The 144,179-nt window shown below is 46.3% G+C and overlaps 2 protein-coding genes and 2 long non-coding RNA genes across 5 annotated transcripts; 3 read left to right on the top strand and 1 right to left on the bottom strand.

The window, feature by feature from the left end:
- Positions 1 to 8,354: 8,354 nt before the first annotated feature.
- LOC142784996 (uncharacterized) lies at positions 8,355 to 8,792 on the top strand. Its single transcript, XM_075883417.1, has one exon. It carries the CDS (start codon positions 8,355 to 8,357, stop codon positions 8,790 to 8,792), a length of 438 nt encoding a protein of 145 aa, XP_075739532.1.
- Positions 8,793 to 19,060: 10,268 nt separating this feature from the next.
- Positions 19,061 to 21,408, top strand: LOC142784966 (uncharacterized). The gene is made up of 2 exons (XR_012888791.1): positions 19,061 to 19,515; positions 21,153 to 21,408. It is a non-coding gene; the product is annotated as an uncharacterized LOC142784966 (long non-coding RNA).
- A 565-nt stretch (positions 21,409 to 21,973) lies between these two features.
- Positions 21,974 to 25,826, top strand: LOC119166673 (uncharacterized). 2 transcript variants are annotated; one of them, XR_012888789.1, is made up of 3 exons: positions 21,974 to 22,050; positions 22,643 to 22,729; positions 22,862 to 25,826. It is a non-coding gene; the product is annotated as an uncharacterized LOC119166673 (long non-coding RNA). The 2 variants fall into 2 exon arrangements; XR_012888790.1 differs by lacking the exon at positions 21,974 to 22,050 and having other exon boundaries at positions 22,862 to 24,079; positions 24,670 to 25,826.
- A 14,896-nt stretch (positions 25,827 to 40,722) lies between these two features.
- On the bottom strand, positions 40,723 to 118,444 carry LOC119166672 (calumenin-A). Its single transcript, XM_075883379.1, has 5 exons — positions 118,426 to 118,444; positions 79,527 to 79,666; positions 54,280 to 54,513; positions 41,771 to 42,057; positions 40,723 to 41,519 (listed from the first exon to the last, which is right to left on the bottom strand). Coding segments are annotated over exons 1-5 (933 nt in total). The 5' UTR covers positions 118,428 to 118,444; the 3' UTR covers positions 40,723 to 41,249.
- Between the last annotated feature and the right edge of the window lie 25,735 nt (positions 118,445 to 144,179).

Below are 144,179 nucleotides of genomic sequence, written 5' to 3'. Positions count from 1 at the left end.
GTTCCTAGTACCGATGCCATAGTCTCCTACGGCCTCGTCTCCAGCTTGCTTCTTCCCTACTTTTGCATTAAAGTCGCCCATCACTATAGTATACTGTGTTTTTACCTTACTCATTGCCGATTCCACGTCTTCATAGAAGCTTTCAACTGAAGCGTCATCATGGCTGGATGTAGGCGCGTAAGCCTGTACCACCTTCATCTTGTATCTCTTATTCAGTTTAATTACAATACCTACCAGCCTTTCATTAATGCTATAGTATTCCTCTATGTTGCCAGCTATGTTTTGTGAATTAGGAACCCCGCTCCCAGATTTCTTCTGGCAGCCAAGCCCCGATAGCAAAGAACGTGCCCATTCTGTAGCACCGTATAGGCCTCATCTGTCCTCCTAACCTCACTGAGCCCTATTATATCCCATTTAACACCCTCTAGCTTCTCGAATAGTACAGCTAGACTTCCCTCACTTGATAAGGTTCTAGCATTAAACGTTGCCAAGTTCAGGTTCCAATGGCGGCCTGTCCGGATCCAGAGATTCTTAGCACCCTCTGCTGCGTTGCCGATCTGGCCGCCGCCGTGGTCAGTTGCTTCGCAGCTGCTGGGGACTGAGGGCCGTGAGGTATTTGACGTATGCATGTGGGAGGTAGTGGCCGGATACTGCACCAGGGTGGCCAATTCTTCTCTGGTGAGGGAGTGCGTTCCTGGCGGTGGTAACCGGTGAGGCCGCACCCCAGGCCTCGTAATGCCGTTTCATCACCACGCGCATTTTTTTATCCGGTTGGGAACTGCGCGGCACCGGGATTTGAACCACAGACCTTTTGCATGCGAGGCGGATGCTCTAACTTCTAAGCCATCACCGCTCGCCTCGGTGGTTCTGTGTGGGGCAAAAAAGAGCTTTTTAAGAAGTTCTAAGCCTTTAACTGCTCGGAGCGCCGTCAACATTTCGTCGTAGAAAAAGCGTTGCCGCGTATTGCGGCAGAGGCTGGTAAGCGGGCATTTTAGGAAGTTTTAAGCCTTTAACTACTCGGTGCCCCGTCAACATTTCGTCGTAAAAAGAGGGGGGCCGCGTATTGCGGCAGAGGCTGGTAAGCGGGCGCAATGCGAATTCCTTGCCCGCTTCTGGATTAAGCGTGCATTAGGGGCCTCCCGGCTGTGCTCAGGGTTGCTGTTGGGCATGTCATGCATGGCACAATTGATTGGGTAGTAAAATAAAACAGAAAACAGACAGCTGCACTTAGGAAGAGTAGGTACACTTGGAATCGTTTTGAGTTGTCCAGTACCATTCGCAGCTGCAGTGCCATGAACTCCGTTACTATTTTGATTATTGCCGTTAATGTTTTCTAATGCTTTCATTGCTGCAAGTGTAGCAGGATTCTGATTTATTCCTCTACCGAGGGTGTTAAAACGGTGGTTAAGGTATTACTCTCGTTGTTCACGTCCTGGATTTGATTTAAATCCCATCTCTAAGAGCGTTACTGATAGTTTGTCGAATGCATGGTTAGGAAGGCTGAGATGTTTTGATAGAGGTAGACTTGGGGCTGATTTCGCATGGGCTCTGTGATTATTGAAGCGAATCCTAAATAGTGTTTCTGTTTGTCCGATGTACTGCATACTACAGACGTTGTATTCGAGTAGGTATACCACATTAGAGGAATCGCATGATAGGTTTCCTCATATGTTAATCGAAAACTTGGATTGTGTGCTGTTGCATTGTGTGTTTCTCGCATCGCCTTACATACAAGTCATCGTGACTTTAAACAAGGTCGGCATGAATTATTGTGGGGTGATGTGTTAATTTGAGAGTGGACAAGTGTGTCTTTGAGGTTACGTGGTCGTCGGTAAACGACGCCTGGAGCGGATGGAAATGCGCGTTTCAGATGTTCACTTTGTTCCAGAATGTTGTAATGTCGTTTAAGAATTTTGTTTACATTGGGGAAGTTTGTGCTCTAAGTCAAGCAGAGGTTTGTTCGTTGTGGGTCTTCTTGTGGTGGTCGCTTCATAAGTAAGTCTTCACGCTTTAGTTTTCTCGCTTTTTGAACAGCGTCATTAATTACATGTGGGGGGTATTTTTATTTCTCGGGCATAAGTTTTAGCCTCAGTGAGCTCGTGTCAAAATCAGCGTGTCTTGAACAGATTTGCTTAAATTGGTGAGGCTGGCTGTATGGAATACTGTTTTTACAGTGGCGCGGGTGATCGCTTCGGTAATGGAGGTATTGTTGTCGATCCTTCGGTTTGCGATATATGGTTGTAGGGAGCTTGTCTTCTTCTATCATTATGGTAACATCAAGAAAATTTACGGTTACTTGCGAGTATGTGTGTGTGAAGTGTATGTTCGGATGTACAGCATTGTAAGTGTCGATAAAGCTGAGAAGTTCGTCCTCGCTGTAGGTCCAAATAAGAAAGATGTCGTCTATGTATCTTCTGTATAATAGTGGTTTCAAGGAACTTTGTGCAATAAATTCCGATTCTAGCTTTCCCATAAATATGTTGGCATAATTGGGTGCCATTTTGGTGCCCATATCGGTCCCGCTGATTTGTCGAAAATACTCTTGGTTAAACTCGAATGATTTTAATTCAAGGACCATCCTCGTCAAAGTTGCGATGGCAGAGAAATCTGGGGTGTTAGATTGTCTATGGTTTGTGTACATGTTTTTTTAATGCAGCTATGCCGTCATAGTGAGGAATATTTGTATACAATGAAGAGACATCAAGAGTAACCAAGTACGAGATTTTTGGCACAGACAGACCTCCAATTTCTCGAAGAAAACGTGTGGTGTTTTATGTACAACGCGAGGGTGCATGGAATGTGGCTTATTAGTTTGTCCACGTACCCTGATATGGGTTCAGTTATTGTAACGATGCCTGATATGATTGGTCGACCTGGGTTACCGGGTTTATGAATTTTTCAGAGGATGTAGAAGCGATCTGGACGAGGGTATGCTGCTCGCATCAGTTTGTGGTCAGTGCTGGTTATCTTGTTTTCTGCATCCAACAGTTTCTTCAGTTCTGTTGATACAATACGTTTGTTTTCGTCTGTCGGATCACCTGGGAGGCGTTCGTAAAATCTTGAGTCGTCTAGTTGGCGGTATGCTTCTTGTAAGTAGTTGGTTGTATTAAGGACTGCCATTGCTCCTCCTTTGTCAGCGGCTTTATTGTTATGCCTGTCCTAGATGCCAGATTTCTAATACTTATTTTTTTTCAGATTTTGCCAAGTTTTCTCGGTTTTCTTTCTGCCTGTGGTATTCGTGTACTATATCTTTCTTTACTGCGGTGATATAAAGGTCCAGGCACTTGTCTCGATTACTTTTCGGTGTCCAATCATGTTTTACGACGGTGAATTGTGTCGTGGTTAGAAGGCCTGTCCAAGAAATATTCGCGCAACCTTAAGCTTCTAGCGAAGTAGTTGAGGTCTCGGAGCTAGTGGAATTCATCGAAAAATTTTGTGGTCGGGCAGAAGCTTAGTCCTCTAGATAGCAGTTTTTTTGTCAGGTGACAAGCTCGTGTCCGACAGGTTTACAACCACAGTGTCACAGGGTGTGTTCATAGATGGGTGCTCGTTTGTACTGTTAGTGGTTTCCTGGGTGGTGGTGTTGTAGTGGTAAGGAACTATATCAGGGAACGCGGGGTTGGGCACACGGTCTCGAGTTTATGAATTTTTGTGGTCATGATGGCTTGGTATTTATTCTGTTCAAATTCTGTTAATCGGGTGATTTCTTCGTTCGATAAAGTGTTGTGGCGGAGAATGGTGTTGGTCGTAGCGACCAGTTTCTTTACCTTCTTATCGCTGTGATTAACAGCGATTTCTGTTAATTTAAAAGATGCCTCAAGGAGGACATTTTTCCATGTTATTTAGTCGTGTTCATCTAGGTTTGTAGCGGCTGGTGTGAGGGACAGTGTCATACCCTTGGGGGCTATTCTAGCACGAAGGTACACTTGGAATGTTAATTTATGCATTTCATGTCTAATTCGCTTTTCAGCAAGTTTTCTTACTTTAAGGAAGGTGGCACTGCAACTGGGAAGCGATGAGCTGGACTTACATTTGAGAAGTCAGTCTTCTTTTGGTTGCGGGGATGGCACTGATGAAGTGCGTAGATTGCAGTTATGTCCGGCAGGCCTTCGTCGTTGTAGGGAGGATTTCGGCGTTGGGCTCCCGGCAAACGGGTTTGTAGGCAGTTCTGGGGTCCGCGATAGAGGGATGCGGTTTCGTAGTTTGGCAGGCTTCCCTTTGAGGAGTGGTGTAGTGGAGTTGTCGTGTAGTGCATTTGGTCTCGACATCCGCAATGGAGGGACGCGTGTTTGCTGTTCAGCAGACTTCCCCCCTAGTAGTGGTGCGCTATATATATATATATATATATATATATATATATATATAGGGAAGGCACAACAGGTCCGGGTATTTTCTATATTGAATGAACTTGCAGATAGCACATTTGAAAAGGAAACTGTATTTACTAACGTTTCGGCCGAAGGCCGTGCCACGGCCGAAATTTTCCTAATATATATTAACGACTTTCCAAAATATCTTATAATAAATAAATTATTTTATATATATATATATATATATATATATATATATATATATATATATATATATATATTGATGCTCACATGTTGGCCACATATCCAAGTTTTCTACTGACAAGTTTGTAGAAAATTGAACTTTAGAGAGGAAAAGGCAGAAGAGATGTTATGATGATGATCAGCAAGCGTGTGATGACCATTGCTATAAATATTAGTTAGTGTGATTGCCAAGATAGCGAAATAAAAATACAGGTGCAAATCCCTTACAATTGAAAAGATCCCAAGTAGGTGTAGTGGTACCTTGAATTTAGTGTAGTGCTTTGAATATTACAAGATTTAGCTCTATGAGTCACAAGTTACAACAGTTAAAGAATCTAGATATTTAAAATGTTGTATTGTCCTTGTGGCGGGTTATTTCACAAAATGCCAATAACCAGATATGACTTGAATATTATAAGATATTTTGGAAAGTCGGTATTATATATTAAGAATATTTATTGTCTTAGAGCATATCTTTTTGGCACAGCAGAATAAACAAGCTTGCTAGATGTCATGCCATTGCGTGCAACAGACTGTGTAAGCCAGGTGAACAGACGAGGGTCTCCCTTTAAATTGCTTAGTTTAAAGAGAAGTTTGTGACATACTTTATCAAACTCTTTTTGCTAATCAAGAAAAATAGTCAGTCATTAAAAAGTTCATTCATAAATAATGAACTTTCTGAGTGAAGGAATGCAGTTGAGTTTCAAAGGAAAGTGAATCACAAAAATTGAACTTTGCACGGAGCCTTGAATAAATAATACACTGAGAAACTTTTCTATGTGATGTTTATTTATTGCGGTATTTATAGGCGTGAGCATGGGGGAGTGGGCAGGGGGAGTGCAACCGCTAGTCACCTAAAAGAGGGGGGGTTAAAGTCTGCCTCGTACATTGACTTAATAAAGAGGGGCAACACTGCGATATATTTTTGCCTCCCTTCTTTGAGGAACTTTACTCACACTTATGGCTGTATCTAGACCGACCTAATGCTTGGCTTAGTTTGAAATTAGCTCTAGCAGTATCTTGCCGCCGTAGTAGCATGTTGAGTTCAAGCTTGAACTTTTCTTGAGTTGGCTAGCTGTAACGGTGATGATATGTTGCTTGAACTTGGCTGTGGCAAAAGTGAACTTTTGTTTGAACTTCGCTTGATCTTGACTGCAGCATTGTTGAGCTTTTGCTGGAACTCGGTTAAAACTTGGTCTATATACAATCGATGCTGTAAATACCAATCTCATGCAGCAGCAAGCAATGTTTTGTCACATTGCGGCTTCTTCATCGAGAGTGTGATTTTTCCTGGGGTGCCCAAAAGCTGCCGATGGTCACGTGCGAGCTGTACACTAGCTTTTACAACCGCTAAGTATCACGTTACGGTAGTGCGACAATGCATAACCTACATATGCCATTGGTTCACAATTCCATGCAGGTGGCGCGATGCTCTGAGACATCCCTGCCATGAATACACATACCTGTTTATGACGTTGTTTTTTGAAGGCTGCACAAATTCTTGTGGCACGTGCCCGTTTGTTGAGCTAACTTCATTTTTTAATAGACAAGTGGTCAGTCGTAGGATTTACACAATTTTTGTGGTGCATACTCATTCATGATGACGATGTGGTGAACAGGGAATGATTTAATAAGAATTAAGGGATGCGCAGGGATTTGTTACTTATGATATACAAACTTTACGTATGCCCGATTCTGGGGTTTGGTTGCGTTCTCTTTTCCGGAAGTGCTGAGTACAAATTAAGACCTCTTATATTGCTAGAAAAGCAAGCTCTGTGTCTGTGTCTTGGGCTACCTGGGTGTGTTGCGAATAGCGTGCTTTATTTTGAAACTCGAATCATGCCACTTGGTGCAAGATTTCGACAACTTACGTGAAAACATTTTCTAGACTCTTCAATGCGCCCCTCTCCTGTTCACAAAAATTTTTAAAATTTTTCACCAAATATTCAGTTTCTTTCCTTAGGCGCCCGTGGGGTCGTTATCGAAGACACCAAGTCATTTTCGTCGAGTCTCTGCTATGAAATCTTCACATTGCCTTCCAAATTTTAACTCTCCAAACCCTATACGCGATGCTAGTTGAACTTTGCGATGCCATTTTTTTTTCAAAAAAAACGCCAAATTACTTCCAAAGCATGTTCTGTGGGGCCTCTTTGAATACCATATGAGTCATTTTCCTAATTACGTAGTAATTTCGGTGGATGCAACGCGACATCTTCAGAAGGCTGGAGAAGGTATTTTTGTTATCAGCCTAATTGGTCTTTTGCACTCCGATCGCCTGCCTTTACGCCACTTTATCTCGCAGAATTCCTGGCTATTACATGAAATACTCAAGAACTAAGTTATCAGCAATAAAAACGTAATATTTATTCGGATGATTTGTATGTTTGCATACATTTAACAACCGCAAAGCAGTCTCCTCTTCTAAGGATATTTTGGTCACGCGTACCGCGTTGCCTATCAGAAGTTTGGTTTCTTTGGGTCCCCGGGCATGCTGGAATTGCACTAAATGAAACTGCTGACTCGCTCGCTTCCGCATCTTTATATTTCGCTGTGGTACTAGTAGCTCATCAGTTTTGTTTTATAACTGCCGAACGATGCAGACGCCTGTTAATCTTAAAAATCAACGAAACATTGCTCCTTTGATCTAAAAAATTTCGGCACTTGCAATTCACATGGAACACCGCAAAATGCCTTTCTCGTCAACGTGAGGTGACCCTAACAAGCTTTCGCTCTAGAGTTCCTCGGTTAAATTTTTTTCTCAACAAATCAGGATTTTCATTAACTAACCTATGTGCAGTTTGCAACGAACCCTAAACAATAGATCACTTTTTTCTCACACGCCGCCGATTCGCCTCACTGCGCCGAATAATTCATTAGAGACCTATTGGTATGCTCAGATTGGCAGTTAATACATCCACCCTTTTATTGTTCAGAGCCAGTCACTTGGGTGCGGGCCGCAGTGCTATTCTGTCAGCGCTACACAAATTCATTCAGGCAACCAGAAGGATACGCTGCTTCTGGTACTGCCAGATATATCCAATTCTTTGTTCCCCTTCTTTATTTTAAATGCGAAGCATTTCTTGGCGAACTTCAGCGACTTTAAGCATATCTATCTATCTATTTATCTATCTATCTATCTATCTATCTGTCTGTCTATCTATCTATCTATCTATCTATCTATCTATCTATCTATCTATCTATCTATCTGTCAATCTATCTATCTATCTATTTATCTATCTATCTATTTATCTATCTATCTATCTATCTATCTATCTATCTTCAGAGGCAACGATGGCGTAGTGGTTAGAGCATCAGCCTCGCATGTAAGAGGTCCGTAGTTTGAATCCTGGAGCCGCGTAGTTCCCTACCAGAATTAAAAAGTCCACGTGGTTATGGAACCGCATTAGAAGGCCTGGTGTGCGGCCTCACCAGTGACCACCGCCTGTAACGCACTCCCTCACCAGAGAAAGATTGGCCACCTTGGTGCAGTATGTGGCCACCACCTCTAACATGTATATGTCTTATGGCAAGCGGTCAGCGCCTCGAGGAAGACGAAGAAGTTGTGCCGCAGCTGCTCCACGTGTTCGAGCCAGCACGAGAAGAAGAAGACGCCAGCAATAACGACAGCGTCTGTGGAATACAGCAGGGATAAATAAAATATGTAAGAAACCAAACGCCATACGTCTTCCTACAAGTGGTGACGCGGACTTCGAGCGGCAACGTGCACGTACTCGTCCTTTCGTCAATGCACCGAGCGTCACGGCCAAATCTGCTTCTTGAGCCCCATCATTTCGGCTGACCATGGACACCACACCGAACAGCGAAGCCACGTTCAATCCCACGCTACCCGACCCGGTCGTCGCTGATCTCCGGCTCCCGGAGTTTTGGCAGGTGGACTCTGAACTCTGGTTTCTGAGCGTCAAGCCACTCTTCCGACGACACCAGGTAACGTCGCAAACAGTGAGGTACGACTATGTCATTAGCGCTTTACCACCTGCTGTCATCGCCATCGTAAGAGACATTCTGTGTTCTTCCCCTCCTGACAATCCGTACGACACCCTTAAAGAGGAGCTCGTACGCCAGACAACTGAGTCAGAACAGCGTAGGCTGCAGCAGCTACTCACCTCGGAAGAACTCGGTGACCGAACGCGTACGGTTCTTCTGCGTCGCATGCGACACCTGATCGGGGACCACTCTGCTGAATCGAACGCATCCATCCTACGTGAACTCTTCTTATAGCGACTGTCACAGCAGGTGCCGATGATTTTGAGCACATTGTCTACAGAAACCCTCGACTCACTTGCGCGGATGGCCGTCAAAATTGTGGATACCGGTGCGCCGTGCATATCTGCGATCGAGAGACCACGTAAATCTACCCTCTCTGCACTGGTCCGCGACAAGCGCTTGGACCGCATTCTTCAAGCTAACGAGGAGCTCGACCACAAGGTGGATGAGTTGGCCACTGAACTGAGTGCGCTCAAGGTAGACCACCACCGCAAATTGTCACGACAATGGCGCCAAAGCCGCGAAAGATTGCCAAGTTTTCCTCTCGGCGTCGGCTGGTACCACCACCAATACGGAGCCTGAGTTCGTCAGCACAAACAGCCATGCCAGTTTATGGATAACGCACGGGCCACGCACTGACGGCGGCCAGTGTTTCAGACCCGACATAGAGCCGCCTATTCCACGTCACGAACCGCGTCACCAAAGTCCGCTACCTCATCGACCCAGGTGCCGAAGTGTGTGTTGTTCCTCCTACGTTGTAGGACCGCCGACGACGCCAGACCTTGCCGCCTGTCACCGCAGTCATTGGTTTCACCATACTGACCTACGGACAGAGGTCTGTCACTCTTGGCATCGGCCTGAGACGCACGTTCCGGTGGATCTTCTTAATCGCCGACGTGCATGTAGCCATCATCGGCATGGATTTTTTTTTTGTATTTTAAGCTTGTGATAGACCTATGACATAGCCGTCTCGTGGATTCTGAGACCCTCCTCACAGTTCAGGGCGTGACACCTGATTCGCCACCCTTGCGTCTCGTGCACGCTCATGCCAAAGTCTCCCCGCCGTGGTCTACCCTTCTGCAAGAACTTTCCGACCTCTTTCGTGCTCCATCTCTTGAACACCCAATACACCACAATGTCACTCATCACATAGTAACAGTAGGAGCTCTGGTGTTTGCACGTGCTTGTCGTCTCGCTGCTGACCGCTACAAGATTGCACGTCAAGAATTCGAGCACATGCTTGAACTCGGATACGTCAGTCCCTCTTCCGGTGCCTGTTCGTCACCGCTACCCATGATTCCGAAGGTACCACGTACTTCGTGATTTGACCTTCTGGTCAAATCACGAAATACCTGGTACATTGAATCACATCGACGACATCCTTGTCTTCAGCACCACTGTAGCATATCATGAACTTCACCTGCGTAAGGCTTTCACACGATTTTGCAAATATGGACTAGTCGTCAACGGACCAAAGATCGGGTTCGGCGTTTCCTCACTGAACTTTTTTGGCCATCATGTAGATTCGCGTGGGATATCTCCACCGGCCGCGCGTGTTGAATCTATATTGCAGTTTCCACGACCAACAACTAAGAAGAAACTACGTGAATTTCTTAGGCTTGCCAACTATAACGGCGGTTTATTCCTCTTTGCGCTGGCATGTTGCAACCACTCCATGCACTTCTATCTCGTCAAACGAAGCCCAACGCTTCCATCCTCTGAACGGGCGATGTAGAGACAGCTTTCAGTTCCATCAAGGAAGCTCAGGATAACGCAACGCTCCTCGAGCATCTAAAGAGTGGCGCCTTCACGTCCCTCACAGTGGACGCCTTGGACGTCATGATAGGAGCAGTCTTGCAGCAGTTGGTCGACATAGTTTGGCAGCCGGTCGCTTTCTTCGCACAGAAGCTCTCACAGACCGAGCGTCGTAATAACACATTCGGTCGCGAACTGCTCGCGGCCTATTTGGCTGTCAAGCACTTTCGACACTTTCTAAAAGGTCGGCAGTTCCATATCCTCACCAACCACAAGCCGCTTACGTGTGAATCGACTACTACCAACTCTGCCCACACACCGCATGAGATCCGCCAGCTTGCTTTCATATCGGAGTTCACGAGTGATATCCGGCACATTAGTGGCAAACACAACCCCGTTGCTGACGCGCTTTCTCGAATAGAAATCAACGCATTTATGAATGAGCACCCACCAGTCGATTTTGCAGCCATGGCTACTGCACAACAGGATGACAGCGAGCTTCAGGTGTTGCGACTCCAAGAGAACTTCCTCAAGCTCGACGATCTCCAACTTTCAGGCTGCGCGATTCTGCTCGTTTGCGACACCTCTACCGGTTGTCCTTGCCCTTTCGTTCCAGCACGATTTCGCCGCAGAGTCTTCAACGCCTTGAATTTCTTGTCGCACCCCGGCACACGTGCGACTCAGCGCCTCATCACAGGGCGATGTCTAAGGCCTCGAATGAACATCAACGTCCGCCGCTGGTTACGTGCTTGCCTCAAGCGCCAGTTAACTACAGTCCAGTGCAACACGGTCTGCCTACTGGGTACCGTCACGCCTCCTGACTCACGGTTCAGTCACGTGCACCTGCACATCGTAGGCCATTTGCTCCCATCGCAAAACAGCCGGTATATGCTAACTTGCGCAGACTGGTTCACGCGGTGGCCTGAGGCACTACCCCTCACCGAAATCACGGCAGGTTCAGTCGCCCACGGACTCATCACCGCGTGGATAAGCCGCTACGGAGTTCCTAAGACCATCTGAACGGTGGTCGTCAATTTGACTCCGCGCTCTTCTGCACCTTGTCCCGAATGTTTGATGTCAACTACATCAAAACGACGGCCTACCACCCGATGTCGAATGGCATGGTTGAGCAATTTCACCGCCAACTCAAAGCTTCACTCATGGCCTCGCGTTCGTTGATATCCTGGATGGAGCAATTATCACTTGTCCTCCCCGCCCTGCGCAGCACAATACGTATGAACGCGTCCTGCTCCTCAGCTGGGCTCGTATTTGGCACTACCCTAAGGCTTCCTGGACAGTTTTTCGACACGTCACCGGTATCACCATTGGATGCAGCTGATTATGCCAGTCGCTACAAGAATGGCATGAGAGATGTGTCCCCTATTCTTGCACGTCAAAACTCACGCCTAAGCTTCGTCAGTCGTGCGCTCCGCGACTGCACCCACGTCTTCGTACGACATGACGCAAGCAGACTACCGCTGCAACCTTCTCACGACGGACCCTTTAGGGTCGTCAAGCGTTGACCCAAGCATTATGTTCTGTTGCTTAATTGACGCGAAGAGAGTGTCTCCATTGACCACATAGAGCTAGCTTTCCTCGACACTGACGCCGTCCTCGAAGACTACAAGCTATCCGCGAAAACCTGACGAACGTGCTTTGAAATAGCAGAACCTACAACCTGCCCTTAGGGTTCGCTCCTTCGCGCACGGGCTGCCTCGCTAGAGGGGGAGGGGGGCTATGGAAAGCCGTCAGCGTCTCGAGGAAGACGAAGTTGCGCCGCAACTGCTCCACGTGTTCGAGCCAGCACGAGAAGAAGAAAACGCCAGCAAGAACGACAGCGTCTGTGGACGTCCATGCCAGAACAGGGATAAATAAATATTGAAGGAAACAAAACGTCGCACGTTTTCCTACAGTCTAATAACTCACGACCTTCAGTCCCCAGCGGCGGCGAAGCAACTGGCCATGGCGGTGGTCAGATATGCAACGCAGCATAGGGTGCTAAGAATCTCTGGGTAAGATTAGGCCACCAATGAAACCTGAACTTGGCAACGTTTATTACTGTATTCCTATCTAGTGAGGCAAGTCTAGGTGTAGTAATCGAGGAGCTACATGGTGGTAAATAGTATGCGATAAGGCTCAATGAGGTTAGGAGGACAGTTGAGGCCTATATAGTGCCACAGAATGGGCACGTCCTGTGCTATTGTAGCATGGCTGACAGAAGACAACTAGGAGTGTGATTCCTTATCCACAGAAATATAGCTGGTGTAGAGAGGAAGAATATTACGCGCCGCAGTGTGTCACGCCTTTAGTGAGAGGAGCCGACCGCGAGCTATCCCCCCGAGCGTTGTGTTTTCCTGCGTCGGTTGCTGCCACTCACTTTCCGCGTCAATAGGCCTGCTGTGCAAGTACTACTTACGCCAATAAACCTCGTTTCAGAGTGGTGAAGGTGCGGGGAAACTCAACCTGGAATTCCGCAACAGGAAACCACCTGCCATCCCAGACATCGCTGAAGAAAACACCCAGCAAGGTAGGACCCAGCCTTCGATGGTCATCCTGGCCACTGCGCTACACGTGCGCTATCCACCTTTTTCGATGGTACTGATGAGCAAGACGTAGAAGATTGGCTGTCGACATTTGAAAAGGTAGGCGCAAGCAACAAGTGGGACGACCCTTCGAAGCTGCAATATGTACCTTTCTACCTAAAAGAGGTAGCGAGTCTTTGGTTTAACAACCACTACTCGGAATTCGCCACTTGGGGTGCCTTTAAGCTACGCATTACCGATGTGTTTGGTCACCCTGAGGTACGCAAGCTTCGTGCCGAACAGCGCTTACGGGGACGCGCACAGCTTCAGGGGGAAGGCTTCACAAGCTACATCGAGGATGTGCTCGACTTGAGCAAGCGCCTTGACCCTTCAATGATCGAGGCAGACAAGATCAAACACATTTTGAAGGGGATAGACGATTGATTGATTTGTGGGGTTAACGTCCCAAAACCACTAAAGGGGATAGACGACGCCGCCTTCCAGATGCTGCTGGCCAAGGGCCCACGTACCGTGTCCGAACTGGCCCCCATTGCCAGAGCATCAAGGAGTTGTGCAAACAAGGGGTCATGACACGGCAGCCAGTGGCTACGGACGAAACTCTCGCGGCATTGAGCCTGTGGGAGACCACAGCCCAATCATGTCGGAAATCAAACAATATGTGTGCGAAGAGGTGGCCCAACAACTTTCGTGTCTGTCGTATCTACCGGCGACAAAACCCTCTTCTGAGTGTCTCGAGCCCGCCATCAGGCACGTAATACAGGCGCAGGTCTCTGTGGCACTGCCGTCCGTCTCTCAGACAGCAACCGTCACCGCGCCATTGACTTACGCTGCTGTTGCTGCTGATCCGCCACGACCTCCGCTTGGGCCGACTCCCCAACCTGTAGGAGTATCAACGACGCCATTTCAAGCAACACAACAGCGCTATAACGGAAACCCTTGGCGCACAGTTGACAATCGTCCGATCTGTTTCGCATGTGGATATTCAGGTCACGTGGCGCGCTTCTGTCGCCGACGCTCCGCAACGGGCTCGGCTGCAGCTCCGAGGTACCCTGACTACTCTTTACCGGCCCTGTACAACGCATAACGAGAACTGCCATGTCAATGCGATCGACAATCAGTGGAACGGGACTCGTCACCAACTGAACTAGACCACCGCCTTGCTGCCGACTACCGATCATTCGGTGTCCGTCGCTCATCCTCAACACGCCGCTATCGTTATCCGTTCCCTCTGCGTTGCCGACCACATTTCATAGAGACGGAAAACTGACGGCCGCAGCTCCGGAGGCATGAGCTGCGAAATCGTCGCATTGTACATGTCCTTGCCCGTCCACCACAAACGTTCTGGAAGTGTTTGTTGAAGGTCTATGAACTCTTTCGCTTGTTGATACGGGGGCCGTCGTATCTGTGATGAGTCAGAAACTCTGCCGTTCGATACGAAAATTAACGACGCCCCCTATTGACGTTTTGCTGAATACCCCGAGTGCGCAACCAATTCGACCAGTTGGAGCATGCATGGCGAGAGTAAACATTCAGGACGTCCTGTACTACCTCGAGTTTCTCGTATTGACTACTTGTCTGCATGACGTGATACTTGGACGGAATTTTTTGTCGCGCCACCATGCCCCAATTGACTGCGCTTGCGCACAGGTGGAATTTTTTGTGTTTTCAGATGCGCCATCTCCCGACAATGAGCGCACTCACCTTGGCAAGCTTCTTGTTGCTTCCGGCGTTTGATTAGAAAAAACACGCGCCATTTTGTGGGAAAAAAATGGCACGTGTTTTGCGGGAGGCTGGCTTTCAATCCAATGTCCTATTTTTTGCGGCTCAGAAGGTACTGCGTATGAAGAAAGGGAAGGGATGCCCTGAAAGGAGGCAGATAAACGACGTAAGTTTGCGGTAGTCCCAAATGTGCACGAATTTTCGCATAAGATAAAAAAGTGTGCAAAATATTCAACCTCGACGTTGTGCTTTCCACACGTGGAAAACTGCAGCAAATGTGTTCTAGAATTGATTTACAAAGCAGAATGAAAGCAGGTCTTGTGAAGAAAGGTTGTGGTGTCAAGCATGTCAATTCCTTCACCAAATGTCGATCTAATGTTGTTTATGGTATCCCACTGTCTTGCGGCAGGTTATACATTGGGCAGACTGGGCGCTGCTTGAATATTTGCCTGCGAGAACACTACAACGCGCTGAAATCAGCCCCGGGGATACGACGATAGTTATAGCGCGAGAACAAAACGACGACACAGAGACAAGAAGGACACGAAAGACACGAACGCTAACTTCCAACTGATTTTCTTGCGCAGAGCACGAAAATATATAGAGGAGACAGAAACCATGTGATAAAAACCATATGGCACAAAGAGCAGAACATGAGTAAGAAAAAAAAAACAAAAACAAACGACACAAAAACAAAAGCACTGGAAAACAGCAAAGAAAAAAATCTAGAAGAAAACAAAACAGAAAAGTAAAGATAGTATAACTACCTGCCCGCACCGAAACCTTCGAGGAACCTGCGTTCCTTCTCGGACAAAGCCACGGAGCGCTTACTAATACAAGGCACCTGTTCGCGTGCCATCTGCGTGGCCTCTTTCGTGTCCTTCTTGTCTCTGTGTCGTCGTTTTGTTCTCGCGCTATAACTATCGTCATGTCATACCAACTAGCCCAAGCTGCCACACCCGGGTTTACATTTGTCCACCCACTGCAAAAAGTGTGGCTGCGTACCTGATTTTTCCAGCACATCTATCTTAACAGCCATCGTGACACGAAAACTAGAGAGCTTGCGGAAGCCTTTTTTATTAAAAAGAATATTGATAGTTGCGTTAGCTCACCATCTATATCACTGTTAGATTGTGAAATATTGTTTCTGGACGACACCTGATCAAGGTGGAAACTTCTCTCCAGTTGTTTCCCTTTCCCATCTTTCTGGTATATAACTTCTCTGAATAAACTGAGTTTCAGTCTGCGCTTGTTTGTCTCTCCTCTTGTGTCCCATTGGTTTGTGCTTCCAATTATTCCATCACGAATTTGTACCAACTAGCCCGCCTGTCAACCCTACTGCAGCTTTCACCTTTGCATAGTTGGCTGCAATGGTCGGTGTCAGCCTACCATACACACTGAGCGCTTCACCACTCAAGCAGGTACTCAAAGCAGTTGCTTATTGGTGTTCCCGCCGATTCTGGCTCCTCGCAATCGTCTCAAATCTGTGAAGGTACGCGTCAAGGTCGTCCTTCCTTTCATCAAACGCTACGAGCAGCTTGCTTGGGTTCAAGCTGAAGCCATGTTCCCCTCATTCACTGCTTTAAACTCTAGCTTGAACCGGTGTTTCACTTCGCTGTTGCGAACGGAGCTGCTCAAATTCCATCTCGTGCTGCCGCTGCCATTCCCTTTCAGCCATCTCCGCTTCTCTTTCTTCCCTCGCCCTTTCAGCTGCAAACTTTTCTCTCTTCAGCTCCAACTTCAATTGCTGCTCTCTTTCTTCCTTCCCCTTTCAGCAGCCAGCCTTTCTCTCTCCAACTCAGCTGCTTTTTCTTCCTTGGCCCTCTCAGCTGCCAACCTCTCTCGTTCCAACTCAGCTGCCTTTTCTTCCTTGGCCCTCTCAGCTACCAATCTCTCTCTCTCCACCACCTCTTTCTCCTTCTGGCTTACCCACTGCCGTTGTTCGGCGCCAGAAAGACCCATCTTTTTACCAAGAGCTACTAACTTTTCGAGATTCATTCTGTCTCGCAAGTGAAGTCTTGCCGCCTGTAAAAAGTATCTGCCAAAATCAGTCTATCGGAGTACTGCACTCCTTAACGAGAACACTGAGCAACACACAAAATCGTTCCGATAGCACTATCAACAACTCGAGGCTCTTTCTCACTACTTTGGACACACTGTGCACCAAAAGATCCTGTCGCGGACGCCAGATTAATTGTCACAGCTCCCGTTAATCAGGAATGCGATTGCCGGGCTAATTCCAAGGGCCGAAGTATCGGCCCCCCGAACCGCACCACGAAAGCGTGGACAATTTAGAAGTGGTCCTATTTGGCGCGCCAGCGAACGCCAGCTGTGGCCCAAAGAACAAGTCAGAGCCGAGAGTTGATAAACAAAACAAAATTATATTCTCAATAATGGCAGATCAAAACGATACACAAATATGCACACTCGACAATAGTTGAATACGATATGTCACCAATCAAACAACGTACTACACAGTACAATCAGCCACACTCGAAACAACGTACACAAACAACAATACGCTCTAAAATGCAGTCGCATGCATCGAACAACCAAGGCACTTAAAGGCTAAAGATTTCGAAAACTTATTGAGTCGAAAGTCCTTGGAACAAAAGACTGAATGATACTTTCGAGAATCACTCACGCAACGTCCAGCGCTGTTGTCGTTCCGCTGCCGCCGAAGTTTCTCTTCCAGGAAACCTCGCGTCTTCAATGGGCCGCTCTCCAAGCACAAATCTTTTTCGCCGGTAACACGTCGGCTTCCCACGCGCAGCTGTTGCCACGCGTCTTCGCTCGCTGGCGGTAGACACACATTTTTGCCCGTAGCACGAGTCTTCACCCCTCACATGGAAATCCTCTTCTTCTCCTCCTTTGTCACTGAGTGCAAAAGGCTTCGCCGACAAGGCGCAACACCCTGCGCACTCCGGCGCGAATTACCTTCTTCTCCTGCTTTGTCACTGAGGACAAAACCTTCGCCGACGACACGGCGGAACACCCTACGCACTCAGGCGCACCCTACTGAAACGTTCCGTATGCGATGTCCAATAATTCCGTATGTTTCCGTAAGAATGTTACGGAAATATATGGAAAATATATAGGAAACATATGTATTTTTTACGGAAACATATGGAATTATTGGACTCGCATACGGAACGTTTCAGTAGGGCATACTTTCTTCTTCTCCTGCTTTGTCACTGAGGACGAAACCTTCGCCGACGACACGGCAAAACACCCTACGCACTCTGGCGCATACTTTTTTCTTCTCCTGCTTTCCCATTTCTGCTGCTCGGTTCAATACCTTCCGCGCGAGATTCCAGAAAATCCTCATAATTTCGTCGGCGCGATACGCAGCGAAGGCTGGGGAAAGCGCGAGACGGTTCGAGGGCCATCCGCAACAGATGACGCAACCCTGCATCACCACACCCCTTTCCATCGAGAACTTTCCAGGGTTTGCTCGGCCGCCGATGTGAGGAGGTTCGTCGGTGAACCTACGCTTCCGAGGAAAGAGAGACGCGCGCCCGGGAAGTCTTTGGATGCTTGTTTTCTTTTTTTATCTTTGATCTCGAGGCGTCACTACAGCGCTTCGTCGCGAGATTTTCATGGCGCGCCCTTTTTGAGCGCTTGTTTTTTGACACTGCACACCATTCTTCAGTGTCGTACTAAGGTAAACCTCCAGCTTAACCTAAAGAAGTGCGGCTTTGGGGCTCGCCAACTTACTGTACTCGGTCACGTTGTGTCAAAGGATGGAATTTGCTCCGACCCAGACAAACTTCGAGCCGTAGCCGACTTTCCGAAGCCGACTTCACTCAAAGAACTTAGGAGCTTCATCGGCTTGTGCTCGTATTTTTGTAGTTTCATCCACAACTTTGCATCAATAATAGCCCCATTTACACTACTACTGAACGGTCCAGCTAATCTTTCTAACTGAACCCCGGCATGTGACGAAGCTTTCATTACACTGCACCGCCTGCTTACGTCCCCACTTATTCTACACCATTACGACCTAAGTGCCCCCACGGAAGTGCACACAGATGCCAGTGGCGTGGGTCTGGGAGCAGTACTCGCGCATCGAAAGCCCGGTATTCTAGAGTACGTCGTCGCATACGCAAGCCACGCACTCACGAAAGTGGCGATGAACCACTCAGTAACTAAAAAAGAATGCCTCAAAATCACTTGGGCGTTAAGCAAGTTTCATCCTTACTTGTATGGACAGAGTTTCTACGTTGTGACCTATAACCACGCACTTTGTTGGTGGGCGTCTTCAGGTCACCTTGGACGTTGGGCTCTTCGCCTACAAGAATTCGACATTCGTGTCGTCTACCACTCAGGACGAAAACACTCTGATACGGACACCCTCTCACGATCACCAGTGAGATCCAGTGCAGACCAGCATTCGGACGCCAACTTCTCCATCGCTCCCAGCTCCGTCTCAAGTATGTCGTCTGAACAGGGGAAAGACCCATGGATAACATTCCTCCTTAAAGGCTGGTGCACACCGGCGACTAGTCGCGGTCGCGCGACCATTTGCGACTGGTCGCAAGCAGTCGCGAACGGTCGCAAGCGGTCGCAAAGCGACTGTTTGGGCCAGTCGCTTCCTGACCGATTTTTTGGTCGCGCGACTGCAGTCGCAAAACAGTTTAACCAATCAGCGAAGACCAGAAGTGACGTCAGTCTTTGTTTACATCCGGTCTCCTCGTATGTTTTTTTTTCCTCGTTGCGCTTGCCTACTGCCGTGAGGTACGAACGACACGTACGTTCCTCCATGGATTCTTCCTCGCATCAGGCGAATGCCACCACGGCCAGCTTTGGGTAGTCGGCCGAGCTCCTCATCGACGCGACTAAAATGTACCCATATCTGTATGACAAGCGGCACCCTTCTTTTAAAGATCGGACAAAGAAGGACCGGGCTTGGGCAGATCGAAGCATGTTCGGCATGTCGAGTAAGTACCGAGATTTTTTGTTTGAGTAGCTATATAAGCAAAAACAGGTGTGTACTGCATGGCTGGCGTTGCCAATGAATGAACAATGAAAATATTGGTATTTGTACTGCAAGGTTACATGGTTAGTTTGCATGAGATGTATTGACTGTGATGTATGCGAGCGCAGTTGTGTGCATGTTTGTTCTCGCGACTTCCCGAGTTTAACATCGAAATCGACGTGACAGAACATTGTATAGCTGATCATAAAGCTCAGACGTTCGAAATACTGCTCGCAGTTGCCAACTCACATGCGCATGCTCCTTGCTGTGTTTGTACGTCATCGTCTGGCGAACGGAATGTGTGCTTTTGTGAACGTGCGGCATTTGCAATGCATAATATCTAGTGCGCGGTGAGGGAGGGGGGGGGGGAGTTACGCTTTAATTTTGCCTATGCATTGCAGTTGTGCTGCTTTAAAAAAGAATGCAAAGTAGCTTCTGCTTTGAGCGCATTTTGTGCACTCCACAGAGGAGCGTGTAATTAAAACATGAAAAACATGTTTAGCAGCACTCTCAAATGTCCGGATTTGGGAGTCAGACATGCTGTTGATGCCAAATGACATGCAATCGTAAAAAAAAAAAGATATGGTAGTGTTCTAGTGGCTGGGCGAACACTGAAGGAAAGCACAGATGGGGGAATTTATTCCTCTGTAATGTGGCCCAAATCTAATCCTCATTTCTTCACAACTGCTCCTTTCCTCTCCTGTGTTTTTGTCTATTGGTGCCTTTATATTTTATTCCCCGAGGTTATATCTCTCCGCTTTCAACTGTGCCTCGTTTTTGTTTGTTTTCTTTGTTCCTATATTTTAAAGTCAATTTTTCATGTCTGCTTCTATGTGTTGGTATGTTTTCATGTTTTGGTCCCTTTATTTTCTTATATTTTCCTTCCTCTCGCTCTCTCTATGTTACACTTTGAGTCATATACTATGTTTGTTGCATTTCTTTCTCTCGAAAATTGTCATCTTGCTCTAGTTAGTTTCATTCTTCTTTTCAAGTTATTTAACATGTTTGCTTTTGTTTGACAACAATCGCTCCCGCTGTACACGACAGTTGCGCTTGGCCGATACCAATGGTATATACTCACCTGTGGAGTTTTGCGCAATGCAGTAATGCTTAGAAAGCTTCACTGTGAAGGTGATAAAGACATCATGTGCTGGTTCATGAAATAGACTTTTTGCAAGTGAACTTCAATTTCCGACAGTATAAACAGCCTCTTTGTTACAATAGCTTGGCAGACATGCTTACCTTCAAGAAACAGTGTACATAACTCTTTGCGCAACTAATCATTGCGTCAGCTGTGATGTCGTGCACATGTAGGTGGACGGTCTAAAACACTAGGTGGGTAGCATTTCTGGAACCCTCGGCTGCAGGTTCCCTCAATCATGTCGTGGTTTTGCAATGTTTAAGCCCCTACCAATAGTTAAGTTTAGATGGCATGCGATTCATTTTGTTGCCCAATATTCAGATTTCTAGGGTGCTGCAGCCAAAATGATCTGGGCAAAGAAAATAAAGACCGCTCACAATTGTGCTGAAATAAAGTAGAAAATTTATCAGCGATACAGTATGCACAATACATTCTTACAGCAAGGGTTTTGTTTTCAGGTGTCCTTGTTGAGAAACGATTTAAGAACCTGCGTGATATCTTCAAAAAGAAACAACACGACATACGTGAAAAAACAAAGAAGTGGAGCCGGAGCAGCCGACATTCCAACAATAAAATGGCCCCATTTTGAGGCCATGCTTGAATTAATGGAAGGAGAGTCTGAGCCTGTGGCGTAAGTTCAATATTAGCTGACTATTGAGTACTAAACAAAAAAAAAGTTGATTTAATTCACATGACTGTTATACATACACATAAATACTCACATATCAATACACATAAGTACACTGCACATAAACATAGAAGTCCCAAGAGGTAATTCACAGTGGGCATGCATGTGATCATGAACATGATGGCAATGGGCTGTTTTGATGTCGAATAACTGTGGCTACAGCTACGAAGAATAACTCAGTGCATCATTCTTTCTGGATACTGTGCAACATGAGTGCCATTGACCAAAGGTAATGAATAATGCTTACCGTCCATTGAACAGAAAATGAAATGTTTTGGTTAGCATAGCACAATGCATCAGCACAACGCAAAAAATATAGCATACCGTACAAGTGGCACGTGGACAGCTTCACAAAACAGAATATTGAAGACAGAACAATAAGAATGAAAGAATTGAGTGTACTTCTGTGTCATTCTCGGCTCTCATTTACCAAAAAAAGAAAGGCTTAATACAAAATATAAAAATCTAAAGAGATCGCTTATTGCATGTGTCATGAGGCTGTTCATAGACAAGCATTGCACATATTCATTACAAGAATGCAGCATAAGTACTTATATTGTAGCAAAACAGTGAAAATGCTCTAAAGATGCACACAATAGCACTGACAGAATCACATATTGCATGTTCTCTTGCAGCAGCCACATCATAGCAGAAGAGGCTAACGAGAGGTGAGCATGCACAAAAATTTTCGGTACCATGTGCATGCACTTGAAGCTGTACATGCATGGACTTGAACCTAGAAACATTATTTTTTATTACTAGGTGATTGTACTTTGCAAAATTATCAAAAATACAAGCGTGCTTGAAAGGTGGTGTTCAGGTCGTTAGCTTGCCCAAACCACTGCATTTTTTTCAATACATTCAGCACTCAACACTGAACAGAAGCACACCGAAATACATGAGGGCACAGGCATTGTTTCTGTGTGAATGTGGTTATTTTACAACGTCAAATATTTCTGAAAAAGCAAAGTATTCATCAGCAACAGGCTGCAATTACTTTTACTTCATCTCCGTGACAATATCTCTTGTTCTCATTTAGATGTGCAGCCTACATAGCATTTTATTAACATAATAGGCACAATAAACTTCTGTATGCACACCTTCCATACAGCAGTGCTCAATCAAGAGGTAACGCAAGTGTAAAATAAACTTCGTGTTGAGCGAAATCATAATGGCATTTTAACTCCCAAAGAATGCCTAAAACTTTTCATGTACTAGCGGCATCATCAAATACATAGAAAGAAATTTTAATCACTGCAGATCACCGCCTCGGCCAAGACATGCAGCGGAACCGGAACGTACCCCTGATACGGCTGAGGAGACTCGTGTCGACACCTGCAGCAATGAGTAAAACCTTTATGAATCCACCTAAGTAATGACAAATGAAGGGCATGCATAGATAGCCAATCTATTAAATCTTAAAAACATGCATGTTCTAGCACATTTGAAGAATGTGCCTAATGTTTTTTTTTTTTACAGGTATCTTACAGGCCCTTGGTTAGGGCATTGAGTAAGGGGGGCTAACAAAGACATGTACAACAAGTAAAAGGGCGAAAGGTGCCAAAACGTAAGCTCGAGACATGAGTAACAAATAAACAAGAAATAAGTAAGTATAAATTGACATCATACATCGTTACCAAAAAACAAGAAAGATGCAGTTCATGGCACGCAGCAGTTAGGAAGTGTACAATACGTGTAAGTTAAATTGGCACAGATTGTGGTATAATACACTGGGAAAATCATGAAAGCGCTTACAGGAAGTGTGAACAGTTCGTCCTAAGCAAACAAAAATAAAGCACAAAAAATAAGGGGGCAATAAGCGCATTAGAAAAAAAACTTTTTGCACAGCATTATGAATGTCATATACATACAAGAACGAAGCTGTGAACATAAAATTATCAACCAAAATGTAAGACCAATTTGTTGCGGAAGGAAACAGGGTTAGTGTCAGATACCAAGTTATCGGGAAGATCATTCCACAACGTGATGGCACGAGGCAAAGCGGATGCGTTAAAAGAGTTCGTTTTGCCGTACATGCGCGAGAAACTAAGCCGGTTGTGTAGTCTAGTTGATAAATAGGAGGGTCGTTCAATTGGAAGTCTGGTCATTTTAGTGCTATTGACGTATTTATGAAAGAGGCATAAAAGAGAAATGTTGCGGCGAGTGGATAATAATTGAAATGAATAATCCATTTTAAGTTGTGTTACGCTGCAGGAGAAATTATAATTACGAGAAATGAATCGGACTGCCCTATTTTGAACTGCTACATGCACCAGATTTTGCTACATGCAATTTTTCACACCAGATTCTGCTACATGCAATTGCAACACTTTATAAGTTGTATAATAATACTGCCTCCTCCTGCGGTGATGCTTCAGCAACCACCTCAAGAGAGCAGCCACCATCAAAACGGTGTGTAAACAAAAAAAATTATTTTAGGTACTCCTGGCAAGAGATCACAACCACAACTTTTCGAAAAGGATCACTTTCTGTACATTTAAGTAATATGTATAATTCACTGCAGGTCACGCTCGTCATGCAGACTGTATCAGGAGGTCAAGACCTCGTCAGGCTATTTAGCCTTTAGTCTTTGCCTCCCGCAGGGAAGTTTTTGTATTTTTTTTTATTCTTTCCTGCAAAAATAAACTTTGAAACTTTGAAACTTTGAAGACGACAACGGACCTGCGAGGGCGCTAGGTGAGATATACCCCTAACTCTTAGAGGATAAACTTGCAGATTTTTTTCTAACAATCCTGCGCATGCTACAAAACACAAAACTTTATAAGGTTCACGCTCGGTCAAGTTGGTACACAGACAGAGTAACAAAAAAGAGTGTGAGAACGACAAGGTAGAAACAGAAGAAACAGGACAGAGCACAGACTTTAAACTGATGTTTTTATTGTGGACACATTTATACTAAGGTAGACAGAACCCATGTAACTACCGTAATATTTAGACGTTAATATCAGAACATCAGCACCCTGTCCCAAAACACAAGTGTCCGTTTCAAAGATCAAAAGCCCATTTATTTCTCACAGAGAAGTAGACGCCCTATTGACACATTTATCTTTTAAGTGTGCTATTTAATTTGCTTCAGTTGCTCTATATTTTTTTCTTTCTTAGTGCCGAAAATCACAAACATTAGCTGAAAGTCAGTGCTCTGTATTGTTTCTTCTGTTTCTACTTTGTCGTTCTCACACTGTTTTTTTTTGCTAAATGGTGCTTTATGAAGTAACAATGCAACCTTAAAGCATTTGCATGAATCGCAATTCACACTTGCTTTGCAGCAATGCAGGAGAGGGCACAAGCCATGAAGCTGTGGCGCAAGCGTGCATGGAGCACCTTGAACACATCAGAGCGAACAAGGGGGTCATCAAAAAAGATAACATTGGTTTCTTCGCTCTACGTACCGATGCACCCCTCAGAGAGCTACCAGTGCACATTGCACAAGATATAATGCATGCAGTAGAACTTATGCTGTATGAAGCAGAGGCAAAATTGCATCAGAGCAGTGAAGCAAATTGAAGTGTTTATATATATAAAGTCAATGACACCCACCTTTTTTTATCTTGTGTTCACTTTTCTAGTCCTAACTTAAAGGGGTCATGACTGGTCACTCAACAATTGACGGTTGTCAGCAAAAAACAAAACTACAGAGTAAAATGTGCTAGTACACGTGTGAAAAGGGGCCTTAAGAGATTATTTTAGTCAAAAATATGCCGTAGAAGTGCTCGGCTCCTAAAACTCAACCTACCACAAGTGACCGCCATTTTGTCATGGCGTGCGCGACGTCACAAGCCGAAGGAGCAGTGGCAAATGGTATACGCATTGCACATTCACGAAATTATTTGCTGCAAGTACCAACGCTACATTGCTGACACAGTAGCCATGTTTCGACCCCTGGAAGTCATTTAGCTTTAGTGGAGAGTTCAACAATGCAAAAAAATTTGATTGCAAACGCAGCTGATGACAAAACACGACCGTCTGCCAGAATGCACACTGTGCAGCAGCTTGTCGAGCAAGCGGTTCGTGATGTCATGGATAGTGAGTGCATCAGTATTGCCCAACTGTCAGGCGACTAGCTCGTTTATAAAAATATGCGATTAAAAATTAGCAGCTTGACCAAATCGCTCGAATTTCACCAGCTTGTATGTGAACATACAAGAATCAGCTCATGCAACACACATTATGGTTGAAAATTGGGTGTCATGACCCCTTTAAGGCCACTTATTTCTGTGATAATTATAGCGATAACCGTGCAATAACTCAAATATTTTAACACGAATTATTTATTTTTGTGTTTTCATGGTTATATTTGGACATGACAGTTTTCCCTGTAATGTATCTGTTGTGTCACGGGTGATTTTTTTCTTCTTTGTTTAGCTTAAGAAGATGCTATGTACATAAGTTCTGTAAGCAATAAAATGCATTTACAACCCACCTTCACCTTGTACGCCTCAAGTGCTGTTCACCACTTTGTCCTGCCAAGGCACCTGACCGTCTGTGACGAAGTAGTGCGCCAATTTATCTCGCACTTCCTTGGCATACCTACAACGCATAAGTGCCATGTGAAATTTCTGTCGGCACAGCCATGATGGAAGACACACACTGTAAAAGGAACATGCTGAGCTTGAAAATCTCACACATAGTTGCATTTCAGTGTCGTAGTCATGACGCTACATTGCCAAAGTGTTCCTCATTTTTATGTATTAATGAGTGCTACCTCTGCTGTCTATTTTCTACGACATCATCACAGCTTCTGATAGAATGCATATTTGCTGACTGACTTTAGAAATTTCGATATGTCAAGTTTCATGGCAGCCAAGGTCAGTAACTGCTCGCATTTGGACAAAACAATTGTACACTTTTGAGAGAACGATTGCCCTGTACAGTTAAACCAAATTAAGGCTGGTGCACACCGGCGACTAGGAGCGGTCGCGCGACCATTTGCAACTGGTCGCGAACGGTCGCACTGCTTGTGCACTCTGCAAGCTGTCGTATATGCAGTGAATATTTCTGTGCCTACACATTTTAGCGAATCATAAGCATGCATCAACCTTTTCATGGAAGAGCGTACGTGCTCATATCACTCAGGTTGAAGAAGGGCAACCTAAATGTACCTGTAGCAATTTCCTTAGCATGGATTTCTGAAAAGCTGTAAATTCAAGGAGAACCTATTTCGCAAAACGTACATCACTCAAGTCAATTGTTCAAATTGCTTTCACACAATGTGCTACCGTCCACAATACGTTTTGCCACTGCACTACTGTCCACAGTGTATTGAGTCACTGTCATTTTAACAGAACATACGTATAATTGTAGCAAGGTGCAGGGGTTAAACACTGCCTATGTTTGTGAGAAATTTCGCATGTGTACTTGTGCAAACACACACCGTCGTGCATGCAGATACATAAAGGGTGGTTGGTTGAACCTCCTCCCTCCCCGATGCTGAAAAATATTTTTGGCATGAATACTCTTTGAGTGCCTCGAACAGCACATCAATTTGTCCTAACAATTTGTGCATAATTGTACTCGCAAAGCTTAGGATTGTGTTTCACTTATTTTATAACATCATTAATAATTGCGTTCTATATAGTACCTGTGCATCAGGATAACAGAAAACGGGAACTGACCGGTCCACAATGTAATGTCATTGTGTAGCGCAGAATCCCATTTTCTGGGATTTTACAAGCGGAAACCACGTACTGATTACGCAATAAGCAACAACAGATGGTTTTGAAATATTCACCACCTGAGATTCTTAACGTACGTGCGCAACAAACGCGCCAACTTAAGTGCATTTCGCCTCCACCTAAAGGCGATCGATGCGGCCGTAATCAAACCCGTCACCTACGCGTAAACTGCCGGCCGCCGTAACGACTGCATCATCGAGCCCGCATACGTCATAAATGCAATTCGTTCTATCCGCCCAAGCAAAACTTCCTTACGAGCGAAGCGCAGCCGCAAGCCACAGCATATTAATCTTCAAACCACACGCTCTTACCTAATGGTCATGGCCAGGCAGTCGTGCGCCGAAATTGTAAGCCGGTGGTTTGTGTCCTGCTTGGATATTGCGGGGCGCAGCAGTTCGAGCACAGCATCGAACGTTCGTGGCGGCATCCGCATGAAGCTAACTACCAAAAATAGAATGAGATAACATGTTATGCACTATCTTATAAGCACGTAAAACAACCATAAACTTACTCTCGGAAATTCTCCTCGTCGTGCGAGCGCAAGAGCAGACGCCCTGTGTGGACGGCCACTTCTCGCGAGCGAAGGGACGGTCTCACCCACCATCGCCTTGCTTGCTTTGAAGGCTTTTGTGCTGACACGTTGGCTGAGCACATCAGCACCGCCACAACCTCTTCTTCATCACTCGACTCGAAGTCTATGATGCTGCCGGGAGAACGCTACGCAAACACAGCCGTCAAAAACAAACGCATCGCGCTCAGCGGGCTCCGTATCTGATCAGCTGATCGTCGCCGGTCGCCCAAGTTCTCGTTGATAACGAGATCTGTACGTGACTCTCCGGGTTTGCGACTTCCGGTCGCTCGCATGAATCCTTGCCGGTGTGAACGTCGCTCGCAGTTTGGTCGCCAGTCGCAAATGGTCGCGCGACCGCGGCTAGTCGCCGGTGTGCACCAACCTTAACATTCTTACCGACCCTTCAACGTCTGCGTACCCACGCGCTCTTCGCCGCCAAGCCACACATTTCGCGATACGGGACGCGCAACTATACCGCAGAAACTACCACGTGGAGGTGGTTAATGGCTCTTGGTTATACCACGCCCCAAGCGATCTGTGCTTATATCTGTGCGTATTTTCATGCCGACCCACAACATGCTCACGCTGATGTGTTAAAAACATATCAGCGGATCCGCCAGCGTTACTTCTGGCGTGGTATGTACACTTTTTTACAAAAGTACATTAGGTCCTGTTCATTATGCAAACGATGAAAGACAGCGGCCCATTCACCCGGATTATTACAGCCTCTGCCATGTCCGGCACGCCCTTTCGACCGCGTTGGTATCGATCTATATGGTCCCCTTCCTTACACTGCCACTGGAAATCGATGGATCAACGTCGCCGTCAACCATCCGACGAGGTATGCTGAAACAGCTCCACCACCTACGGCTGATACACGTGACGTAGCCAATTTCGTTTTGCGACGCTTCGTACTGCGTCACGGGGCACCACGTGAACTACTAAATGATTGAGGGCGTGTCTTTTCATCCGAAGTTGTACAACTCCTTCAGGCATGCCGCCCGGTGCACCGCACCTCTACAGCCTACCACCTGCAGACCAACGGTCTAACTGAGCGCTTCAACCAAATGCTAGGAGACATGCTCGCCATGTACGTCAAGTCCGACCAATCAAACTGGGATGTCATTCTCTCATTTGTGACCTATGCGTACAACACCGCCACGCAGTCAACCTTTCTTTCTTCTATATAGGCTGGAGCCATGCTTCTCACTTGACACCATTTTGCTGTATCGTCCCGACGTCTCCGAGTTCAACCCTTTTTCTGAAATTGTGCACCACGCTGAAGAGTGTCGTCAGTTAGTCTGGTCATTCACCTCGGACAAGCAAGCACTCGAAAAAGACCACCACGACCGCGACCAGCAAGTCGAGACTTTTACCGTGGGCTCGCTCGTCTCGCTCCGACTGCCCTTCCACTCCCGAGGTGTGTCCTCCAAGTTTGCTCCCAAGTTTCACGGTCCTTATCGCGTCGTCGAACGTCGATCTCCCGTCACATACGCGATCAAGCCAGTCACACTATCTACAGACAGGCGATGTCTTGGTCGTGAGACTGTCCACATGAGTCGTCTCCATCCCTATCACGACCCACTCCTAATCTCGTCACCTTGACTTGCCAGGATGGCTCGTCTTCGTCCCCGGGGTATTGTAGAGAGGAAGAAGGTTATGCGCCGCAGTGGGTCACGCCTTTAGCGAGAGGAGCCTAGCACGAGCTGTCCCCTCGAGCGTTGTGTTTTCTTGCGTCAGTTGCTGTCGCCCGCTTTTCGCATCCATAGACCTGCTGTGCAAGTAATACTTACGCCAATAAACCCCGTTTCACTGGCAACATAGGGGAATACTATAGCTATAAAGAAATGGTGGTAGGTGTCGTAATTAGACTTAATAAGAGCTACAAGTGAAGGTGGTACAGACTTACGCACCTACACTCAGCCATGATGACGCGTCAGTTGAAAGCTTCTGTGAAGACGTGGAATCGGCAATGGGTAAGGTGAAGATGCAGTTCACTATACTGAAGGAAGACTTTAATGCCTTGGTAGAGAAGGAGCAGGCAGAAGAACAGGCAGAAGGAGAATATGGCATCTGTATTAGAAGTGCCTAGAGGGGGAGGTATATAACAGCTGCATCTTGCCAGTACTTAGCTACGGAGCAGAAACGTGGAGACATACAAAGAGGGTTCAGCTTAAATTGAGGATGACGCAGCGAGCAATGGAAAGGAAAATGGTAGGTGTAACATTAGGAGACAGGAAGAGAGCAGAGTAGCTTAGGGTACAAACCAAGGTTAAGGACTTCATAGTTGAAATCAAGAAGAAGAAATGGACATGGGCCTGGCATGTAGCACGTGCCAGGCCCATGTGTTGGTCAGTTAGTGCAAAAGTGCTGGTCATTAAGGGTAAATAACTGGATTCCTAGAGAAGGAAAGCGGGTTAGAGGGAGACAAGGTTAGGTGGGCAGATGAAATTACGAAGTCTGTGGGTAAAAATTGGCAGCAGCAAGCACAGGACTAAGTGGACTGGTGAAACATGAGAAAGGCCTTTGTCCTGCAGCGGATGTAGTCAGGCTGATGATGATGATGATGATGATAATGATGATGACTACAAATTCTAGAGGGGAGCTATTAGTTGAAATCACAGAACGCAATAGTTTACAGATCTTGAATACCTTCTACCGAAAACGAGGGAACCGTAAGTGGACATGGAGGACCCCTTATGGCGAAAACAAGAACGAAATAGACTTGATACTGAGTTCACACTCAGGCATGGTGCAGCTTGTGGAGGTGATTGGCAAGGTACGATGCAGGGACCACATAATGGTAAGGTGTCGAATTCACCTAGACTTGAAGAAGGAATGACAGAAACTGATGCGCAAGAAGCCAATCAATGAGCTAGCACTGGGAGGGAAGGTACAAAAATTCAGTTTCACTCCAGAGCACGCACTCGGCTCTTACCAAGACAACCAGCCTTAGCGTTGATGCAATTAATGATAACCTGACGAGTATTATTACGGAGTGTGAAGTTTAGGTTCGAGGTACGGTAGTTAGACAGGACACTGGCAAGCTGTCCCAAGAAGCGAAGAACCTCATTAAGAAGCGTGAAAGCATGAAAGCCTTAAGTATATCAGACAAAATAGAGTCGGCAGAGCTTTTGAAGTATATTAATAAGCGTAAGGTATCCGACAAAAAGAGGTATAACAAGAAGATAATTGAAGAGACTGTAGAATGGAGGAAACGTCAAAGCAAAGAAGAGGAAACTTGGGTAAGGCAAAAATCATATGTATGCACTAAAGGACAAGAAAGGCAAAAATAACTACTGATATAATTGGGATAGTAAAATAGCGAAGGAGTTTTACAAAGATCTACATAGTAGCCGGGACACCCACGACCTTACCATATGAAATAGCAGTAAGTGTTATGGCGCTACACCAGTAATTATAGAAGTAAACAAAGCCTCAGAAAGATGCAAAGAGGCAAACCTGCTGGTGAGGATCAGGTAACATCAGCGAGGATAGAGGAAAGATGCGTTAGATAAACTAGCCAGCCTGTTTACGAGGTGTCTCCTGACGGGAAGGGTACCAGAGTCTTAGAAGCATAGTAACATCATCTTAATACATAAGAAAGGAGATAACAAAGACTTGAACAATTACAAGCCGATCAGCTTGCTCTCTGTAGTATACAAGATGTTTACAAAGGTAATTGCTAACGGAGTAAAAAACAACATTAGAAATAAATCAACCAAAGGAACCAGCAGGATTTCGAACAAGCTAATCAACAATCTACCACATTGATACTATCAATCAGGTAATTGAGAAATGCTCAGAATATAATCAACCACTATACATAGCCTTCATAGATTACGAGAAGGCGTTTGATTCAGTAGAAATGTCAGCCGTCATGCAGACACTGCGGGATAAAGGCATTGATGAAGTATATATAAACATCCTGGAAGAAATCTACAGGAGATCAACTGCTCCCATAGTGCTTCATAAAGAAAGCAACAGAATACCAATCAAGAAGGGTATAAGGCAGGGAGATACAGTCTCCATAATGTTATTTACCGCGTGCTTACAGGAGGTTTTCAGAGACCTAGAATGGGAAGAGTGCCATTCATACATTATTGGGAATACCTTAATAATCTGCGCTTCGCCGATGACGTTGTATCACTGAGTAACTCAGGGGGCGAATTGCAAATCATGATTACGGAGTGGGACAAGGATAGCATAAAGGTAGGTCTTAACATTATTATGCAGAAAACGAAAGTAATGTACAACCATTTCGGAAGAGAACAGCGGTTATAGATAGAAAATACCGCACTAGGAGTAGAAAAAGACTATGTCTACTTAGGGCAGGTAATAACCACGGAGTTGAAGCACGTGATTGAAGTAATTAGAAGAATGGGGGTAAGTTGGAGCACATTTAGCAAGCGCTCTCATAACATGACAGGTAAATTGCCACTCTCCATCAAAAAGAAGGTATATAACAGCTTCTTCTTGCTGGTACGTAGCTACAGAGCAGATACCTGGAGGCTCACAAAGAGGGCTCAGCCTAAATTGAAGACGACACAGCGAGCAGTGGAAAGGAAAGTTATCGGTCTAACCATAAGAGACAAGAGAATAAAGTGTATCCGCGAAAAAACCAGGGATAAGTATATAATAGATGAAATCAAGAAAAGAAAATGGACATGAGCTAGGCATCTGGCGTGTAGGCAGGATAACCGCTGGTCATTAAAGGTAAGAACTGGATTCCCAGAGAAGGCAAGCGGGTTAGGGGGAAACAGAAGGTTGGGTGGGCAGAAGAAATTAAGAAGTCTGCGGGTATAGAATGGCAGCAGCACGCACAAGACCGAGTTCACTGGCGGAACATGGGAGGGGCCTTTGTCCAACAGTTGACGTAGTCAGGCTGATGAGGATGATGATGATCTATCTATCTAGCCGCCGACAACTTTCAGCTCTCTTGGCTGTCTCGATAAATTTATCAATGGCAAAATCAGTATTGCAGAACATGGTGGTATTACAAGCATAACTGACTGATCATAACATAAAAATCATGGTATGTATATCAGGAATGTCACGATTTACATTGTAAGGTCGCGCTGCCCTCTCGGCAGTTTCGTTCACATTACATTTTGCAAAGCTGGTGTGATAACACATGATTGCATAGCGAACATAAGTGACAGACCCTAACATAGAAATCGTGACGTGCATTTCATGATTTTCTTATTATGGCAAATCGTGACTACATGCCGCGCTCATGGTGTGCTCGTGGTCGTCTCGCTAGCTTAACGTATAGTAAATTTGCTATTACTGGACGTGAATGGATTGCGAACGTACATGACACGTCCAAATATGATAATTATGAGATGTGTGTCATGTAAGAACATGACTACATGCCACCTCATGATACGCTCACGGCCGTTTCGCTGGCTTCACATATACTAAGTTCGGCATCAGGTGACGTGAGTAGAAGGCGAAGGTATATGACACGTCTTATCGAGATAATCATGTTATGCGTGTCATTGAAAACATAAATACATGATGCGCTCATAGTGTGCTGGCGGTGGTTTCGCTTGCTCCAAATGTGCGAAATTTTGTATCACGTGATGTGAATAGCTGCCAAAGTATTCGACACGTCTAGACATGATAATCAGGATAAGCTTGTCATGTAAAACATGATTGCATGCTACGCCTACAGCGTTCTCGCGGGCGTTTCCTTAACTATACTAAAATCGGTATTACGTGACGACAATGAACGACGAATTTAAATGGCACATACAAACATCTTGATATGCGTGTCATGCTAAACATTAGTACATGCTTCGCTCATAGTGTGCTCGCGACTATTTCGCTAGCTCCGCATGCGAATTTTCGTATCACGTGAGGTGAAGAGAGGACGAAGGTGAATGACACCTAGAAACATGATAATCATGGCACGGAAGTCATGTACGGCAAAATTTACGTCCATCGCGTAATGTTGTGCTCGTAATAAATTGACATATTACCTTCCTCATATGTGCTCCGCATATTATCGATTCCCACGGTGCATGAGATTGCCAATTTTATTATTGTGGCTATGTCAGGCGTCAGTCGGGATCCATTCTCCGCTCTCTCTCTTAGCAACAGCTTCGCGCGCACGCATCTCTAGCTGCCTCCTGGCCGGTGGTTTGCAGAAAACTTCCGGCCACTATGGCTCGCAAAGGCTCAGTCGCCATGCACGCGTTCTTCAGTGGAAAACAAAGTCGTTGCGGCAGTGGCACTTCGAATTTTAACAGCGCTTGTTTCAGGATGAGTATGATGTGCTTGCTCTGCAGGAAGTGTACGTCACTAGCGAGACTCTATGGCCACCTGGATTTGTCGGCTACTGCGATACCACGCCCTGAGCTGTCTCCAGATGCTACAATGAGCCATGCCTGGTCGATGACCCTCCTCAAGACGCTGCTTGATGCGCCGTGTACGTGCGCACCTCTATCCCACACATGGTATCCATGTTGATGACCTCACAAGTGGCCCACTGGAGTGCTGTGCTGTAACAGTACGTCTAGGCTTCTGGGACACCACTTTGGCCAGTTCATACATGCAACCCGACAAACCTTGGAACGCCTTTAGCCTGCTTCCCCTAGTTGCTCACCTGCGCCGTGATTTTCCCCTCTGCGTGGACTTGAATGGCCACCATACTGCTTGGGGTCGAGACAGCTGTTGTGCTCGGGGCCGAGTCACTGTGAACGTACTCCTTTGAGCAGGCCTCAAGATTTCGAACACCAGGGAGCTTACCTTCGTGCGCAGAGGTATGCGTACTGCTATCAACAATGTTGTCGCAATGAAGCATTGAGCGTGCACCTGGTCGATCAGTCCGGACACCTGGGGATCAGATCAATTTTTGATTTTCCCGCACACCAACACCATGCCCACTCTAGGAGCTCATTTTTCTGCATGGTCAAATGGCGCATAGTCCAACGACTCAGTGCGACTCCTGCGGAGTGCGACTTTCCGCAGCATGTAATGGACCGCGCTTAAGCGGCTGCCATCGTGCCGAGAACCAGTTCGGACCTCCCGTTCCTGACCTCAAGCAGCTACAGTTGTGGGCCACGTGGAGAATGGCCGAGCACCGTGCTATACGCAGTTCCACGGCCGAAGATTGCACAGCTCTCAGGTGGCTGGACACCCTCTGTGGCTGGACATCCACGCAAACCAGCGATAAAAGCGAAGGTGGTAGAGATTTAGGGTACCATGTCTAGCTCTTGATGCAGTTTAACTGTGTGGCTGCTTCTGCGATCGCTACAGCGTAGGTCAGTCATCCGTCAGCATAACGGGCCATGACCATCTCCCTGGCTTTCACAGAGGTCGCTCTGGTGGACCTCATGATGAGTCAATTTGCACCGAGATCACCAGGACTACCAGCACAGACCCGGCTATTCGACAGACCAGTATATATACCTCATATACACCACCATGCCTTTACTATTGAGAGAGTTGCAGCCCTGTGCAACGAACCGTTCCTGCCCCATGAACTGACCACGTCTCTCAACCACTCGAAGCAGCTAAGCGCATGGAATATGGACGGAATTACGCTCTAGATGCTCCATAACCTGGCAGACAGTGAGAAGGCTCAGCTTGTGGACTACTTCAATGACATCCAAAACATTGGGCAGCTACCAGAGTCCTGGCTTACTGTCATCATCGTGCCGATCGTAAAAGCGCGTAAGCCAGCGTCGACCCCCTCATCGTACAGGCCTTTTTCTCGGACCTCAGTCACCTGCAAGGTGATGGTGGAAATAGCATTGGCCCACCTCGAGTGAATTGCTAAGTCTCTGGACTACTTTCCCGAGGAGCAGACCAAATTCCGGAGCCAGCGCTGAATAGAAGATTCGCTTATTGACGTCGTATCGACACTGGAGCATGCAAGAAGGAGCAAAAAGATGGCCCTTTTAGTGCTTCTTGACGTGCAGAACGCCTTCGATGGCCTGGTGCACCTGGCAGTCATGCAGGCACTAGCATCCCTGGGTGTTCACGGCCGCAAGCTGGGCTTAGTGCAGGGCTTTCTGTCCGGCCGTTTTTTCCGCATGAGAGTCGGCCACGCGTTCAGCTCTCTTTAACCGGTATCGGCAGGGGTGCGACGTGGTTCTGTACTGAGCCCTTCATTATTTACCATCGCCTTGGCACGTCTGCCAGCAGTCATTTGTTCCAGACAGAGCAACCAGGTACTGTTCCATATACGCCGAAGTCGTTGGCTTTTGGAATTGTGGCCCTACCAGGAATCTGCAAACTGTTCAGTCCTGCTTGCAGAGTGCACTGAATGTGGTGGTTGGCCATGCCGCATCTTCGGTCTGGCTGTATCGCAAGCCAAAACGAAGGCACTTTTTGTGCACCCTAGACCAAGAACACGAAGCAGGGTGGCCCGTCTAGCCATCGAGGGAAAACAATTCTGTGGTAGAGCATGGTGACCTATCCCGGGCTTCGCATCGATCATCGGCTGTCCTGGGTGCAGAGCTCGTCGGGCACTCCTAATCTTTCGAGCAATGACACCAAGAGCGTCAGCGTGGATTCATCCACGTTAAGCAGGGCTATGGCTGTCAAACACCGACAGAAATAGTGCAAGCTCTCTCATATAAAAGTACAGTAAAATTAAAATACTTTTGTAAAGACACGTTTTACTTTCGTGCTTTGCCGATTCCAATGACAGAGGGATCAACTATGTTTTTGAACGCGGAGGTTTTCTTCGTCGCACAATATCGCGCTTTGACGTCGGCGTGGCACCGTCCCTACTCGCACTGCGCATTTTCACGTATCATGGCGTCTGCTCGCGCCTCGTCCCGAGGCCAGCATGCTCACGTCCCTTGCCGGCCCTGGAAGACACCCGCAAAACTGTGGTTCCCCTTTTCCTCTCTCGCCTCGCAAGGCCGACGCAGGCAGCGTAGACACTCTATCGCGCCTTCAGAATTGAGTCAAGGGGGTCTTTAATTCACTTTCACTTGACGTTGAAGGCAGTGCTTTTCATACACTCAATAAATAGGAACAACAAAGACGAAATAACTAAGCAATCCCAAACCACACCCAGTTACGCGACATTCACTCGATACCCCTACCACTTTGCGACTCATTTGCACAAGTTCCCCCCGTGAGAAGGTGCGGGTGGCATTTTCGAAAACGATAGTGCTTCTTTAGATATTTCAACGCAAAAAAAAAAGCTAAAACGGCAAGCACAATTCTACTTATACTTAGGGTCTCCAACTCTGGAGGTGGCTTGAAAAAGACAATTTACTAAGGCTACTCCACGCTTTCCTAATGAGCCACGTTACGTACGTTGCTGCCATGCCCTGGTGGCAAAGTCACGAAAAAGTTAAGATTAATCACATGATTCGCAAGAGCATCAAAAGAGTGCTAGGGGTCCCCTCAGGTACTAATATGAAGCACCTCATGCAGTTGGGTATACACAATACGATGGAAGAGATCATCGAGGCACAGCATATTGCACAGCTGGCCAGACTCTCCTCTTCGGCCACAGGCAGGAGCATCCTGACAATCCTAGGGTATAGTGCGGTAGAAGAGGAACGCAGTCACTCTTTACCTAAGAAGCAAAGGATTAACACTATGGTCACTCCATTCCCCCGCTATGTACACCCGCAGAACAACGAGAACAGGTGGAAGGCCAGAAGTGAAGCACTGTTCAGGAGTGTTCGTGCAAAGCCGGAGTCTGCATCTTTCGTAGACTAGGTGCAGTACGGTCGAACAGCTAACTTCTCTCTCATTGCACTTGACCACACAGGTTGCGTTATTTAGTCCGCGTCTTTCAGGAACACCCCTCCCGCTAAAGCTGGACAGGTAGCCGTAGTTCTCACTTTCCTTGACGACTCCCGGCAGCATATTTACACAGACTCATGAGTGGCGGTGCGAGCTTTTGTATCTGGATCGGTATCGGCTGAAGTATTTCGCATCTTAGGCCATAGAAATATTTCTGAACACTTCATAGTTTGGTTTCTGGCTCACCTCTGATCACATCTGGCCTCCATTGCAAACCTAAGCGAGATCGCCCACGCCCGAGCACACGAACTTACCCACCGTTCCGGGCAGCCTGGGGGACCTTCAGACTCCAACCTAATAATACTTAGGGATGTTCTCCTCACTTTCAACGAAGGGACTAAACATTATCTACTAGACAGATGGGTCTTCCCCTTTCCTCATATGAAACTTTGTAGGACCCAGGAATCTACCCTCCGCATGCTTCAAACCAGGTCCTACCCAGTATTCGTTCCCACAGCCAGTTTATTGAAGGCATTATTCCAACATGCCCAGATTGTGGCGCCGTATCTACGTTAGACCACATGCTCTGGCAGTGCCCCTCTTTACCCTATTTTCAGCACACGACCGAAGGAGAATAGAACTCTGCACTCAAAACTTGCAAATCATCTCTGGGCTGTCCAGAGGGCTCACGACGCGGCGGTGAGGCTCGACCTACCCGTTCCGACGTGGGAGCGGCCGATGCTTTAGCTCTTTGACGTAGTGTTCCTCAGGACCTCAATAAAATTCTCTCTATCTGTCTGTCTGTCTGTCTGTTTGTGTACTTATCTGTTTGCCCCCGAAACAATACTTGAAACGGCCAAAATTCCACCCCATCCACAGCGCCCAACAATATTGACAATGTTTCAGCGTTCGTACTTGTGTGATTGTTGACTAAAAAGCACACAGTGCGCATTTCTGATGCACAATATAAACACATCAATATTCTGTGGTGCGCCTCTTCATACTAGAGAAAGCATGCATAAGTAATTCTAAGGAACGTATTGTTTATCACGCTGCGCTGACAATGTAACGCTATGCACGAAAAGACAAGTGTTTACAACGCTTTCCTAAGACCACACGGTGGTGGCACCTACCTGTCGCCTTACGTTCTGCACCTCATCGCCTCCGAGACGGGCGCCCATACCACGCGCTTCATTTTCCAACGGCCAGATAACACTCATGTCTCACGTGCCTTGATGCATGTTCACCTCTGCTGCATGCGCCTAGGCACTCTAACGAGCGCCTCCAGAATACTTTCCACCGATTCCTCTCACAGAACACCAAACGCTTTATTCACTCTCTCCAGGCGCAAAACTATCATCTTTCGACGACATTTTCGGTGAAACATGCGATTACAGGGCCATTTTTTTTATCTGCTTCCCCCTCCTCAACCAGGAGCTTAGCCGTACTGCCATATTCAGCAGACAGAAATTAGCTTCTTTTTTTCGTTTCTTCAAGAACCACTTATGTAATATCTCCCTCTCAATTGAACAGCCCTGACACTCCTTTGGTGAAGTGAACTGCGTGACGCCTACTACTATTCATATTACTACTCCACTGCTACTCTAACTCGTATCACTATTAGGGCAACGTCAGTACAGGATAGAACAAAACTCGTTTTCTGTAAAATAGAGAAGCTGCTGCCCAGCCCAGTAGGAAGTCACTCGGCCTCTGTCAAAACTCAATGTACCAACACTCTCACCATTTGAGTTTTGATTTGTATGTGGGGCTTAACGTTCCAAAACAACCATATGAATGAGAGACGCCGTATTGGAAGGCTCCGGAGATTTCGATTACCTGGGGTTCTTGAACGGACACCTAAATCTAAGCACACGGGCATACAACATTTCCGCTTCCACCAGAAATGCAGTCGCCTCAGCCGGGATTCGATCCCGTGACCAGTGGGTGAGCAGTTGAGTACCTTAGCCACTAGACCACTGTGGCGGGGCACCTTCCAAGTTTTGCCAAAGTTCCTTATACAGATCGATTCGTTTCAAATGACAAACAGACTGGTTCCCTCGTTGAGTTGGCCAGAAATTGTTTAAAGGTTCACTGGCATCAAATATACTCATGTCAAGATTTTTGTGTCAACGACTAGCTGTCAACCTCCTAGTAGCGATTCATGACCTAAAACAGATCTGAGTGACGAATGAGTATCTGTAATACTATTATATTCGCTATAGAACGTGGTTCGAAATGAGTGGAAAGACCGTCAAACTGTACTTCTGGCAGCGCTACCTCACCACCATATCAAGGCCACTGCACAGCTGAAGCCGCTTTCACAAAAATTGGTGACGTCACACTAGCGTTTCGTCTGCTAGGAGCGCACGTACACTCAGTTCAGCTGCGTCTTTGAAGGCATGGACGCATGTTTACGCCTTCTACAACACCGTCGTCCTCACGGTCGCCATGGTCAACATCAGCAAATGATGACAGCGGCCTGGAATTTGGTATCGCCACACTTTGCGAGGATTCTTGCTTGACAAGCTCCGCGTTAAATGCACTGCTTTTATCAACCCTAGCCGTACCATCAGAGTTCAGGAACGCAAACCACGCACCTCATGTCGCGGACGTTTGGCGAGTGAATCGCTGCTTTCAGCTGCAGCAAGGCACATGGTAGAAATATCCCCGGCATTGAGAAGAGGCCTTGTACTGCCAGTGAAACCAAACTGGTTCGCCGACACAGGATTTACCCTGTAGCAACTCGCCACAGAGTGAAGTGAGCAAATGCGGCTGTTCTCCACAGGCGTCCTGTCCCTCTGTGCAACGGCACGTACGAGTCAACCCGCTCGCTGCGTTGAGGTTCGTGGCTTGGAAAGGTATGAAACGCCTCTCACTTCCCACTTTTTCCGCGCCTCGACGTGCAGGTTCTCACTACGCAGCGGTTCCCCGACATTCTCGCACGTATTGTAACTCTGAATTATCGTACTCACACCCAATGGAGCACATCGTAAATTAGTCGATGCGACAAGATGAATCACACGCAAGCCTCGACACAGCAAGGAGAGCAACTAGTGAGAGCATGGCTGGGAGTCGGCTCCGAACACACTGAGAGATCGTCGATGTCATCGTTATCAGCGTATCCTCACTCAGAATGGTATTTGTGGAATGTATCACCCCAAACACGTAGTACTAGTGTCGATGTCACCAGGCAGTTTATTTCCATTTATCTCTTTAGCTTTTTCACGCTGTTTGACGTCGAAATAAAATAACTTCGACGCGACTGACGCCATTCAAGTTTGGCCAAGAAGACCTACGCATACCAAGTGATTGAATGATGGGCGCATCGCGATCTTGAAATTTAATGTCAGTGCACGTTCAAGCATTTCAGACTTTATTGGGTTTCTTTGACCCTGTTTTTTTTCACTGCAGTACACACGAAGCCAGTATCCTGGATTTTGAAAGTTGTGGAGAGTAGAAGAATATGTATATAACGCTGCTTTTATAGATGACAAAATACGAAAACATTCTTGTCAGGGGGCAGTGTAAATGCAACATACACCGGGAAAAATACATGAGAGGAGCTTCGATAGATAGCAAAAGTAATGCTATTGAGGTGCAGTAAAAACAACCACCGATTGCACTTTCCATCACCGACAGGTACGGCTTTACTTTTACCGTAACAATTTATCAAAGATTTGCTTGACAGGTACGACAAGTTGTATTACAGTTGAGAGGGTACCATTCAGTTGCTGTCAGCAATTTGTACACACGTACCTTCACCCCCCTTCTCCAAACGACTGAATACTGCCTGAGCAGTGCGAAATTGTCTGTGAAGTTCCACCATTGGCCACCGACCATCCACGCACGTAACTTATCACATCGGGTGGCCCAACTATGATAATCACAGTTCTTCCTTCTGCTTGACAGTGCCGGCGTGTCCCTCCTGCTGCCAGAATTCATGGGGGAGGATGCCCATGAAGTAGTCGGGCTGCGCGGCCACTTCTTCCTTGGTGAGCCGGGTGTCCTGGTTGACGTCTCCCACCGAGATGAGCCTCCACGCCTCGCCCTCCTCACGGTCGTGGCTGGGAAGCACCCAGTCGCGCATTTCAGCCTCGTTCAACGCACCGTCCTTGTCCTTGTCCATGTACGTGCTGAAGTGGCTCTGCTGCGCCTGCAAAGAAACAGAGAACAGGGCCTCAGGCTCCGGGAGCAAAAAGCTTTCATTACAGTACAACCTTTCCCATCTAAAGTTATGCCTGTGCCATGCCTAATGTTGAGCTAATAGTTGAAAACGTGCTGTTCAAGTCAGTTAGCCAGAAATGAATATTGCCTCGCAAACTTGGGACCTGCGTTTCACAAGCGCACAGAAACCCCCGACATCGGCTAGAACATGTAAAAAGCAAGGTTTTAGGGAGACAGTACCGGTGCCCAGTTCTTGTCCTTGTCCTTTTCTGGTCCAGAGACGCGCTTCAGGTGCTCCATGTACTCATCGAACGAGACGATGCCATTCTTGTCGGTGTCCATTAGCTCAGTGGCCTCGGTGACCACGACATCTCGAACGCGTTCGTCTTCTTCGGGGTGCAGGAAGCTCTTGAACTCAGCTTTATCCAAAGCACCGTCGTTGTCGAAATCAGCAAGCTTCCAGCGACGCTCGGTGCGTTCCAGCATCGCCTTTGCTTGCTTTCCCTCTTCGCCGGCCTTTTCCAGGTCTGCAAAAAGAATGCTAAAGGTGCAAGTGCTGTTCTAATGCTAGTAGAGCATGTAAGCATGTGCGAAAAAATGGGACAGTTCACAAGCAGTGGCTTTGAGAGACCAAGTGCTCGTGCCTTAAATCCAGCTTGGTTAACTGACGTCAGTTAATACAGCGTGGTCACAAGACCGCCACAGCCAAAAACCGCTTTGGGGTCCATTTCTTTTCTTTAGTAGCGCACTCAGATTTAATAATTACCTTTTGTTAAGTTGTTAATAGATTTTCTGTACAACCTTGCCTGTACACTGCTCGCGTTTGGTGACCTGGGATTCCTCACATTGCAGGGCATCATTTAACACCAGACTCAACGCAGGGAGTATACGTATTACAAAATATTGAACTCTAAACACAAAGTAGCTGTTTGCTGGGATGCAACATCGCCGAGAAATCTAGAGGCCACGCTGCATGCGCACGCTGCTGTGGCACGAGGACGGGCCTGCGAAACGAGCTGAACGCCAGCGGCTCGCAGGTGCACGAGCACGCTGCTCGCGCAACACACAGACACAGCGTCTGAGGTTAAAAGCTAACGCTCTCATGGAAACGCAGATGTCTAACCCATGTCAAGAGGGCCCAAGTACAATGCAAGTGTACAACACGGAAGGTAACTCAAGAACGGCATCACACTGGATGTTTGATAAAAATAGTGGCATAACAACAGGCAAAGCCCATATTGAGTGGCTACAAGCTGGCCGTAAAGGCAGGTCAGCCAAAGAAGACAAGTCAGCCGAAGAAGGAGGTACACAACCTGTGAGGCCAGACGCCGAATCTCTACCGCAGCGTCAACGCAGCACTAGGATGCGGCCATTTCCTACTGATGACTTCGAAATTGTATTCCGCCCACAACTAGAACTAGATTTTTCAAAGCGAACGCTCATAAAGGGCACACATGCCATCGGAAGATCCAGTGGAGTGGCCCAGCAGGACTTTTAATACCATGTGCGAGTACAGGTGCAGAAAGTAGAGAACATGATCATTGCAAGCATGGACAGTACTGAACAACATTCCAAACTGCAAAGTATAAATGCTATACAGTTTGGTGGAGTAATTTATCAAATAAATCCGCACATTAGACACCCCGATGATATGTGCCGCGGAGTGACCTACGGTCTCGAGCCAGGAAGAAGCCCCACGAAGATAATTGCAGGACTTCGCGCAGACCCAAGATAACACGTGCTTGGCACGCACATGCTAATATCTTCCACAGCTGCAGTTATCACTTTCGACGGACAGTACGTTCCTTTTTACGTAACGTACCTCAGAGGAGACTACCGTTGCACGCCATACTGGAAGTCCATCCAATATTACCGAACCTGTGGCGCCATAGGTCACCGGCAAGACATCTGCCCACAGCCGAAAGTGAATGAACTTCTGCTAGAAATGCGGCCACGACAAAGACACAGAACCACACGACTGGCAACTGATGTGCAAGATCTGCGGAGAAGACCATAGGACTGTTGGAAAGGAATGCAAGAAGAAACTCCGCAGCAACCCCCCTCCTTATCAAGTAAGACGCCAGCAGCTCAATAACGCCTGCGCCCGTGAAAATCGCTGGAGTGCTCACACCAATAATTTACCCGGGTCGGTTATCACACCAGAAATTTCATGGGCCCCCTCTTTTCACCCAAAATCTGACCGAAGTCGCTCTTACTTTAAGGAAAAAGGTCGCTCTGAATCCCGCACGCCGTCACGGTCTCGCTCCGTTAGGGGAATCAGTTATGCCGCTGCGGTGACCGGTAGTGACGGGCCCAATTCTCTAAATACCACAAGTGCCTCAACCATCTCGCCTGCTCAGACAGCGACCATCGGGGCTCTAGAAAATGAAGTCCAAGATCTACAACGGAGGATACAACAACGCCCACCAGCTGAGTGTGGCACGCTAGAACTTGACTACATCATACTAAAACAGATGGAAGCGAAAATAATGAAGCAGGTAAAAGAAAGGCTGCAAGCACATAAAGCGAAGATGCTCGACCTCGTAGAATGACGTCTTGAAGCTTTCGAGGAAGCCCTCACCACGAAACTTCTCGCATTCATAGACATAACCATAGAGAAGGTGGTTACTCAAATTATGGAAAAGGTAGACCGACTGAACCCGTAGTTTAAGCACACTCGATGCCAAGCTTGAAGGTTTCATGACCCAACAGCATAACTTCATAGCTTATGATTACAAAAATTTCTTTACCCATGAGCAAATTCAGGAACCAAGCGGGAAGAGCGAAATACTTTAGTGGAAGAAACTGCAGCGGAAATTTGATCGACAGCACCAAACGACCGGCGCCAGGCGGAAATCAACTGCCAAAATTGCAGCTCTCACACATAAACAGTCTGAGCCACTCCCTACTCTTCGAATTTCACACTGGAATTGCAGATCCTACAGACCTCGTTCTGCAAACTTGCAAGAATATGTTAAAACAAATATTCCTGATATGATCGTATTGCAGGAAACCCACAGAAAAAAATCAAGCTCCCTGGCTACAGCACTCTCACATGCTCACCCCGCACCGCAATTCCTGTTAAGAAGACTCTAACCACACAGACTCATGAAACTGAAGACATTGGCATCGAACACACCATTGTGGAGATAATCCCCACTCAGAAGACTCAACAGAGCTTATACCTGACCAATCTTTACAGCCCTCCGCGGGAGCAGTTACACCAATACGACCACTTCGTCCACGGGCTCCGTCAATTGGTTAATGGCAACCGACTCGTCTTAGTCGGGGACTTCAATGCTCCACACATGGCCTGGGGACACAACCAAGAACCAAGAAGGGGGCACAACCAAGAAGGGGGCGCGTGTTCGCGATGCTGCACAGCAACACGGTCTGACGCTGTGAAATGACTTGCTTCATCCAACCCGAATGGGCAACAGCGTGTCAGGGTATACTAATCCTTGATTGATTCATATGTGGAGATCAACGTCCCAAAACCACCATATGATTACTAGAGACGCCGTAGTGGAAAACTCCGGAAATTTTGGCCACCTGGTGTTCTTTAACCTGCACCCAAGTCTAAGCACACGGGCCCACAACGTTTCCGCCTTCACCGGAAATGCAGCCACTGCAGCTGGGATTTGATCCCGCGACCTGCGGGTCAGTAGCCGAGTACCTTAGCCACTAGACCACCGCGGTGGGACGAGGGATACCAATCCTTATTTCACGTACACTAGAGACGTGCTCAATGCAACGTGGACAAGGCTACCGGACACTCTAGGGAGCGACCATCACATTCAAATAGAGGTTGAACCGGCTCACCACTCACTCAATACAGGAAAAGCTCGGCTCACAGACTGGACCGCTCATAGGAATGACCTTAGTGATGACTTGACTATCGAAGACATTGAAGCCTGGTTAAACAGTCTTCTAAGTGTTGCTAACGAACATACCAAAACGATACACTTGAACGAGGACAATCCGGCAGTCGATAATCATCTCCTTCACCTATGGGAAGCTCGAAGATCGCTTATTAAACGATGAACACGGCAAAAGCTCACCCCGCCGCGGTGGTCTAGTGGCTAAGGTACTCGGCTGCTGACCCGCAGGGTGCGGGTTCGAATCCCGGCTGCGGCGGCTGCATTTCCGATGGAGGCGGAAATGTTGTAGGCCCGTGTGCTCCGATTTGGGTGCACGTTAAAGAACCCCAGGTGGTCTAAATTTCCGGAGCCCTCCACTACGGCGTCTCTCATAATCATATAGTGGTTTTGGGACGTTAAACCCCACATATCAATCAATCAACGGCAAAAGCTCAATCGCAAGCTGAAGCACCGCATCGCCGTACTCACCACACAGACACATGAGTACACCGAAAACCTTGCGAGCCAGAACTGGCGGTCCTTCTGCGACGAACTTTAAGGGACATTGAGAAGAAAGAAAACTTTGAGCCCTGATCGACGACACTCACATCAAAACTAACAAAAGAAATACAATTCAGTGGCCCCTGCACTGAAATGCAATTCAGTGGCCCATGAACTATGAAGGCACAGAGCACCAGTTACTCCAAGAACTCCAAGCAAAGCTGCCTGGCTTCGTTAACCGACAAGCTACCTCCATCAACACTTCGACACACAGGGAGTACCGAGGAGCACCGAACAAAGCACTAGACCAGCCTTTCACGCAAGCAGAGCTACACGCGGCCTTCGCTAAGCTTACGCGTAACACGAGCCCAGAAAAAGACAGAGTGGCCAATAAGCACATAGCACAGCCACCGCCCCGAGCGTTGACGGCGCTCCTTCGGCACTATATATTTGGGGCGCGGCGAGGCAGCGGGAACCATGTCGCTCATCCAGAAAGTTTTGTTCACCACACAGGTCTGCCTTTTCGTCGCAAGTATCGGTGCCAAACCGGTATTTGGAGCGGATGAATACGCCTGCGCAACTCAGGTAGGCGCGTGCACGGGTTCAACGTGTCGAGAAGATTACCACATCGAAGACATCGGCTATCAACCGTTGCTGCTGCCCCGACAACCACAGCTGCGCAGCCTCAGTCTTCTGCACTGGGGTCTTCCATCGACTGTGACGTCATCGGTCCAACCTATAAAGGATCAACCGTGGCTGCAGTTCACCAGTGGGCGCAGCGAGGCAGCGGGAACCATGTCGCTCATCCAGAAATTTTTGTTCACCACACAGGTTAGTGAAACCGTGTCGACACTTCGCTGCGATGATCCAATGCTGATAATTTTGCCCTGCCCACGGTCTTATGTCTTGTATGTTCAAAACTGCTTGCGTATATGTGTGCTTCTTCTTTGTGGGGACGTGGAAGAGAACCCAGGCCCTACCGTTGAGAAAATGTTCGCGAAAATTCAGAGTGGCCAGGAAACCATCTGAAAAGAACTTACTGATGTTCGAGAACGACTAACAATGACTGAAAATACTGTTGCAAATTTCGACACTCGATGGAATGATCTCGACAAACTGCTCCTTGAAATTCGGGAGAAAACTTTACAAATTGACACACTACAGACAAAGGTATCAAATCTCGAACAGGTCATTGAGCAACAGTCTCGGAAACTTGTCGATTTGGAAGACCGAAGCCGCGTTTCAAACTTGTCGTCTTTGGCGTTGAAGAGGACAGCGTAGAAAACGATGAAAGCTTAAGAAGAAAGGTTGTTGACGGCATTTTCGAACGGAAGCTTAAACAGGAGTGCAGCTCTGTCGCTAGAATCCATCGTATTGGAAGGCCTGGTGCCACTAAAAGGCCAGTTATTGTTTACTTTCAAGATTTTCTTGAGAAAGAGACAATTTTGCGCCATGCGAACAACTTGAAAGGCACAGACATATTTGTGCAAAACGATTTTAGCAGAGCTACGCTGCGCAAGCGTAAGCTTTTGTGGAAAACGGCGAAGGATGATAAAGCTAACGGCAAGGAAGCGTATCTTATTCATGATAAGCTGAAACTTTATGCGACCCTTTATGCGTGGGATGATTCCAAGAACTGCCGTGTTATCATTAATGCTCCTAGGTCACGGAAAACCAATTGACAGATACATCAGCGTGACTCGAGGCAGCTGCGTGTCCCTAATGCAAATTTCCGCAGTGTTGTAAATAAAACTGATAAACTGGAAGATCTGCTTCTGAAATACGACCCGCATGTAGCAATCATAACAGAAACTTGGCTTCACGAGGGGATCACGAATGATATGCTAATCGGTCCCTCGCACCAGATATTTCGCCGCGATCGTGTTTCCCGCGGTGGTGGGGTAGCGATAATATTGAAGAGCACGTTTTCTGCTACATTGTTGCCCCAAATTGATGAACATGAAAGTTTATTCCTAAAAATCAACTGATGGGGCCACATTCTTACAGTGTGCACTGCGTATCGTTCGCCCTCATCGCCATCTCAGTACTTATCTTCTCTGTACAGATACATGTCTTCCCTGGTTCATAAAAAAATTATAATGGCAGGTGACTTTGATTTACCGTTAATCGACTGGTCTCGGAAAAATGTTACTGATTTGCTCGATTGCCCATCGGTGGATATAATGCTAGCATGCGATTTACAACAAGTAGTACGCACCATCACGCATGAACATGGGGACAGCGGCTCAATATTAGACCTTGTTTTCATAAGCAACGCATTTACGGAGTATGAATTAAGTTTGGAGCCGGGAGTATCTGACCATAAAATAGTACTTCTTACATGCGATTTTGATAAGTGTGTACCTAATAGGCCTGTACTTAAAACAATCAAAGATTTTACGCGTGCTGATGATCAATCCGTACTTGACAGACTGTGGGAGCTTGTTGACAATATTTGTGATACTGATCCACGAACGCTTTGGGAAACATTCAAGAAAACTGTGAAGGACTGCATTGACAAGCACGTTCCCTTACGCCGCATCAAGTCACGGCGCAAAAGTTTCAGGATTGATCGAAAAGTAATACACTTAAAAAGAAGACTAAAACGCGCAAGAAAAAAAAACAGGTCGTAAGTGTTCAGCAGATACAGACGCTGCAGACTGAGCTCTCCAGAGCTCTGGCGACTTCTAGAGACAAATATTTTGGAATAACGCTGCCAAACTTCATCAAAGAAAGCCCGGAAATATTTTGGCGTTATCTAGCCTCCAAAAATGGTAAACTAGAACAAATCCAACATAATGACTTTCTTATTACCGATGCCCGTTTAGTGGCCGACAAGGCAAACGACTACTTACATTCAGTATTTTCCGCACCGCACGATGACAGTTATCCCTTGGTTCCTACAGCCTGCCCTCCTGAAGATTTTATATGTCAAAACGGCATGTTATCACTGTTGGTCAGTGTGTGAGACAAGTCATCTAGTGGACCAGATGGCATACCCAACGCATTCTCGCGCAGATACGCTGAACCAATATCTCACATTTTAACTGAAATTTTTCGTTTGTCCTTAGCGTCTGCCATTTTGCCTTATGACTGGCTAGTTGCTCGCATATTGGCCACACACAAGAAGGGCGATCGATTACGGATAGAAAACTACCGCCCGATCTCTTTAACGTCTACATGCTGTAAATTGATGGAGCACATTGTTGCTCACTACATAACAGACTTTCTTGAACGTAACGGCTTACTTTCCGAATTTCAGCACGGTTTCCGTAAAGGGCTATCGACGCACACACAGCTGATAGCTACGGTGCACGAAATTGCCTCTGCCCTTGATTCGGCCAGCCAGATTGACTTAGTATTCCTTGACTTCAGCAAAGCATTCGATCGTGTTCCTCATGGTAAGTTTATAGGCAAACTGCTAAACATTGGTATACTCGATTTTCTTGTTAATTGGATTAAATCTTACCTCTCCAACAGGACTCAATATGTGGAGATCTCTGGGTGCTCGTCAGGCGCAATACCTGTCTTATCGGGTGTTCCACAGGGAAGCGTCTTGGGCCCAATTCTCTTTTTAATTTATGTAAATGATATAACTTCAATTGTCTCGTCTGATGTTCAAATACGATTATTTGCAGAAGATTGCATAATTTTTTGAAAAATTACATGTACAGAGGATCAAATATTCTTAAATGACAGCTTGACACGTGTTGTCCAATGGTGCACGTCGTGGTCCATGAAGTTAAACTCAGACAAGACTGTTCTACTGCGAATCACAAATAAAAGAGAGCCGCTTAGGTTTTCTTACTGTATCGATGGAGTGACTGTTAAAGAAAACTCAGAATGCAAATATCTAGGGGTGACAATTACCAATACGTTATCGTGGTCTAAGCACATTGAAAATACCTGCGCAGGCTTGGGTTCATAAGGCACAAACTTAAAGCTGCCCCTACAGAAGCAAAACTGTTGGCTTATAAGACCTTACTGTTACCTAAGCTTGAATACGCCAACATTGTTTGGGACCCCTTTTCTAAGAAAGACAAGCAAAAGCTAGAAATGGTGCAGCGCCGGGCAGTGGGTTTTATTTTCAACAAGTACAGATCCACTGATTCCCCATCTTCGTTGATGGTGCAAAATGGAATTTCAACCTTAGAGATGCGACGTAAACTAGCCCGCCTAAAATTTTTGTTTTCGCTTTTTCATGGCCACCTGAAGCTTAACGCAAACCCTTATGTCAAGCTGTTTTTACCTCGAGCATCGAGACATCGCCACTCACACAATCTTCTTCCTTACAAGGCCCGCACAAATATATTCAAATACTCTTTCTTCCCGCGGACAATTGCGGATTGGAATGCATTACCAAGTTCGGTTTTCTCTGCGCGAACAGCGGCCGCTTTTTTCTGCGATGGTGCTTGCTGCCCTAGAATAATTATCATCTTTGTTTCAGAGGTTTGCTGACCAATTGCTGGTGCTTTTCTAGTTTTTGTGTAGCTCTCGAACGGTTGAGGATGTTTTAGTTGTGGGTTTTCATTGTTTGTTGGGAAAAGTGCGTATTTGTCTTTTACGAGCTCTACTGCATAATACGAGCTCTACTGTATAATGGTTTTGTTTTGCTTGACCTAGAGACAGTGTGATAGTTGCAACTTTCTAGATTACAATGAGTTTTGCACTGTGCAACGTTTCTTCTTTACCTGAAAATGTGTGTATAAATGTATGTATCGGTGTATTTGTTTTTATATCTATACTGCACGTGTGTATGACCAAAGCATGGTTATTGATATGTATTCACCGCTATCATGCGATACATGTAACTTTCCCATCTGCCCTCCTGCTTGGTCCTTATAGGACTGCAGTATGTAATAAATAAAAAAATAAAAAAATAATGACTGCTGGAGAAAGGCGAGCTACCACAAGCCTGGAAGCACTCGGAGGTGACCATGGTACCCAAGCCAAACAAGCCAATCTCGATTGTGAATCTTCATCCCTTTTCCCTTATATCTTGCGCTGGGAAACTCTTTGAGCACATGGTAAACGAGCGGCTCACGATGCACCCCAAGACAATGGTCACTACCAGAACACCAAGTTCGGCTTCCGCCTAATGCTCAGCACAGAAGACGTCCTCTTGCAGATAAAGGAAGATATTCTTCTTTGCTTGAGCAAGCAGAGTAAGTCATATGTTCTAGCTCTGGACGTAAAGGGCGCATTCGACAATGTGAGCCACGAAGCCATTCTGCGTAGCCTGGAAGACGTTGGCTGCGGAGCCAAAACATACGCCTACATGCTGGCTTTTCTCACCAACCGCACAGCCACTGTAGGGATTGCCAATATCCGGAGCGAGCTTTTTCAACTCCCTAACAAAGGCACGCCATAGCTCAGTGTTATCACCACTGCTTTTCAACTAGGCCCTCCTTAAGCTCCCACGTCTCTTGGATGCTGATCCTGGGATACATCACTCGTTATACACCGATGATATCACTATGTGGACAAAACGTGTAAGCACAGGTGAACATGAGGACCGACATCAAGAGGCGGTTAATATCACTGAAGAATATCTCAAGATCTGCGGCCTCCGATCTGCTCCGGAAAAGTCGGAACTGTTAGTACTTGCGGCACGCACCCGGGGTAGACAACCAACGTACGACGCTCCTGACCCAAGAGTGTTTCTACAGTGAGTCCAAATACCACAAGTTCACCAGCTTCGAGTTCTAGAACTACGTATACATAAAGATGGGTCTGGTTAGGCTGCCCTACCCCGGCTGCAGAACACTGTGACAGCTCACTCACATAATTCGAAGGGTGGCCAACCGCCACATTGGCTTCAAAGAGCACGACACCCTAAAAATGGTACAAGCTCTCCTTTACAGCTGCATAACGTACGGAACTCCCTACCTCAACCTTAAGACAACGAGGAAACAAAAACCTGATCTGCTGATACGAAAGGCTACAAAGCTTGCCGTAGGGCAGCCGCCAGCCACCTCCGCTGACCGACTGCTTTGCATGGGAGTTCACAATACATGGGAAGAGCTCACGGAAGCACACCTCATCAACCAGGTCGAGAGACTCAAGCTGTCACTCACAGGGCAAGCCGTTCTTCGACACACAGGATACGAGACCAGCCTAGAGCCCAACTAAGAACGCAAAAGCAAAATACTGTCACAGCTCCGAGAATGCATTGAAATTCAGCAGATCCCTCGGAACATGCATCCTCAACATTACCGAGCAAGGCGGCTCGCCAGGGTTAACATGATCCGGAAAAACCATGGCAATGACCCCCGGGCACGATACGTGGACGCAGCCAAATATCCGGCACGTAACGCCTTCGCGATTACCGTCACAGATTACACGGGTGTGGTACTAGCATCGGCGACTATCCTCGCCAAACGTGCGGAAACAGCTGAAGATGGTGCAATAGCACTCGCCACTCATACGAGTGAGGATACCATCGTGGTCTTTACTGACTCACAAACAGTGGCACTGAACTACCTGAAAGGCAGAGTCTCCATGGTGGCAAATATGCTACTAAAGTACACGGACAATCCTCCTCCCTACACATGCATCTTGTGGAGTCCGGGTCATGAAGTCTCAAGGAAAATAAAGCGGCACACACCGCAGCCCGTGAATGCGTCAACTGGGCATTCCCATAAGAGATCCGAGCCACCTCCCACTCTACATCAGAATCAGAGGCAAGACAACCCATACCACTACGTATCATGCATTGCTGCCACATTATCGGCTCGAACGCATGTCATACCCTCCGCCACATCCAAAACTCACAAGAGACGAAGGCACTGACCACAGGTGTCTTCAAAGCAACACGTTCACCCACGGCGTACTATTGCACCATATAAGGCCAACGTTGCACAGCTACATCTGTCCTCACTGCAATGTAGCAGACACTCTGGCGCACCTCGTACTGCAGTGCAAAGGAAGCGTCCCAAGACTACAAGCAGCATCAGATGCGCGCCAAGACCTCCTCAGTGAAGCTTGGGAGACTGTGATCTCCCAGCCGGACCTGGTCGAGAAGCGTCAACTGGTTGCTCGAGCTTGGTGGGCTGTCCAAGCCAGAGGGTTTCTGGAATAAGGGACCCTCCCACCTTCACTCACAAGCTTCATTCAATACATGTTTTTTCTCTCTCTAAATTGTAAATAGGGAGTTTCAGAATACTGTTTGCAAGCGCTGCGGGTGTAGCGGGCGCCATATGAGTTTTAGAATACCGTTTGCCTTCTGCGATCCGCAACGCACGATCGCAACGACACCGTAGCCTCGAAACCAGCGCCTGCGTGCCACATACGGGCCGCCATCACCACCCGTAGCCTCGAAACCAGCGCTTGCGGGCCGCCATTACCGCATGCAATTTCGGATTTTTTGCGTGCGGTCCGCGAACGCGAACGCCGCCGACTCTCGTTACGACGCCTTTGCAGTGGCAGCGCGAAGGCTCGCGCTGCCACTGCAAAGCTTTAGAATAGCGCACCGCGAAGGCTCGCGGTGCGCTATTCTAAAGCTCCCTAATATATCCGTAGTGCAATTACTACAACAGTGATCACAGCATGGTGGCAAAACTTAGCAAACAAGCACGCGTTATTCCAAGGTCATATGTTGGCTAGCTACCAGCGGCGTTTTTTTTTGTCCACTTTTCTTTTTTCACGTTTGCAATGCACTAACAAAAAGTGGCAGCCTCAACGAAAGGGCAAAGCAATGAATGTGATAGCAGCATATGCGATTGTTTTACGAAGCATCGCTAGGGTTCTTAGAAGCAATATTATTTGTAGTAAACATGCTGTTGTTAAGTAATCAAGTTTCCGGCGGTGAGGTCATAGCGACAAATCGGAGTGTTATGTGAAGTGACGCTGGCAGTCAACTCATTTAGATCCGATCTCACGTAACCCTACAAAACTCTAGTGTAAGAGAACACGGCCACTACCGGTACTTTTTGGGAACGTCTTTTCGTTAGCGTAGCCTGTAGAAGTTCCTGCCAGCTGTGGGGGCACAATCCGCGCACTGATCGCTGCGCGGCCATTATAAGCGCACCCTCCTCCCCTCCCTGATTCGCTCACGAGATAAGCGTGCCTGCAGGCGTCCCTGGCTGGAAAGCTGATGTTCGCTCCGCAGAAGGAGGAGGCTAGCGCATTCTTTCCGGCATATATATACATATATATACATGTACGTGAATGATGGCGGAAGCGGTGACGACAACGGCAAAAACCAGACGATACTGTCAGCATAATTTCTATCGCAACAATAATAACATCTCCTATATTTTTTCTCGGCAGCACTGACTGTTGTAATTAATTTTGCGTCTAAGAAAGAAGGAAAAGCCCTTGAAATCGCCCCTTCGTATATGCATAGGCAAACATAGAAGAGCCAAGCAGGCTCGAGAATGCACGCACCTCTGTCGGGGAAGGAGAGTTTCCTGTACGTTTCCCACTTGAGCACCTTGACGCCGGGCGCCTTCTCCTGCATCTCCTTGTCGAAGTAGACCCACTGCTTGTCGATGCTGTCCAGGATGAGGCGGCTGTGAAACTTCTTCAGGTACTCCTTCAGCTCGGCCGCGTTGACGTACTGGTCACCATCTTTGTCTAACTCTTCCACAAACAGCTTGTTCAGATGCTTCTGTACCACCTCTATGAGCCGTTGTGGCAAAAACATTTCATTAGACACACGTTTAAGCAACGAAGAGTTTGGTTACAAGACACCTTTCCGCTACATACGCAATACTCTTACTATTTCTACTACTACTACTTCTACTACTACTTCTACAAATGCTAATACTACTACTACTACCACTACTAAACCTACTACTAATAATATTATTACTGTATATCACGCTTAAAGCGACTTTTATTAGGCCCGGAAGGCCCAAACAAGGCACCACACTCAAGACACAGATCACCAGCAAGCCGAGTTTTCGCAACCGATGAAGACGACAAAGACACATGATAAACATCATCATCATCATCATTATTATCATCATCATCAGCCTGACTACGTCCACTGCAAGACAAAGGCCTCTACCATGTTCCGCCAGTTAACCCGGTCCTGTGCTTGCTGCTGCCAATTTATACCCGCAAACTTCTTAATCTCGTCTGCCCACCTAACCTTCTGTCTCCCCCTAACCCGCTTCCCTTCTCTGGAAATCCAGGTAGTTACCCTTAATGACCAGCGGTTATCCTGTCTACGCGCTACATGCCCGGCCCATGTCCATTTCCTCTTCTTTATTTCAACTATGATATCCTTAACCCCCGTTTGTCCCCTAATCCACTCTGCTCTCTTCTTGTCTCTTAAGGTTACACCTACCATTTTTCTTTCCATTGCTCGCTGCGTCGTCCTCAATTTAAGCTGAACCCTCTTTGTAAGTCTCCAGGTTTCTGCTCCGTAGCTAAGTACCGGCAAGATACAGCTGTTCTATACCTTCCTTTTGAGGGATAGTGGCAATCTACCTGTCATAGTTTGATGGTGCTTGCCGAATGTACTCCACCCCATTCTTATTCTTCTAGTTACTTCAATCTCGCGGTTAGGCTCTGCGATTATTACCTGCCCTAAGTAGACATAGTCTTTTACAACTTGAAGCGCACTACCACCTATCTCGAACCTCTGCTCTTTTGCGAGGTTGTTGTACATTACTTTCGTTTTCTGCAGATTCATTTCAAGACCCACCTTTCTGCTCTCCTTGTCTAACTCCGTAATCATGAGTTGCAATTCGTCCCCTGAGTTACTCAGCAATGCAAAGTTATCGGCGAAGCGCAGGTTATTAAGGTATTCTCCATTAACTCATATCCCTAACTGTTCCCATTCTAGGTTTCTGAAAACCTCCTGTAAGCACGCGGTAAATAGCATTGGGGAGATTGTGTCCCCCTGCCCTACACCCTTCTTGATTGGTATTCTGTTGCTTTCTTTATGAAGCACTATGGTAGCAGTTGGTCTCCTGTAGATTTCTTCCAGAATGTTTATATATACTTCATCAACGCCCTGATTCCGCAGTGTCTGCATGACGGCTGATTTTTCTACTGAATCAAACGCCTTCTCGTAATCTATGAAGGCTATGTATAGTGGTTGGTTATACTCCGAGCATTTCTCTATTATCTCATTGATATTATGAATGTGGTCAATTGTTGAGTAGCCTGTTCGAAATCCTGCTTGTTCCTTTGGTTGATTGAATTCTAATGTTTTCTTTACTCTGTTAGCAATTACCTTACTAAATAGCTTGTATACTACAGAGAGCAAGCTGATCGGCCTGTAACCCTTCAAGTCCTTGTCATCTCTTTTCTTATGTATTAAGATGATGTTAGCGTTCTTCCAAGACTCTGGTACCCTTCCCGTCAGAAGACACCTCGTAAACAGGGTGGCTAGTTTTTCTAACACAATCTGTCCTCCATCTTTTAGCAGATCTGATGTTACCTGATCCTCACCAGCAGCTTTGCCTCTTTGCATGCTCTCCAAAGCTTTTATGACTTCTATCATTACTGGTGGGGTGTCATCTGGGTTACTGCTAGTTCTTATAGTATTAAGGTCGTGGTTGTCTCGGCTACTGTACAGATCTCTGTAAAACTCCTCCGCTATTTTAACTATCCTATCCATATTGGTAGTTATTTTGCCTTCTTTGTCCCTTAGTGCATACCTCCGACTTTTGCCTATCCCAAGTTTCCTCTTCACTACTTTGACGCTTCCTCCGTTTTTCAGAGCGTGTTCAATTCTCTCCATGTTATACCTTCTTACATCGCATACTTTACGCCTATTAATCAACTTTGAAAGCTCTGCCAGTTCTATTTTGTCTGTTGTACTTGACACTTTCATGCTTTGACGCTTCTTAATTAGGCTCTTCCTTTCCTGGGAAAACTTGCCAGTGTCCTGTCTAACTACCCTGCCTCCAACTTCCACTGCACACTCCGTAATGATACTCGTTAGATTATCATTCATTGTATCTACGCTAAGGATGGTTTCCTCACTAAGAGCCGAGTACCTGTTCTGTAGCGACACTCTGAATTCCTGTACTTTCCCTCTCAGTGATAGCTCATTGATTGGCTTTTTGCGTATCAGTTTCTGTCGTTCCTTTTTCAAGTCTAGGCTAATTCGGGACCGTACCATTCTATGGTCACTGCATCGTACCTTGCCAACCACTTTCACAACCTGCACGATTCCTGGGTGTGCAGTCATTATAAAGTCTATTTCGTTTTTATTTTCGCCATTAGGGCTCCTCCATGTCCATTTGCGGTTTTCTCGTTTTCGGTAGAAAGTATTCAAAATCCGCAAATTATTGCGTTCTGCGAATTCTACTAGTAGCTCTCCTCTGGCGTTTCTAGTGCCGATGCCATAATCTCCTACTGCCTGGTCTCCAGGCTGCTTCTTCCCTACCTTTGCATTAAAGTCGCCCATCACTATAGTATACTCTGTTTTTATCTTACTCATTGCCGATTCCACGTCTTCATAGAAGCTTTCAACTGAAGCGTCATCATGGCTGGATGTATGCGCGTAAGCCTGTACTACCTTCATCTTGTATCTTTTATTCAGTTTAATTACAATACCTACCACCCTTTCATTACTGCTATAGTGCTCCTCTATGTTGCCAGCTATGTTTCTGTGAATTAGGAACCCTACTCCCAGTTCTATTCCGTCTGCCAAGCCCCGATAGCAAATGACGTGCCCATTCTGTAGCACAGTATAGGCCTCATCTGTCCTCCTAACGTCACTGAGCCATATTATATCCCACTTAACACCCTCTAGCTCCTCGAATAGTACAGCTAGACTTCCCTCACTAGATAAGGTTCTAGCACTAAACGGTGCCAAGTTCAGGTTCCAAAGGCCGCCTGTAGTCCAGAGATTCTTAGCACCTTCTGCTGCGTTGCAGATCTGACCGCCGCCATGGTCAGTTGCTTCGCAGCTGCTGGGAACTGAGGGCCGTGAGTTATTTGACGTATGCATGTGGGAGGTAGGGGCCAGATACTGCACGAGGGTGGCCAATCCTTCTATGGTGAGGGAGTGCGTTCCCGGCGGTGGTTACCGGTGAGGCCGCACCCCAGGCCTCTTAATGCAGTTCCATCAACACGCGGATTTTTTTATTCGGTTAAGAACTGCGCGGCACCGGGATTTGAACCACGGACCTCTTGCATGCGAGGCGGATGCTCTAACCACTACGCCATCGCCGCACCCGGATTGTTATGTTCTAAATGTAGGTTTCAGCGGTGTATCAGTCAAGTTTGTGGTTATTTTTATAAAAAATGTTTTATTGAAATGAGATTTCTTCTGATTACCGCCTTAATTAAGGGTCTAGAGAGTACGGAGTTCGGCCTCCGATTAGCCTATGGGGTGCTGTTTATTGATATATAAAGCGGACAAAATTTAAATTCGTTTGTGAGGTGATGTTACCAAATTAATCTTTTTAGTGATTAGGATTAATTTTGGTCACGAAATAGTTCTGGTACTATTACTCCTGTCCTGATGAAACCTGAGCGGCGACAGGTCTACAATTAGGGCTTTGCACTGAATGAGTTAGAAGTTTCTCGGTAGGTTATTAGCAAAGTTAAAAGCCATCGTAAGAGTGGAAAAAACACGCGGTTCAAGACTTTGATCTGACGGGCGTACCTTTCTCCCGAGCAGTGAGCCACCCTCCTCCTCTGAGCCAGAGAAGACGCGGGCGCCACACGTTTATTAGCGGTTTTCGTTATATTCTTTCTAACTCTGTATCTTCCGGTTACCTTAAACTATCAAAATTATTTTTACACGGAAAAAACCGGACTGTTGTGTTCTAAAAGAAGATATTAGCTATTTTTTGGTGGAGTTTGTAGCTCCTTTTGAAAATTTGTTTTAATGAAATGAGCTTTTTGCTGATTACCACCTTAATTAAGGGCCTAGAGTGTATGGAATTGGGCCTCCTGGTAGCCTATGGGGTGCGGTTTATTATTATATTAAGCAGACAACATTTAAATGCGTTTGCGAGATGATATTACCAATTTATTCTTTTTAGTGATTAGGCTTAATTTTGAGTACGGAATAACTCTGGAACTATTAAACCTAGCCTGATGAAACTTCAGTAGCGTCAGGTCTACCCTAAGGACTTTCAACTTTATAAGTAAGAAGTTTCCCGGTAGAATATTAACGAAGCTACAAGCGATCGTAAAAAACACGTGGTCTGACTGTTGTTGTTTTCACAGATTCACACTGTTTTCCGCTCCTAAAATTTAAAATTTTCGTTTGTAATAGCAGTATTTGTAGCGGTTGAACTCCTTGCATCTTCACGAACAAAAGACACCACTCTGACCCTCCTAGAACCAAATTGCTAAAGTTATAGGCAGATATGTGCAGAGCTCACTTACACGTGCTGCTGATGCGGCCGCTCCCGTGGCGCTATATATATATATATATATATATATATATATATATATATATATATATATATATATATATATATATATAAATATATATGTATATATATATTCGAAGGTCGTAGGTTAGATTCCTGCTCACAGTTGGTAATTTTTTCATCCACTTTTCTTTCTTCTTATTTACATTCCATTGGTTTTAATAACTTCCCCTGTACATTCCTTGGCATTACTCTCTGTTATATCTCATTATATTGTGTTAAAACACGGAAAAACGAGCCCTTAGGTATACACTTCTTTCCCTTATTTCATTGAACGAGGGCCTCGTACTGGCAGACTTGGTGTGTTTAGGTTGTATAAGAGGGACAATTAATCAGCTGCCCGCTCATAATAAGTTCACGTGCTACGTGACGCCAAACATGCGCATAAGAGTGTTTTCACACTCGTCGTTTGGCTTATAGATGGCGCTGACTGTCGCTCCTACTTCTAAATTCACAGATAAACCCGAAAAAAGTGGATGGAGGGAGGGCCGCTGTGATAGCTCAGTGGTCACAGCATCGAACGCGTAATTCGAATGTCGTAGGTTCGATTCCTGCTCACAGTTGGTAATTTTTTCATCCACTTTTCTTTCTTCTTATTTACATTCCATTAATGTTAATAACTTCCCCTGTACATTCCTTGGCATTACTGTCTGTTATATCTCATTATTATTGTGTTAAAAACACGGAAAAACGAGCCCTTAGGTATACACTTCTTTCCCTTATTTCATTGAACGAGGGTCTCGTACTGGCAGACTTGGTGTGTTTAGGTTGTATAAGAGGGACAATTAATCAGCTGCCCGCTCATAATAAGTTCACGTGCTACGTGACGCCAAACATGCGCATAAGAGTGTTTTCACACTCGTTGTTTGGCTTATAGATGGCGCTGACTGTCGCTCCTACTTCTAAATTCACAGATAAACCCAAAAAAAGTGGATGGAGAGAGGGCCGCTGTAATAGCTCAGTGGTTAGAGCATCGAACGCGTAATTCGAAGGTCGTAGGTTCGATTCCTGCTTACAGTTGGTAATTTTTTCATCCACTTTTCTTTCTTCTTATTTACATTCCATTATTGTTAATAACTTCCCCTGTACATTCCTTGGCATTACTGTCTGTTATATCTCATTATTATTGTGTTAAAAACACGGAAAAACGAGCCCTTAGGTATACACTTCTTTCCCTTATTTCATTGAACGAGGGTCTCGTACTGGCAGACTTGGTGTGTTTAGGTTGTATAAGAGGGACAATTAATCAGCTGCCCGCTCATAATAAGTTCACGTGCTACGTGACGCCAAACATGCGCATAAGAGTGTTTTCACACTCGTTGTTTGGCTTATAGATGCGGAATGTTGGTGTTATTTCAGGTATAGGTACTGTCACAGAAAAATTGTCCAGCTATGTCGATTCTCTGATCAGCAGTATCCCAGCATCGCTTCCATCTTACGTAAGGGACACTACCGACTTTGTTTCTGGTATAATTGATCTGATTGTTCCTCAAGGTTCCTTTTTGGTCACGCTAGACGTAGCGTCTTTATACACCAACATTCCGCATGTAGACGGAATAGCGGCAGTCGCCAGGTCCTATGAAGCAGCATCACCGGGTAAATTTATCGACAGCAACACATTAGCAGTATTGCTCAGGCTCATTTTAGAGCTAAATAACTTTCAATTTGAAGGGCAACACTATGTTCAAGTTAGCGGCACGTCAATGGGTACGCGTATTGGACCCAACTACGCCAATATATTCATGGGCCAGCTTGAAAGTGAATTTTTGCAAACCCGCGCGCTGACACCTTTTCATTATAAACGTTACATTGATGACATTTTCCTTATTTGGCCGCATAGTGAACAGGAGTTGCTTTCCTTCATATCTGACTTTAATGATGCCCATCCATCAATATCATTTTCTCATACCTATTCCACATCAACTCTTAGTTTTCTTGATGTAAGCATTTCAATTGTAAATGATAAGCTATCTACTTCTCTATACAGGAAGCCTACAGACCGGCAACAGTATTTGCACTTTGACAGTAGCCACGTGAAACATTGCAAAACTAGCATCCCTTACAGTCAGGCCTTACGCTTTAAAAGAATCTGCTCAGAGCAATCAGAGTTTCAAAAAAAATTGCAGAACACTAAAGGATGCTCTAGTCAAACAGAAATATCCGCCGCAATTAATTGATGACGCAATAAAACGTGCCGACATGCATAATCGTAGAACGCTGTTGCGCGCTGCTAAAAACTCGACTCCCTCACCGCAGACAAACTTAGTCCTTACCCATTCTGCGTCAGTTCCGCGTGTTTCGAATGTGCTGAGAAAGCACCACAATATTCTAATGCAAAGTGAACGCTTAAGAAACATTTTCACCGAACCACCTAAAGCAGTGTATCGCAAAGCTAAAACTATTCGAGACATACTCTCATCGTCATCATCATCATCGAAAGCAAACAGTCCTGACACGATCGGGTGCCATCCTTGCCAAAAACCGCGATGCAAAGTATGCCCTTACATGCGCACATGCCAACAGGTCACCAGTACTGGTTCCAACTTTTCCTTAAAAATCAAAGGCAATCTTGACTGCGATTCTAAGAACGTGATATACATGATAGAATGTGCGCTATGTGAAATACAGTACATTGGTCAAACAGAAGGGCCTTTTAGACTGCGTTTTAACAACCATAAATCTCATGCTAACACCTTGCCCCACTTGCCCATTTCAAGACACGTGCACCTCCCTGGCCACTCTTTTGAAAACCTACAAGTCACATTACTAGAATCTGGTTTCCGCACAAATTATGATAGAGAAGCCCGTGAATCATTCCTCATCTATAAGTTCAACGCCGTCGCATCTGGTCTGAATGAAAACGTAGGAAAACTTAGTAGCTTATCTGCGTAACTTGTATCACCCTGTCCAACTTTTTTCAACCTTGCTCAGCAAGTCGCACTACATTGTCTGTATCCGTTGATTACGTAGCAGCTTTGTAACGTCTTTGTCATTTTTATTAGTATTTTATAGTTTTTTTCTTCTCTTGCTTTTACCGGTCGGACTACTCTTCATGTTATGTGCTTTATCTTTTATGCGTTTCATCTTTTATTTGTAAACAACGTGCTCGCGCATGGAAGCAATATCTTTTTACTCGTAGATTAGGTATTCTTTATATTGTGTGACTTGCATATATATATATATGCCCATATATAGCCTTTCATGTCGGTTTTGACATTTGTATCTTACTGATATGCACATGTATATAAACAGCACTCGTGCCATAAACTGTATTCTGATGAAGGCCGGACCCACGGCCGAAACGTCAAATAAAATAACTTCGTACGTGCGTCTTCTTTCCTATACGAATATATATATATATATATATATATATATATATATATATATATATATATATATATATATATATATATATATATATATATATATATATATATATATATATATATAGGTTGTACACGAGGTATTGATCAGCTGCCTACTTGTAATAAGTTCACGTGCTACGTGACGCCACCAGGCTCATAAAATGGTGTTCTACACTCGCCGTTTGGCTGCAGATGGCGCTGACTGACACTCCCACGTTTAAATTCACATATAAACACACAGACACACACATGCATGAATAAATTGGATGCGCGTAATGAATGCCCACACTAACCCCCCACCCCCCGCGAAAGCGGTTATACTGAGCGCAGATAAAGCGAAGGCTTTCAAGTGCTGTAAGAAGCAGCACTTGAACGCAGGGGTTGATGGACACTTCACGATTGAGATGCATCATAGTCAAATGGTTCACAGCCTCGTGACAGGCTTCATGCGTGCTACGTGAACTATCTCTGCTGCCCGGCAGTGGCGGTTCGTTGGAAGAACAACGAGCGCCGCGCGATAATTGACGGGAGACGTTTGCCCCAAGACAGTGTAGGGGTTAATGAAACTTAATTGAAATTTTTAGCACAGGCTAGCAGTGCGGATGGCTGTAAGAAGCAGCACTTGAACGCCAGGCTTGCGGGACAGTTCACGCTGAGATCCATCATAGTCAAGCTTGCGATGCTGTTGCTTTCCTTCAGAGTTTACGTGGGCCAGCTGGCGGAAAGGAAGCACACGTGACACATATTCTTCACTGGAGGATCAAAATGATTTCACAGAAACAGAGAAGAACTAAACGTTGAAGAAAGTAGAGGGGAAGCGACCACCGTGGACGAGTTAAGATGGCGAGTAACCGGATGTGCGGTGAACGGAAGCATTGTACGCAAAAGAAAGAAATGACAATATTGCATCCCAGTTTCTGTGGTCTGGGTCGATATACATAGCTATCATGTCTGACAGCGTGCGATGAAAACGCTCTGTCAACCTGTTTGTTTGTGGATGGTAACAGGAGCTTGCTTTGTGGATGGTGCCGCAGGTCTTGAGCACTTCGTCGACGAGTTGGCAAAGAAATGCTTGTCCACAATCACTCAAGATGACATGAAGAGCACAGTGACGAAGTATTATTGCTAAGAGCATAAAGTCAGCAACTTCTGATGCTGATGCAGAAGGCACGGAAGGTGTTTCTGCGTAGCGTGTCAAATGGTCGACAGCTGTAACTATCCATCGACTGCCCATGAGACTCATAAGAAGCGGGCTGTACAGGTCGAGGCCGACTACCTCAAATGAGTCCAGCGGACACGCAAGTGGTTGCAGTTGCCCGCTTTCAGCTGATGTAGTGAGCTTGCGACGCAGACAGACAAAGGGCGCACGAGGCAACGTAATTCGCTACGCTGGTGGACAGACCCGGCTAGTAGTAGCGACATACGATACGGTCGTACGTTTTCGGGATGACCACGTGTCCAGTAGTCCTGTCGTCATGATATGCCTTGAGGACACATGCCCAAAGAGACCGAGGAAGAATGGGCACACAGTGTTGACTGTGAGGGTCGTAGATATTTCGGTCGTTCGAAGAAGTCGAGTCCAGAGTAACTAAAGATGAAGTGTGTTGGTAAGGGACATCGGAGAGCTCATCGCGTGTGGTAGTGATGGTGTCGTTATGTGGATCCGAAGGAAGCGGCCAAGGCGAAAGCGGGTCAGCGTCTTGGTGTTTTTCCCCGACTTGTATGTAATACTAAAATCACTTTCTTGCAAACGAAAAGTCTAGCGACCTAGGCGGCCAGATAAGTTCTTGAGTATCGAGAGGCAGCACAACGCGTGATGGTCCATAACCACAATGAAGTAGCGGCCGTGAAGATAAGGTCAAAACTTTTGTATAGACAAAACGACCACTAGACTGCTTGGTGATGGCATAATTCTTTTCGGGAGGCGTCAGTACACGGCTTGCATATGCGGCAACCTTCTCGCGTAAAGACTTGTCTAGCTGTAGGAGGACACCTCCAATGCCATGGCCACTAGTGTCTGTATGTAGGAACTTAGGCGTGGTTTCGTGTAAATGGCAAAGGACCGGATCAGATGTGAGGGCATGCTTCGATTTGGACAAACGCCAATTCACATTAAGGAGACCACACGAAGGGAACGCCTGATTCAAGCTACTTGAGCATAGGCGAGCTATTGGGGCAAAGTCTCGAGTGAATAGGGTAAAAGAAGAAGAGAGGCCGAGGAAACTGCGTGTCACGAGGCTATTTAATGAACTAGCTCACCTGTAAGCTTGTGTTAACTAAAAACCGTTGACATAACCATCATTTAGAAATAAGCCATCGAGACCACTTGTTTGCACCAAACCTCCAACACTCAATATATTTCAGAAACCCCTAAAAGAGAAAGAGTAGACAAATAACACAGCGTGATACACTAAAAAGAGGTTAACGGGAAAGAACAAATGGCTGAAGACACGAACAGTGCGTATAAATAAATGTTCAAAGCAAAAGAACCCATATCACCTTATATCGAGACGCGGTGCTTGAAACGGAGGCTCTGCTACCAAAGCATAGACGCACTCACGCAAACGGTGATGGTGGTGATTCGTTGGAGACGCTCATATCGTTCCCTTGCAGGGAAGAAAGCGTCGGGATAGTTGAGGTCAGTGACCTTTCGGCGTTCGGCAGCCGCAGCTAGCTCGCACATGAAGCCGGAAACGTTTCTTGGCCAAGGCCCGCAAACCCGACCCAGCCTGACCCATGCCCGGCGACGAGAAGAAGCTTGGTGTCCATGTGAGAGCCCGAAGCGACTGATGCAGGAGCTCTGCTGGCCGCTGCTCCCGCGCCCTGGCCACCTTTTTCACTCGATCCAGACTCAGCCATGTCTGCCTGGTTTCGCTGTTCTTCTGTGGCTGTCCTAAATATTCGTGGAGACACCTTAATGGTTTCCGATCGCCCCGCACATAGGTGCCGTAACCGAGCGTCATTTTCGTCGTCCTCTTTGGTTCAGGCTGATGGCGTCTCGCACGTTTCAGACGCATACAATAACATCCAATTGCGCAAATCTCTAGGTCTTTCAGGACGTGGAAAGCGCTGGACAGCAGAAATGTTGTCTGAATTAAGACGAATGCCATCCTTGCTTGCAATGTGGCCTAACACTTCAATTGTCTTGCTCGCAAAACAACACTTCTTGGTGTTGAGCTGAACGCCTGCGTTTACAAGGCATGTAAGAAATTCGTCCAGTCTTTGCAAGTTCCGAGGAAAGGTTCGCGAGATAATAACAATACCGTCCGAATAGCCCAAGGAATTCTTCCATTTCAAACGTCGCATTATGGTGCCAACCATATGCTTGTAAGTTGCAGGAGCACTGCGAAAGGCCGAATGGCATGACGTTGAATTCGTACAACACATCTGGTGTTAAAAAGGCTGTTTTTTTCCTTGTCGTCTTCGTTCATCGCTTTCTGCCAATAGCTCCAACGCAGGTCTAGGCTGGAGAAGTACACACCACCTTGTAGCGAATCCAAGGCATCGTCGATGCGAGGCAGGAGACATTCGTTTGGGTATTAGGTGCGCTGTAGTCTATGGAAACTTGCACGGAGCCGTCTTTTTTATGTATTAAAACAATGGGAGACGACCAAGGACTCACGGAGGGGCAGATGACGTTCCGTTGCAGCATATCGGCGAAATTTTCCTCAATGACCTTCCGCTCAAACGTAGAGACGCGATATGGTCGATGGCGTACCATGGAAGTACCGATGGTCTCGTCACGATGCGTGATAATAGATGTCTGCCCCAAGGAAGTGGCATGAGCATCGATCAATGTCTCGTGTTTTCGCAGCAAGGCAGCAACTCATTTGATTGATTGAAATGTGTGGTTTAACGTCCCCAAACCATGACTTGATTATGAGAGACGCCGTAGCGGACATCTCCGGAAATTTCAACCACCTGGGGTTTATTAACGTGTGCGCAAGTCTGAGCACACGGGCCTACAACATTTCCGCCTCCATCGGAAACGCAGCCGACGCAGCCGGAATTCAATCCCGTGACCTGCGGGTCAGCAGCTGAGTACCTTAGCCACTAAACCACCGTGGCGGGGCCAAGCAACTCATCGGGCTGCGAGAAAGTCTGGTCAGGACTGATGGTCGCAGCAAGAGCAGAAATGCATGAGGCCGTCCGGTGGAAGGAATGTTAGAGGACGCCGGTACCAGCGGAACAACGAGAACAGGCTAAAAATCGAGGACGCTGGTCACTGTGGTGCTTTCAAAAGTGAATTTTTTTTTCGGACGCCTGGTTTGTAGTGTGAAGTTCGGAGTCATTGTGCAAACGCACTAGCCCTGAAGCAAAGGCTATACCTCTTGCGAGACAGCGTACAGACGACAGGACAAGCACGTCACCATAGTTGATCACGTCATATGTGATGGCAATTACTTGTTGATGACGATGGCGTAGAGCTTGGTATCTTCTACAGCTGACCAAACGAAGTGGCTTGTCATCCGCATAAAGGGCGTAGTCGGTCTACATCATGTGAACAACACGTTCGCGATGGCAGATGGAAGTATTCGTCGTAGACAAAAAACCCCAGCCCAATATAAGCTGGTGTGCACCTGAACTCAGCACTGCAAACTGTATGTAATGAAGTCCATCAATGTAAACACGAGCGGTGCACATGGCGTCAAGTGTAATGGTGTCCTTTTGAGTAACAAGAAATATAGGTCCATCATAAGGGGTCGTCACTTTTCAAAGACGGGAACACAAAATAAACAAGCAAGAACCAACAAAGAAGCACCAGTGTCTGTCAAAGCGTCCACGTATACACCTTCCATGAATACAGATACCATATTACATGCGCACACCGGAGGAATTTCTGTTTTCGTGCAATGCGGCTTTTTCTCCAAAAGCTGCAGAGGTTAGTTTTCGGAGCGTTTGTTGGTGATCTGCGAGACAGGTCGCAGCGGTGACGTAGAGCGGTGAAGGGGCGATAGTGAGCGGCGTCTAGTAGGGTGGTAAGAAGGTGCTGTCGCAGATGTCCCAGTTGGTGATTGAGAGCGACGTGGTGGTGGATCGTAAGGAAAATTGGACCAGGCTGCCCTGTCATCCCGTTCGTAGGTGTCAAATTCACGACGCTCATCTTGATGACGCTACCGATAAAAGCGTTCAATGTGGCCCCGATACCCGCAGTAGGTGCGTACTGGACAAAGCGATGTCCATGGTGGGTAAATGGGCTGGCTAGGCGCACTAGAAGACATCGAAGCTGGGTGGACAGGTGTCGTGTGTGCAGACACAGATTGTACGACGGCTGGTGAACCAGCTACAACTTGACTGTATGTCGGCTGGAGTCGAGGGGCCGGACAGTCTACATGCACTGGACAAGCCATGGATGCCAGCTATTTCGTGGTAACGTTGCGACAAAAGATGCTGGAGCGTTGAGGAGCACCGAGGGCCGTAGAGGGGCCAAGATAGTGCAGTTCTTTTTGTGTAATGACCCGTATCATATCACGTATTGAGGGATCAGTAGTGGTTGTGTTTTCGGGGCTATTCGGCGGCAAGCGTTGGGACTCGAGTTCACCTAGGCCACCTGTAATATCATGGTTAAAGCAATCGTTATAAGGACCCGATGGCACGATGAAGGGAACACACCCAAGGCAAAAATCACCAGCAAGCCTAGTTCCCACAACTGATAAAGACTACGAACACCCTTAATGATTAACATGTTTGCAGAAGGTGGTTGTGTGGAATGAATTCCCACAAATATAATCATAATTAGGGGCTTCGCGTGCCAAAAACACGACGAAGTAGGGACGACACCAGAAAAACGTTGCTTTATAGTGGAAAAGGGGTGTTTTTGTGTTTCGTGGGATAAGTGTTTAAGCAAATCGCATACAATACAATCGGAACACGAGACAAAATTGCTGCAGGAGTCGAGTGTTGCCTGTGGCGTTGCTAAGCGGAACAATTATTTTATTCTTAATTTTTTGTAGATCTTCCTTCGATACTTTCTCGCTCCACTCTCGTTTTGTGTGTCTTTAGAAGGCTTTGAAATAGTGTGTAGAGCTGGATATGTATTCGAAATGTAAAATGTGATGCCAGAGTGTCAGCTTGGTATTCCATGCTTTCGGCCTGGGTGTCCACTGAAGGCTTCGAATAACATGGTTGACCTTGTACTTTCATCACACTATTTCTTGGTTTGGCCGCATCGCTGCAAGGGCTTATGCCCGATATGAAATTCTGTCAGCTTTACCTTCTATCCTGGCAGCGCGCTCTGCAGACTTACGATTCACAAATTTACAAAACTCTCTGCTGTGAGAGAGTCCGGTAAAAGACCACACGCTTTATTTTTTTTCGAGCCTTGCGGCGCTCATCATTCTAGCAGAAGACACGACGCTTGCCTGTGGCTCAAGTTACTTCAGGTATGCATTGAAAAGCAGCGTTAAATATATAAGCAATAAAATACTCTACAGCAGCGTCAATACCTAAATAAGCCATCTCAGTCGCCCAGATATGAGTGATATTTTGGAACCCCTCGCAGTTGGCTCTCTCACGTTTCCACTAAGAAGCCTGGGGTGAATATTGTTCTTGTTTTTGTGTTTTGATGAGTATTGAGATGTGATCACTCCCATACAAATTTTTTAATCACTTCCCGTTTAAAATTAAGTAAAATTGATAGAGATATGATTGTAAGATCGATTGATAGTAGGATTTGATTGTGAGGTTAAAAACTGTAGGTTCATGTTTAGTGAGTAGAGATGCTCCCGTGTAAAAACAAAAATTTCCTATTAGGCGGCCCCACGCATGAGTCATCGCACAAGCTGCTGTTAGCATTGCAATAGCCGAGGACGACGTAAGGCTCAGACAACTAATCAATAAATGACTCAAGTTCACGTTTGCGTAGCTGGTAGTGTGGGGGTATGTATATTGAGCAGATTGTGATGAGCTTCTTTCCAATAATAGCTCGAGCGACAACCGCTTTCAGTGCCGTTCGGAGCGGAAAGTGTTGACAAGCTACGTTTCTGTCAAGTATATTTGCAACAGCACCAGATGATGCAAAAGCATCCTGGTGGTCCTTCCGAAAAATAACATTTTGGCTGGGAAAATTCCTGTGTTTCGGGTTTTGATGCGTCTCCTGAACATACAGCACATTTGAAAAGAATTTGCTAAGAAATTCGTGTATGTCATTGAGGTTGCGCATCAGTACTCCAGCCATTCATTGTAATATGGTGTTCATTTTGAATGCGTGTGTGTGTGTTTGTGTGTGTGTATGTGTGTGTGTGTGTGTGTGTGTGTGTGTGTGTGTGTGTGTGTGTGTGTGTGTGTGTGTGTGTGTGCGTGTGTGTGTGTGTGTTTTCTGCAGTTTTATTGTGGGTATATTTCTGCAAGATGCATTCGTCATTATTGGCCCTGCATCATGCATAGAGTTGCAGCACTCCAAGAAGTAGCAATGTATTACACAAAACTGTACGCAAGGAAATGTTTTCATGTACTAGCTGTCCGACGCATGTGTTTCTGAATTGCGTGCACGGATATTTATCTCATACACACTAGCGTGTAGCAGTCAAGAGTGGTAGATGGATTTTCTTCATTGATGCGAAAAAAAGTTTGCCTTCTGGGATTAGCAAAATTATTGTTCATTCGTTGTTTATAGCAATACAGATTCTGTGCATTGAGAGACAGTGCCTCTCGAATTATTAAAATTCGTGATATTTGATTAGTATTATAAATATTTATTCAATAAAAGTGTGGTAAACATGCGGAGAAGACGTATTGTGGTAGCAGTTCTCCGGGAGAAGATTACAGATTCGCCGCGTCTCTCAAAAGTCAGGTCCTTTTTCCGCTGCTGTCGACCCGAATGAGGGAGATTAGTGGGCTGTGGAATGCGCACTCCATTGTTCAAAATCTCGCCAGTCTGACTTTTTTTTCTTTTTTTAGCAAGTCTAGAGTGGTGGTGGTTGCACCTGCAGAGAGCAACCACGGGAAGTTGGCGACCACTAAAAGCGCAAAAAGGCGCTTGAGCCCTTTTGCTGTTCCGATCAAGAAACTAGAACGCGAAACGAATAATTTGTAGACTGTTTAACATTACGTTATAAAAACTTGAAACTTACATCTTAAACAAGCTTTACAGCGGTAGCTGCCACTTACACCCGTGTGAACTGAAAGTTTGAGATGGCTGCTTTGCTTTTTCTGTCTATCCCTTCATACGGCACTTGTTTTTTCACAGTCACTCACCAGAGTCACACGTGTGGCTCGTGCTTGTCGCTTCAATTTTCTTGGCCTGATTTCGGGGAAAGTGAGTGCCATGATTTACGCAGACTATCTGCTCAAAAGTGAAGAAGCTGCTCCGCTGCATGTGATGCAATATTTACGGTACATGGACATTTGTGCCGGTGGCACAGCTGTTCATCAGACCCAACATCGCAACCTTCCAGCGGAAAATTGGACACCTGGCTTACATGCAAGACTCCAGCGCAGCTTCCTTTCTGCAAACTACAGAAATGGACGCCGTCACCTTGATTTGTCATCAACATTCACTGTATTTGCTGGATCTGCAAACCACATGCCTCAGTTGATTACTTTGAAGGTAAGTTTGTCATTTTCATTGGCTTCATATGTTTAATCGTAAGTTGGGAAAACCGAAAAAAAGAATTGGGCATAGGATGTTCTTACAATATTCAACTGCGTAATTATTCGGGTTTATAATATTGAGTCTTCATCTCTTAGGTACTTTATTTGTATAACAAGGCCTTCTCTCTTTTTTTGCATTTCTTACAGGCAGGCTTCACCCTAGTTATTCCAAAACAGGCGCTCTATCAACTAAATGATCCTAGTCGTCTCTATTGTCGTTCTGGTAAAAATAATCAAAGATGTTAACAGATCTGTGTTTCGCTTCTTGAATTGAACAAATTTATAAAACCCCGTGCATTACAGTGTACGCGCGCGTGTAGTATTATTCATGTGATTTGTGTACCCGTGTCCTAATTCGTGATTATCACCCAGTTTATACCTTGTTTGAGGGACTGAACGCGTTTCCAATTGAAATATTGCACGCGACAAAAAATTTTTGCTCGGGCGAGTTTTCAATGATCACCTCTATTTTATTTCTAGCAACCGCTTAAAGAATGAACTGACAGCAGTTAATTCTGTACCACTCCTGAAACAAAATATTCAAGTGCCGAATTTTCTCGAAATGTTAGCGTGAATATTTGAAAATCGCAAAACACGCCTAAAGGTTGAATATACACTCCCCTAAATTGTCTTAATTGACACTCGGTACAGAAAGTCACTAGGTGGTTAATAATTCCTTTTGACTGGCTCAAAAGACGCTCAATTCATCCGCAAAAATTGATATTCAATAGAAGCACGGTGGCCAATATCGTTGTGAAACCCAGTAAAAAAATTCAATAGAGCTTAATTTAAACACAGTGCGTCCTATGGAGAAAAGTCAATATACACTCCCCTAAATTCATTTAATTGACGCTTCGTCAGTAGCAGGTACATAATCTTTTTACTCGCTCAAAAGGCGTTCAAATTGATTCGCAAAAATGATATTTATTCGAATTACGGGGGCCTATATCCTTGTGTAACTCAATAGGAAAACCCAAAGACGCTTAATTTAAACACAGTACATCCTATGGCAAAAGGTCAATTTAGCCTCCATTAAATCTCTATAGACATTTTTGTAAGGGCAGAGTTCCTAGGGCCTTCGGTAGCGTCGTGTTCATTAAAGTGGGGCTGCCAAAGCGGCTCCCGCCGTGGGGGCTCGTGGCCTCTGCTTCGGCACGCCATGCGTGGTCCGAGGCATCGCGAAAAAGCGCAGTGGTGGCCACCCCCCTCGCACCACTTCGGCGTATGATGTGTTCCCTGCATAATACAAGGAAACACGCTTTTCGCTTGTGAAAGCTGGTGTTTAGTTTGAATTTAGTGGTGATGATTTATTTTTCTTTCTTTCAAGCCAAGCACAACCTCACCATCACAGTTGGCACAGTGCCGTTAAGATTGACAGTTGTAGCCAGCAGATCGTCCTCTGCTGCCGCATTTCGCTCAAGTAAGCTGCCGTCGGCGGTTCTTAGTGCCATGTCGAAAGCGCTCGCAATTGAAGCAGCGCTGAGGGTTCGGAATGGAAGGCTTCACTTGTATTTTGAGGTAGCCTGTTGTTTTAGTAGGAAGTGTTGTGGAACCAAAAATAAATATGTGTTTGGAGGGAGTATCTCAGTTGTCTCTTTGTACTTTATTACGCTGTATATGGGTGACATTCTCAATTTTCCAATCTTCCAGCAGTTCGTCATCGGACAGTTACATTAGGTCACCGTCAGATACGGCACGGTGTTCATTTGACGTGTGGGGTAATAGTGATTACATGGTCAATGAATGCAATCAAGTTGCGTAGTCTTTCGTACTGTAGGTGATCTTTCAATTCAAGGAGCAGGTCACCAGTGGGTTTAGTGTTGGCTTTGTAGCCCGCGCCCAGCGTTTCCATGAGACACTTTGATACAATGAAGGGCGATAGATTCCTCGCTTTTTTTTTCTGTACTGCATTCGTTAACATAGTATTTCGGAAAGTTGTCTTTCTTCTTGGACAGCAGTTCAAACATAGCACCAGTCCACCACCTCTACGAGGGGCGATCGGTTTGATAAAGGTTAGAGGATACCATGATCTCCTCGCCCTCTTGAATGTATATAAATTTCCGCCATCCGTGCAATCAATTGGTTGTTAGTGTGCGCTCTGTCTTATCTCTCGGCTCTATCTTCCTTCTGACATTGACCTGCTCATTAAGAAAGTACATTTCTTTCAATAACTACTAGGAGGCGCTAAGAGACACAGGGGAAACGTAGGCGCCAGCAGCACATGGCCAATGTAACCTAATATATCTACCCAAGAATGGATATATAAAGGAGGGTAACCCTTGCAGCCGAGAAACTTGGGAGTAAAAGAAGAGTATAGGACAAGATAGGTTGAAAGTAATAAAGAAAGACGAAGATGAAGGGAGAGAGATAGGAAAAGACGACTGTCGACTTCCCCTGGGTGGGTCAGCCCTGGGGTACCGTCCACTTGAAGCCAGGGCCAAAGGGGTGTGTTGCCTCTGCCAGGTGGCCTTAACGGTCTAATCACACAGCGCTGGCTCAACCCCCAGGATCCCTTTTTCTCCGGGAACGGCTAGGTTACGCACGCCTACGTGTGGGAGGCAGTGAAAACCCCCTCGTTTGCTCGGGTCCGCGGTGTTGCCGCACACCGAACGCCTGCTTACGCAGACACGCCTGCGGCGAACCACGACATCATTATAAGAAACAGCGTTGTGGAGGGCTTCGGAAGTTTCGATCACCTGGAGTGCTTAAACGTACTCCTAAATCTAAGTACACGGGCCACGAACGTTTTCGCCTCCATCGAAATAGCAGCCATCGCGGTCGGGATGTTTCGCAACCAGCGGGTCAGCAGTAGTGCATCATGACCACTAGAGCGCCACGGCGGGGCTGATAAACCAAAATACACGCAGGATTTCATGCAGGCGACTTGATCACGCCATTTTTTTAAAACGCAGACCAAAGTACTTTAATCATATCTATCTATCTATCTATCTATCTATCTATCTATCTATCTATCTATCTATCTATCTATCTAGTTCTCCATCCGTCAATCTGTTCATCTGTTTGCCTGTCTGTCCTTGTATTATTTTGGAAAGCGCGCAAATTTACTTATCGTGAACACAATTTACTGATCGCAAACACAGTGGATTCAGCAGTGGCATGTTTGAAGTTTGAAGTTTATTGAAGGGTAAGCATACATATAAATGAACAGATAAGCGGAGTACATGAGGAGGTCCCAGAGTAAAAACTGTCTGGGGGACCTCCTAACACAATGTAAATAAGATGATGCATAATATGCAGCAGACAATTGGCGTTGCGACAAAGTTCTAAATGCAATGTGTAGCGTGAACAAAATGAACGAAAATATTTTACCTAATTTTCCAAAATACGAAGATAAACAACAAGTCTACAATAATTAGAAGAGAAGAACCAAACCATACATAAAACTACGTTTTCTTTAGAGGTGGTGTACATCTCTAATTACACTATAGGAGTAGCGACACTGTTATTACACATATAACGTACAATTCATCAAATCAGTGCAAAACAAGCAGAAAGTAAAAAATGAACCAATTTCAATTTCCTAGTCGCAGCTATATCTAACATGTTCTAGTTAGTACAGCGATTAAGTGAATTTTGGTCGCTGCAGTTACGTGTTCTTCGTTTTGCGGATCACTGCTATTTTCAATGTTCGCAATTTCGTCAGTAATGATGGACCTGTCGGGCAGCTGCGCAGTTCATTATTTGGGTTCTATTGCTCTTCACGTGCCCACTTGGACATGTGTACATCGCTTCTATGCTTCGAGTGACCATTTGCATCACGCCCCGGCAATCCGCCCTCATCTAGTTGGCGCTCCTGCGCCCTTCCTGGCTCGACCGGAACCTCGACTGTTCTGCCACAGTTTCAAAAGCCCTGCACAAGTGCTCTGCTCTGGTCTGGCTGCGGCATGAAATTTGGTTGTTGCAGAGAAGTCTTTTATTGCGATAGCAATTATATGAACACTCTCGGCTTGATTTTGCCGCTGGCGTCGATGTCATGCACCGTACATGTATACGTATCTATATATGTCAAAACGCAAGAAAGAAAAAATGCAGAAAAACATTTGGCCCCATATCTACATGTAAATCTGCAAATGTCGTTGAAAGACGATAGTCTTGCATATGGAGAGATTGAACAAAACATTTATTTGATGTTCTGCGCAAGAAAATCGGTGAATGGTATTCTGGAGACGCTGCGTTAGACTGCCTCGAACGCACAGCGGAGGCGAACGAGCGCATCAAGTCACGTCACACGTGAGACATGAGCGCTATCAGGCAGTTATCACCTCTTAGACGGGCGTATGCGCCCGTCTCAGAGGTGATAAGGTGTAAAACGCAAGGCGACGGGTAGGTGCCACCCCCGTGTCCTCTTGGCGAAAGAGCGTTAGAAACACTTCCCTTTACGTGCAAGCGTTACATGGTCAGCGCCGTGTGGTAAACGCTACGGTTCTTAGAAGAACTTATGTGTGCCCTTTCTAGTAAGAGACGCACATACTGAATATATGCGTGTTATTATGGTGCCTCAGATATGCGCAATAATTTATTTTTATTTGACAATCACACAAGTATGAACGCTGAATCTTGAGCAACGTTGGGGGTGCTGCGGATGGGGTCGGCCGTTCGGGGTATGCGATGGTGCCGCTAAGGGTGGACAAACAGACAAATGAACAGAAAGTTCACAATTTTTGCGTTGAAGGTCCCCAAGAAAGACTATCATCTTTAAAACATTCCGGTGCGCGGAATCGAACGTGGGACCTCTGCGTCGTGAAAGCGACGCGTTAACCATTGAGCCACCCCGAAGAACGTTCTTCCCCACTCAAACGGCCGGCTATTTATATCTATCACTGGGGCTTTTCGATTTTCCACTTCTAGCTACCCGTGGGCTGCCAGAGCCAGCCAGGGCGCGCTCGTTTTTCTCGGGCTGCTTCATTCCTCCCCCCCCCCCCCTCCCCACAGCGCACTTCCGGTTGGCGTTCGTTTTTCTCGGGTTGGATGGTTCTGGCGACCCGCGGGGAGCCCGAGGATCACCATACGCTTTCAGGATAATTTAGTCGTGGAGGCTTTCTGAAAGGTTTTGGGCAGGTTTCGGGCTAGCAGACGCCGAAAAGGCACAATGCGCGCTAGGTGCCATCTTTGTGAGGACTCAATGGATTGCAATGTGGGAGCTTAAGGACTGCGCCTTCGCTTGTCATTACACGTGGCGTTATGTTCTAAAGCGTGTTCCGCCTTGCGAAATGCGGTGATCACAAGTGGTGGCGAGTGTTTGAAGTTACTGTTCATCGATTTTGTTATGTTTCCCGTGAAGCTTCCTCCTGTGAACAACGCAGTGAACTGTTGCCTGTCGAATGTGAATGTACTTGCTTCTACGGACGAGAACCAGCGCATTCAGCACGGAATGGCCGGTGCATACGACAAATTTTTGCTTCGTAGTTCCCGGTATGATGTTGATGATCTGGTCACCATGTTGCACAATATTTTTCACAATTGCATTACTATTCACGTTCCTTTGAAATGTGTGAAGCGCAACGCGCATGGCATCCATGGTAAAATCGGGAAATCCTGCTGTAGGCCCATGTGCTCCGATTTGAATGCACGTAAAGAATCCCAGGTGGTCGAAATTTCAGGAGCCCTCCACTACGGCGTCTCTCATAATCATATGGTGGTTTCGGGACAATAAACCCCACATATCAATGAATCATCAATCGGGAAATAATTCGCCTATTTCATCGGGTTAAACGTGTTCGTAAACGTTGTCACAAAGACCGTTCCTTAGTCTTTTAAGCTCACTATAGACCACACTGAAAGACAAAATCTATGAGGCGAAACATTTCAACTTCCACGCCACCCTATCCTCTGTTCTCAAAGAAAACCTACCGCGGTTATGGAAAACAATCAACCCCGAAGACTCTAGTATTTCGTCATTCCTTATTGATGGAACCCTCTCTTCTGAGCCTTCCACCATTTCCGAACCGTTCAATCCCTTCTTTGAATCTGTTTTCGTCAATAACAATGCCTCCATTCCACCTTTTGACCCTCCCACCCTTCCAGCCCCCTCTGACATTGTTCTTACTAATGAAGGCTTGCATAGCCTTTCGTTGAATCTTAACACAACCGAAATCAGTGGTCCTGACGACATACCTAACATTTTTCTTAAACGTTACTCTGAGTGAAATGCTCGCTACTTAACAATCGTCTTTAGGAAGTCACTTGAGACGTCTATATACCGTTACTTGCATATGGAAGACCACTAACATGAACCCAGCCATTAAGACCTGTAAAAGCAGATAAGTTTTAACTACAGGCCCATTTCATTGTTATCTACCATATATAAAAACTGGAAAACATCGTACAGAAACACATATTTAGGCACTCAACTGAGAATATTCTGATCTCGTCCAGCCAGCCTGGTTTTCGACTGGGCTACTTCATATTCACACAATTCGTCAAATTTCACATGAGATATCTTTGGTACTTTAAAATCAGCTGGATTTTATATTTAGAGATTACGCTAAAGCTTTTGACTTGGTCTGTCACAGAAAACTTCCTTTCAAGCTTCGTGAGGTAATAAAAAATGACGCACTAATTTCTTGGATCACTGACTACCTGCTTCGTAGACACCGGCATGTTTTTTTTTTTTTTTCACAAAGCAAAGTGCAACACCATAGAATTTAAATCCGGCATTCCCGAAATACGGCTCTGTTTTCGGATCGCTTTTATTTGTCATCTACATTAATGACGTCGTGAATGTCATTCGAAATACGCCAGTAAATCTTCACGCCTATGCAAATGACTGCTTTCGATATTCTGTAATTTCCACGAGTGCTGGCGAGTTCCTAATAAGTTAGAATTTTTTCCTAGGTTCTGTACCTGCAGTGATTCAAGGCAACTATCCCGTAACCTAATGACCTTCTCCAATGAGCTTAAGCCGTTACCCATTCATTACGGCTACAGTGGAACCAACATTAAACGAGTAGATGAGTTTAAATACATTTGGGTGATTTTCACACATAATTTCAAATAGCGGAAACTTGTAGACCCCATTCATCCGAAAGCCCTTAGTAAATTATTCTACATAAATTTTACATTGACGGATGCTACTAAAAGCTGCAAATTAACTGCATATAAAACCATAATCAGGCCAATCTTAAAGTACGCGTCGGTTGTTTTGTCCCCGTACTTTTCTTGTGACATAGACAAGTTGCAATCTTTCCGAAGAAAGCCGAACAGTTGTTTTACAATAGATGCAATCGCCACTTCTCTTCTTCATCGCACGCATATAATCTATCACTTGAAACACTAGGACACCGACGCACGTGCGAAAGGCTTGTCACTCTACATAACATTGTACATGAATCATCTGTAATGACAGCTTCAGTCTCAATTGTGAAGCTTCCAATTCATGCTACTCTTGGCTATCACCCCCTTTTTCTTGTCTCATTCCACCCACATGTAAATAGTCCCAAATACTCATTTTTCCCATCCACATTGGAAATCTGGAATAGTCTGGACAGCGCACATCACCAGCCACCTCCCGCACAATTTGCAGAAAGCGTTCATCAGCATGTGGTTCTGAAGTTCTAAATGAGTACGGCAGTTTTAGTATATTGGTGCCTTTTTCTACCATCCAATAAGGGTTAATTCATGCAATGTAGATTTTTATACGCATATTTGGACACCTTTTTATGGTTGTTGATTCACACAGTTTAGCATTCATTTGTGTCCTAATTTATTTTATGTTATGCCTGATTTTCAAGCACATTTTGTGCCCACTCATGCAATGTCTCGCAATGAGACGACAGTATATGTAAATAAAATACCAGGTATAGAGAGCTTCATCTTTAGTGGAACAGAGGTGAGTATAGTGGAACCGACATATCTGCGTAGTGCGAAATGAACTGAGACAGGTGAGAGAACGCAACACAGGCTCCTTATCCGTGCTCGTTCATTTTGGGCTGGACAAATACGTCGATGCTGAATTCCTACTAGACCATGCCCAACGAAGTCCAAGCCAAACTTCTTCCGAGTAGTATGGTTTACCCAATTTCTTCAGCTGCGGGAACTCAGGTGATTTATGACTAACCTCGACTTGAAACAGCTCTGCTACTGATCAATTTGCACTTTCTGTAAAGCATTGCTCTTTTGCAAAGCTTTTTTTGCTTGCAGGAATCTATGCATTACCTATAACAGGGAGCAGTCGCAAACGCTGTCATGACTCGCCCCAGAGAGCACAAAGAACACTTGCAACTGCGAGAAACAATGGCTCAGCCGCACGCACGTCGTATTCTATTGTTGCTCTCGGTCACTTTGCTACACATGTGTGCTTTACCTGGCTTCGGAGGTTGGTAGAATTGCTGCTGCTGCTGCTGTTGCTGGCTTGTAGGAGGCGGCGCCTTCGATGCGTCGTTTGCGAGACACAACGTGGCGACGGCCGCCAGCAACAACGTTGGGAGTGTAGTCTGCATCCTCCTGTGAGTGAAGAAAACAAGTGATCACAAATATGAAGGGGCATTGTTGAAGAGGATAAAAAGAAGTGTTCGCGAGGCGCCCACTTGATCTGCCAGAAACAGCTGTATGCAAAAACGCTGCCGGCCGCACTGCTTCTACCACACGCTGGACTCCACTCTCCTTGCGAGCAATTTACAAACATAATTTAGGAGAAAAAAATGTTTTAGAGCCAAGAGTTTTTTCATTGAACTTCCCCGTCAGTGGCACGACGTTCACTGTGCGCGTGACACCAAAAGGAAGATAAGCATTCGCTGAGAAACGTCGTTTTACCTTTACATTTTCAAAACATAAGCATTGCATTGGCAATTTACGTATATGGCTGTGGAAAACATGTCTACGGCACAAGAAAATTCAAGTCTGATTTTAAACGACGCCGCAGGTTTATGACGTCGACTTCACATGCGTTGACCGACAAATGCTAGTCTTCCTTGCATAGAAGAACCGGCCAAATGATATACTGCCAGGTGCGGAAAGATAATCCAAAGCTTGACGAACTGAAGAGGACTCGCAGAAAGCACCGAAATGTCATCCGTAACAGCAGTAGCTCAAGTGATAATCCGCACATAGCGCTTCGAATATGAAATAATATCTGCGCAGAGAGCTTCATTTAGCGACGACTGCCACCATATAATTTTGATGACGATCATTCCAAAAGGCAACGCCAATAAACAAGTACATTTAGCAATTGGAAAGAAATATTCAGTCGAGAGCAACTAACAATAAAGCGGTCCCCCTGGCGGAGGCTATTGTGTTTACCATTAAGGCACGCTTTAGCTGAAATACTGAAGAAACTGAAAGCGAGCGACGTGGCCACACACAATTTGCTCCGCATCGTTCACGTCACGCTACTGTTTTGTATGTGTTCAACACTAAATGGAGGACTGAAAAGCTTGCCACGACAAATGAGGCAGCCATCCCCCTCTTGCATTTTTCTTTGTTTTCTGGCTGAGCAAGAGTAGCACGACGGCTCACGCAGCTCTAGGAGGGAAAGGTTCACCATGAATTCGGTACTACAAATGTGTTGTACGATGTCACAGTTTGACACTATCTGCCTCGTTAAGTCTGCGACGCCTTGATGCTTCGAAGGATGCACCTTGAACAACTTGGCGTCGGTAGTACCTTCTATAACAGATCATGCAACAAGCCCAGGTGCGACACAAATCCCAGAAATTCATTTTTTCGCTCTTTGTTCGATGCGAGAATTGGCCTCACAAACAAGCGCACGTTAGGACAAACAACAGAGCCTTTACAGAATCCGCAAGTGTGTTACCCTAGACAGCAAGTTGAGAGGAAGTCATAGTTCCAGAGTTAAGGCTTGCCTATTAGGCTTTTTTGTAGCTAGGGGCTGAGTGTAGGCTTTTCGCATCATGGCGCAAGAAAACTACTCTTGAATAATTGTGCGCAGAAGTCACTCGCCGCTATTGGGCTAAATTTATTGCAGAAAATCTAATGTTAAAACTGTGAGAAGGGTCTTAAGATTGAATATACGCAAAAATGAGTTCACATGCGCAACTAGTTTTGGTCATGCACTCAGCACATGTTGTCCCTACATATTATGAAGAAAGACAAGAAAACGAACAGTTGGGTTAGGTTGACTAGAGTATGGTTAGGTTGAGTTTACCGAGCTGTTGACAAATGGCCGCAAATTAGAAACAAATTACGAGGTCATATTACGTTTAGCCAACAGCAATATGCGAAAGCAAGTTTGTTGGAGTATACGATTCAGTCCATCTCTTTTCGTAAACGTGTTGGGGCAACGCATCAACTGTTTCGTGGAATCACGAGAACTACTGCACCGCTGCTCGCCACGGTGATCTATTGCTGTCATGTGGTGTGGGTAAGAAAAAGTGAGAACGACCAGAACGACAATGCTGTTGAGCCAACAGAAAGAGAAGAAGCTCATAGTGCGAGGGTGGCGATTTGGGCTTGCTCATAGTGCGAGATTCTTGGGGGAAAAAAGAAGCGCAGGAGGGGTGCAAGAGATGACCGACGACGGACGATCCTGCTTCGCGGCTCTCAACGGTTGGCGCATATTATTGAACATATAAGGAATGCCAGCTGTCCTGGGGTGAAACGACAGCATCCTTGCGCAACATGACTCCCAGTTCAAAGAGTCTTTTGAGCACGCTTGGACTGTGGTTACTGAGGCCTCCGGAAGACTCTACAACGACCAGTCGAACGTACCGTTGAACACAGCAGCGTCGGGTGCGGCAGCAGGTCACACGAAAAGCGACACAATGAAATCCTCACCTGCGCACAATACCCACCAGTCTGCGAGTATGGGCACAGAGAAAGGGAAACTTGAAAAAGAATTGAGAAGTCAATATATTCGACTAAATCTGGCCGTTCTGCTAAATGATGAAGCTGCTGCTGCTGATGATGACAGGAGTGCGTACTGTCCTCTAGTAGCTGTGGGACGTACCATGATGTTGTTTGCGTGGCCTCTGCGACTCACTACGCAAAGAGCCGGGGCTAACTGCGAGAGCCACGCTGTTTTATTGAATTTTGCAACTTTCTTCATTTCAGAAATAAAATATTTTTCAAATGAAATTTCAGGCAGGATTCGTACAATCGTAAGCGAGGTCAATATCAGTACTATTTGCGGAATATTCCATACAGTTGGTAGACATAGCTGCTCACCTTACCAGCAAGGATCGGGAGAGCCAGCTTGCTCTGCTCGACCGCGAAGTTCAATGGAGCCCTGGACTGATGACCCCAAAAACTCTTTTGTCAATTAAAAGAGCGAAAGCTGTATATGGCTAGAAACGAAAAACCGGTAGCCATCGGTGTCTGTCACGAGAGGTCTTCATTGGCCATGCGATCAGTTATGCCGTTCTCAGCGCTCACCAATGCACGCGCGCCATTGGCTGCGTTGCGAGGGTCGTCGTCCATCCCGTCGCAGCGGTGGCGCTGAGCAGGCGCGCATCAGTTTCTTCTGAGAGCTCCCGTAAGGGTACGCCAGGCACATCATTAGAAGAGCGCTGACAGTGGAAACGTGAGAGAGCTCGCATTTACCGGTGTTGTGACTTTCGTTCATCGCCGATATACTGTCTATGAGAAGCACAGTTGGGACGCTTTCCCACGACCTGGAACCACAGTGTTTTTCTCTTGGAAAGAGCGTCAAGCGGCGCGAAGCAACAAAGGGATAAGAATGTGGCAACTTAGACGGTCCATGAGTCAACGTCTCCACAGGCATTTCCGCCGTGATAGCTTGTTTGGGGAGGCGGCGCGACCGACCAACCTCACAGGTAGTGACAAAGCAATTAAGTCACTAATCCTTCGCTGCTCTTCCAGGGAAAGACGGCAGTGAGCAACCGCCCGCCAACTCGCTCCGTGGAAGGCCGCACTCTCCCTTTTATCAGTGAAAATGACCGGAGGAACATGACCGTCGGCTGGTGCAATGACTACACGGCGACCGTGTGTTATTGGCTGATGCCATAGTGGGTAGCGTCATGTGAGTAATGAGTGTTTCAATCAAAGAGGAGGAGCACGGCAGGGCTGAAAACGACGCTGTAAAGTGCAGGATGTCGCTCTGAACCATCGTTTAACGGTTCATCCATCACGCTCGTGGTTTGCGGAACCCTGACCTCTTGTGCTGTAAATAAAGGTAAATAGTGCCATTAAACCTGTCTTTTTTGTTACCCCAACTTAGCATTGTTTTCTCTACCCGGAGTTCTTCCACGCCACCACAAGTGTCTGGGTCCGACGTAACTCTGCCGTCGCAGGGACATGTCGGACCCACGTCAGCGGGGACATGTTGGGTAGACCCCCGGTCTGCAACACCAGACTAATGCAGCAGTATGTGCGAAAACAGGCCCGGGATGCCAAGTGCCGGCAATAACTGCATACCGACAATTCATCAGCCTTCCAAGTCGTGCTGATCACGAACGGGAATGCAAGCGCCGGTGGCGGGCGGATCCTGAAAATCAAGCCGTCGAGTTGCCTAGCGATGTCAAACGCACGCAACAACGCCGAGCGTTGTGGGCAGAACAGTGTCAAGCAGGAGGCACGTGGTGCGGATTCGGATGCGATTTGCCATATGGCTGGTCCGGCCAACAGCCGCATCCGACAGGCGTCCAACAGCACGCGGCGACGATTCGCACGCCCCGCATGCATCCAACTTGCTGAATGTAGCCGCACCGCTGCCGAACTCGTTTGGTGGCCGCAGCCAATGGCAGCGCGGGAGCGTGACAAGGGGTGCCACAGGTAGGCGCCGTCGCCTGTTTCTTCCTCACCACTCCAATCACCCTCGTATTTTTGGATATCACCGTTGCCGGTGGCATCAAAAACGTTGAATAAAGTGTTTCTGACGTAAAATAACTCATGATTGAACAAAGTGATGCTTGAAGTGTGCTATTTCTGCAAGGCAACGCCGGTTTTCGAACCAACCACGAGATGTCGAGCCATGATAGGACTCCATTTTGCCCGCCAGTAAACAAACAGTGGTACCACCGGTCTCGGCGAACCGGCCCGCTTCGTTCCCACCTTTGCTTTTTTACATCGAGGACGTCGAATAAACATGTTGGATGGTTGAAAGCGTAATTTAGGTGTACGAGGTTTTATCGTGTTGGTAAAAAGAAGCGCTGGACAATGAGCTCACGTTAAAAAGAGAGCGGCGCTACCGAGAACATCGGCCTTGCTAGGCCTACGCTCAGAGTCCGTAATGAATGTGGGCTGTGTCGACGTTTGTCCCTTGCGAAGGCGTAGCTTTGTTGGCATTATTAGACAACAAGGCATGGCGGCGTGAGCTTCTTTATTTCGCGCCTAATAAAAAGGATACAATGTAGTCCGAGCATGCAAACTGGCGGGCCGAATGTGGGCGGAGCCTGAGCGCCCATGGCTGTTCGCCCCATGTGTCGTGAACCGTCGTACGTGGCGTCTGATGCCAAATCGCACCATGTGTCTCCCGCTTGAGCGTGAGGATTGCGGGAGCACGTTCGCCGGGGACACAGGGGCGGCGTCTGCTTTCGGCGGGAGTTTCTTCAGCTTCGACAGCGACGTCTGTGACCACTTATGGTTCGAAACAACCGCATCGCGAAACGCATTCAACCGCTCATTGCACTTCTCCGTGACCGTGAGCATGATTGCGAGCATATGGTTGGCTACGAGACCTTGACAAGGCCGTGGCTCCCAAGCTGAACCGCGCCACCTCCATAAAACCGTGATGCGATGAGCAGCTGCATTAAACGGGACAAAACGAACCCATCAACATGGATATTGTCACGGGGTGAGCGTAGGCAGACGGTAGAAATATATTTTCCGATTGTAGACGGAGTACACAGTGTCCTTGAACCAAGATGGCGGAGTGGCAACCCCCCCCCCTCCACAAGCTTTTGTACAACCGTCATTTTCATCACCTTTATGGTGCCTTTGTTGATGTTAATGATGACTTGTATCATATAGCCGCCACCAGTGAAAGTGCCATCTCGGAATTTGAGAAATCGTGTGATCCTGCGCAGAGAAGTACGCCTTAAGGCGGGAGACGTGTACAATATCAGTAGACGGAAGAGACGATGAGGATGGAGAGTCCAAGGGGGCGATCTCATAGGTTACCTCGGTCAGTTGGCGCAAGACTTTGTAAGGCCCGTTGTAGCGAGCGAGGAGCTTCAAGGACAGGCCAACGTGACGGGAGGGAGTCCAGAGCAAGACCAGCGATCCTGGGGAGTAAGAGACAGCTCTGTGACGGCTGTAGCAGCGATCTTTTTGAGAGAGCTGCGAGGCAGAAAAGCGATCTCGGGCAATCCGGCAGGCCACTTGAGCACGAGTAGTTGCATTGCGAGCGTACTCGGTAGGAGTGTCAGTATGCGACGGCAGAAGAGTGTCAAAAAGCAAAGCGGGGTGATGGCCGTACAAGAGATACAAAGGAGAAAAGCCAGCGGTGTTATGTCGTGACGAGTTGTACGCAAACGTCACGTAAGGCAAAATGGCATCCCAATTATGATGATCTGCGGAGACATACATCGATAGCATTGTCGTCAGTGTGCAGTTAAGGCGCTTAGTGAGTCCATTTGTTTGCGGGTGGTAGGCAGTGGTGAGTTTATGACGTGAGGAACACGAGCGAAGAATGTCATCCACGACCTTGGAGAGAATCATACGACCGCGGTCGGTGAGCAGTTGACGCGGTGCTCCATGGTGGAGAATAACGTCATGAAGGAGAAAGTCCGCGACATCAGTAGGACAGCTTGTTGGTAGCACTCGCGTTATGGCAAAGCGTGTTGCGTAGTCTGTAGCCACCACTACCCACTTATTTCCACTCAGAGACGTTGAAAATGGTCCATTGAGATCGAGGCCGACGCGGTAGAACGGGTCTGTTGGAATGTCGATAAGCTGAAGTGGGCCTGGTGGTGCCAATGAAGAATGCTTGCGGCGCTGGCAAGACTCACAAAATGCAACGTATCGGCGCACAGAGCGGTAAAGGTCGAGCCAGAAGAATCGTCGCCGTACGCGGTGATACGTGCAGGCTGCTCCGAGATGCCCAGCAGTTGGGGCATCATGAAGTTGTTCGAGTACAGTGGAACGGAGCGTTGCAGGAACTACCAGAAGAAGTTCTGGGCCTTCAGTGCTTGTGTTGCACCGGTAGAGAATTCCGTCATGAAGCGTGAACAGGCGAAGGGAAGGATCCGAGGTGTCAGAGACTAGACGGCGTATGATATACCGCAAATTGGCATCACTGAGTTGTTCCCTACGTATGTCCGTGAAACCAGAAATGGTGAAGACACAAGCATCAGAATCGTGCACTGACAGGTAGGGGGATCAACGGGATGGCGAGATAGACAGTCGCCATCTTGGTGCATTGGGCCATACCTGTAACTCACGTCAAAGCTATATTCCTGTAGCATTCAAGCCCAACGACCCAGGCGTCCAGAAGGATCTTTGAGGGAGGACAACTAGTACAGAGCGTAGTGATCCGTGATGACAAAAAAGTGGCGGCCAAACAAGTATGGTCGGAATTTTCCAACTGCCCATACAAGAGCGAGGCACTAGCGCTCAGTGATGGAAACCTTGCACTCGGATGGTGAGAGGAGGCGCCTTGCGTAGGGGATTTCACGATTTCGACCCTGTTGCCGCTGGGCGAGGACAGTGCCAATGCCGTGTCCGCTGGCGTCGGTGCGAACTTCAGTGGGCGTTGAAGGATCGAAATGACCTAAGATAGGTGGGAAAGTGAGCAACGCAATAAGTCGGCGAAACGAGTTGGCTTGCTGGGGACCCCGAAAAAAATGGCGTGTCCTTCTTCAGTAGCTGTGTCAAAGTATGAGCAATGTCGGCGAAGTTGTGGACAAAACGCCAGAAATAGGAACAGAGGCCGACAAATCTCCCTATATCTTTCGTGGAACGGGGTGTGGGCAAACCTTTGACGGCACGAATTTCGTCCGGATCGGGTTGCACGCCTTTAGCACTGACAAGATGGCCTAGCATAGTGATTGTTTGGTTGCCGAAACGGCATTTGGAGGAGTTGAGCTGTAGACCTATCCTTCTGAAAACTTCCAGAACAGCTGACAGACGGCTAAGGTGGCTTTCGAATGACGGCGACAATACAATGATGTCATCGAGATAACAGAGGCATGTTGACTATTTGTAACCCCATAGCAGGGAGCCCATAATTCTCTCAAGTGTAGCGGGAGCATTGCATAAGCCAACGGGCATCACCTTAAACTGGAGAAGTCCATCCGGTGTAACAAATGCAGTCTTTTCACGGTCTAATTCATCGACGGAAATCTGCCAGTATCCTGAACGCAAGTCGATAGAGGAGATGTAGGCAGACCCGTGCAGGCAGTCGAGGGCATCGTCAATCTGTGGCAGTAAGTAGACGTCCTTGCACGTAACCTTGTTTAAGAAACGGTAGTCGACGCAGAAGCGCCAGCTGCCATCCTTCTTTTTAGGGGCGAGGCTCCTTATGGCGTGGCTTGGGCGTCCCTCGTATGTAACCACCAGTGGCACATACCCGAAATAGGTATAACACTTCACCTCCAAGGTGGTGCCAGTGAGAGATTTCTTCTGTGCGTTGTTTAACAATAAAAAATAGTGCTCAATGTACATGCCAATGGCTGCTAATGGGGAATGAGAGACATGAGCATTCGGCTTTTAGTCAACGCGCACGCTGCGATCCCCATTAGCAGCCATTGGCATGTATATTGAGCACTATCGGACAAGAAAGCGATGCTACATTATACTCACTGGGTGTAACCTCCTTAGCTTTAGAAAGGTTTAGCGAGCGTTGAGTCGCAGTGCCATGAATACAATGAACTTGTATATACCATGAATGAACTCAAGGTGGTTAAAAATGAGAAGTAGATACGAAGCGCAAGCCGTAAGAAAGTAAAAGCCGAATTCTCCTGTCTCTCATTTCTCATTAGCAGCCATTGGCATGTAAATTGAGCCCTATCTGACAGGGAAAGGTTGCTACGTTATACTCGCTGGGCGTAACCTCCTTGGTTTTCGAAAGGTTTAGCGAGCGTTTGGTCGCAGTGCCATGAATACAGTGAACTAGAATATACCATGAACTCGAGGTGGTTAAAGGTGGGAAGTGGACCCAAAGCGCAGGCCGTAAGAAAGTATGCGTGTGCCACCTCTCGTTTAGTCCTTGGAATGTCCGCTGGATGGCGGTGCTTCTATATGGGGTTCGCGCGGAAGTGGTGGTAGAGGTCGGACGTGTTTTTGGAGAGCTCCGGAATGACAGCTACAGATAAGTGTTTTTGCATGTTTCCAGCTTGCCTCTGTATGTAGCGTTATGAGAACGTAAGGCGCTAGCGTAAAGCTTGATTAGGTCTAGTAGGGTGTACGTTTTTTTTTAGTATTTTGTACTGTGTCTTTTTTTCTCCAGCCACCACGTGGCTGAGGCCTGCGCGTAGACCGACCACGTGCATGCGCAGGTGCTGTGAAGTGTAGCGTATTTATTTATTATTGTGGTTCTTTTTGGCTTAGACCAGTGTATTTTAGTACAGTTTTCTAGCACGTGGGCATCGGCAAACTGAGCTAGCCATGGTCAAAAAGACCGTAAAGTGTTCGGAGTGCGGGGTAGGGTGGAAGGTGGAAATTAGTGCGGAAGAGAAAGCAGAAGATGACGCCAAGTGTAGACAGTGCGAGTTCGAGGAGAAAATGAAAAATATGATGGCGGTCCAGAGTGGGCTCATGGAGAAAATCGCAGAGCTGGAGAATGCATTGGCGAAGGAGCGAGAGAAAACGTCAGCCATGGAGGAAAGGCTCCGGGCAGCCGTGAAGGGCCTATCGAAGGTCGCGAAAGGGAACGAAGACGCAGGTGACGGCGGAAGCATTATGGCGACGACCCCCTGTGCGGGAGAGATGAGGGAAACAGGCATGACAAAGGCAGATACATTGGCCACAGGGCCCAGCTACCGGGAAGTAGTTTTGAGGGAGGGAGGGAGCAAACCAGCAGCCGTGACTCACGCTAGTCACCTAGTCAGCAGCCAGGTGCAGGTTTCAGAAGGAATGTCTGAACAGGTCATCATCGCCGGTAACTCAAATTTAGTCCGATGCGCAGCGGCAATCAAAGAAAGGGTGAAAGGCGACAAGAGAGTTGCGATAGGGACGTTCCCAGGACAAACGCTGGGGACAGTAATGAGTCAAGCGGGTGAACAACTCGCAGCTAAAGCTAACAATCGTAACCTCGTTGTAATTGCGGGAGGGTTAAATGACGTCCTGAAAAAAGAATCGTCAGGACTAGCGACGACCTTGGCGAAAGGGGTGGATGACATGCGCACCGTGTCCCCCCAGGTGCAAATTGTAGTATGCACAGTACCGGAAGTACCAGTACGCAACGTCAACCTGCAAAGAGCGGTTGTCGACGCAAACAAAGAGATATGGCGAATTAGTCGAGAGAAGGGTTTCGAGGTAGTGGATTTAAACAGGGAAGTGCACAGGTGGGGCGGATTCCAAAGAGACAAGATTCATTTCGATAAGAGGCTTGGACACGAGGTGGGCTGGCGACTGGCAGGACGCGCAGTAGCTTTTTGGGGGGGCTCACGGGCCCTTCGGAGTCCGGGGTAGCTCGTAACAGGGAAAACAACCAGGAGGACGCTTTGACAGGTAGAATTGCGAAAAACCAGAAAAAAGGTAAAAGAAAAAGGAAAAAGGCGCGTGTTGCAATTAGTTACATAAACATGCAGGGTGGCAGAAAGAAGGCAAAATGGTTAGAGATTGAGGAGCAGTTAAACAAAGAACAGATAGGCGTGTATGCGGTTACAGAAACACACCTTAGAGACTTGGAAGAGCCACCGCATATTAAAAATTATGTTTGGGAAGGGTGTAACAGGACCATATCGGAAAGGAAAGGTGGGGGTGTAGGAATGCTAATTCACCGCGGAGCCAAATGGGTTAGAGTGAAACAGACGTGTTCAGAGCACCTCTGGGTTCTGGGCACAGTAGGTGGAAAGGAAACGTGGCTAGGGGTAGCCTACTTGTGGACGGGGAATAACTGCAGAGAAAAGAATCAGGAGATAGTGGATTGCATGAGTGCGGATATTAAGGAATTTGGTAATGGGGCCGAAATCATCCTTCTAGGGGACATGAATGCCCACATACATGACCTTGACGGATATTCAGACACCAATGGGAAGTTATTACTAGATCTTTGCGAGCAACATAGTCTGGAGATAGTTAACACGGGGCCTGAATGTGACGGCCAGATCACATGGGAAGTCGGAAACAAGCAATCAAGTATTGATTATTGTCTCATGACTGAAGGAATTTACCACAAACTGACAGAAATGAGGATAGACGAGGAAGGCATTAACAGCTTGGGTAGTGATCATAAACGAATAACATTACAAATGGGATACGAAACTGAAAATATGAGCATGGAATCAAAGTCTGGCAGCTCGTATTTAAATGACAAACAAATAATAAATATAGCCGCAAGAGTCGAGGAAGAAGTAGGCGAAATACCAGGCAAGGACTGGGAGTATAGTGAGTTGTTACATCTAATGACGAAGGAGATAGGGAAAGAGAAGAAAACTGTTTGCTGGAAAGGAAAAAGGAAGCCAAAAAGTTGGTGGAACAAGGAAATCCGGGAGGCGATCGAGAAGCGACGCGAAGCATCACGGGAGCATAGAAAGGCAAAAAAGGAGAAGCGGCCGCAGGACGAAGTCAAAAAAATATGGGAAATATATTTAGAGAAAAAATCCCATGTACAGAAATTGGTAGAGGCAAAAATTAAAGGTGAAAGTGAACGCTGGATGACAGAGATACACGAAAAAAAGCAGGCCGCGCCTAGGATTTTTTGGAGCCACATAAAGGCGCTAGGTAGGAAGTCTGTCACAACGCAACAACATATTCTAGATGAAGGAGGAAATAAATTGGAAGGGTACGAAGCGCTAGGTTACATCCAAAAGGTAACAGCCGATTCGTTTCAAAAGAGCGTCCAGGGGATCTCCCCGGTGAGTAAAAGTGTGGCGGAGAAAGCAACAGAGGAAGAGCTAGTACTTGATAATTTCAACTGGAAAAAGGCCGAAGGAAAAACTCCAAAGCGCACTGCCGCGGGTTTAGATGGGATTCCCGTTAGCCTCATTAACGAACTAGGACATAACACTAAAGAAGCATTGTTAAAAGCAGTAGAAAAAAGCTTAAAGGACGGACAAATACCGGACAGTTGGCGACAAAGTAGAATGAACTTAATCTATAAAGGCGAAGGAGAAAAGGACAAGATTCGCTCGTATAGACCACTAACCATTACATCGGTACTATACAGGTTGGCGATGCAAGCAGTAAAAATGAAAATAGAAACATGAGCCGAACATAACGATATTTTGGGAGAACTTCAGAACGGATTTCGAGTCGACAGGCGGTTAGACGATAACCTGTTTGTTCTCACTCAGTGTATAGAAATATCTAAAATAGAGAATAGGCCCTTGTACGTGGCTTTTCTAGACATCACTGGGGCATACGACAACGTTAATCAGGAAATTTTGTGGGATATATTGAAAGGAATGGGCATGGGCGACGACTGTATACAGCTTTTGAGGGAGATATACCGAGAAAATACAGTTTGCATAGAGTGGGAAAGAATGCGTAGCAAAGAGAACGTTGAGGTTAGCAGGGGTCTGAGACAGGGATGTCCTTTGTCCCCGCTGTTATTCATGCTGTACATGGTGAGTATGGAAAAAGCGCTAGAAGGTAGCAACATTGGTTTTAATCTGTCACACAAACAGGGCGGCATGATGATTGAGCAGAAGCTTCCAGGTTTATTTTATGCGGACGATATCGTCTTATTTGCGGACAGTCGAGATGATATACAGCAGCTGGCGAATATATGCGGAAGGGAAGGTGAAGCTCTTGGACTAGGATTCAGTGTAACGAAGTGTGGTTTGATGGTATTCAATGATCCCTGTGATCAGACGGTGTCCATACAAGGCCAAGAAATACCGAGGGTAAGTACCTTGGAGTATGGGTAAATTAGAGTGATAGATACATGGAGGTCCAGGAAAAAGCCTCGGCAGCAAAAGGAAAGAGGAATGCGGCAATAATGAAGCACAGAGCGTTGTGGGGATACAATAGGTATGAGGTGCTTCGAGGTCTGTGGAAGGGTGTAATGGTTCCAGGGCTTACTTTTGGGAACTCAGTGGTGTGCATGAGGGCAGAGGTGCAATCGGGAATGGATGTAAATCAAAGGACTGTGGGACGCCTCGCGTTGGGTGCTCACGGGAAGACCACAAACGAGGCTGTAAAGGGCGATATGGGGTGGGCAGGTTTTGAGGCGAGGGAAGCGCAGAGCAAAATAAGGTTCGAAGAAAGGCTAAGAAATATGAAGGAGAGTAGATGGGCAGAGAAGGTGTTCCGTTATTTGTATAGGAAGAGCGTGGACACACAGTGGAGAAAAAGAACTAAAAGACTCACTAGTAAATATACGGCTGGTATTGTGAGCCATATGTCAACAAAGAGCGTTAAGGGAAAAGTCAGGGAGGCGGAGAGGATTTACTGGATGGCAGCTATGGAGAAAAAACCGGCTTTGAGTAACTACCGAAAGGGCAAAAATGAAATAAGGAGGGAGGCATTTTACGATAATTCAAGGGGAAGCGCTTTACTGTTTGAAGCGAGATCGGGCTGCCTTAGAACGCGTAGTTATAAAGCAAGATTCAGTAAAGAAGAAGAACAATGCACATGCTGCGGGAAAGATAAGGAAACGGCGGAGCATGTTCTGATTGAATGTGGAGATATCCACCCAGGTGTACGTTTGGGCACGAGCCTACAGGAAGCCTTGGGTTTTAGGGACAACAATGGAAAGCTGAACACACCCGCGATTGAAATAAGTAAGAGACGGTTAGAGTATTGGTGGCAGAAAATTAGAGAGAAAGGACAAAAATAAATATTGGAAAAATAAAATATAGACAGTGTGCCGTAAATGGCAGAGAACTTAAGCTGAAAATTTACCTTTTTTTCCATTAAGATAGAATTTATCGAAGTAGAGGCATTAGGCCAACATAAAAAAAAGAAAAAAGTTTTTTTTTGTCGAGCCTGGTGGCATACTTGTCACCACCCCGTTATAAAGGGGACACTCATAGCATCCATCCTTCCATCGAATATAAGATAAAAAGATGAGAGATGGTGGGACTTGGAGTGTTGAATAGATGAACGAACGGGCACACAAACAGATGCATGGATGGACGCTTGAACGGACGCAAGGGCGGATGCACGAAAGAACGCAGGGACGGGCGCACAAACAGACGCATGGACGGTCACACAGACGGACGCATGGACGGACGAATGCTTCGCCCCACTCTCCATCATTCACTCCGTGGATATGCTGCCATTTTTTTTTACTAGAACGACTGGTAAGGTCCATGGACTGCAAGATGGTTCAATGTCTTTTGTGAGCATTTTATCAACTTCACGTTGGATGACTTGTCGCTCTGCATGCGACATGTGATAAGGACGTCGTCGGAGTGGGCTGGCATCTCCAGTATTGATCTTGTGAGTAACAACTGACGTCTTTCCTAAAGCGCTGTCGCCAAAGTCGAAGATGTCTTTGAAGGATGCCAAGATAAGCCGGAGATCGGCTGCCTGTGCAGGAAAGAGGTCTGGCGTGATCATCTTGTCAAAGTCGGCATCAGTGGAGCTCTCTGAAGAGGATGCAGTAGCGGGCAAAGGAGCGTCTGCAATGAATGCAGAAACAGAATGTTCACTGATGGAAGAGACTTTGGCTAGAGTCATGCCAACTAGAACAACTTGAGCGCACCAGCTGAAGTTCAGTTTCGGTAGCGACGCCACATTATTCGTAATTGTCAACAGAGTATGAGGAGGGGCGACATTTCTGTCTATTAACACATCCAAAATCGGTACCAGCACATAATCGCCGTCGGGTACCGGAGGAAAATACCTCATGGTTACACGGGTAACAGATTGGGCCGCTAGGCAAACGTATTCGACAGAACACAAACGTGGTTTAGGTATAGTTGGAGTCTCATACCAATAAAATAGGTCAAGCTGAAGCGAACCTATACCACAGTCAGTTAAGGCAGAGTGCGCGGAAACAAAGTCCATGCCCAGGATGAGTTCATGAGAGCACTTCTCAAGCACGGCAAAAAGCACAGTTGTCGAGCGGTCAGCAACACTAACACGTGCGAAGCACATCCCAAGCACAGGAAAAGTTCCACCGTCGGCGACTTGGATGAGAGGCACTGTTGGCGGTGTTAAAACCTTTTGAAGGCGGCGGCGAAGCTCCGAGTTCATCACCAAAATGTGGGATCCTGTGTCTACAAGGGCCACAACAAGTGCATGGTCTACTTTAACGTCTATGAGATTGCGTCGTGTCGGCGTAGTCAGAGAATTGGACTGGCGAATCGTCGATGCCGCATCACCTCTGCGAGCTGCATCGTCTAAGTTTCCCGAGCCAGATGTGCAGTCGGTGAAGGACGGCGAAATTGGGGTGAGCGTGACGATGGGCGACGAGACAGCGCTGAGCGGGACTGGTGGCCGGGAGGGGATGGTGACCGACAATGCAACGTCGACGAACCATTACCACCGGCTGGCCGAGGTGACTCGTGGCGAGTTCCAAAGTGGCCATCATATGCCTCTGCACGACAGTTGTAGCCATAGGAAGGCTGACGCCAATAACACCTGCTATTGCCATAGCGGGCCACGTGACCAACACGATGGCAGTTAAAGCAAATGGGCTGGTCATCAGCAGTTCTCCACTCAGCGGGATTGCGAGAGCACGCTGGGAACCTCTGGCCTTGGGCGTAGGAATGGCGGACGACGGTCAGTCGGTCGGGAGGGGCCGGCGATGCACACAGATTCTAGGCCAACGTTCGAATGCTCTTGGCGAACGATAGCATGCACTAAAGGCGCCATTTGGGAGCTGGACTCACAGGCACGAGGAAAGTTGAAGCGGGAGACATAGCTTCAAATTCTCGACGGATGACCTACGTGACGTGCTCTGCAGTCAGCGGTGGCTGTGGTACAGGCATGTATTCGCACGACCATGTTGCTGCGGTGTTGGGAAGTCGAGCGAACTGATGAGAAATGCATCGGCTTTTGGCGGCCTCAAAACGCTGGCACTTTCGGATAACGGAATCTACTGTGTCACAGTCTTTGAAAATTAGCAAAATGAACGCGTCATCGGCAATGCCTCTTAATATGTGCGCTACCTTTTCGGACTCCTCCATGCCGTCGTCTGCTTTGCGGCAAAGGGCGAGCACGTCCTGTATGTAAGACAGGTAAGACTCCAATGACGTTTGAGCGCGAGATGCCAGCTCCTTCTTGGCCGCTGTCTTCCTGCCAGTCGATTTGCCGAACATTTCACGCATATTTTCTTTCCACGCATCCCAGCTGCCAATTTCCGCTTCGTGGTTCTCAAACCACACTTTGGCTGTCCCCTTCAGGTGAAATAGGATGTTCGCCAGCATGAGCGTTTCGTCCCAACAATAATTCCTGCTTGTTCGCTCATACAGCGGCAACCATTCTTCAATGTCGACGTTGTCGGTCCCACAGAACGTGCCAGGATCTTTCAGCTGGGGTAGAACAACTGTCATCGTTGCGGTGGCCACTTCGGGAGCTGGAGCCGTACCCTATTGTGCCATCGTGGAAGAAACCAAGCGTCGGCCGCTGCGTAGCTCCGTCATGTTACCCCGCACCACCAAAATGTCACGAGGTGAGCGTAGAGAGAGGGTAGAAATATATTTGCCGATTGTAGACGGAGTACACAGTGTCCTTGAATCAAGATGGCGGAGTGGCAGCCCCCCATGAGCTTTTGTAAAATCATTATCTTCATCGCCTTTTTGGTGCCTTTGTTGATGTTAATGATGACTTGTATCAATATTTTCCTGCAGAAACAGCATAGCAAGCAGGTTCTTCACGGCACTTTTTTGTAAAGCAGGAGCGGCCCGAAAATCCCCACTTGTAGTCTCAACCAGGTTCCCTCCATGGTTGAGGACTCACCGTTGTGGTAGCGTTTATGCCCACGCTGTGCCGTTCAATTTATTTTCCTTTTCGGTCCACATAATCGAAGGTATGTGGACCGTAATCGACAGTATGTGTAATGAAGCGTTGAGGTAGGTCATAGGCTACCTTAACAGAGGCCTATCTAAGTACGAGGTAAGTTCTACGATAACTACAAGGTATATTCTTGAAACTCATTTACGGCGGACTTACGGCTAAGGTTTACTTCAGCCATAAAGTAAGGGTTAGTTTTAATTAGGTTCGTGAATAGGGCGACAACACCCGAGTTGGAAGCTAACGAGCTACTCAGCAAACAACGGTCATTTGATAAATTACATGTGGATGGCACTGCCTTGGGCAGTGCGGCCAGTGCATCAGCTTTTCCGCAGTGCATGATTGCTTGCGTTAGAAAACGAAGTCATGCTATCTAAATGAATCATATACATTGACTCTAGGGGCTTAAAAACCAAGCGCGACGGGGTGAACGCGCGTTTTATTTATTTCACGTTATGCTATTCTCTTTAAGAGTGCACGCTGGCAGCTTGAGCTAGAAAAGTATAACGCGTTTTTCGCGACCGGGAATAGCCCCATGCTGCGCATGCCGCAAATGGCTGCACGGTGTAACAAAATATATATATTATGACGTCTGGGTTGAGACAGCGTTTATTCAGTCCAAGGGCTTAGCAAGGAACGGGCAGTCTGAGACCGAGCGTGCACACACCCGATGATGATTGTGGTGACCCCCAGTGAAGATGAGGACAGGGATCCAGACGGATGATGATGATCATGATAATGCATATATAAGAAGCTTTCACTTCCACTTTCACTTTATTTCCTTAAAGACCCCACAGGGGGGGTGTTACATAAAGGGTGGGTTGTACAACAAAGATACAAAAGCCACAGGTTAACATTGCAGATGCATTGACACACTTTGAATAAAGCGTGATGTACAGGTGATTGAAACGACATCGTGGGGAAGGTCATTCCATTCTTTGGCGGCGCGGCAGAGAAATGATGCAGAAAATGTTGAGGTGCCAGATCGGGGTCGGAAGACTTGAAGTGGGTGGCCAGTGCGGGGAGAAATGCGTGCGGCGGGAGCGATGTAAGGTGGTTGGTGGAGTGAGCTGTGATACAACTTGTGGTACAGTGACAACGTAGCAATTCTGCGGCGAAGGGAAAGACTTAATAGACCGGATTCATTTTTAAGGGACGAAACACTGACATCGTAAGAATAAGAAGAATGAATGAAGCGAGCGGCACGATTTTGAACTGCTTCGATAGCGTTGATCAGATAAACTTGGTGAGGGCTCCAGATGGGTGATGCGTATTCTAGTTTGGACCGGAATAGCGACTGATAGGCCACAAGACGAACGTGATACGGTGAGTGACGTAGGTGACGTTTTAGAAATCCTAATGATCGGTTGGCTGATGAAATCATGTTAGTGATATGCGTTCGCCAGGAAAGATCAGGGGTTAATGTTACACCAAGATACTTTTAGGATACGGCTGTTTCGACTGGCATATTAGCAATTTCATAGGAAAATTGGAGTGGGTTTTTGCGGCGGTGGAAGGAAACTAATTTGCATTTGTTAGGATTAAAGGTCATAAGCCAATGGGCACACCAGTTTAGTACTTCATTAAGGTCATTCTGTAGTGCTGATTGATCAAAAGTGTTGGTTATTTTGCGGTAGATGACACAATCATCTGCAAACATATGAAGGTTGCAGGATAAATTGTTAGGTAAGTCGTTAATGTAGATTAGGAACAAACGCGGGCCAAGGACAGATCCCTGTGGCACTCCAGACCTAACAGGAAGCGACTTAGATTTGACGTTGTTAACGAAAACAAACTGAGAGCGGTTAGTCAGAAATTGAGCAATCCAATTAAGAAGTTCAGCTGGTAGATTTATTTGAGAAAGTTTTTTTAGTAGGCGCTGGTGAGGAACTTTGTCGAAAGCTTTAGTGAAGTCAAGAAAAATAGCATCAGTTTGGAGGTTACCATCGAGGTTAGCATGCAAGTCGTGAAGGAAAAGGGCTAGTTGAGTTTCGCATGAGCGGCCTTTTCGAAATCCGTGTTGAGAGGAATGAAAGAAATTGTTAGAATCAAGAAAATGCATGACATGAGTGTATATGACATGTTCCATGAGTTTGCAACACACGCTGGTTAATGATATGGGACGATAATTTAACAGGCAGTCTCTTTTACCTGTCTTGTGAACCGGAATGACCTTTCCACACTTCCAGTCGAGAGGCAGAATACCTGAGGAAAGTGACTGGGAAAACAGCAAAAACAAAAACTCGGCTGATATGTGCTTTGTGTTCTTTAACAGCTTGGATGTAAGTTCGTCGGTACCCGCCGAGGTTGACAGTTTCATTTTTCTATTAAAGACAGGATACCATGGAAACCTATGTTAAAGGGTAGCATTTCAGGCAGATTGACAAAGACTAATTCTGTTTCAACGGGGTCCGATTCATTCGTAAACACAGACGAAAAGGTGGCATTGAATATATTGGCACATTCTGAACAACTTAATTCTTGACCAGTATCATTAGTAAGGGTGATGGGGGCGTGTTAGGAGGGTTTATTATTTGCCAGAAACGCTTTGGTGAATCAGCAAGAATTTTCGGAAGTTCCGTATGAAAAAAATGAGTACTTGGCGTTGCGCACTTCAATTGAATATGCTTTCTCGGCAACCTTGTATTTTTCCCATGCAGAATCAGTGTTTTTATTCTTCGCATCCCGAAAGAGGCGTTTCTTCTTATTTTCAAGCCTTTTTAATGTTTTAGTAAACCAAGGTTTTTGGCGGGTGGGACGAAAGCTTATTTTAGGGATAAATTGGTCAGCTAGCTGGTTTAACTTGTTTTTGAAAATTACCCAGTTATCGTTAATGGGTCGCTCCCAGAAACCATCACGGAACGTCGGAAGAAAGACTTCTAAATTCTCGAGTGATGGTCGCGCAGTTACCCTTGTCATATAACCTAATAGTTTTGGTGCAGGCTTGGCGCATTTGAGGAACGAAGGTAAAATTAGCGCGAATGACCTTATGATCACTTATTTCATCAAGATATGTTATAGAAGAAAGGCTCTCAGGATCAGTTGTTAAGATTAGGTCAAGAATGTTAGCAGTATCTCGAGTAACACGTGTAGGTTGTGTTATCAACTGAGTGAGATTAAAGTTGAGGCAAACATCAAGGAAATCGTTGGTCTCCTTTGCATTGGGTGCAGATGAAGTTAGATTACACCAATCAATGTTAGGAAAATTGAAGTCCCCCAGGAGGAGGACGTGAGCATTTGGGTATTTGGTCGTAAGTTCGGCTAAAATACCATTAGGCTGGTGCGCGAAATCCGGGCTACTTTTTGGAGGCCTATAACAAACACCTAGTAGTACGGACTGTGGTACGGAACGAAAAAGCAACCACAATATTTCTAGGTCAGAATCAATGTTTATAAGAGAGCATGAAAGTTGTTCGTTAGTAGCAATCAGGACGCCGCCTCCCCGGGTGCCGGGACGATCTTTTCGAAAAAAATTAAAGTGAGGCAAGTCGGTCAAAATTTCGCTGTCGGTGACGTCAGAGGTCAACCACGTTTCAGTTAGTATAAGTAGGCTGCTGTTAGATGAAGATACAAGGTTGGACACGTGGTCGCGTTTGGAAAGATAGCTACGTATGTTGGTGAAAATGACCGAAAAAGAAAGATTGGCTTTGTGACCAAAGACGGGACAATTAGAAGATCTGGGGCGTGAAGGCAACTGCTACGAGCTTTCTTCTACATTTTCAGTTGCCTCGTTAAATACGTATCGTTTGAAGCCCATAAAAAGGGTCTTATACCGTAAAAGGAAGGGACCTGATTTTACTTTAGCAAAAGCCAGTAGGCGCTTCCGTGCGTTCCGGACCCGATGCGAGAAATCCTCCCCGATGCTAAAACCTGTATGTTTAAGCTGGGGGCCCTTAGCAAGGACGGCTTCCTTGGTTTTGAAGGATGTAAACTGCACTATAATAGGCCGACACCGGCCTTGCGAGTGGCGGCCAAGACGGTGGGCACGCTCGACATCCTTGGATTCGACAGTTATTTTTAGGTGGTCCCTACAAAACCCCGTAATACGCTCCTCAGACTGCGCATACGTTTCGGATGGCTTGTCGTCCGCTAGGCCGTAAAACAACAAGTTGTTTCGTCTGGAACGATTCTCCGCATCGTCCAGTCGAGCCTCCAGTAGAGACACCTTCCGTGTTGATGCGAGCACGATCGCTTCCATGTTGATGCGAGCACGATCGCGACACCGAGCTAATCTTGAAAGGTATTCTTCGCTGGAAGACGGAGACGAGTTAACGTCACTGTTGAAAAAGGGAACGTCGAGGAAGAAAGTAGGGGAACGTCCATAAACGAGGTAGAACGGTGAATAACTGGTGGTGCGCTGAACGGCCGTGTTGTAGGCAAAGGTGAGAAATGGTAGGATAGTATCCCAGTTTTTGTGATCTGAACTGATGTACACGGCTCTCATATCAGCAAGAGTACGGTGAAATCTCTCGGTGAGACCGTCGGTCTGAGGGTGGTAGCTTGTAGCTGTCTCGTGTGTTATTCCAGAGGCGCGCAATACTTCATTTAGCACTTCTGACAGAAACACCCTTCCATGGTCACTCAACAATACACGAGGGGCACCGTGGCACAGAATGATGGCGTGCAGAACGAACTCAGCAACTTCTGAAGCAGAGGCAGTTGGTACAGACGGTGTCTCCGCATAACGTGTCAATTGGTCTACGGCGGTCACTATCTATCGTTTGTCAGTGGATGTGAGGGGAAGAAGGCCGTAAAGGTCGATACCTACAACCTCAAATGGCGTTGTGGGGCACGGAATTGGCTGTAGAGGCACGGCTGGTGCAGTTGTCTGGATTTTACGACGCTGGCACGGGACACATAAACTGACGTAGTGCGTGATGCTAGTAGAAATACCGAGCTAGTAGAAGCAACTTCAAATGCGATCGTGAGTTTTTTTAATACCAAGATGTCCGGCAGCCAGGTCATCGTGCAAGGCTTTAAGCACGTCAAGTCGAAGAGTGTGTGGTAACACGGGGACCCAGCGTTGACCATCAGGGTGGTAGATGTGACGGTACAGGACTCCATTCTCCAGCTTAAATCGCAAGAGTTGACGATGCCGCGCGTTAGGTGGATGGGAAGCTCCTGAGAGCTGGTGCATAATACACCTACAGTACGGATCAGACAACTGGCAGGAGTGAAGTGTGCGCTTGTCGTCTGATAATAGCTGGTCTATTGAGGCGAGCGCGGGCGCTGCAGTAGAATTGATGGTTGAACTTTGACCGACACTGAGCTGGGTATTTGGTAGTGGGCAGCGCAAAAGGGCGTCGGTGTCTTGGTGTTTTCTACCTGACTTGTAAATGATATCGAAGCCATACTCTTGTAAACGTAGAATCCACCTACCCAAGCGTCCAGACAAGTTCTTCGACGTGGACAGCCAGCATAGGGCGTGGTGGTCCGTAACGATCGTAAAATGACGGTCGTGGAGATAGGGATGGAACTTTTGCACTGTCCAGACTAGAGCCAAGCACTCCTGCTCAGTTACGGTATAGTTCTTCTCGGTCACGGTAAGTACTCTACTGGCATATGCGACTACTCTCTCTTGTGAAGAGGTGTCGCGTTAGAGCAGAACGGCACCACCCTACACACCCTACACGGACCACCCTACATACGGCCGCTAGCGTCCATGTGTAGGGTGGTCGGTGCGGCCTCATCAAAGTGGCGGAGTACAGGTTCGGACGTGAGGGCACACTTCAACAGGTCGAATGCCGTTTGACATACTTCCGACCACAGAAAGGGCACGTCAGAAGCTTGAAGCTGGTGCAGTGGAGCCGCTATTGATGCGAAGTTTCGTATGAAACGGCAGAAATAAGAGGTGAGACCAAGAAAACTTCCCAACTCCTTCGACCTTTCGGAACACGAAAAGCGAATCCCTGCAGCAATTTTGTCCGGATCCGGCTGAATTTTGTCTTTGGTCACAACGTGGACCAGAACCTTGATAGCTTTTGTGGCGAAACGGCATTTTTTGTGTTGAGTTGGAGACCAGTGGCGGCAAGGCACGTCAGAACGTCATTCAAACGTTGCAGGTGCTGAGGAAACGTTGACGAAAAAATGACGATGTCGTCCAAGTAGCAGAGTCAGGTCTTTTATTTGAGACCGCGTAGCACGGTAGCGATCATGCGCTCAAATGTAGCGCGCGCGTTGCACAGCCCGAAAGGCATAACGTTGAAATCACATAACCCACCGGGGGTTGCGAATGCCGTTTTTTTTTATCGTCTTCGTGCATAGGAATTTGCCAGTATCCGGAACGCAGGTCGAGGCTGGAAAAGTATTTCGCACCTTGTATAGAATCAAGGGCTTCGTCAATGCGAGGTATTGGGTACAAATCCTTGCGAGTGATCTTGTTGAGCACCCTATAATCAACGCAAAAGCGCACGGAGCCATCCTTCCTGCAAACCAGAACCACGGGCGACGACCAAGGGCTAGATGAAGGGCGAATAACCTCTTGTTTGAGCATCTCAGCTACGTTTTCTTCGATGATTTTTCTCTCAGCAGGAGACACGTGGTAAGGCCGGCGGCGTACATTAGTTGTTCCGACAGTGTGGATTCGATGCGTTATAGAAGTAGTGCGGCCTAACGTCGAGGAGTAAACATCGAAGGAACTTGCGAGTTTCTTTAACAAAGCAAGTAGCTGTTGCGTCTGTGAAGGTGTCAAGTCGTCGCTAATGGCTGCAGTAAAGGCGGAAGAAGATTCAGGCTCACCCCTAGGGATGTCGTTGGAGGAGACGGCATGAAGTGGCACGACGCACGCAGGGTCCGGATCCGTCACACAGGCCTCCGTGGTGTTTCGGGGGAGTAGAATTTTTTCGGATGTCATATTCACAGCGGTGATAAGTGCAGAACCATTGAGAAACCGAACTACACCGGAAGCGAGAATGATGCCTTTACCGACGAATCTAGATGATGGTGAGACCAAGACGTCACCATGGTCGATGTTCTTGGAGGTAATAGTTTCAATTCGCTCTTGACCTGGTGGTAATTCGGTATCTTCCGCAGCTGTCAAACGAAGTGGCCTCTGGGGGTCGTCACTGAGCGTGCAGTCCGTGTTGGTGAGATGGACGACGCGTTGGCCACAGCAAATAGCCGCGGAGGCAGAAAAAAATCACATCCTAAAATTAGTCGGTGAGAGCAGCGGGACAGGACAGCAAACTGGATATGATGGCGGATGCCGTCGATGAAAACACGCATAGTACAAAACGCGGAAGGGCGAATGACGTTTCCCTGAGCAGCGACTAACGTGGGACCATCGTAAGGCGTCATTACTTTCTTTAAATGTTCAAACAAATCAGCAAGTATAACAGACAATGTCACACCTGTGTTTACCAAAGCATCGACTCGCACTCCTTCTACTTCCACAGAAACCATGTTACACGGGCCTGATGAAGGAATTTCAGTCTTTATTTCAAATGCAGTTTCTTCTCCACAAACTGCATCATTTAGTTTTCCGAATGAATATCAGAGGAGAATGAGGTGGGCCGAAGTGGAGAAGTGGAACGGCGGAAGGGTGAAGGCGAGCGGCGTTTCGTGTTTCGGCTGTTTCGTGGTGCAGTCGATGGCGGAGAAGATGGAGACCGGTGCGGGGGCGACGATTAACGCCGACGTGGATAAGAGGCCCCACTGTACAAATCCCGTTCACGCATGTCGTTCCGACGCCCATCTTGCTGGCGCTTTTGGCAGAAACGAAATGTGTGGCCGCAATAGCCACAGTAGTAGCAGACAGGGTGGGGCGAGCGCCAGGGTGCAGAATAGAAGGTGTTCGGGGCCCCTGGAGATAGCGCGGTCAGGTGGGCCGAAGAAGGTTCAGGGGGCATCGAACGGTAGTTCACTGGCGGAGCGGCAGTGACCGACGCGTACGATGCTAGCGGCAACGTCGTGTTTACCTCACTGGGAGGCATAGAAGCGACCTGCGCGTAGGTTCGTATGGGCCGAGACGAGGGAGACTGGACGTTAGCCGTCGAGTTCAGAGATGTCAGTTCCTCCCTGATCATTTCGCGTAATATCGCTCCCGTATACTGTGGAGAACACGGTGGAGAAGGTGGGAAACCCATGTTCTGCAACTCTTCACGTATTACGTCTTTTATGGGGTCACGGAGAGGTCTGTTAGATTGTTTGCCTATGTCTGGTTGTAGACGAACAGAGTGCAGAGTATCGAGGCGCTGACATGTCATGACGACGTCGGCTATAGTAGCCGGGTTCTGAGCAACCAGGGTATTGAAGGAAACAGGTCTTATACCCTTCATAATGTGGCGTACTTTGTAGGACTCCGGCATAGATGAAATCACCCGCCGGCAGAGTGCAAGAACGTCCTCGTTGTACGACGTGTACGACTCACCGGAATGTTGTTGTCGAGTGCCGAGGGTTCTCTTCGCGACTGCGGACCGAATGAGTGGTGTGCCAAAAACGTGACGTAGCTGCTGCTCGAAGGTAGCCCAGTCGGGTATGTCGATTATGTGGTTAAAGTACCATGTCTTCGCCACACCGGTCAAGTAGAAAGATACGTAACGGAGCTTGGCGCTATCGTCCCAGCGATTAGCCACACTAACGGGGCTCTACTCATCGAGCCAGTCTTCCACGTCTTCCCCACGACATCCGGTGAAGAGAGAGGGATCACGCTGGTGGCTGTGTACGTACACAGGAGGCGCGGCTGAAGACGGCGCGGGAGAGATGGAAGCAGTGATGGTAGCAGCGCCGGCAGGCGTTCTGTGACATGCTGCCAGACAGGGGGGGGGGGGGGCAATTGGCGGCCTGATCGGAGCTCCAGAGAGTCGAGCGAAGTGGGAGAGGACCGAGGACCGAAAATTCACTTCCACCACGTATGACGTCTGGGTTGAGACAGCGTTTATTCAGTCCAAGGGCTCAGCAACGAACGGGCAGTCTGAGACCAAGCGTGCACACACCCGATGATGATTGTGGTGATCCCCAGTGAAGATGAGGGCAGGGATCTAGACGGATGATGATGATTATGATAATGCTAATATGAGAAGCGCATAATGAATGCCCACACTATATATATTATACTTCTAATGCAGAGTTCTCACGTGCCCAACGCCGTTAGCACTACTACAGCGCACTCTACCGTTACGGACACTACGTACCAACGTTTTCAGACACTGTTGGAAAAGCCCGCTCCGGAGGCGGCACCAACGTGTATCCGCTCCGAGGGTGGCGCTGGCGTAGCGTTTAGAACAAGCCGCCGCCGCCGGCGGCTACACGCCGCTTCCCACGGCAGTGTTTTCTTTTTTAGTCCGTATGCTCAAACCATAGCGGCGGGAGCTTGTAGGTTTGATTTCGGTCATAGCAAATTGCATTTCACATGCGACGTGACAATCAAGCAAGCTTGAGTTAATGAGCAGTTTAACATAGTAAACATGCCAACCTGCCGTGTGCCGGGCTGTGGAAGTGGGTATGCCTCTGAGCAAAACACCTGCGATCGGCGGCACTTCTTCAAAGCCCTTAATGACCCTGCAGTTCTCAAGGCCTGGACAGCAGCTATTTCACGAAAAACCTTCCAGGTGGCAGTCAAAACCTACATTCGCAATCTACATTTCCAATTCGAGAACCTAATCACTTGAAAAGATCGCATCGTAGCCGAAAACGTTGTCGAAATTCGACGTGGTAGGTGGACACTTGAGCTCGGGGTGGTTCCTCGAATTCGGCCAAACATTCCGGCACACTTGTGTAAACTAGCACCTCTAAAGTGCAATATAATCCCCCGAAACTTGGAGAAGCCGCGAATTTTGAGGTTAGTGTGTCGGCAAGCGGTGGTTATGTGCCTGAAGTTAACCTGAAAAACAGCGATGTTGACGAAGCTACCGGCAACCCCTCACATCCAGAGTTTTGTGCAGGGGTGGCAATTTGATTATCTGCATTAAAAGACCAAACAAAGTTCAATATCTAGAACGTCGAGCTTTTACTGGATGACGTTTTTTTCTGCGGAGGGGGGGGGGGGGGGGGTTGGATGTGAAGCTCTGTATGCCGCAGTAGTAGTAGTCATCGTAGCAATAGGCAGCCACTTCCACGGCCGGACCAGTGGAGCATGCATGCGTGCGCCCTTTTCAATTAACGAGGAAACCTGCACGTATCCCGGCTGCGGCGGCTGCATTTCCGATGGAGGCGGAAATGTTGTAGGCCCGTGTGCTCAGATTTGGGTGCACGTTAAAGAGCCCCAGGTGGTCAAAATTTCCGGAGCCCTCCACTACGGCATCTCTCATAAACATATAGTGGTTTTGGGACGTTAAACCACACATATCAATCAATCGAGGAAACCTGCGCACGTGAATCATAAATAAAAAGATAGTTGTTTCTCACGTAATTACTTACAGAGAAGAGTATTGGTGACTTAATCTTCAATAACATTTGCCTTGCATTTGATGCTTACTGAAAAAAAATTAGTATCAGAAGGACGCACTTACAGTACTCTCCGTCCTGAAAGGGTTGCCACGTTAAATTCACTGGGCATTACGTTCTTGGTTTTGCACGGTTTAGCAAGAATTGGGCCGCAGTGCCATAAATATAGTGAACTAGTATATAGCCATGAACTAGATGCGGTGAAAGGTGGGTAGTAGACACAAAGCGCAGGCCGTAAGAAAGTGCATGATATCCACCTCACGTTCAGTCCTTGGAATGTCCGCTGGATGGAAGTACTTCTATATGACGAATATATGATGGAAAGATGCAAGATGGTGGTACTTGGAATGTTCACTAGAAGTACGTAGGTGTGGGTGGACGGTCACACTGATGGACGAAGGAAACAAGATGGGATGGACGGAGCTTCACGTCACTCATCATCATTCACTCCGTGGATATGCTGCGATTTTGTTTCTTTCAAACTCGCTCTTTGTGTGCTGAAACCTATAAAAGCGAAGTCAGTCGGAGGGTAGCGCTACGAAATCGAGTGACTGAATACTTGTCTGCTCCTTACAATATCGAGCCCTGCTGCTCGTAGGATGGTGTCAAAGGGCAACATACTGATTCTGTCGACATCTTCACGCCTTACAAAAATTATAAGAGGATGTCTCGCGAATTCGGGTTCGATATGGTTTCACTCAGCAGCATCAGTTGTTCTGGTGGAGGAAGGCTGGTAATAAGTTCGTCCACTTGATTGCTAGAAACTTTGGAAAGCTGTGTTTACGAATGGCGTTCTTCGCTTTTTCTTGAAATACTCTGGCCCTAATAACAATCTTTCTTAGGTTTTATTACTCGATAGTAATGTTTGGTGAAGCCTAGTTGGTTTCGTAGATATATTTTTTTTCTTATACTATGCTCTCATACTCTTCCTTGTGCTTTTGCGTGGTGGGCATAAGTCTTCCCGCAACAGCCCAAAAAACTTACTACTCCTCTACACGTTCCGGATCTTCAGGGCTGATGTTGCGGTCGAAATGGAAGTTAATAAGGTGCTATGACAGCCCGTGCATATGTTTAGGTCATCAACATAACTGTGAAAAGCTTATACCAAAGCTCTTTGTTTTGAACAAATTTGAAAAAAAAAACTTCCTGAATATGCTCTACTTTCCAAGATTCGAACTTTATTTAGTCTTGCAACGCTGGAAACCAAGATGCTACCTCTCCACATAACTCTGAATTGCAGGGGACGCCAGTAGCTTCGTCACTATCACTTTTGTCCATGTTAACATCAGACTCAATGCCACCTCTTGCCAACAGACTGCTCTCGTGATTCGCAATTTCTCCAAATCTTGGGGGTTTCCTTTCGCGTTTTAATGCCGCTGGTTTCGACAAGTGCGCAGGAATATTCGGGCAAATTCGAGGAACAGCGCCGGGCTTAGGAGTTTACCTACTACGTGGAATTCTGACGACGTTTCCGCCTACGATGGGCTGGTAGAAAGTGATTATATAGGTCTTCGGACTCGAAATGTAGATTGCGAATGTAGATTCTGGCTGTCACCTGGAAGGCTTTTTGCTAAATAACAGCTGTCCAGGCCTTGAGAACTGCAGGGTAATTTGGGGCTATGAAAAAGTGCCGTCGATCACAAATGTTTTCCTTGGAGGCATAGCCACTTCTACAGCCCAGCACACTGCAGGTCGCCATAATTCAATAAAGCATGCTTGATCATCATATCATATGTGAAATACAGTTTGCGAAAAAGCTTTTTCCAAACAAAAGTTATCAAAATACTTTCTTTAGGTCATCCATTGCAATGCACTTCATTTTTTCTTAAATTTTTCTTTCTTCACTTTAGAAGCCTTTCTCGTAACGGTTCGGAGAATTTTAGCTACAAGATATTCAAAGAGTTGGTGAGTGAAAGGCATCTGCCCATAAAAAAGAAATCCTTTGTATCAGATGTGCCAGCAGTGAGACCAATTTGTGGATTGTCTAGCTTGCCTTAGCTGTTCAAGAAGAAGCACAACAGTTTTTAAATATGTTCTTACACGCAATTTATACGATGCGTAATTACAACAAGCTCGGTCGCTAATAATCGTCTACAACCTCAACCTGCAGATGAACGCTATTTGTTGCAGAGGCCCAGACAGATTTTTTTTTTTCTTGAAGACTAGGGGCACCACCTTGATCTGAAGTGGGTGCCGGACAGACAAGTGGGTCAAGTGTCACTTTTTGCTTTGTAAACAATCGCGGCAAAAATTTCTTGGGAGATAGGGGAAGGGAAGAACGGCGCAGGCCTGGTTTGCTACCCTTTGACCACGCCACTAACTCATTGCAGGCACATAATTCATGGTACATCTGTTAGTTACAGGCGTGGCCTCTTTTTACTTATTTATTCATATTCTCATTTATTTATCTTAATATCTCAAACGCCTCACCTGGGGTATTACATGAAGGATGGGTATTTTTGATTACACATAAATGTGACTCGAGGGTCGGCTTTCAACCCATTCCCCCCCTATGTAATGCCCATTTGGGCCCTTAGGGTACCTAAATAAATAAATAAATAAATAAATAAATCTTGAATTGATGAGGGTCGCAGTGGTGCAGGGTAGATGCAGGCAGACGGTTTCAGTCCCGTTAGGTTGAGACAAAAAAGGAGCGAAGATGGGCGGTGTATTGTGCTGGCAGAGGTATACTGCTTTTGCATGGTGTGTGCGGCTGGATGTGCGATGAACTGGCAGGATGGCTGAAATTTTGATGGGGGCATGAGAAAACTTGTGAAACAGGCATAGTCGAGATATCAGACATGATGTCTCTAGATCAGAAAGGTGAGCCCGGATTTTAAGTTTGGAAACACTGGAATGATACGAATACTCAGAACAGATGGAGTGTGCAGCGCGGTTTTGGATCGATTCTAGAACGTTGGATAAGTCAAAATGTTGGGGATACCAGGTAGAGCACGTATATTTTAATTTTGGACGAACAAATGTAGTATACAATATTGATTTGATTAATGGGAGGTGGAAGTATTAGGTTTCTACGCAGAAAACCTGGAATGCGATTCGCCGAATTGACTATATTAGTGACGTGAGGTGACCAGAAAATATTAATTGAGAATATGACGTCGAGATACTTGTAGCAATCAGCGGATGAGACTGCGGAGCCGGAAATGGTATATTCTACTGACTGGTAATGGGGCCTGCGATGAAAAGATGCCAATCAAGTTTTCTCCACGTTTAAGTACATTAACCACTTATCAACCCACGTTAATATAAGGTTGAGGACATTTGGTTATATTTTTTATCTGGGCTGTTTGATACGAGACGGTGTACGACGCAGTCTTCCGCAAAAAGGCGAATGCTAGAAGACATTTTTGATGGAATATCATTGATATAAATGGCAAAAAGTAATGGTCCGCGCCCTGTACTTTGCGGCACACCAGAGATTACAAAGGAACGACTAGATTAGACAGAGTTAGCATGCACAAACTGTTGACAATTGGTAAAAAAGTTTCGAATCAAGTTAAATACAATTGAATTATAGTTTAAACGAGAAAGTTTTAGCAGTAGCCGCTTATGTGTAACCTTATCGAAAGCCTTTTCAAAGTCTAATAAGAGGGCATCGACAGGTGTGTTTAAATCAAGGTGAAAACTGATATCGTGATAAAATAGAGCTAGGTACGTGTCGCATGAACATGCTGAGCGAAAGCCATGCTGACTAGAATGAAACAAATTATTGCTGGATAAGAACTTGTCAATTTTGGAATAGATTATATGCTCCATTATCTTGGAGCAAATGCTAGTAAGAGAAATGGGGTGATAGCTGCTGCAGAGATATGGACCTATTTATATGGAACTTTTTTAAGGACTGGAACAATCTTTCCCACTCTCCAGTCTTCCGGCATCACTACCAATGATTGTGACTGTTGAAAAAATATGGCAAAGTAGTCTACGAACAATTCATTTCATGTTTTTCAGCATTTTCGCGTTGATACCATTGATGCCTCATGAAGATTAAAGTTTTAAGGAGTCTATGAGTTTAGCGATGCCGTTTAGGCAAGATGTGATGTCGGGCATCAGACTCTGGTTGTAATTAGGGATTGAAGGCCAGTGGGCCGACAGATTTAACGGTAATCACGGAAGAGAAAAAAGTTGTTCAGCAGCCTCGTGATCACGAATTATATGGTTCCGATCATTGTACAGTGCTAATGGTTTGGAGTGTCTGAGGTTGTGTTCCAGAATTTTTCAGGATTGCTGCTTAACATCGCAGGTAATGTTTGCGAAAGTATACTACGAAGTAGTATTCATTCAATTTTTATCTAGCTGCTTTTGATAAAATCTATATATTTGGAAATAAATTTTCCTCTGTTTCGCATGCAGAGGTCACAGATGACGCTCCTTCATCGATCTCAAAGCGACAGCAGCGCCGCTGCTGCGCGGGATATGGGAGGGGGCCATGCCTCGCCGCTGAGACCGCGCGTTCTCAGTCAACTGACAATATCTAAAAACGTTGCTACGTACGCAGCTGCTCTTCAGAAGACAGTTGTAGTATACCGGTCATACCATGATAGCGGCATCGAAGTGCGCGTGCGCAGATACGTACGTTACTCATACCGCTTACCGTACGCGCGCTATTTTTCAGATTTACCATTACCATGGTAACGTAGGTGTACGTAGTTTACGTAAGACATGGCGGTGCTCTCGGACACCCGCTTTGAAGTGATTTTGACGTAGTTGTTGAAAGATTCACTTTGTTCTCAGCAAACGACTGTTCAATGTGGCTTCACTGGCCTTCAGTTAGCTTCGATGACCGAGTATTACAGATAAATTGGCGTAGTTTTTGAGATAGCTTCTCATTTCGAAGGCCTCCAGGCCTAACTACAAAATCGATGTAAACAAATCAGCAACATAAATGTTTTCGCGTTTGGTGCGTGGCTCACATTTCCTTACTTTTATTATTAGTAAAATTAACCTGTAACAATGCTTCGTGTGGTGACACAGGCAAACATTCTCGTTTTCTTTTCCTTTTCACGGTTCTTTAACTCAATAACTATCTCATAGGTGGCACCACCATCGCAGCTGGGTCACATAAACGCTATCCCGCCGAACTATAACACGCTGTTATGGGGTCCGTTCGATTCGCCTGCACCACGTGAACCAGTTCACGAGGTGCTGCACCTTGCCATTCGTTTCAGCGGTGTGGCAATGACAGCCTCTGAACCCTGCCATTCGTTTCGAAAGGTAGAGAAGAGGTGTAACACTGGTTCACGATTTTCTTGCACCTCCTACGCTGACGGTGCCGGCTTGGTGCAGCCGCGCGTGCAGCTGAACAGACAACGAAGCACTTAGGCGTAGGCGCCGTACCCGCCTCTACTAACGCGGTGTGCTTTGCCAAGATGTTTCGCCGCATAAACTGTCCACATGTGCGGTTTACCATCGTTTAGTGTTAGCAGAACGATGTAAATTAAGCGAAAAGAAATAAGGCCTGCACCTTGTCGGCACATCGTCATTCGTTTCGGGTGTCGTGCTGTGCCTGCACCGCTGAACTAACGCTGCACAATTTCTGAACTTCACGTGCACAGCCGTGAACCGGTTCTGACTTGTGCAGGTGAATCAAACGGACCTATGGTATACCGCTATGTCACCGCGCTGTCCACACACGGAAACGCCATTTCCTTAACATCCGTTATCACGTTAACGGTAAAATATAACTGTATATATATGCGCCAGGCGCAGTTTCGTGGGGGGCATTGCGATATCGCGGCCAATAGAGCAACTCGATATGCTCCCTAGGTAGCATATACAATGACTGCAGGGTCCGAGAGGAGGCGAAAGAGCCGAGAATGATCTGGACAAACCATTTGGCGGAATGTCCACCCCTAAATAATGGTTCTTACACCGCACGCAACACTAGTTACCTAATCCCGCATGGGGCGCTCTTCCGGCGTCAAAGTAGTCCAAGGTCAGTAGAAACATGTAAGGGGGTCAGAGGTCAACCAGGAATGGATGTAGATGTAAGGACTGTGGGACACCTAGCGTTGGGTTTTCGCGGGAAGGCGACAACTGAAGCTGTAGAGTGATATTAGGGGAGGGAGACAAGTTTTTAGGTGAAGGAAGCTTAGAGCAAAATAAGTTTCGAAGAGAGGCTAAGTAATATAAAGGAGAGTAAGAAAAAAGTATGGTTGATTCCTCTGTCATCGGCATTGGTATAACACGAAACTGAAACCTGTCCTGACAAAAGTAATCGTTTACTACACATAGATATAAGAGACCTTGCACAATGTCTCTATGTTTGACAGCTATAGAAACGTTTAACGTGAACGCACCCACGCTGACGCTTATGCTCTGTTTCAGTAATTCCGTGCAGCCCTGTGGAAGCTGCACTCCTCGACCAATGAAGAGGACAAGCACTTCTGAATGTATCAATCCGTGCCCTATCGTCTGCAAGCGGCGGTGCGTTTGCGCAGCGTCAGAATTTATTTCTGTTTATTTCCTTAAACAGAAATTGCGCACTACTCTGCAACACACCGAGGTCAAAGTCGTGCAGCACTTTTTCTTCGTCGCGGTCCCGGTTTTCGAAAAAAAGCTTAACGCCAAATCAAATAACGGGTCCTCCGAGATTGGCGAAGAGTCCACCACCCCCCATCTCCAATCGCTAAGCCTACAGCATAGATTATTTGATTATGGCATTCCAAAATGGTGCTGAATCGATCCGAATACTGTGCTGTCGAAATTGAAAGACAATCTAAAGCGAAAGGGCGCATCAGTTCAATGCTTACAAGCTACGGAGCTCATGGCGGCCGCCTAATAGATTCGAGGCGGGCGACAGCTGTATCCGCAGTTGCAGCCTTGTTTTTGAGACCCAATGCCGGTTCCTCCGTGGCTATGCGGAAAAAATGGTATTGCTTTAGCACAGCTCAGTTTGAGCGTGAAAATGCTAAGGTCAATACGGAAAAAAATAGAGAGAGTCCAACTTTTGTTTATTGCGTTACGGCACAGCCCATTATATAGCTCACTCTCCTGCACGCGTGATGCGCACACATGACAAATACCGTGCGTCATAGCGAGTGCCAACGAGCGTAACGAGAAATAACGAGAACCATGCCTTAAACTCTGCATAACAACCTGTTGCTCGGCCATCATTTCAGTGTGGACAAGGGATGCCTACGAATTCCGAAACATCATTTGTTTCGTTTCACATCGGTCAGTGACCTGTCTTCGAAAACACATGACAATACCGTAAGATTCTGGTGCAGCAGACGTTACCAAAAAGTCTGATATCAAATTAACAATCCTATATGAACACTTCACAAAATACGCCCCAGAAAATTGAGCTCTCTTTCTGATAAGGCAACGGATGGCGTACTCACACGTAGCTTCACACATTTTGCGGTAGAGTTAAATAATCTCTCGTGTCAACTGCTTAAAACTAAGCTCAAGATAACACACTGGTCAAAGAATGGAGTGCATGCACACATCTTACAATGCATAGCCACGAATCCACCCAAAGAAATCTTGTTTTTTTTTACATTGTAACAGTGCTCACACAAGCGGTCGTTCACACAACTGCCAGTCTGTCCAATGTAAAGCACGTCGAACGACAGAGGGAACATGTAGACGGCACCTAGGGGACATTCAACAAATTTAGTCAAATGCTTCTCTCCACAAGTGTGTGACACCTCCAGCTTAAGATCCATACGCTGTCATACTGTCGTCTGTTTTTTTCTTCTCGACAGTAGTATCTTTTTCTTGCGCTCAAACTGAGCCGCGCCAAACCAATACCGTTTTATCATGCACCAACTCGCCCAGTCAGCTGAATCTGGCACTCTGGGGTCTGTGGCTTTGCGGACAACGCTGTAAAATTTTAAGCAGTGTCTTACCAATAGTTTGTACTATACAGATGAAAACTTAATGCATACTTGGCAGAGTTGCGTAATTTCCTTCGCCAATTCCTTGTTACAGCACAAACAAGCCAGAGCTCTTTCTTCTGTATCATTGAGTCACAAAAAGTGTTTTCTATGAAAAATGGGACAATTTCGCCAGGCAGATCGCATTTTTAAAACACAGAGAAGACTTCAAGTAAAAGTTTTCAGACGAGACTGTTTGTAAAGGTCATGAGGACGGGTAACGGGTTCTGGGGACTACATCTCGCTTCGCAAGAATCTGCACTCGGAGCTCGCATAGCCTTCATTCTGCTGCACGGAACTCATGAAAGAGAGTATAGTGACACATACATTCACTCATTTTCTTTAATTAGAAGAATTCAAAAATATTATACTTTGAATGTTCCCCTGGGCTAAAACTGCAATCAAACAGCTTGATTGGTGTGGTCCAGGCAACCAATTTCAGGGCTAACAAATGACAGCTGAAAAAAAATCATTCTACTCATAAGCAGCCAAACAAATATTTCACATAAACAAATAAATTAAAACATCCGTACAAAGCGTCATACGCATATGATAGTTTTTTATAAAGCACTGCTGAAGAACAATCAAATGCTCAAAAGTTATTCACAGAAAAATAGCACTACTGCAATTTAGAAATAAGTAATCGATAGAATAAATTACACCCACAATGTCGGCAATAGACTACACAAAATATTACTATCATCAGAATATAAGAAAACAATGGTACATTATCATTTACAGCGATATACTGAGAGAAATAGACTACAAATTTGTGATATAACGGAAATGTATGCACATTAGTAATCAAGTAATAGTCCACGTAAAGTACAAAGTGCAGTCTTAAGTAAATGCTTATGCTAATTTAGAATATATAGAAGGTTGTATTTCAGTGACTGTAGTTTATAATATAGCTGGTGCAAAAAACGTGGTATAAGTGAATCTCCTTTATTACGAGTGTTGATAATCTGATTGTTGCACTGCATAACCGCAGTTGACTGAATAAGTTGTATAAATGCAGAAGAACATAAATAGAATGATCGCAGAACGTAAAATTCATACATGTATTGAAATTTGATTAAACTATTGCTAAAGTTTCCGAAGTCAGAAATAAGTAAGCAGTGTCGGCAATGTGACGGATAGCTTTCTTCTGCAAAAACAATATTTCGCATATGTTACATTGACTTGTAGTAAAACAAACTAGACTGCAATAATTTATACGCGATTGAAAAGTTGCTTTATGTATTACGACATTTCTTCTACTCGTCGGTGCTATTTTTCTCTACTGTCTTTCCTTTCACTGTGTCTTTGTGCTGCCCTTTCAAGATGAGTAACGTCCATTATCAATCATAAATATTTGAGTTAGCAGTAGTAGTTAACGGTCACAGAATGACAGTCGTAAATGAACGGACACCGAACTTGGGCTAACGTCACCTACTAGCCGCATGTAGGAGTTACATGAGGGAAAGGAAACGCGCGTCGTGTCTACGCTGTTGGCCGGTCGCTATTTTTAGCGGGGCAAGCGTAAGTGGAAAAGGCGGAGTTACCGCCGGGCGATAAAGAGCGGTATGGATGGGTACTATGAGCGAGGCCGATGCTATTGGTAATGGCGCCGCCAGCCATTGTGTTTAATGCATAAAAAATGCACTTCTATTATTATAAACGCGGCGAATAGGACGGACGAGTAAAAAAGATGCGTTGAAGAACTAATCGTGGATGTCAGTCATGATGCCTTACTGCCGCGTCCCCCCTTAACCAAGAACATGGCGAAAAGAGTGTTGGGTAGAAAAATCGTGTTTGTAAACATCCCAAACTATGTGGCCATGGCGCAGTGGGTAGCGTGCTTGGCCTCTGTTACGAAATGAAAGGTGTTGGGTTCGACTGTCGTCGACTGTTTCACTGCTTTCTGATCGTGCATATTTTTACGTCATTTCCGTGACTTAAATACCTCACTGAAGCCTTCGTGGACCCCGTAGTTAGACACTTTTATGTTAAAAGTCAAGAAGAACTAAAAGGCCCACCATTAAATACACAGCTGGAAGTGTGAGCGATATGGCAACAAAGAGCGTTAAGCGAAAAGTCCGCGACGGAGAAAAACGACGGTGCTGTGTAACTATCGAAACAAATAATATAATTAGGAGAAAGGCAATATATGATAATTCTAGGAGAAACACCTTACTGTGGAAGCGCGATCGGGATTACGTAGAAGGCGTAGATACAAAGCAATAGAAATGCACATGTCGGAACATAAGGAAACGACAAAGCATGTTCCACTTGTATGTGGAGGTTGATTGATTGATTGATATATAGGGTTTAACGTCCCAAAACCACTATATGATTATGAGAGACGCCGTAGTGGAGGGCTCCGGAAATTTAGACCACCTGGGGTTCTTTAACGTGCACCCAAATCTGAGCACACGGGCCTACAACATTTCCGCCTCCATCGGAAATGCAGCCGCCGCAGCCGGGATTCGAACCCGCGCCCTGCGGGTCAGCAGCCGAGTACCTTAGCCACTAGACCACCGCGGCGGGGCTTGAATGTGGAGGTATCCAACTATGTGTATGTTAGGGAGAGCAATGGTAACCGGCAGATTCGCAAAAAAATCATTCGAGTACTGGTGACAGAAAGCTAGAGAGAAGGGAAAAAAGTAAGGAATAAAAAAAGTAAGGGTGTCACGTTGTAAGGAGCAGTGACCTGAGCTGCGAATTGACGTGTTTTGTGTGTGTGTGTGTGTGTGTGTAGACAATGTAGACTGAGTAGACAATGTGTTATAGCTCAACTTGTATTTATTTGAAATGATCCCCGCCCCCTCGGGTGGAAAGAGGACACTCATAGCATCCACGGAGTATAGACAAGGACTCGCTTTCGAATACGCTTTGTGTGGGCCTAGTCGGTACATATCTATGAATCAACAGCGCAAACACGCCCCAGAAAGAAAAGAAACGTGTGCCGTTTCTCTGTTCTGCGCTTGCGCTGTTATTTCAGGGACTCACTCTTGAGGAAGCCATAATCGGAAACCAAATCACGGCATTAAACGAAAAGAACGAAATACCTGCTGCGGTCGAATCCAGTGGCGGCGCGAACCGGTCGAACAAAGTGCGCGATATGGGTCTTGCGCAGCTGGTAAAAACGAGTTCCGCGTGCATTGTACAGGGGGTACCGCCACTGTGTGTTCTTCTTGGAGAGCTGCTCAAGGATGTGTCACCGTTAAATTGGCACTGAAACACTTTAACATCGTAATTACAAGGACACAATACTTATTCGAAGGCAAATGTAGGAGTCCCGAAAAGAACAACGGATGGCACGAGACAACACTTTTACGCAAATAAAAACTATGAGATGCAAACAACAATTCAAATTAGTCTGCAGCTAATGAATGACACTCACAAACTTCGCCTCTTAACAAGAGGTGCAACGAAAAACAATACCTGGAGTTTAACCGCGATATGATTATTAGACTCGCCGTAGTGGAAGGCTCCAGAAATTTCTACTATCAGGGGTTCTTCGACGTGCCTCGACACCGCGAACCTCTTATCTCATCTCTATCGAAATGTTACCGCCTCGGCCGAGATCAAACCCGCGACCTGCAGTTCAGCAGCGCGCCAGGAAAAATGCAATGCCAGTGGACACATGTTGAAGTCACACCTGTCTTTAGTAACTTTAAAGGCATATTGGCTTGTTGTTGAGACTTTATTGATATAAACAGCGCGAAAAACGAGGACACAAAGAAACAAGCGCTAAAGCACCAACAATTGCAAGGGCAAGGCGTATCGCTTTTTAAATCCGCCTCCCCTTCCTGGTCTGTGTAGAAGCGGGCTTGCTTGTTTATTTCTGTATCCCCTTTTTTAGCGCTGTTTCGCATCGATGAAGCTATCCTTGCACCTGCAGCTTAAACATTGTCACGCCAATTCACTGTTCTGCAATGGATCGCCCCATTGTGCGATACTACCCAACCCCTCTCCAAGCTTTATAGAATATGACGAAGAAGAACGCACATGTTCGGTATACTGCAGGATTTGTTGTTGCCTCGTGTCGTTCAGAAGCCGCTATAGAAGAGAGGGTGAGAAAAATCCTGAACACCAACGCGATGACACGTTGTTCCACGTGTCCCTGCTTTGACGTCAGCGCACGTGCATTTCTGCTACGCTGTCTTCTGCGGCGCTGATAATTTCAGTGCCATTTGTGCTACGCGCGTTCACTAACGGACGGATGATATGTCCTGACAAAAAAACAACAAAAAAATTGGTGGGGTCACGGGCCCGGTGTGTCAATCCCTGGCTACGCCACTCGTAGCGCTGCGTCTCGTCTTACCATAGCCCGTGTGACTCTTAACGCTATTACTTGGATCAGTATGTCCTTTTCGGCTGCGTCGTACGTTTAGCAAAGCATCGACTCGTGCTTTCGCGGAAGAAAACAATGTAAAGCTTGCACACCATATGTCCTGTCCTGGCAATTATTGAAATCTGGAAATTGTAGAATCAGTGTTCCTTGTTAAGTGTGTTAATTGCAATATAATAGCAAGCACCAATACGTATGTCTAATCGAAATGCAACACCCCAAGGCTATAGTGCCTTACGTTACACTACCATAGAGACCCCCGAGAAATTAATGTGATTCTACCCTTGACATAAAAGCGCCATTGCTGATATAATACTGGTATTTTAAAAACAACGTCTACAACTGAAACAGGAAACGGCTCATTGCTCTAATGAGAACACTGCAGCAAAGGCCACCCATTCTAGAATTTTAACCAGACTTCTTAACCGTTCATAGGAGAAGATGAGGTAGCGCTTTCAAATAGCTGCGTGAGACGCATTCGCTACACAGAAAGCCATCGAGAAGGACGGGAGATGCTTTTTTTTCCGCTAGCTCATCCAATGCATCTTTTAACCCATTGGCTTCCGCGCACTGCGCGCCCGGTGCTGCCTACCACTTCGCGGCAAAAGTTTTGCGCCAGCGGGCGGCATGGGGCGGTGTATAAAAATCGCAATTAAGTCCGCAAGAAACGTCATAGAACCACAATTCTTGCTTTATTCTGTTTGCAATGCTTTACTGCAGCAACTCAGTCAGTATGATTTGCGTGTGTGAAATTCTTTGAAACACACAGGCATGTGAAGTGCAACTTCGCATTTTTCGCACTCCCACCGGCTCTCGGACTTTTTGCCATGTGAATTGCAAACTAAGCAAAGCCTGGATGGATCATGCCATGAGGAGTCAGGATGAAAAAGCTGCCTTTCGCGTGCGAAGGCGTTTGTGTGCAACGCGATGATGCTCCAAATCACCACTCCAAGAAGCGCATTGAACATTCCAAGAGCAGGGGGACTTCCACCTACTTTAAGCTCGATGGATCTCTTGATGCCAGGCTAGCCGTTGAAGGAGTGCTTGACAATAGTTTCCACACTGTCATCTTCTTCCCACTGCCATTCTTCCATATTTCGCACCTTTGGAGAAGGTGGCAAAGTATCCAGCGGATCTTCTGCTGCACACACGTTCTCCTCCTCCTCCTCATCACTACTACTTTCATCACTTTGATACTCCCCATCGTCTAATGAAACATCTTCATCATCACAAATGTCACTTTCGACGTCGCTGTCAAACACAAGTTGCAGAATTTCGTCTTCTGTCAAACCACGCTTTCGCCGCGATGCCATGTTTTGAACAAGACCGGTCGCAATCGCCTCGCTCACTTCGCACACAAAACAGCTCCAAACGCGGACAAAAATAACTCCAACAGTGGACAACTATGTTCATCTAGCGGAGAACACATCAAACAAAAGGCAAACACCAACCAATGTGCTGCCATCTATGAAAGATAATGAAAAACAATAATTTTCTAAGTGGCCGGCGGATCGCCGGCCGCGGAAGTCAATGGGTTAAAGAGTTAGCGGCGGTCACCGGCCCCACCGTCACGCAGGCTGCGCCACGTGGCTACCGGCAATCAACTCGTGCACGACGGCTCGAAACGCGAACCGCCACGCTTTCCGCGAAAGGTGATAACGCGGCGGAGCGAAGAAATCGAGCCGCACGTTCATCGTAAGCGCAGCTATCCATGTTGCGACCGCCGGACTGACCCTGTGGTCAAATGGGCGCGTCGTTCGCTCCCGCGTCGTCTGCAACCACCAGTGCGCAGTGTCCCCGTCAGGTTTTCCCTACCCATATGTACGACGCATATTTTGCACTTCCCTTAAGGTAATTATAAAGGGGTGAGGGGGGGGGGGTCACGCCTTTTCGCAACGACCGAATGCGGCTGCTACGTTTGTGATACGTGTCCATCGCAGGAAGTCCCTTCGCGCGTCATACCTTTGCGCATAAAGAAAGCACGGTCAACGAAAGCTTGCTGCGAGGAAACTTTCTGCGAAAGCGCGCACGGCGAGCACGCTTCGAAGCACCTCACCTGATTCAGTCTTCCGGGGTCCGTCGTCCACACCGGCTCGGCTCCGTGTGCCCGCGCCGCTCTCAACGCCAGGTCGAGTTCGCCGGGGAGCCACGTGTACCTGTCAGGCAGCTTCGTGACGTCAGCGGCTTCTGCTGACCCGACCACCAGTTCTTATTACGTCGGGGGCGGGCCACGTCGTTCTCGCACAACCTCTGCAGAAGCAAATAGCGCGCCCATTTCCATGCCATTTTATGTTTAGTTTCCCGTCTGGCAATAGGGGGCACCACAACGCAGACCACCTTGCTGTACAGGTTTTCCCGCTCAATTTAATCCAAGCGCCAGCCAAATTAATCTAGGCGCCAGTCAATTTAATCCAGCCGCCACTGAAATTAATCCAGGTGCCATTCGTTTTAATCCAAGTGCCACTGAAATTAATCCAACCGCCAGCCGATTTAATCCGGACGCCAGCGAATTTAATCCTGATGACATTGTGACTTCAAAACGACCCAGAATTTTCAGGAATGCGTGGAGTGAATAGCTTTGGAGTGAAATTAACAGGGAAAATCCATGAATGAGTGACACAATGTAACTCACGCGACTTTATCACGCCTATCACCCGCGTAAGCACGATTCACACCTTCGACATGCATATCTAAGGCAACGCCGTCCACACAGTAATAACTTGATAATTATTAACCAGGCCAATGATCTCATCACGAGTGACTTAGGTGACGTCCTCACGCATATCACCCACGCACGCACTGTCTTAACCTTCCGTCATGCATATCAAATGAAACGTCTTTGAAAGGGCGGGATCTTGATACCTAAAACTCGGCCAAGTCACCTGATAACCAGTTCCTCAGGGGACGTCATCACAAATATCACCCGCACACGTAATTTACTCGCCTACCGACATGCATACCAAACGAAATGTCTTTGAGAGAGCGATAACGTGTTACCTATGACTCGGCCAACTGACTTGATCACTTGTGATTTAGGTGACGTCATCAAGCCTATCACCCACGCACGCAATGTCTAACCTGCCATCATGTATACCAAACGAAACGTCTTCGAGAGGCGAATAAATTGAACGCTGTCAATCGGTAGAGTGACGTGATCACTAGTGACTCGTGTGACGTCATCGCGTTTGACAACCACGCACGCAGCGTCTAACCTGAGTTCATACATATCAAATGAAACGTGTTTGAGAGAGTAATAACTTGAACGCTGTCACAAGGCCCAGTGACGTCATCACTAGTGACTGCCGTGACGTCATCTCGCCTAAGACTCTCGCAAGCACTCTATAATGTGCCTTCATGCATATCAAACAAAACGTCTTTGAAAGGGTAATAACTTGAATGCTGGCACTAGGCCGCGTGACGTCATCACTAGTGACTCACGTGGCGTCATTACGCCTATCACACGCACACGCAGTGTCCAAACCTGTTTTCATGCATATCAAACGAAATGTCTTTGAGAGAGTAATAACTTGAACGCTGTCACAAGGCCCAGTGACGTCATCACTAGTGACTTGCGTGACGTCATCACGCCTATCCCACACGCACGCAGTGTCCAAACCTGTCTTCATGCATATGAAACGAAATGTCTTTGAGAGAGCAATAACTTGAACGCTGTCACAAGGCCCAGTGACGTCATCACTAGTGACTTGCGTGACGTCATCACGCCTATCCCACACGCACGCAGTGTCCAAACCTGTCTTCATGCATATCAAACGAAATGTCTTTGGGAGAGTAATAACTTGAACGCTGTCACAAGGCCCAGTGACGTCATCACTAGTGACTAGGGTGACGTCATCATGCCTGACACCCACGCACGCGGTGTCCAAACCTGTCTTCATGCATATCAAACGAAATGTCTTTGAGAGAGTAATAACTTGAACGCTGTCACAAGGCCCAGTGACGTCATCACTAGTGACTGGCGTGACGTCATCACGCCTGACACCCACGCAGGCAGTGTCCTAACCTGTCTTCATGCATATCAAACGAAATGTCTTTGAGAGAATAATAACTTGAACGCTGTCACAAGGCTCAGTGACGTCATCACTAGTGACTTGCGTGACGTCATCACTAGTGACTTGCGTGACGTCATCACGCCTATCCCACACGCACGCAGTGTCCAAACCTGTCTTCATGCATATCAAACGAAATGTCTTTGAGAGAGTAATAACTTGAACGCTGTCACAAGGCCCAGTGACGTCATAACTAGTGACTTGCGTGACGTCATCACGCCTGACACCCACGCACGCGGTGTCCTAACCTGTCTTCATGTATATCAAACGAATTGTCTTTGAGAGAGTAATAACTTGAATGCTGTCACAAGGCCCAGTGACCTCATCACTAGTGACTGGCGTGACGTCATCACGCCTGACACCCACGCACGCGGTGTCTTAAGCTGTCTTCATGCATATCAAACGAATTGTCTTTGAGAGAGTAATAACCTGAACGCTGTCACAAGGCCCAGTGACGTCATCACTAGTGACTGGCGTGACGTCATCATGCCTGACACCCACGCAAGCACTCTGTAACCTGCCTTCATGTATATCAAATGAAACGTCTTAGAGAGAGTAATAACTTGAATGCTATCACTAGGCCTAGCGACGTGAATACTAGTGACTCATGTGACGTCATCACGTCTATCACACACGCACGCGCTGTCCTAACCTGTTTTCATGCATATCGAACGAAACGTCTGTGAGAGAGCAATAATGTTATACTTATGACTCGGCCAACCGACTTGATCACTATTGACTCACGTGACGTCATCACGACTAACAGTCATGCAAGCACTCTCTAACGTGCTTTCATGAATATCAAACGAAACGTCATTGAGAAAACATTAACTTGAAGGTCGTTGCAGGCAGCGTCTGCTAGTAAAAAACTAACTTCTCGCGCTGCAAAGCTGTTCACCAGCTAACCGGTATACGTAGGCACCAGATCGCGCGTTTCAAATTCAGTCAAAGGCGTCTTTACATGGCTTTTGTTTGACTTGACGCTTTTCTTGACTCGCGTAGATGCGATGGAAGCAACAGTACCTTCAAGCAGCAGTGTGGTACAACCCAACAACAGTGTCACATCGCTCGTTGAGGGCAGCGCTTCTCCTTCATTCAATAAATAGAAACAATGAAGTCGAAATGACAATTAAGCATTTTACAAACCGTACTCAACTACGCAACATTCAACCGATACCCTCACCTCCCTGCGACACGTTTACTCCAGCTCGTCGTGTGGGTAGATGTACGCGTCTTTTTTGTTGCTTCTCGTGTTTCGTAGAATGCCTTGAAAATGCGGGCAGCCAGGCCGCAATACTGTGAACGGACAGGCGTTCTACACTAAACAGGCACGCTTATTTCAAGCACACTAACCTATAAGAAACGGCGTGGCGTAGAATGTAGAAAGGAAGGCACGAGTCAGCCACAGCATTGAATGGCGCATCAGCAAATGGCCAGTTGCAAATAGCAATAGTATGTATCTCAAGTATGCGGACTGCCCTCTATTACAACGGATTTGTTTCGCAGGATAACCGGATGAAATCATTGTTGAGCCGAAGGAGTGGTAGACAAATCTTTTTGTAGCAAGCTTTGGAGCAGGCAGACCGTGCGTCTTATGCTTGATTAAGGATATACAGTGTTATGACTATAGCCGAATTATATGCAAACGCCTGTTTCGTTTCTTGTGCTCATATCGTGTCACTTTGACACGTGAGCACAAATTAGAGGGCGAGGAGAGCTTTTATAGTGCTTTTATAGTGCCTATATATACCTATTTCGGGCGTTGTAGCCTCAATTCGTATAGGTGCCTGTAAATGTCTGTTTTCAAAATCAATGCCTATATAAACGCTATTTAACCTGAAATTTTGCTTTCAAGTACCACTGAGCCCGGTATTCATGTTACCGGGCAAAATATAGGTTTCGGGACACTGTGTGGTGCAAACTACTCTTTATTTCACTAGTTACGTTTAGAACTGTTAAACTCAGAAGGCATTTTAGCCAAGAGGGAGGTAGACTAGCCTCTACACATGTATACCATCCATGTCGCGTCGTCTGCTCAGCCTCTTTCCAGTGTGCGCTCAGATGCGTAGGGAGCAGGAGGTGCCTCTGTGCAGCGGCAGGAAGATGAAGAATGAATGCGAAACTGTGGAGAGTCATCAGGGGAAGTAAGGAAGTAGAGTGCAGATAAAAAAAGCAATATCTATGTAGTTTTTGTTTTTTGTTTGTCATTTACATGTGGTGCTTCACTGGGTCACCTGAAAATATTTATTTAGGCAGTGGAAAATGTTGCCTGCCCAATGAAAAGGTTTGTGTCACTAGAAATTTTAATTTGATCATTAGAAGCGGCGAAAGCATAATCTCAGGAGGTGAGCTTGAAACCTTCGCCACTATCTCTAAGAAGACTTCGTAAGTCCAATTCCTTCCCCGCTATTGGTATGAAATTCACTCGGAGCTGGAGCATCACACGACGTGCATGAGCATGTCATGCGCGCGTAACCTGCACTCGCATGAGATGCCCATGTCAGCCTGTGCGTGCAAGCGGTGTTCTGCCGTCTCGATGTTCTTTTGTATTGTACTGCGAGTTTTTGTGGGATGGATCCCTATCTGTGCGCACGTTTGGAGAGGCTGGCTTGGATAACGTATCCTTACCCCGATACACAGCGTCACACCGCTGCATCTTCTGCTAGGGACGATATACCAAAACCACGCCCAGCGTTGTGAATGCTGGCCCCGACACAATGCGCAAACTGCGAGAACACCAACGCCAACAAAATGGAGGCACCTTAGTCTCACGTCTCTCTCCATATGAAATTAAATAAATAAGGCGAATAGATTTCGCCTGTGTGTTCTAACATTTTTGTAAACTTTCATGCTTCTATTTAGGCAACAATTTGTACAAATTACACACGCTGTCTCAAATAGTTCTCGCAGTGTCACGTACTACTTTGACATAGGCAGGACCATTCTATCACCTTCACCATGTTGGGGCGCACGCCCATGAGATGAAGGTGAAGCCGTGTTCAGTTTGGCCTATCACCTCTTGATGCCACGCGTAGTACTGGAAATCTTGGTAAATGAGATCTTGAGCGCTCAGTGCATTCATTCCTTTACGTTTCTCAAAACTCTTAAGTTTGTGTAACGACCCTTAAAGTGTTCACAGACAGAAGAAAAATTGAGCCTGTGTGGTTAGGCCAAGTTAATACGCCGCAAAAAAAAATCCTTCTGGCGCCTGGCACTCCGACTATTTGCGCATGTATAGCCCTTCTTAGCTATGGCACACAGAAAGAGACCCAGAAGCATATTTCTACGATGGTGCACACTTAATTGACCATGCTGAACTAGAAATGGAGAGACCGTATTCTGCGAACCCCGCGGAAAAACGCATGTTTATGCTAAATCATTACCCGTTTGTACAATTATAAACTAGAACATTTTTGCTTGCTTTCATGTCGTAGAGACAGATACCACACCTGTTTATTGGAAAATTTGAGTTTTGTCAAAGATTATTCTGCCTATATTCACAATTTTGGAAGCCTGAAAGAGTGTTTTGGCCACCTATTATTGGTGCCTAAATCCCGGTTTTTCAGTGCCTATAGAGCTGGCCTCTATAGTTACGACCTACCTGACATGTTTTCGCAACGCCGAAGCAAAGATGATGCCCGTTTAAAACATCTACCGTACCTCAAGAAAAAAATTGTTGTTCTGATAACGTCGAGCTCGTCAAATCGGTTATGAAATGGGTGATGAAAGAGAACTGGGGCAAGTCCGTGAGAAACAAAATTTATTATTATACAGGCAAAGCAATTTTCATAAACACGCACCCATAGATGTGCTGCTGAGCAGTGTTCTACATATCAAGGCAGTCGAGGGCAGCTTGTACAAAAGTGTAATTGTGCCCATCATAAGCGGCACAGTCCACACGCTGGATGTGCTGCATATATAGAGCGCCCCGCGCCCTCAACCAGCAGAGCACGGCGATGTTCTTTCTTGGAGATCCCTTGCGGTGTCGGGAGGAGATCATCCCTCCGCTCGCTTAGGAATCCCTTTACACCTGCCTTGAACTTTGAGAAGAGCTCCTCAATCGGATTTAAGAAAGGGCTGTATGGCGGTAGCCACTTGACTGTGTGGTCGCTTGCCGCGAGGACAGCCTGTTCGGCGCGGCGGTGCGCTGGTGCGTTGTCAAACAGGAACACTGCCTGTATTCCTGGTTCCTGCTGTGAAACTTTACTCGACACTTCTGCAAGAAAGTCGTTGAAGACAGCCCAGTGGACCTTGTCGGCAATTGTCCAGTGGAGAAGGCCATTTGCTGACATGCAGGCTATAACATTTACATTCCCCCCTTTCGCACTAGTTGACAAACGGCATGCTGGAGCACCTCGTTTCGCCCTACCGAAACTGCGCGAGCACCATACGTTTTGTTGTTCTCGTAGATGTAGTATCGTGTTAGCGCAGTTCCCTCGCTCTGATTCCACTGGGCATATCGGCACCGCAGCTGTTTTACGTCGGCGCGCTTTCAATCTACTGGGCTCGGGGTCAGCAGCTTCACCGAATAACCATGGCCATCGAGAAGCCGATCAATCGTCGACATGCTCACTTCAATGTTAGACATCTCATCTTTGAGAGCTCTCTTTATTTGTTCCAGTGTGAAGGATTGGTTTCCCTGTACGATTCGTTGCAGGGCGTCCACCACGTCCGGTCCAAATTTCCTCAACGAACCACCACGTGTTTTAGTTGTGTCACGATCACTAGCGGCAATAGAACGCACGGTCTTTATATTGATTTTGAGTGTTTTGGAGAGCACTTTTAAATCACCTCCGCGCCTGTGAACATCTATTACACGGCAACTATCTACAGGAGAAACGCGAGCGTACTTTTTCTTCGGTTCATCAGGCGCCTTCCGTGGCCTTCCGGGCCGCCGAGAGTCTCGGTCTTCCATAGCACCAGTGGTCGAAGCGCAAACTTTCACTTATTCTCAGGACTGCAAAAGTGCTCACCTAACGATGACTTGGCCGGAAACTTGAAACTACGCCGTCTTGTCTCTTGCGTCGCACAACGTCGTCCTGTCGTCTGCGCGAAAGAGACTCGCCGAAAACAGCTACGACACAATGTCGTCTGCTTCAGTTTTACTTAGAGCAATTGCTTTAATTCATAAATAACCAGCATTAGGGTATTCTAACACGAATTAAAACGTATCTTCAATTCTTCGATTCATTATTTCGTCGGATTGTCATCTGCATTGTAGAACGTCAGCCCGTCGTCTGCATGACGACGGGCAGCCATGCAGACGACGGTGCAGACGACAAGATCAACTTCAACGTATGGTGCTCGCGCAGTTTCGGTAGGGCGAAACGAGGTGCTCCAGCATGCCGTTTGTCAACTAGTGCGAAAGGGGCGAATGTAAATGTTATAGCCTGCATGTCAGCAAATGGCCTTCTCCACTGGACAATTGCCGACAAGGTCCACTGGGCTGTCTTCAACGACTTTCTTGCAGAAGTGTCGAGTAAATTTTCACAGCAGGAACCAGGAATACAGGCAGTGATCCTGTTTGACAACGCACCAGCGCACCGCCGCGCCGAACAGGCTGTCCTCGCGGCAAGCGACCACACAGTCAAGTGGCTACCGCCATACAGCCCTTTCTTAAATCCGATTGAGGAGCTCTTCTCAAAGTTCAAGGCAGGTGTAAAGGGATTCCTAAGCGAGCGGAGGGATGATCTCCTCCCGACACCGCAAGAGATCTCCAAGAAAGAACATCGCCGTGCTCTGCTGGTTGAGGCCGCGGGGCGCTCTATGCAGCACATCCAGCGTGTGGACTGTGCCGCTTATGATGGGCACAATTACACTTTTGTACAAGCTGCCCTCGACTGCCTTGATATGTAGAACACTGCTCAGCAGCACATCTATGGGTGCGTGTTTATGAAAATTGCTTTGCCTGTATAATAATAAATTTTGTTTCTCACGGACTTGCCCCAGTTCTCTTTCATCACCCATTTCATAACCGATTTGACGAGCTCGACGTTATCAGAACAACAATTTTTTTCTTGAGGTACGGTAGATGTTTTAAACGGGCATCATCTTTGCTTCGGCGTTGCGAAAACATGTCAGGTAGGTCGTAACTATAGAGGCCAGCTCTATAGGCACTGAAAAACCGGGATTTAGGCACCAATAATAGGTGGCCAAAACACTCTTTCAGGCTTCCAAAATTGTGAATATAGGCAGAATAATCTTTGACAAAACTCAAATTTTCCAATAAACAGGTGTGGTATCTGTCTCTACGACATGAAAGCAAGCAAAAATGTTCTAGTTTATAATTGTACAAACGGGTAATGATTTAGCATAAACATGCGTTTTTCCGCGGGGTTCGCAGAATACGGTCTCTCCATTTCTAGTTCAGCATGGTCAATTAAGTGTGCACCATCGTAGAAATATGCTTCTGGGTCTCTTTCTGTGTGCCATAGCTAAGAAGGGCTATACATGCGCAAATAGTCGGAGTGCCAGGCGCCAGAAGGATTTTTTTTTTTTTGCGGCGTATTAACTTGGCCTAACCACACAGGCTCAATTTTTCTTCTGTCTGTGAACACTTTAAGGGTCGTTACACAAACTTAAGAGTTTTGAGAAGCGTAAAGGAATGAATGCACTGAGCGCTCAAGATCTCATTTACCAAGATTTCCAGTACTACGCGTGGCATCAAGAGGTGATAGGCCAAACTGAACACGGCTTCACCTTCATCTCATGGGCGTGCGCCCCAACATGGTGAAGGTGATAGAATGGTCCTGCCTATGTCAAAGTAGTACGTGACACTGCGAGAACTATTTGAGACAGCGTGTGTATTTTGTACAAATTGTTGCCTAAATAGAAGCATGAAAGTTTACAAAAATGTTAGAACACACAGGCGAAATCTATTCGCCTTATTTATTTAATTTCATATCGAGAGAGACGTGAGACTAAGGTGCCTCCATTTTGTTGGCGTTGGTGTTCTCGCAGTTTGCGCATTGTGTCGGGGCCAGCATTCACAACGCTGGGCGTGGTTTTGGTATATCGTCCCTAGCAGAAGATGCAGCGGTGTGACGCTGTGTATCGGGGTAAGGATACGTTATCCAAGCCAGCCTCTCCAAACGTGCGCACAGATAGGGATCCATCCCACAAAAACTCGCAGTACAATACAAAAGAACATCGAGACGGCAGAACAGCGCTTGCACGCACGGGCTGACATGGGCATCTCATGCGAGTGTAGGTTACGCGCGCATGACATGCTCATGCACGTCGTGTGATGCTCCAGCTCCGAGTGAATTTCATACCAATAGCGGGGAAGGAATTGGACTTACGAAGTCTTCTTAGAGATAGTGGCGAAGGTTTCAAGCTCACCTCCTGAGATTATGCTTTCGCCGCTTTTAATGATCAAATTAAAATTTCTAGTGACACAAACCTTTTCATTGGGCAGGCAACATTTTCCACTGCCTAAATAAATATTTTCAGGTGACCCAGTGAAGCACCACATGTAAATGACAAACAAAAAACAAAAACTACATAGATATTGCTTTTTTTATCTGCACTCTACTTCCTTACTTCCCCTGATGACTCTCCACAGTTTCGCATTCATTCTTCATCTTCCTGCCGCTGCACAGAGGCACCTCCTGCTCCCTACGCATCTGAGCGCACACTGGAAAGAGGCTGAGCAGACGACGCGACATGGATGGTATACATGTGTAGAGGCTAGTCTACCTCCCTCTTGGCTAAAATGCCTTCTGAGTTTAACAGTTCTAAACGTAACTAGTGAAATAAAGAGTAGTTTGCACCACACAGTGTCCCGAAACCTATATTTTGCCCGGTAACATGAATACCGGGCTCAGTGGTACTTGAAAGCAAAATTTCAGGTTAAATAGCGTTTACATAGGCATTGATTTTGAAAACAGACATTTACAGGCACCTATACGAATTGAGGCTACAACGCCCGAAATAGGTATATATAGGCACTATAAAAGCACTATAAAAGCTCTCCTCGCCCTCTAATTTGTGCTCACGTGTCAAAGTGACACGATATGAGCACAAGAAACGAAACAGGCGTTTGCATATAATTCGGCTATAGTCATAACACTGTATATCCTTAATCAAGCATAAGACGCACGGTCTGCCTGCTCCAAAGCTTGCTACAAAAAGATTTGTCTACCACTCCTTCGGCTCAACAATGATTTCATCCGGTTATCCTGCGAAACAAATCCGTTGTAATACAGGGCAGTCCGCATACTTGAGATACATACTATTGCTATTTGCAACTGGCCATTTGCTGATGCGCCATTCAATGCTGTGGCTGACTCGTGCCTTCCTTTCTACATTCTACGCCACGCCGTTTCTTATAGGTTAGTGTGCTTGAAATAAGCGTGCCTGTTTAGTGTAGAACGCCTGTCCGTTCACAGTATTGCGGCCTGGCTGCCCGCATTTTCAAGGCATTCTACGAAACACGAGAAGCAACAAAAAAGACGCGTACATCTACCCACACGACGAGCGGGAGTAAACGTGTCGCAGGGAGGTGAGGGTATCGGTTGAATGTTGCGTAATTGAGTACGGTTTGTAAAATGCTTAATTGTCATTTCGACTTCATTGTTTCTATTTATTGAATGAAGGAGAAGCGCTGCCCTCAACGAGCGATGTGACAGTGTTGTTGGGTTGTACCACACTGCTGCTTGAAGGTACTGTTGCTTCCATCGCATCTACGCGAGTCAAGAAAAGCGTCAAGTCGAACAAAAGCCATGTAAAGACGCCTTTGACTGAATTTGAAACGCGCGATCTGGTGCCTACGTATACCGGTTAGCTGGTGAACAGCTTTGCAGCGCGAGAAGTTAGTTTTTTACTAGCAGACGCTGCGTGCAACGACCTTCAAGTTAATGTTCTCTCAATGACGTTTCGTTTGATATTCATGAAAGCACGTTAGAGAGTGCTTGCTTGACTGTTAGTCGTGATGACGTCACGTGAGTCAATAGTGATCAAGTCGGTTGGCCGAGTCATAAGTATAACATTATTGCTCTCTCACAGACGTTTCGTTCGATATGCATGAAAACAGGTTAGGACAGCGCGTGCGTGTGTGATAGACGTGATGACGTCACATGAGTCACTAGTATTCACGTCGCTAGGCCTAGTGATAGCATTCAAGTTATTACTCTCTCTAAGACGTTTCATTTGATATACATGAAGGCAGGTTACAGAGTGCTTGCGTGGGTGTCAGGCATGATGACGTCACGCAAGTCACAAGTGATGACGTCACTGGGCCTTGTGACAGCGTTCAAGTTATTACTCTCTCTAAGACGTTTCGTTTGATATACATGAAGGCAGGTTACAGAGTGCTTGCGTGGGTGTCAGGCATGATGACGTCACGCCAGTCACTAGTGATGACGTCACTGGGCCTTGTGACAGCGTTCAGGTTAATACTCTCTCAAAGACAATTCGTTTGATATGCATGAAGACAGGTTAAGACACCGCGTGCGTGGGTGTCAGGCGTGATGACGTCACGCCAGTCACTAGTGATGAGGTCACTGGGCCTTGTGACAGCGTTCAAGTTATTACTCTCTCAAAGACATTTCGTTTGATATACATGAAGACAGGTTAGGACACCGCGTGCGTTGGTGTCAGGCGTGATGACGTCACGCCAGTCACTAGTTATGATGTCACTGGGCCTTGTGACAGCGTTCAAGTTATTACTCTCTCAAAGACATTTCGTTTGATATGCATGAAGACAGGTTTGGACACCGCGTGCGTGGGTGTCAGGCATGATGACGTCACGCCAGTCAATAGTGATGACGTCACTGGGCCTTTTGACAGCGTTCAAGTTATTACTCTCTCAAAGACATTTCGTTTGATATGCATGAAGACAGGTTTGGACACTGCGTGCGTGTGGGATAGGCGTGATGACGTCACGCCAGTCACTAGTGATGACGTCACTGGGCCTTGTGACAGCGTTCAAGTTATTACTCTCTCAAAGACATTTCGTTTGATATGCATGAAGACAGGTTTGGACACTGCGTGCGTGTGTGATAGGCGTGATGAAGTCACGCTAGTCACTAGTGATGACGTCACTGGGCCTTGTGACAGCGTTCAAGTTATTACTCTCTCAAAGACATTTCGTTTGATATGCATGAAGACAGGTTTGGACACTGCGTGTGCGTGTGATAGGCGTAATGACGTCACGTGAGTCACTAGTGATGACGTCACGCGGCCTAGTGCCAGCATTCAAGTTATTACCCTTTCAAAGACGTTTTGTTTGATATGCATGAAGGCACATTATAGAGTGCTTGCGAGAGTCTTAGGCGAGATGACGTCACGGCAGTCACTAGTGATGACGTCACTGGGCCTTGTGACAGCGTTCAAGTTATTACTCTCTCAAACACGTTTCATTTGATATGTATGAACTCAGGTTAGACGCTGCGTGCGTGGTTGTCAAACGCGATGACGTCACACGAGTCACTAGTGATCACGTCACTCTACCGATTGACAGCGTTCAATTTATTCGCCTCTCGAAGACGTTTCGTTTGGTATACATGATGGCAGGTTAGACATTGCGTGCGTGGGTGATAGGCTTGATGACGTCACCTAAATCACAAGTGATCAAGTCAGTTGGCCGAGTCATAGGTAACACGTGATCGCTCTCTCAAAGACATTTCGTTTGGTATGCATGTCGGTAGGCGAGTAAATTACGTGTGCGGGTGATATTTGTGATGACGTCGCCTGAGGAACTTGTTATCAGGTGACTTGGCCGAGTTTTAGGTATCAAAATCCCGCCCTTTCAAAGACGTTTCATTTGATATGCATGACGGAAGGTTAAGACAGTGCGTGCGTGGGTGATATGCGTGAGGACGTCACCTAAGTCACTCGTGATGAGATCATTGGCCTGGTTAATAATTATCAAGTTATTACTGTGTGGACGGCGTTGCCTTTGATATGCATGTCGAAGGTGTGAATAGTGCTTACGCGGGTGATAGGCGAGATATTGTCGCGCGAGTCACATTGTGTCACGAGTGACTCATTCATGGCTTTTCCCTGTTAAATTCACTCCAAAGCTATTCACTCCACGCATTCCTGAAAATTCTGGGTCGTTTTGAAGTCACAATGTCATCAGGATTAAATTCGCTGGCGTCCGGATTAAATCGGCTGGCGGTTGGATTAATTTCAGTGGCACTTGGATTAAAATGAATGGCACCTGGATTAGTTTCAGTGGCGGCTGGATTAAATTGACTGGCGCCTAGATTAATTTGGCTGGCGCTTGGATTAAATTGAGCGGGAAAACCTGTAGAATCATTCGATATGGCGCGCTGTTTGAACGACACTACAAACACCGCCAAGGAAAGTACCATATAGGCGACCTTATCAGCAGTAAATGTACATAATGTACATTTCGAGTAGGAAAACTAGGCAAAACATAACATGCCGTAGACAGGAACCAAACCTGTGACCTTAAATATTGCGTAAATCGGTCCTTGCCCATGGCAAGTTATTTTTTTCGTCCAATTTTTCTTCTTCGAATTCACATTACATGCACTACTAATAAGTTAAGAACATCCCCTATGTTTTTCTTGAAAGTGTCGTCTGTTAGTTCTCATTAATATTGTTTCTAACAAAGAGAAGCAAGCCTTCAAAAATGTCCATTCCATGACTACGTTGATTGATTGATATGTGGGGTTGAACGTCCTAAACCCACCATATGATTATGAGAGATGTCGTAGTGGAGGGCTCCGGAAATTTGGACCACCTGGTGTTGTTTAATGTGCACCCAAATCTGAGGACACGGGGCTACATGAATTTTGCCTCCATCGAAAATGCAGCCGAGTAGCCTAGCCACTAGAAAATCGCGGTGAGACATTCCTTAACTACATGTAGGGTACCTTAAAAAAATATACTTGGTAACTTTGCTCCCCACGCTTATTTAGCAAAATATACAGGAACCAAAGCACAAAGAAAGGCAGCGGACATGGGAGGTTATTGGGTTGCGCAAACACTTGCGGCGGTAGCATTTTCCCGTTAACATATCACTATGTTCAGAGGCATATCTACTCAATCGAAATAACGTGGACAAACCCTCTCCATTTCACCAGGTATACAGTTAATTTTTTTTTCAAGAAAGCCACATTTTCAATATTTTATGTAGTTAGCAAAACTCTTACTAAAGGCGCAATGCTAAAGCGACAGCGCAGCTGATGGGCACCTATAGTTGTCCGACTCTGGAGTTTTGCGGACACGCAACGCCACCCACCGACGCAGTTTTGAGTAGTGCAAAGCCCGACTCCCTTGCACAGTTTGCCGTGCAATCAGGTGCAACTACAGCGTATGAAACAAGGATTGAGCTAAATGTTAGATGTATTTGCGCATTGAACAGTCAGAAAAAGAGCTACGAATTTCCCTCCGCTAGTTGGACGCGTCCCCGAACCACCGCGAAGTGCTTGCTGATTCACTCGTCTGAACTACGGTGAAAACAAGAGCAGACGACAAAGCTCTGCGCTCTACAAAAAAGACCCCAGTCTGCGCTACTGTTGCGTTGTGATTTGCCACGGACGCAAATGACTTAAGTTTTGTTGATTTCCGCAGCTTTCGCAAAGGAGAATGGCGAGAGTGCTATATGCAGGCCGTTGCGAACGTGTTGCCTAAGCGTAATACTCGCGTTCTCCAGAGCCGTTCACTTCAATAAGTATGACACTGTAGGTCTCCTGTTAATGTTTTGAGTAGCCATGGCAACTTTGGTTATGAAGCCTCACAGGTGACGCCCGCGTCACCTGTGAGGTGACGCCCATCACCTGTGAGGTGACGCCCATCACGCACGCCACGACCCCCGTAACCCTGAAGTTGTCGCCCCCACACAGTATTATGCACGTATACATATAGCGCTTTGAAGCTTCCATAAATCCCGGCTTTATCTAGGAAATGAGAACACACGTGCGTCATACAGGTAAATCGCAAAATAATCGCGTATACAATCAGTTTTTCTTTTTCTTTTTTTGCTGTTGGTCTCCGCGTTACCGGAGCTATCTCGGAGGCGTCGGTTTAGCCTTTCGTTGTACACTCAGAAAGCGGACAAGCATTGATTGATTTGTGGGGTTTAACGTCCCAAAACCACCATATGATTATGAGAGACGCCGTAGTGGAGGGCTCCGGAAATTTCAACCACCTGGGGTTTTTTAACGTGCACCCAAATCTGAGTACACGGGCCTACAACATTTTCGCCTCCATTGGAAATGTGTCCATTGGAGCTAAGTCCTAGTTGCTGAAGCTTAAATTTTAAGCTTCAGCAACTAGGACTTAGCTCAGATATACTAAATTGGATAGCCGCATATTTGGAGAACCGTGAACAAAAAGTACGTGTAGATGATTGCACATCTAGTTCATTGAAAGTACTGTCTGGTGTCCCACAGGGGTCTGTGCTGGGTCCTTTGTTGTTTTTAATTTTTATAAATGATATTTCCGTAGTTGTCGAAAGCCCGGTTAAAATCAAACTTTTTGCAGACGATTGTTTAATTTACGCTCCTGTAACTAACGCAAACGACCAAATCAAAATAATCGCTGTCTGCAAGCCTTGCATAATTGGTGCACCCAGTGGGGGATGAAAATTAACTTTTCAAAAACTACGTTCACCAATATAACTAAGAAAAAATCCGTACTCGCATATGATTATAAAATCGGAAATAGCCTTCTGACCAGAACACATAGCTTTAAATACCTGGGGGTGACTATTACCAGCGATTTGGGGTGGCACACTCATGTTGAGGAGGTGTGTTCAAAGGCCTACAGGAAGTTGTTTTACTTGAGGAAAAACTCGAAGATGCCCCTGGAGATGTCAAATTACTTTCATATAAGACATTTGTTCGCCCTATTTTGGAGTATGCGTCTTCTGTATGGAGTCCTCATCAGCAGTCACTGAGAGATAAAATAGATAAAATTCAAAGGCTAGCAGTGCGCTTCATTTGCTCGCGGTACCGGAGGACAGAATCCGTCACAAATTTGTTAAAATCATGTGCGCTAGAACCCCTGCAAGTGCGCCGTGAAAAGCAAACGTTAAAACTCCTGTTTCAAATTATAAGAGGCGAAATCAAAATAAATAAAGACACATACATACAACCTGCACCCAAACGAGGAGCTCGGTTGAACCATAGTCGCCCAATAAAGCCTTTTTGGACGCATCTGGATGGCTTTAAAAATTCTTTTTTTCCGTATAGTATAGAAGTGTGGAATAGACTTCCAGAGTACGCTGTTACTAGCGCAAATGTCAAAGAGTTTGAGTGTTCGCTAGAATTGTACTACCGGCAACATGAAACGTAATGTCTGTTTTGTCATTGTGTACTGTTTTTGTTTTGTGTTTACATTCCTCCCTGTAATGACCCTGAAGTGAGGGTTACAGTATTAATAAATAAATAAAATAAAAAAATAAATGCAGCCACCACAGCCGGGATTTGATCACGCGACCTGCGGGTCAGCAGCCGAGTACCTTAGCCACTAGACCACCGTGGCGGGGCAGAAAGGGGACAAGCATGTATCCTCATTCGCAGTACATACAAACAGAAAAGAATTGTCAACAGAGCATTCGAGTATGCGTAATAAAACAGTTCACTGCACAGGAAGCGAGCAATCAATGGAAAATGCAATTCCAAATAAAGTGAGCTTCATATCACTGCTCGCATAGATTGCTCTTGCATTCGCTTCATCGCTTTGGCACCATGTGTATGCCCAAGTTCAACGCATTTAGGCGTTGCACTCTTAATCAGGGCCCGCTTGAAGTGCTAAATGTAGTAAATATAACAGTACATTTTCGTCTACACTTTCCAAGATATAGCCATCATTTAACCAGGACCTGATTTGGAGTGTACAGAACGCACGTAAGGGAGCTTGCCTCTGAATGGATGTCATGCGATGCTCGCTTGCACTTAAGTTGGCAGTTGGAGAATGCCAAAATAAACTAAACATCTTTTGCACTATGCCCGCATTTCGTTTTGACAAGCTTTCTACTTTTATGAAGTGAGGTTGAATTGAAAGAAGAAGCTTGTCAGGTCTTTGATTTCAGAAAACCATGCCTAAAGACCAATGAAAGAGGAGGGCATATGCACGTTTGCTTGAGGTTGGCTCTCCGTGCACTACCCATTTATGGCCGGCGTGGCGATGGGGGCGCTGGTGGCGGCATTTTTCGCAGCGCTGCGTGGGCAGAGTCTGACGCCTATAGGCACTGGCCTATGCTGTTTAGAGATGTTTTGCTCTATTGCATGAAAATGTCATTACTTTGTGGCAACATAGACACCAATTCTGCTCCCGAAATTGGTGGAAAAGCTGTCGCAGCTACCGGCTTGGCAAGCCCACATCAGCCAGGAAATAGATAACCTACCTGAAACAGTTGCATTACTTGAAAGTCGTCTAATGAATTTTGAAGTAATGGCATCGTCAATGTTACGCATTATAACACGGCGTAAGGCAACGGGAGCGTACCGTTTGTACGCTTCAAAAAGTAGTTGGAAAGCTTCACCGTCCGAACGATGAGCTAGCTATGAAAGAGACTTCGAAAAAAAAAGAAAAGAACCACCAGGCCTGCACTGAACGCACAGCACAGTGAAAGCTAGAAGAGCCGCCTATAAGAACCTTTTTTATCATTATTTGAGTAACTACAGTAAGCACACTTGCAGGGTACCCACTAAGTCAATAATCATTGTGTAGTAGGCAGGCATTCACTTTCGCAACCCTTCGTCATTCTCCCAAGAAGTGTGGTACCTGCATCACACTTGCAAGAGACTACGTACAATTTTCATGTGTTGTTGCTGTCTATAATGAAGAATTATGCCAGAAGCCTTCGTCCAATTTTAAAGACGATAGTCTTTTTGGGGGACCTTCGACGCAAAAATTTTGGTCTGTCTGTCTGTCTGTCTGTTTGTGTGTCCACTCTTAACGGCATCGGGTACTTGAAACGACCGACCCCATCCGGAGCGCCCACCTGTGTTGCTCAAGGTTTAGCGTTCATACTTGTGCGATTGTCCATTAAAAAGCAATTATTGCACATGTCTGGGGCACCATAACAACACGTATATACTCTGCATGTGCGTCTCTTACTAGAAAAGGCACACTTAAGTAATTTTAAGGACCGTAGCGCTTATCACGCTGCGCTGACCATGCAACGCTTGCACGGAAAGGCGAGTGTTTCCAACGCTTTGCTAAAACGAAATGGTGGTGGCACCTACTTGTCGTCTTGCGTTCTACGCCTTATCACTTCGGAGATGAGCGCGCACACCCGTCTCAGAGCCACGCGTTTTGTTTTCTATGACAACTGGAAGGTGGCACTTATGTCTCAAGTGTGACGTGACTTGATGCGCTCCTTCGCTTCCGCTGCACGCTGGAGGCACTCAAACGCAGCGCCTCCAGAATACCATTCACCAATTTTCTTGCGCAGAGCATCAAATAAATGTCTTGTTCGCTCTCTCCACACTCATGACTATCGTCTTTCGACGAAATTTGCAGAATACATGCATATACGGGGCAAATTTTTTATTCTTCGAATTTGCTTTACGTGTACTATTAATATGCTAGTAACATCCCATATACAAAAAACAACCGTTGGCGGGGTTGACGTTTCGAACACCGGGTGTGAGAACGCGGTCGAGCAGATGCATACCGTCCTTCAGCAGCTTTAAGCGGCGAGATTCGTGACCACTTTTGGGCATTGTGGAGTTCTAATCCATGGTTACTTTGGTCTCTCTGGTTGATTTCGCTGTTTGACTTCATTGCGTTTTAAGTGCACCTGGTCTTGATGTCCGTATCATCTCTGGTCTAGAGGGCTTCCCTCTGGTCTGCTTCAACTTTCTTACAGGATATACCACTGGATATGTTTTTGTGCAATGGAATAAACAGCGTTCCTTCACTGGTGGTTCCAACAAATGATGGGGATGAAAAATCTTTAAGCCATCCAGTCTGAGTTACCTAAGGTGGCTCCTCATTACCTACATATAACCCAGGTCCGGCATGCAGGACGTGGCGGACTCCTCTGCTGTTCTCGTGACCAGTAATTTACCCAGGACCTCATCTCCGGTGAGCTGTTTCATTAAACAAATATTTACACTTTTGAAAATAAACACATCATCCTAGGTTTATTTTTTATTTCAGTAAATACTTCTATCGAGTTGACCACTTAATTATATTTGTGAAGTTAGAACACTATGGGTTACGCGGAACAGTACTTCAACATATTAAATATTATTTGAAAGCACGGAACCACTACGTCGAGGTAAATAAACATAAGTCCCACCTTAGGCCCATTGCATTCGGTGTTCCCCAGGGTAGTATTCTGCGGCCAATTTTTTTCTTTTATATATTATTGATATTGTTAGTATTAACGATGATTGTAGGTATATAACATATGTGATGATTCTTCAGTTCTTGCATAAAGAAGACACTTGGAGCCCATTACGCGAAATGGAAGTAAATTCTGTTATAACTTGGAGACCTGGTTTAGATTAAATAGGCTCATTTTAAATGAATTGAAAACAAAATGTGTTTTGTTGCGTGCCCCCGGCGTTTAAAAAAAAGCGAGGACTTTATAACACCATAGTCATTTCAAATAAAACTAGAGAAACAGATGAAGATTCTTGGTGTAAGTTTTTCAGAAAATGTGTCCTGGAATGAGCGCGTACGTAAAAGCTGTATTGCCAAAATTAAGCAGAGCAGCTGGTCTACTAAATTGGAACCGCCACGTTTTTTTCTGTTAGCATTAACATAATGTTAAATTTTGGCCTTTTTAACTCACACATATATTATTGTTCACTAATATGGGGCACAGCATTATTAGGCTTACAGCAAATATTCTTGCTCCGAAAAAAAGCACTGCGTGCAATAGGAAATTCTTCGTACATGGAACACACAGAGCCTTTATTCCATAAACATAATATAATGAAGATTCGCAACATATACAAACATAAACTGCTAAGAACATATAAAAATTCTGTATTAGGAAAATGAGAACTATTTGAAGCAATAGCGAATCTTCAAGCAAATAAAAATTCCTAACCTTTCAGGTATCACTCTCCATATCACGTTTCTTTAGCGCGAACTCATTATGAGGAAGAGAAACTTGATCATGTACTCGCTTTCACCTTAACAGAACTATACCAAAAACTATACCTTTTTGCTCTTAATCTGTTTTGATGATTGATTTTTTGTTTTTACGTTGCAACATTGTGCATAATAATATTTTTGATGCAGATATGTTTCGTAGTGTCTTTGCTGCTGTACTGAGAACCATAGCCTAGTCAAGCTGCACATGTGCAGCTTTTTCTCTGATCCCCTATTTTCGCACTGTATTGAGCTTTGTGCAATGCTAAAATAAAGCTTTGATTTGGGTTTGAATTAGATTCCTTCTCACCTTACTTGTTGTAAAGAATGAGTTCGTGGAGTAGCGGTCGGCATAAGTCCGGCGGAAATATCGCTCCAACAGGCTTGCCAATATTGTGAGGGTTCCTTCCGAGACGGTTATCGCAACATTTGCAGGGACATCGTGCCCATCAGAGATCAAAGCATGACCTTTAATCTATCGGGTAGAACCCCTTGCGTCACGCCCTCTGCAACGTGGAAAATGCTGGAGGTATGAACATAACGTGAATGGTTGTCGTTCTATTGTCTGAAGTGGCATATGCGGGGCCGATCACAGTGCTGAAGACGGCAAGTCTAGTACGCTGTCTTGCTGCCTATGCCAATCCAATCACCCAGCCGACCATTCTGACGGTCCTGCTAGAGCTAAAGAACTGCAGCTTATCGACATCATTGACAGAAGGCGGTATTTGCGCAGAGCTCTAGCTGAAATGCAGTGTAAGATTCAAGAATATGCAGAGGTTATAGATCAGCAACCTTTCACTATGGATGCACCTATGACTAAATAAATCTCTTCAATCGTTCAGAAAGTGGTGGAAAAGTCCCTGGAAAAAGTTTTATAGTAGGCAGTCGAAGGTAACTGTTGGTACATGGCCAAGTAAAACCAGCTTTTAGTCGACGAATTTATCGAGTTGTGTTGCGCAACATATCGAAAATCAAACGAAAGACAGCAGCTTTGCTCTGCGACCACCCGCTATGAAGTGCTTTGAGTGGGGCTGACATAGAGTATAGTTTTCTACCACTGCCACATGCGATTGGCAGACAATGTGTCCCGCGGCAGTATACCTCCACGAAAGGATGGCTCGACATTGCAAGCATCGAGGACGATGCATATCGAGGTGTTTTCTGTTTTCAGAAGGACCACTTTGATCGGCTCTCGTTGTGCCCGATATCATTGAGAGCAATCAGGGACTAAACAAACAGCTCTGAGAAACGAAACAAATGTACTTGAACAACTTTTTTGCCCTTGAAGTGCTCAAAAAGCCACATCTTATGTGGAAATGATTGAACAATGCGCTTCACGGTGACCCCCAAGAACAATCTACTCTATCAATTATTATTTAAGGCCAAGCGTTAACGAATGCACGCTTGGTGAATTCTTGCAATGACATCTTCATATCACTTGTGAATAGTAAGCACAATCTAAACTGTATTGAATGCTTAACAGCACCAGTACAGAAAAGCGCATTCTTGTGTCCAACTAGTGCGCGTAAAATTATAACATCTGTTTTTTCACTAAGAAGCAGTATGCGTACAAATGTTCGCGACTTGCAGATCTGACCAATGAAATTTGTAATCAATATTATCGCTCCGATTCGAAAACATGTTATTAACTTTATGTTTTACATCGAAAGCTGTAATGAGATCAAAACTCGTGTCTCGCGCAGCGCCGTAGTTGACCGCCGCTGCCGCTGGTGTCCGTAACCACCTTGCACGAAATTAGAAATCCTGGTACCAGTGACACAGTGGGGCTCAATCCCGGGTCCACTGGGTGCCAGCCCAGTATTCTACAACTGAGCCACGCCGGTTTTTTTTTCCTCTTATATGGTATTTTTACAAATGCGGCTTACGTATATACAAAGCGCAGAACATACTTAGGGTCAAGTCGACAGATGCATAATAAACGTTACAAAGTAAATTTCATACCACACAATGTCTAAAAGGGTATTTGAGTAGCACACTTCAAGAACTCAGCATACTAGTCCGGCTGAAGTTGCAGTTGGTCATAAAAATTCCTTAGCCGCACAGTCACTTCACAAAGTGGCATCGCGAAGACAACATTGGTTCAACATGCCTGTCCAACATGCGAGTTTTCAATGACCTATGCATGCCCATTGACAACAGCATGTCAACTGGCGTGTCATTGTATTTGGGTGGTACAAGATAATAGATGTTATGAGAATTTAAATCCAGATGTTTTTTTAAAAGGCCTCTATAAAACGTCCCAGAAAAGTATGGCATCCTTACAACTAATGAAGCAATGTTTAATTGTTTCTGGACTTCACAGAGGTGGCAGTGATTTGAGGATACAAATATGCCTTTGGTGTTTAACCAGGTTTTTACATGCGTTGTTTTTGTATGCACTTTCTAAAAAATGTATTGGTTATTGCTGAAATAGGCATTTTCGTTACACGTAATAGCACGTCAATGGGCAAAACTACAGTCCCAAGCTTTTAGCAAAGTTCATTCGTGCAACCTATTTGTACTCGGACGGCTTTAAGTCATGGGATGATGACTTCATGGTCGTCATGAATTGATCTACAAAACGAAGACTGCCGCGGACGGCATCGTCGGCAAGTGTTTCCACTGTTAAGACTGCACCACAGCGGTGGCCGCACACCATGCTGTTTATGCCCGGAGACCCTGCATCTAACTTGCGACTCCTCAACAGGCAAGTTCTTTCTGTGCTTCTCGAGGAAACCGCGCCGAATGAGATCAAAGACGTGAGGATCAATGCACGGAAGAATGTCCTTGCTGTAGACGTTATGCACCGTAGCGCACTGCAAAGCCTTCGGCACATAACAGATATCGGCAACGTGAAAGTTCGGCCAATGGTCGCTACAGGTTGTAATGGCGCTGTAGGCGTCATTTATGATGTGCATCTTTCCATCCCAGCTAATGATCTGCCAATACTAATAAAGCCAGCAACAGAAGGCACCCGCATCACGCACATTACCAGACTCGGCAACTCACGCTGCTTGAGGCTTGTGTTCGAGGGAGACAGCCTTCCCTCCTATGTCAAAGTTGGCCATGTTCGCCACTCAGTGCGTCCATACATACCGAAGCCACTGCAATGCTACAAGTGCTTCAAGATGGGACACGTAAAAGGTGTCTGTGAGAACAAAGTTGAGTGTCCGCGGTGCGCTGAGTCTCACTCAAAAGACGCCTGCGCTGCCACCGTGTTACGATGTCCAAACTGCCAAGGCACTCATGAGGCCTCATCCAAAGATTGCCCGCGGGTGCGAAACGAGTACGCGGTACTCAGGCGTATGGTG

Source organism: Rhipicephalus microplus, unplaced genomic scaffold, assembly GCF_043290135.1.
Source record: "Rhipicephalus microplus isolate Deutch F79 unplaced genomic scaffold, USDA_Rmic scaffold_16, whole genome shotgun sequence".
Classification (NCBI taxonomy): Eukaryota; Metazoa; Arthropoda; class Arachnida; order Ixodida; family Ixodidae; genus Rhipicephalus; species Rhipicephalus microplus.
Note: the sequence above shows the minus strand (reverse complement) of the source record. Positions and strands in the feature narration are given on the sequence as shown.

Excerpts from the sequence above, each read along its gene's own strand:
- LOC142784996 (XM_075883417.1), top strand. The coding sequence starts at position 8,355 with ATGGACACCACACCGAACAGCGAAGCCACGTTCAATCCCACGCTACCC.
- LOC119166672 (XM_075883379.1), bottom strand. Across the intron at positions 42,058-54,279 it reads ACTCTCCTTCCCCGACAGAG|ACCTGGAAAAGGCCGGCGAA; the intron begins GTGCGTGCATTC and ends TTCTTTTTGCAG. Across the intron at positions 41,520-41,770 it reads AGGACAAGAACTGGGCACCG|GCGCAGCAGAGCCACTTCAG; the intron begins GTACTGTCTCCC and ends GTTTCTTTGCAG.